This window comes from Tachyglossus aculeatus, chromosome X2 (assembly GCF_015852505.1).
Source record: "Tachyglossus aculeatus isolate mTacAcu1 chromosome X2, mTacAcu1.pri, whole genome shotgun sequence".
Classification (NCBI taxonomy): domain Eukaryota; kingdom Metazoa; phylum Chordata; class Mammalia; order Monotremata; family Tachyglossidae; genus Tachyglossus; species Tachyglossus aculeatus.
The window spans coordinates 4,420,811-4,560,959 of record NC_052100.1 but is presented as its reverse complement, the minus strand read 5'-3'; the positions used below and the strand labels follow the sequence as shown (position 1 = coordinate 4,560,959).

The window sequence follows — 140,149 nt, the reverse complement described above, 5'->3', positions numbered from 1 at the left end:
CTTGTTTACATGCCTTTGGCCCAGTGCTTCAATAGCTCCCGTGAAATCATTAAAGTAAATGCTACCATTCCCTGTTTCACTCTGGACGGTGTCAGCAAAACCAAAAAACAGAGATAAAGTTGAAAGCATCTGGGGATGAAAAATGGGGAAATAATCAAAAGTCCCACCTGTCACACAACAGGACTAGTGTGATCTGATTAAATATTAACTTTTTTCATTCATTTTCATCCAGTGAAAAGTTTAGCATATTTGCCTCTTTCCCAAATAACCAGAGTTGGAGGAAAGCATGAAAATGGCTCTAATTTAACTTTAATTTTCATCCAGGCCACCTGTGGCTATGAGTGTTAACAGGGCAGCAATCCGAAAAGGCTGAGACCGGGCCCAATCAATCAATCAATCACATTTATTGAGCACTTACTATGTGCAGAGCACTGTACTAAGCGCTTGAGCCCAGCTTCCCACTTCCAAATGACGGCAAAATTCTGGGTTTGTGTGCTCTGGGGCTAAGGACATCTCTACTGAAGATTTCTCTGTGTAAAAGTCTTTATCCCACCTGTCTGGAAAATTATTTCTTTGCCTGTGAACGTACATCGGGGTGACTGCCGTGGCCCATGTATCGATGTTATGGCAATTTTCCCCATTCGTCTCCATGGAGGAATTCCAAACTCTCCCAGGGTAGTCTCAAGACTCAATAGGAAAACCCAGTAGGAGAGATACAGCTACGGGAAGATAACTATTCTGGAAGGACCCCTCCTTTTGGGAATCCCGCAGAAAACCATAAGGAACAAAATTGCTTCTGCCCCCCGATCCCTCCCTCCTCACTGTCCAACAAATGGCAACTAAACAAAGAACGGAAAGGCGGTCAAAATGAAGCTTTATTAAATCCACATCTCTTCCAAGAGGCCTTCCTCAACTAAGCCCTCATTTCCCCTACTCCCCCTCCCTTCCGCGTACAAATTATTTGGATTTGTACCCCTTATTCACCCCAACTTCAATCACTCAATCGTATTTATTGAGAGCTCACTATGTGCAGAGCACTGTACCAAGAGCTTGGGAGAAGACAGTGTAACAATAATAGACATATTCCCTGCCTACAAAGAGCAGCCCCACAACACTTAAGTTCACATCCATACTTTATGCCTGTCTCTCTCTTTAGACTGTAAGCTCCTAAAGGGCAGAGAATGTGTCTACCAACTCTGTCCTTCTATACTCTACCAAATGCTTAGTACACTGCTCTGCACACCATAAGTGCTCAACAAACCTGATCGACTGAAAACAAGATTTGTCCAAATGGGATTTGCTGAACCAGAAGTCACAAGACTTTCATACTTTGGAATCTGAGACAATGCCTATGCAGTGAAGCTCATGGTAACCACCAACCATTCATAATATCTTTCAAGGGTGGTTTCCTACTCTCTAAGTCAGATCTTTCAAAATTTTTCCTTTCCTCTGAAGTTACTATCATTGATGGCCTGATGCATCAGGCATAGCGGTTTCTGGCAAGGGAGGTTTCTGCTCTGTCATCACCCCTGTGAGTTTCTAATCTCGCGCTCTGTCTGCAGAAGGCAAGACTCCGGCGAGGAGAGATCAGTAATGCAAACCACTCTGGTGAAGTGTAATCAGTAACACTGCACTTCTGACACCTTCCAACCAAAATAATTCATACTAGAAGCACTGCTTCCCCCTCATCGAATCAAAATGCTTCCACCAACTCTGTCCAACCCTCTACCTTACTTCCCTTAATACTACAAATCCTCAAAGGAAAACTGAAATCTCTGTGAAAGAAGAAGTTTTCAAATCCCTGAGGTCTCGGGGGTGTCTCAGGATATTAAGGATTCAAAGATAACAGACTCGGTAAATTTTTGGGAAAAACAATCCTCAAGGAAGTAGTTCCATCTCTAATCACCACTAAGATGAGAGTCAAACGTGTCATGAGCAGGTTAGTTGAGGTTCCCTAAGACTAATCTTTAGGTCTGGTGGTCATTGTCAATTACCAATTGTTCCCACCTACGAAGAGGCGGGTAAAGGGCTTATTTTTTCCTGAACATTACATCTTTATGCTTTCATTTTCTGCCAGTGTGCCAAATCACAAGGCTGAGCCATGTTTAATTTCAGAATTTTCTGCCCATAAAGATGTGGAAAGTCACTCCACCTCCACCTGGCCATAAAAACAGACTTTGCAGTTGGTGCAAGTAAGTTTTCAGCCACTGACCTACTTTTTTTTTTAACTCGTCCCCAAATTCAATAAGTGACCAATTTCAAAACCCCAGCTATAGGAAAATCTGCCTAATGAGACCACATGGGTCTTTAATACAAAACGAGAGGGATTTTCAGAGACGGATTTCCTGTTTGCATTTTTATTATCAGAATGGAAATGGATTTTTAATTTTTTGTTGGGGGGGGAAACAAAAGGGTTTACGTTGTGTCTTGCGAACCTGGATCACCTCTTCCTCCTCCCAGAAGGTCCCAATTCTGCCAGCGATAAACTGGTATACACCGCAAGGGACTGAATCTAAGCACTCGCTCCAAAATCATCAGCTCCTCCTGGGGCACCACGCTTTCCCTTCTCACTGATTTATTTTAGTTGACTTGCAATAAGTGTTTCTCCATGTATTACACTTCAGGGGACCCCGCGGTGAATTTTCCAGGAACCAGAGAGACGGAGCAGAGAGGTACAATGTAGAGAAAGCAGTGAGAGGGAGGGGGGGCCTCGTGGACATAGCAAGGGCCTAGGAGTTAGAGGACCTGGGTTCCAATCCTGGCTCTGCCACTTGATACTGTGTGAGACCTTGGGCAAGTCGCTTGATATCTCCCTGCCTCCATTTCCTCGCCTCTAAGCTGGGGGCAAGATACCTGTTCCCCCTTTCCCTCAGACAGTGAGACCCAGGAGGAGCAGGGTCTGTGTCAAATGATTGCACCTGTATCTACCTATTACCATCATCATCATCATCAATCGTATTTATTGAGCACTTACTATGTGCAGAGCACTGTACTAAGCGCTTGGGAAGTACAAATTGGCAACATATAGAGACAGTCCCTACCCAACAGCGGGCTCACAGTCTAAAAGTGGGAGACAGAGAACAAAACCAAACATACTAACAAAATTACCACATAGTGAGAGCTTCACCTCACAGTGAGCGCTTTACTTCACAGTGAACGCTTACCTCATAGTGAGCGCTTTACCTCAAAACTGAGCGCTCACAATGAACCCCCTCCTATTACTCTATTTAATTTGTACATGTTTATTCTATTTATTTTATTTTGTTAATATGTTTTGTTTTGTTCTGTCTCCCCCCTTCTAGACTGTGAGCCCACTGTTGGGTAGGGACCATCTCTATATTTTGCCAACTTGTACTTCCTAAGCACTTAGTACAGTGCTCTGCACACAGTAAGCGCTCAATAAATACGACTGAATGATTGAATGAACACTTTACCTCATAGTGAATGCTTTACCTCAAAGTGAGCGCTTACCTCACAGTGAGCACTTTACCTCATAGTGAACAATTACCTCACAGCTCTTACCTCATAGTGAGTGCTTATCTCATAGTGAACGCTTACCTAACAGTGAGTGCTTATCACATAGTGAGCGCTCTACCTCATAGTGAACGCTTACCTAACAGTGAATGCTTATCTCATAGTGAACGCTTATCTCAGAGTGAGCTCTTTACCTCATAGTGAATGCTTACCCATAGTGAGCGCTTTACTTCACAGTGAGCGCTTATCTCATAGTGAGCGCTTTACCTCATAATATTAATACTAATGATGATGGCATTTATTAAGTGCTTAAGCACTGTTCTAAGTGCTGGGGAGGTTACAAGGTGATCAGTTTGTCCCACAGGTGGCTCGCAGTCTTAATCCCCATTTTACAGATGAGGTCACTGAGGCCCAGAGAAGTGAAGTGACTTGCCCAAAGTCACACAGCTGACAGTTGGTGGGGTCGGGATTTGAACCCATGACCTCTGATTCCAAAGCTCGGGCTCTTTCCACTGAGCCACGCTGCTTCTCATAGTGAGCGCCTACCTCAAAGTGAGTGCTTACTTCACAGTGAGCGTTTACCTCACAGTGAGCGCTTACTTCATAGTGAGTGCTTATCTCATAGTGAGCGCTTTACCTCACAGTGAGAGCTTACTTCATAGTGAGTACTTATAGGGAGCGTTTACCTCATAGTGAGCGCTTACTTCAGAGTAAGTGCTTATCTCACAGTGAGCGTTTACCTCACAATGAACGCTTTACCTCACAGTGAGAGCTTACTTCATAGTGAGTACTTATCTCATAGGGAGCGTTTACCTCATAGTGAGTACTTATCTCATAGGGAGCGTTTACCTCATAGTGAGTACTTATCTCATAGGGAGCGTTTACCTCATAGTGAGTGCTTACTTCATAGTGAGTGCTTATCTCATAGGTAGCACTTTACCTCACAGTGAGAGCTTACTTCAGAGTGTGTACTTATCTCATTGGGAGCGCTTTACCTCACAGTAAGAGCTTACTTCATAGTGAGTACTTATCCCATAGGGAGCATTTAACCTCATAGTGAGCGCTTACTTCAGAGTGAGTGCTTATCTCACAGGGAGCGCTTTACCTCACAGTAAGAGCTTACTTCATAGTGAGTACTTATCTCATAGGGAGCATTTACCTCATAGTGAGCGCTTACTTCAGAGTGAGTGGTTATTTCATAGTGAGCATTTACATCACAGTGAGCGCTTTACCTCACAGTGAGAGCTTACTTCAGAGTAAGTACTTATCTCATAGGGAGCGTTTACCTCATAGTGAGCGCTTACTTCAGAGTGACTGCTTATTTCAGAGTGAGCGTTTACCTCACAGTGAGTGCTTTACCTCACAGTGAGAGCTAACTTCATAGTGAGTACTTACAGGGAGCGTTTACCTCATAGTGAGCACCTACTTCATAGTGAGTGCTTATCTCATAGTGAGCGTTTACCTCACAGTGAAAGCTTACCTCATAGTGGGTGTTTACCTCACAGTGAGTGCCTTACCTCACAGTGAGAGCTTACTTCATAGTGAGTACTTATAGGGAGCGTTTACCTCATAGTGAGCGCCTACTTCATAGTGAGTGCTTATCTCATAGTGAGCGTTTACCTCACAGTGAGAGCTTCACAGTGAGTACTTATCTCATAGGGAGCATTTACCTCATAGTGAGTGCTTACCTCATAGTGAGCGTTTACCTCACAGTGAGACCTTACTTCATAGTGAGTACTTATCTCATAGGGAGCGATTTACCTCACAGTAAGAGCTTACTTCATAGGGAGTACTTATCTCATAGGGAGCGTTTACCTCATAGTGAGCGCTTACTTCAGAGTGAGTGCTTATCTCAGGGTGAGCGCTTTACTTCACAGTGAGCACTTTACCTCATAGTGAGAGCTTACTTCATAGTGAGTACTTATCTCATAGGGAGCGTTTACCTCATAGTGAGCGCTTACATCACAGTGAGTGCTTATCTCATAGTGAGCATTTACCTCACAGTGAGAGCTTACTTTATAGTGAATACTTATCTCATAGGGAGCGCTTCACCTCACAGTAAGAGCTTACCTCACAGTGAGCACTTATCTCATAGGGAGCGTTTACCTCATAGCGATCGCTTACTTCATAGTGCTTATCTCATAGTGAGCCTTTACCTCACAGTGAGCGCTTTACCTCACAATGGGAGCTTACTTCATAGTGAGTACTTATCTCATTGGAAGCGTTTACTCATAGTGAGCGCTTACTTCATAGTGCTTATCTCATAGTGAGCATTTACCTCATACTGAGAGCTTACTTCATAGTGAGTACTTATAGGGAGCGTTTACCTCATAGTGGGCGTTTACCTCACAGTGAGCGCTTACTTCATAGTGGGTATTTATAGGGAGCGCTTTACCTCACAGTAAGCACTTACTTCATAGTGAGTACTTATCTCATAGGGAGCGTTTACCTCATAGTGAGCGCTTACGTCACAGTGAGCACTTATCTCATAGGGAGCGTTTACCTCATAGTGAGCGCTTACATCACAGTGAGTGCTTATCTCATAGTGAGCCTTTACCTCACAGTGAGCACTTTACCTCACAATGAGAGCTTACTTCATAGTGAGTACTTATCTCATTGGAAGCGTTTACCTCATAGGGAGCGCTTACTTCATAGTGCTTATCTCATAGTGAGCGTTTACCTCATACTGAGAGCTTACTTCATAGTGAGTACTTATAGGGAGCATTTACCTCATAGTGGGCGTTTACCTCATAGTGGGCATTTACCTCACAGTGAGTGCTTACTTCATAGTGGGTACTTATCTCATAGGGAGCGCTTTACCTCACAGTAAGCACTTACTTCATAGTGAGTACTTATCTCATAGGGAGCGTTTACCTCATAGTGAGCGCTTACTTCAGAGTGAGTGCTTATCTCATAGTGAGCATTTACCTCACAGTGAGCGCTTTACCTCATAGTGAGAGCTTACTTCATAGTGAGTACTTATTTCATAGGGAGCATTTACCTCATAGTGAGCGCTTACATCACAGTGAGTGCTTATCTCATAGTGAGCATTTACCTCACAGTGAGAGCTTACTTTATAGTGAATACTTATCTCATAGGGAGCGCTTTACCTCACAGTAAGAGCTTACTTCATAGTGAGTACTTATTTCATAGGGAGCGTTTACCTCATAGTGATCGCTTAACTTCATAGTGCTTATCTCATAGTGAGCCTTTACCTCACAGTGAGCGCTTTACCTCACAATGGGAGCTTACTTCATAGTGAGTACTTATCTCATTGGAAGAGTTTACCTCATAGTGAGTGCTTACTTCATAGTGCTTATCTCATAGTGAGCCTTTACCTCACAGTGAGCGCTTTAACTCACAATGGGAGCTTACTTCATAGTGAGTACTCATCTCATTGGAAGCGTTTACCTCACAGGGAGCACTTACTTCATAGTGCTTATCTCATAGTGAGCGTTTACCTCATACTGAGAGCTTACTTCATAGTGAGTACTTATCTCATAGGGAGCATTTACCTCATAGTGAGTGCTTACTTCAGAGTGAGTGCTTATCTCATAGTGAGCATTTACCTCACAGTGAGCGCTTTACCTCATAGTGAGAGCTTACTTCATAGTGAGTACTTATCTCTTAGGGAGCGTTTACCTCATAGTGAGCACTTACTTCACAGTGCTTACCTCACAGTGAGCGCTTTACCTCACAATGGGAGCTTACTTCATAGTGAGTACTTATCTCATTGGAAGCGTTTACCTCATAGGGAGCGCTTATCTCATAGTGAGCGTTTACCTCATACTGAGAGCTTACTTCATAGTGAGTACTTATAGGGAGCGTTTACCTCATAGTGGGCGTTTACCTCACAGTGAGCGCTTACTTCATAGTGAGCACTTCTCATAGGGGGCGTTTACCTCATAGTGAGCGCTTGAATATTATTGCTACGGGAGGAAGAATCACCCAAAGTGTTCGGAAGTTGAAGGGGGAGGCGGGGATGGGAAGGGAGGTAGGGGAAGGTGTAAGGGTAAAAGGCGGGGGCCAGGTGTGATGGCTTCGATTAGAGACGAGGGGGAAAGAGGAAGAATGTCAGCGGGGAGAGGAGGAGGAGGGAGAAGGAGGCTGGCGGGCGGGTGCCCCTCCGGGCCCACACTACCTGGAACTGCAGCAGCTTCTCCGTCTGCTCCTGGGTTAAGTCCCGCTCGTCAGGCGCCGCCATTTTTCGTCCGCCTCTCCGCCTCTGACCCGTCCGCACCGTCACCCTCCGGAACTGACCTCAGCCCAACACGTCGAAAGCGCGCGCCATTTCCCCCCACCCCTCCCCACCCAGCAGGCGCGAGGACGGCGTCCGGAAACTCCCGAAGGGCGGCCGAGCGGACACGTGACTGCCCTCCGCCTCGGAGGGTGCGAGGACGGCGGGGCCCGAGCGCCTCCGGAAACTCCCGAAGTTTGGCCGAGCGGCCACGTGATTCCCCCCTCCCAACCAGCAGGCGCGAGGCGGGAGGGCCCGAGCGCCTCCGGAAACTTCCGAAGGGCGGCCGATCGGACACGTGACTGACCCCCCCACCGCAAGTGCGAGGACGGCGGGGCCCGAGCGCCTCCGGAAACTCCCGAAGGGCGGCCGAGCGGCCACGTGACTTCCCCCCCCCCGCAAATGCGAGGACGGCGGGGCCCGAGCGCCTCCGGAAACTCCCGAAGTTTGGCCGAGCGGCCACGTGATTGCCCCCCCCCCCCCCCCAGCAGGCGCGAGGACGGGAGAGCCCGAGCGCCTCCGGAAACTCCCGAAGGGCGGCCGAGCGGACACGTGACTGCCCCCCCTGCAAGTGCGAGGACGGCGGGGCCCGAGCGCCTCCGGAAACTCCCGAAGTTTGGCCGAGCGGCCACGTGATTGCCCCCCCCCCCCCACCAGCAGGCGCGAGGACGGGAGGGCCCGAGCGTCTCCGGAAATTCCCGAAGGGCGGCCGAGCGGCCACGTGACTGCCCCCCCCCGCAAGTGCGAGGACGGCGGGGCCCGAACGCTTCCGAAAATTCCCGAAGAGCGGCCACGTGATTGCCCCCTCCCCCCCGCCACCGGCAGGAGCGAGGACGGCGGGGCCCGAGCGCCTCCGGAAACTCCCGAAGGGCGGCCTAGCGGCCACGTGATTGCCCCCTCCCACCAGCAGGCGCGAGGACGGGAGGGCCCGAGCGCCTCCGGAAACTCCCGAAGGGCGGCCACGTGAATGCCCTCCTCCACCACAAGGAGGCGCGAGGACGGCGGGGCCCGAGCGTTTCCGGAAACTCCCGAAGTTTGGCCGAGCGGCCACGTGATTGCTCCCCCCCAGCAGGTGCAAGGACGGCGGGGCCCGAGCGCTTCCGAAAACTCCCGAGCACTTCCGGAAACTCCCGAAGGGCGGCCGAAAAGCCACGTGACTGCCCCCCCACTTCCCGAGCGCGGTTCGTCGAAGTCGGATAGGGGCCTCGGGTGATCCCGGGACCAACCAGGAGGATGCTCGGGAATGGGAAATTCCCCCGGGATGAAGCCACCGCCCTCTGCTCTGGAAAAACAGCGTGTGTGGGGCAATATGGGGCCTCTCCCTCGGCACTTAGATCCATATAATAATAATAATAATTATTATTAATAATAATAATAATAATGGCATTTGTTAAGCGCTTACTACGTGGAAAGCACTGTTCTAAGCGCTGGGGGGGGATACAAGGTGATCAGTTTCATTCATTCAATCATATTTATTGAGCGCTTACCGTGTGCGGAGCACTGTACTAAGCGCCTGAACTAAAGTTGTCCCACGTGGGGCTCACAGTCGTAATCTCCATTTTACACATGAGGTAACTGAGGCCCAGAGACGTCAATCAATCAATCAGTCGTATTTATTGAGCGCTTACTGTGTGCAGAGCACTGTACTAAGCGCTTGGGAAGCACAAGTTGGCAACATATAGAGACAGTCCCCACCCAACAGTGGCTCACAGTCTAAAAGGGGGAGACAGAGAACAAAACCAAACATACTAACAAAATAAAATAAATAGAATAGATAGGTACAAGTAAAATAAATAATAAATAAATAAATAGGGTAATAAATATGTACAAACATATATACATATATACAGGTGCTGTGGGGAACGGAAGGAGGTAAGATGGGGGGGATGGAGAGGGGGATCAGGTGATCAGGTTGTCCCACGTGGGGCTCCCAGTCTTAGTCCCCCTTTTCCAGATAATAATAATAATAATAATAATTTTGGTATTTGTTAAGCGCTTACTATGTGCAAAGCACTGTTCTAAGCGCTGGGGAGGGTACAAGGTGATCAGGTTGTCCCATGCGGGACTCACAATCTTAAACCCCATTTTCCAGATGAGGGAACCAAGGCCCAGAGAAGTGAAGCGACTTGCCCACAGTCACCCAGCTGACCGGTGGCGGAGCCGGGATTTGAACCCATAATAATAATAATAACAATGGCATTTATTAAGCGCTTACTATGTGCACAGCACTGTTCTAAGCACTGGGGAGGTTACAAGGTGATCAGGTTGTCCCACAGGGGGCTCACAGTCTTAACCCCCATTTTACAGATGAGGTAACTGAGGCACAGAAGCTTGCCCAAAGTCACACAGATAAAAATTGGCCGAGCTGGGATTCGAACCCATGACCTCGGACTCCAAAGCCGGGGCTCTCTCCGCTGAGCCACGCTGCTTCGTAAGCGCCGTTATTACTATTGTGAACTCCCCAGCGCTTCGAACGGCGCTTTGCACATAGTAAGCGTTTAATAAGTGCTCCTCACCGTACCTCGTTCTCGCCTGTCCCGCCATCGACCCCCGGCCCACGTCCTCCCCCGGGCCTGGAATGCCCCCAATCCCTCTGCCCATCCGCCAAGCTAGCTCTCTTCCTCCCTTCAAGGCCCTACTGAGAGCTCACCTCCTCCAGGAGGCCTTCCCACACTGAGCCCCTTCCTTCCTCTCCCCCTCATCCCCCCTCCATCCCCCCATCTTACCTCCTTCCCTTCCCCACAGCACCTGTATATATGTATATATGTTTGTACGTATTTATTACTCTATTTATTTATTTATTTAGTATTTTACTTGTACATATCTATTCTATTTATTTTATTTTGTCAGTATGTTTGGTTTGGTTCTCCGTCTCCCCCTTTTAGACCGTGAGCCCACTGTAGGGTAGGGACTGTCTCTAGATGTTGCCAGCTTGTACTTCCCAAGCGCTTAGTACAGTGCTCTGCACACAGTAAGTGCTCCACAATAAATACGATTGATGATGATGATGTTGGGTAGGGACCGTCTCTAGATGTTGCCAACTTGTACTTCCCAAGCGCTTAGTACAGCGCTCTGCACATAGTAAGCGCTCAATAAATACGATTGATTGATTGATTGATCATCATTGTTAATATTATTGTTATTAAACGCAACAAAAAAGGCGGGCCCCGCCACCGCGCGGCGAGGCGCTCGCCCGCTGGCGCCCCCTGGAGGCGGCGGCGGCGGGAAGGGCGGGCTGGGGCGCCCCCTGGCGGCGGCGGCGGGGCGGCGCCCCTCCCCCGGGCGGTGACGTCACGGGCCCCTCCCGCCGCTGCTGCAGTCTTTCGTGCAGCAGCAGCAGCTGCAGCGGCCGTTCCCGCAGCTCCCTTGCAGCTCCTCCCGTGCAGCTCGTTCCCGCAGCCGCCGCGCCGAAGATGGCGGGCGAGCTGGGGTCGTCGGAGGCGCTGTCGCTGTCGTCCGTGCCGCCGCCGTCGGTGGCGGTGTCGGTGGCGGGGACGGGGCCGGGGGAGGAGGACCCGGCCGCGGCCTTCCTGGCGCAGCAGGACGCCGCCATCGCCGGCATCGAGAACGACGAGCCCTTCGGGGCCCCCGACCCGGGCCCGCAGGCCCCCGACAACACCAGCAACGGTCAGGACGCCCCACGCACCCTTCACCCCGAAAAATCTACCCCCCACCCTCAGTCCTGACCCCTATTCTCTCTCCTCACCTTGGCCCCCCTACTCTACCCTCAGTCCTGCCCCCCAAAAGCCACCCCTATTCTATCCCCCCAAAAAACTACCCCCCCATCCTCAGTCCTACCCTCTATTCTCTCTCCCCACCTTGGCCCCCCACTCTACTCTCAGTCTTGACCCCACAAAGCTACCGCTATTCTATCCCCCCCAGCCTTACCCCTCACCCTCAGTCCTGCCCCCTACTCTCTCTCCCCACCTTGGCCCCCCACTCTACCCTCAGTCCTGCCCCCCAAAAGCCACCCCTATTCTATCCCCCCCATCCTCAGTCCTGCCCCCTATTCTCTCTCCCCACCTTGGCCCCCCACTCTACCCTCAGTCCTGCCCCCCAAAAGCCACCCCTATTCTACCCCCCCACCCTCAGTCCTGCCCCCTATTCTCTCTCCCCACCTTGGCCCCCCACTCTACCCTCAGTCCTGCCCCCCAAAAGCCACCCCTATTCTACCCCCCCACCCTCAGTCCTGCCCCCTATTCTCTCTCGCCACCTTGGCCCCCCACTCTACCCTCAGTCCTGACCCCCAAAAGCCACCCCTATTCCATCCCCCCCAGACTTGCCCCCCCAAAACTACCCCCCATCCTCAGTCCTGCCCCCTATTCTCTCTCCCCACCTTGGCCCCCCCCACTCTCAGTCCTGACCCCACAAAGCTACCGCTATTCTATCCCCCCCAGCCTTACCCCCCACCCTCAGTCCTGCCCCCTGTTCTCTCTCCCCACCTTGGCCCCCCACTCTATCCTCAGTCCTGACCCCCAAAAGCCACCCCTATTCTATCTCCCCCAGACTTGCCCCCCCAAAACTACCCCCCCATCCTCAGTCCTGCCCCCTATTCTCTCTCCCCACCTTGACCCCCCACTCTACCCTCAGTCCTGCCCCCCAAAAGCCACCCCTATTCTATCCCCCCCATCCTCAGTCCTGCCCCCTATTCTCTCTCCCCACCTTGGCCCCCGACTCTACCCTCAGTCCTGCCCTGCAAAAGCCACCCCTATTCTATCTCCCCCAGCCTTGCCCCCCCAAAACCTACCCCACCACCCTCAGTCCTGCCCCCTATTCTCTCTCCCCACCAGACTTGCCCCCCTGCCCACCCCTACCTTGGCCTCCGACTCTACCCTCAGTCCTGCCCCCGAAAAGCTACCCCTATTCTATCCCCCATAGCCTTGCCCCCCCAAAACTACCCCCCCCAGCCTCAGTCCTGCCCCCTATTCTCTTACCCCCCCAGCCTCAGTCCTGCCCCCTATTCTCTCTCCCCCCAAGACTTGCTCCCCTGCCCACCCCCACCTTGGCCCCCCACTTTATCCTCAGTCCTGTCCCCCAAAAGCTACCCCTATTCTATCCCTCCCGCCTTGCCCCCCTTCCTTCCCCCACCTCGGCCCCCCATTCTACCTTCAGTCCTGCCCCCCATTCTATCCCCCCCGCCGTGCCCCCCTACCCACCCCCACCTCTGCCCCCCACTCTACCCTCAGTCCTACCCCACTGTGCCCTCCCCCAGTCTCACCCCGGCCTCCAACTCTGCCCACTGGTCCACAGGGCCCAAGCTACGAGTTGATGTCATTTGGGGGCAGAGGGTGGGCAGGCCCGGGACGGATCGTGTGTGGAGACATTTCACCATGAGAAAGCAGAAACCCTCCTGCCCGCTTCAGACCTGGCGGTCTAGGGCAGCTCCAGGAAGGGGCAGGAGGATAAAGATGAGAGAATGAGGCCCAAGCCAGCCTCATCAATCAGTCAGTCATATTTATTAAGCGCTTTCCGTGTGCAGAGCACTGTACTAAGCGCTTGGGAGAGTACAGTAGAACAATAAACAGACACATTTCCTGCCCACAACCAGGGCATAGGCCTGGGAATCAGGGGACCCGGCTTCAGATAATAACAACAATAACAATAATCGTGGTATTTGCTAAGCGCTTATCGAATGCCAGACACTGTACTACATGTTGCGGGGGGAGACGTGTTCATCAGTTTGGACATACATGGGGCTCAAAGCTTTAATCCCCATTTTATAGACTAGGAAACTGAGGCCCGGTGAAGTGACTCGCCCAAGGTCACACAGCAGAGCAGTGGCAGAGCTGGGATTAGAACCTAGGTCCTTCTTCCGGACTCAGTAGGCCGCACCGCTCTTTTGGTCCATCTTTTGGCCTGCCAGGTGATCTTGGGCAAGTCACCCGACTTCTCTTGCGCTTCAGTTTCCTTCTCTGTAAAGTAATAATAATTATTGTTAGGGGGAATTAGAGGATTGATGGGTGAGAAGATGGTCAGATAGGGGGGTGTTGGGCTCTCAAGTAGCTTAGAAGACTGGGTGTGAGGCCCCCCTGGGGTGGGGTGGAGGTGGGGTGTGTTTTGGGGGTTTTTTCCTGGTATTTGTTAAGCGCTTACTATGTGGCCGGCTCCTTACTAAGCGCCAGGGTAGATCCCGGCTCGTCCGGTCGGACGCAGTCCAGGTCTCGCGTGGGTGTGACCGCCTTCATCCCCATTTTCCAAGTGAGGTTGGTTCCCAGTTCCCGGCAAAGTGCCATCTGAGGGCTTCGGAAGTTGGAAAGGAGCAGTGTGGCTCAGTGGAAAGAGCACGGGGTTCGAATTCCGCCTCCGCCAATTGTCAGCTGGGTGACTTTGGGCAAGTCACTTCTCCGGGCCTCAGTTCCCTCATCTGTAAAATGGGGGTGAAGACTGGGAGCCCCTCATGGGACAACCTGATTACCTTGTATCTACCCCAGCGCTTAGAACAGTGCTTTGCACATAGTAAGCGCTTCACAAATACCAACGTTATTATTATTATTATTATGTGGAGAGGCGGACTGAGCCGAGCCGGAGGCGGGAAGATCTGGGAAGGCCGCTGGATGGTCTGAGCTTCTCCTTGGACTCTCCGGCTGGGAAGTTCCCCTCAGGTCGCCTCTGGCAGTCGCTCGGCTGAAAGGCCACCGGGTTTCCGCTGGAAGTTTGCAGCTGAGCCGCTAGTAATAATAATAACAATAATAATAATAACAACAATAATAATAATAATAAAATAATAATAATAAAATAATAATAATAATAATAATAATTAGGGGAAGCAGCATGGCTTGGTGGAAAGAGCCCAGCCCTGGAATTCGGTCAGTCGTATTTATTGAGCGCTTACTGTGTATGCAGAGCACTGTATAATAATAATAATAATAATAATAATAATAATAATAATAATAATAATTACGGGAAGCAACATGGCTTGGTGGAAAGAGCCCAGTCCTGGAATTCGGTCAGTCGTATTTATTGAGCACTCACTGTGTGTGCAGAGCACTGTACTAACCCCTTGGGAGAGTACAGTGTCAGAATAATAATAATAATGATGATATTTGTTAAGGGCTTACTATGTGCCAAACACCATTCTAGGCGCTGGGGTAGATACAAGGTCATCAGGTTGCCCCACATGGGGCTCACAGTCTTGATCCCCATTTTACAGATGGGGAAGCTGAGGCCCAGAGAAGTCCAAAGTCACACAGCTGATAAATGGCAGAGCCGGGATTAGAACCCACGACCTCTGACTCCCAAGCCCGGCTCTTTCCACCAAACCACGCTGCTTCTCAGAAGGACCTGGGTTCTAATGCCGGCTCTGCCACTCATCTGCCCGGTGACCTTGGCCCAGTCACTTCACTTCTCTGGCCCTCAGTTCCTTTGTTTGTAAAATGGGGAGAGTCCAACCGGATTATTTTAGGACAGTGCCTGACTCATAGTAAATGCTTAACAAATACCATCGCAATTATTATTATTGTTATATTTGCTCAGCTGAGAGGCTGCCGGGTTTCCGCTGGAAGTTGCAGCCAAACTGCTAGTAATAATCGTAAAATTGATATTTAATTGATCAATCAGCGGTATTTATTGAGCGTTTATTTTATTATGCAGAGCTCATCATCATCATCATCAATCGTATTTATTGAGCGCTTACTGTGTGCAGAGCACTGTACTAAGCGCTTGGGAAGTACAAATTGGCAACATATAGAGACAGTCCCTACCCAACAGTGGGCTCGCAGTCTAAAAGGGGGAGACAGAGAACAAAACTAAACATACTGACCAAATAAAATAAATAGAATAGATATGTACAAGTAAAATAAATAAATAAATAGAGTAATAAATATGTACAAACATATATACAGCTCAGGAGACAGCAACACAACAGAGTTAGCAGACGCTTTCAGCACTTACTCTGCGCCAAGCATTGGGGAAGATAGAGGATAATCAGGCCGGTCACGGCCCCTGGCCCACCCAGGACTCACAAGTCTGAGCGGGGAGGGAGCCCAGGTCTCAAATCCCCATTTTACAGATGAGGAAACTGAGGCACAGAGCAAAGAAGTGTCTTGCCTTAGGCCCACAGAAGTCAGGTGACTGAGCTGGGATTAGAACCCAGGTCCCCTGGCTCCCTGTGCCCTTCACACTAGGCCATGCCGCTTCCTGTCGCAGAGTGAGGGCAGCTCCTGCCCTCAAGGAGCTTCCATTCTATTAGAAATTAATTGAAGATTCATTGGGGAAGACTTGGAGGCAGATTTCATTGGGGCCTGTAAAGCCAATTTATTTATTTTCTTTTATTCTCTTACTGTTCTGTCAAAAGTGCAATTCCTCTCCGCCCCCTTCAAAGCCTTATTGAAGGCCCATCTCCTCCAGGAGGCTTTCCCTGACTGCGCCCTCCTTTCCTCTTCTCCCACTCCCTTCTGCGTCCCCCTGACTTGCTCCCTTTATTCATTTATTCATATATTTCATTTATCCATTTACTCATTTTAGACTGTGAGCCCACTGTTGGGTAGGGACTGTCTTTATATGTTGCCAACTTGTACTTCCCAAGCGCTTAGTACAGTGCTCTGCACACGGTGAGCGCTCAATAAATCAATCAATCAATCATATTTATTGAGCGCTTACTATGTGCAGAGCACTGTACTAAGCGCTTGGGAAGTACAAGTTGGCAACATAGAGAGACAGTCCCTATCCAACAGTGGGCTCACAGTCTAAAAGGGGGAGACAGAGAACAAAACCAAACATACTAACAAAATAAAGTAAATAGAATAGATATGTACAAGTAAAATAAATAAATAGAGTAATAAATATGTACAAGCATATATACATATATACAGGTATATATGGACAATACAATAAATACGATTGATTGATCCCCGCTCCCAGTCCCACGGCACTTGTGTCCATATCTCTCATTTATTTCTTTCTGTTAATGTCTGTGTCCCCCTCTAGACTGTACGCTCGCTGTGGGTAGGGAGTGTGTCTGTTTATTGTTGTATTGTACTCTCCCAAGCGCTTAGTACAGTGCTCTGCACACAGTAAGCGCTTAATAAATAGGATCGACTGACTGACTAGCCGCCGGGGGCTTGTCGGGGGGCCCGCTGATGCCAGGGTCTTCGTGGCCGAGAGCAATAATTCCGTTTTTGTCTCTCTTTCTAGCCGCCTTCGAGGACCTGGGAACCACTGTCAATGGAGACGTATTTCAGGTGAGCCAAGAGAAGCAGCGTGGCCCAGTGGCTAGAGCCCGGGCTTTGGAGTCAGAGGTCATGGGTTCAAATCCCGGCTCCACCGCTTGTCAGCTGTGTGACTTTGGGCAAGTCACTTCACTTCTCTGGGCCTTAGTTACCTCATCTGGAAAATGGGGATGAAGACTGTGAGCCCCCCGTGGGACAACCTGATCACCTTGGTGCTTGGGAGAGTACAGTATAACCATAAACAGATACATTCCCTACCCACAACGACCTTAGCAAGCCCTCTTGGGAGAGGAAGATACGCCATGAAGCCAGCATTTCTTTTTTTAATGGTATTTGCTAAGCGCTTACTATGTGCCAGGCACTGTACGAAGCACTGGGGTAGACACCCCAGCTAATCAGGTAGGACACAGTCCCTGTTTTGTTCTCTGTCTCCCCCTTCTAGACTGTGAGCCCACTGTTGGGTAGGGACTGTCTCTATATGTTGCCAACTTGTACTTCCCAAGCGCTTAGTACAGTGCTCTGCACACAGTAAGCGCTCAATAAACATGATTGATTGATTGTCCCACATGGGGCTCACAATCTTCATCCCCGTTTTCCATCCATTCATTCACTCAGTTGTATTTATTGAGCGCTTACTGTGTGCAGAGCGCTGTACTAAGCGCTTGGGAAGTACAAGTTGGCAACGTATAGAGACGGTCCCTACCCAACAGTGGGCTCACAGTCTAGAACGAGGGAACTGAGGCCCAGAGAAGTGATGACTGTGACAGTCTTTTAGACTGTGAGCCCACTGTTGGGTAGGGACTGTCTCTATACGTTGCCAACTTGTACTTCCCAAGCGCTTAGTCCAGTTCTCTGCACACAGTAAGCGCTCAATAAATACGATTGATTGATTGATGAGACTTGCCAGCAGACACATGGCGGGGCCGATCCCACCCCCGGGGCCGTGCTCTAACCACCAGCCCACCCTGTTTCTTCCTTCCCCATCCCACGCCCACATCCCAAGGGTGGGGACGGAAGCTGTCCGGTTTCTTCCACGGAAAGGGAGGCAGCGTCATGGGCCTTGGTTTGGGGGTGTGAGAGGATAGAGCCCCAAAGGGGCTTCTCGGGCCGGAAAATCCGAGGGCTGGAAAGCCGGGGAGGTAGAATTGGACGTCCTGAGCCGCCGTTGGGTCCGTGGGGATTGGGCGTAAGGGAGGGGATCCACGGAAGAGGGGCCAACCCGGTTTCCATGGAAAACCTCTCCGGCCTGCTGCTCTTCGAGGGGCTCTCAGCATCCTCTTGGGCAGGGGTGGGGAGTAAAGGTCGCCATGGGCCATCCAACGGTCATGTGACTTGTAATAATAATAATAATGATGGTATTTGTTAAGTGCTTACTATGTGCCAAGCACTGTTCTAAGCCCTGGGGAGGTTACAAGGTGATCAGGTTGTCCCACGGCGGGGGCTGACTGTTTTTAATCCCCATTTTTAGACTTTAGATCTTTTAGACCGTGAGCCCACTCTTTTAGACTGTGAGCCCACTGTCTTTTAGACTGTGAGCCCACTGTTGGGTAGCGACTGTCTCTATACGTTGCCAGTTTGTACTTCCCAAGCGCTTAGTACAGTGCTCTGCACATAGTAAGCGCTCAGTAAATACGACTGATGATGATGATTTTTCAGGTGAGGTAACTGAGGCCCAGAGAAGTGGAGTGACACAAGTCACACAGCTGACAGTTGGCGGAGCTGGGATTTGAACCCATGACCTCTGACTCCAAAGCCCTTCTCCCTTCCCAGGCCTCCGCCTCAGTGATCCGGCAGGGAGGATTTATTTTCTTTTTAAAAAAAAAGTATTTGGTAAGCGCTTCCTAGGTGCCCGACACTGTACAAAGCACTGGGGTGGTACAAGATGATCAAGTTGGGCACAGTCCCATATGGGGCTCAGAGTCTTACTTATTGAGTGCTTACTGTGTGCAGAGCACTGGACTACGTGCTTGGCAGGGTACAAAGTAACAATGGACACGTTCCCCGCCCACAACGAGCTTCTGGTGTTGGCGTGTCTGCTGTGTGACCTTGGACAGGTCATTTCACTTCCTCTGTGCCTGTTCCCTCCTCTGTAAAATGGGGATGAGGATTGTGAGCCCCCTGTGTGTCCAATGTGATGACCCCAGCGCTTCGAACAGTGCCTGGCACGTAGGAAGCGCTTAGCAAATACCATGAGAAGCAGCGTGGCTCAGTGGAAAGAACACGGGCTTTGGAGTCAGAGGTCAGGGGTTCGAATCCCGGCTCCGCCAAATGTCTGCTGTGTGACCTTGGGCGAGTCACTTAACTTCTCTGAGCCTCAGTTACCTCATCTGTAAAACGGGGATTGACTGTGAGCCCCACGTGGGACATCTTAATCACCTTGTATCCTCCCCAGCGCTTAGAACAGTGCTTTGCACATAGTAAGCGCTTAACAAATGCCATTATTATTATTATTATAAAAAAAAGAAGGCGCTGAGGAGGAAGGGGCTGAATGCGAGATGCGCTTGCCTTTCTCAGGAGGCCAACGGTCCCTCGGATGGCTACGCCGCCATCGCCCGAGCCGACCGGTTAACCCAGGAGCCCGAAAGCATCCGCAAGTGGAGAGAGGAGCAAAAGAAGCGACTGCAGGAGCTGGGTAAGCGGGGGGCACAACCCCGGCATTCATTCATTCAGTTGTATTTATTGAGCGCTTACTGTGTGCAGAGCACTGTGCTAAGCGCTTGGGAAGTCCAAGTTGGCAACATCTAGAGACGGTCCCGACCCAACAACGGGCTCTAGAAGGGGGAGACAGAGAACAAAACAAAACATGTAGCTCTCTTCCTCCCTTCAAGGCCCTACTGAGAGCTCACCTCCTCCAGGAGGCCTTCCCAGACCGAGCCCCTTCCTCTCCCCCTTGTCCCCCTCTCCATCCCCCCCATCTTCCCTTCCCCACAGCACCTGTATATATGTATATATGTTTGTGCATATTTATTACTCTATTTATTTGTACATATCTATTCTATTTATTTTATTTTGTTAGTATGTTAGGTTTTGTTCTCTGTCTCCCCCTTTTAGACTGTGAGCCCACTGTTGGGTAGGGACTGTCTCTATATGTTGCCAATTTGTACTTCCCAAGCGCTTAGTACAGTGCTGTGCACACAGTAAGCGCTCAATAAATACGATTGATGATGATGATGATGTGGACAGCCCGCGGTGGTCCAGCCTGGGCCCCGGGCGGGGATGGCGAGGGGATGGGGGAGGGCCCGGGGTCGGTTTGGGGATAAAATTTGCTCTAAGCTTAGAGGTGTGATGGACTAAAGTCCCCAAGGTTTATCCTAAAGTCCTTTAACCGGACGCGCGGCCTCCCCCGATGTGCCCCTTAGATGCCGCCTCCAAGGTGACTGAGCAGGAGTGGCGGGAAAAGGCCCAGAAGGACCTGGAGGAGTGGAATGTGCGGCAGAACGAGCAAATGGAAAAGAACAAGGTTAACAACAGGTGCGTGGGGTCTCCCAGCCCCTCCTGCAGACCTTAATAGTGTCTCCCCCCGCCCCACGCCGCTCCTTCTCCTCACCGGCCTCCCCTGCCGAGGAGGAGGCCGGGGAGCGGAGCGCACTGCTCATCGAAGACGGGGCGGCAAGAGGCACGCAGCGACCCCAGTCACAGGCCCAAGGCCTTTCTGCCTCTGCTGGGGAAACTGAGGCCCGGGGGAAGGGTCTTTTTGGGAAGCTGCCGGGGGTCTCGTCCCACCTGGCTGTTTCCAAGCCATCCGGGGTCCGTGTCGGGGTGGGATCCCGGGGGCGCCCACCTCACCCTGGCAGGGTCTTAGCGGGAAGGGCCGGCCCCGGCGGGATCTCTGGTCTAACTAACACCCGGCTCCTTTCGCCTGGGGACTCTGTCGGTGCTTTCCACGTCTCCGCTCCTGTGCCTTTTCACGTCTGTCCGCTCAGAGACCACTAACGCCGTCTTTCTTCTCTTTCTCTTTAACGCTCCGCCTTTCCGCCCCCTCGCCCCCCGCATCCCACCCCCCCGCCCCCAAAGGATCGCTGACAAGGCATTCTACCAGCAGCCCGATGCCGATGTCATAGGCTACGTGTACGTGTCCGCCGTGCCCCCCGCCCCGGCCGTCTCCCCCCTCCCCGCCCCGTGGGGTCGGGTTCCTAACTGGGGGGGCCTCAGGGTTGGGGTCCGGCGAGTTGGGGTGGTCTCCGGGGGTCCTGGTGGGAAGCGGGCATCTCAGGCCGTCTGAGCGGGCAAGGAAAGTTGGGAAGAGTCCGGGAGAAGAGGTCATAATAATAATAATAATGGCATTTGTTAAGCGCTTACTATATGCAAAGCACTGTCCTAAGCACCGGGGGGATACAGGGTGATCAGGTTGTCCCACGCGGGGCTCACAGTCTTAACCCCCATTTTACAGATGAGGGAACTGAGGCTCAGAGAAGTTAAATGACTCGCCCAAGGTCACACAGCAGACGTGGTGGAGCTGGGATTCGAACCCACGGCCTCTGACTCCAAAGCCCGGGCTCTTCCCACTGAGCCACGAAAGTGCTGATAATTAAAGTGCGGATTAGTAGTATTAACTGGGGCACGGAGAAGTGAGGTGACTTGCCCAAAGGCAGTTGTCCCGAGGGACATTCCTCGGGGCTGGGGTCGGCCCCGGGAACGCGACTGGGACGCTGCTGGGGACGGATTGGGAATTCCCTACCCCAGAACAGGAGTTTGGTTCGGCACGTAGTAAGCTCCGGGAAGCAGTGTGGTCTACAGGTTTGCGCCCTGCCCTGGGAATCGGATCCTAATCCTGCCTCCGCCACTTGTCTGCTGGGTGACCTTGGGCAAGTGACTCCACTCTCTGGGCCTCAGTTACCTCATCTGAAAAGTGGGGGGTTGGTTAAGACCATGAGCCCTAGGTGGGACATGGACTGTATCCAAATCAATTAGCTTGTATCCACCCCAGCGCTTAGAACAGTGCCCGGCACCTAGTAAGCATTTTAAAAATACCATAAAATAAGAAGAGAAGCAGCGTGGCTCAGTGGAAAGAGCCCGGGCTCTGGAGTCAGAGGTCATGGGTTCAAATCCCAGCTCCGCCAGTTGTCAGCTGTGTGACTCTGGGCAAGTCACTTCACTTCTCCGTGCCTCAGTTACCTCATCTGTAAAATGGGGATGAAGACTGTGAGCCCCCCCGTGGGACAACCTGATCACCTTGTGACCTCCCCTTAGAACAGTGCTTTGCACATAGTAAGCGCTTAATAAATGCCATTATTATTATTATAAAAAAGCACTTTGTTCTAAGCACTGGGGTAGATCAAGCGCTTAGTACAGTGCTCTGCACACAGTAAGCGCTCAATAAATACGATTGATTGATTGATTGATTTTAAGCACTGGGGTAGATATAATGGAAGCAGGGTGGGTACCGTCTCCATCCCGCCCAGGGTTCCCAGTCTAAGAGGGAGGGATTGTGGGTGTCTCATTTTAGGGGACGAAAGGAGGCTCAGAGAGAAGAAGTGACTTGCCCGGAGTCACACAGCAAGCCTGGGGAAGAACCAGGGCCCAAAGACCATCATTATTATCATCATGGCCGATACCTGGGCCAGAAGTCCGGGATCGTTCATTCAGTCGTATTTACTGAGCGCTCACTGTGTGCAGAGCACTGGACTAAGCGCTTGGGAAGTACAAGTTGGCAACATCATCACCATCAATCGTATTTACTGAGCGCTTACTGCGTGCAGAGCACTGGACTAAGCGCTTGGGAAGTCCAAGTTGGCAACATAGAGAGACGGTCCCTACCCAGCAGTGGGCTCACAGTCTGAAAGGGGGACAGAGACAGATGACACAGAGAACAAAACCAAACATACTAACAAAATAAAATAAATAGAATAGATATGTACAAGTAAAATAAATAAATAAATAAATAGAGTACAAGCATATATATACATATATATAAATAATAATAATAATGTTGGTATTTGTTAAGCGCTTACTATGTGCAAAGCACTGTTCTAAGCGCTGGGGTAGATACAAGGTAATCAGGTTGTCCCACGAGGGGCTCACAGTCTTCATCCCCATTTTACAGATGAGGGAACTGAGGCACGGAGAAGTGAAGTGACTTGCCCAAAGTCACACAGCTGACAAGTATATATATACATATATATATACACATACATACATATATATGTGTGTATATACATATATACAGGTGCTGTGGGGAAGGGAAGGAGGTAAGATGGGGGGATGGAGAGGAGGACGAGGGGGAGAGGAAGAGGGGTGCCAGCAGACGGGGCTAACCGGGGTTGGGGTGGGCGGAGGCAAGACACTTCTCTGGGCCTCGGTTACCGCATCTGTAAAATGGGGATTAAGCCTGGGAGCCCCACGTGGGCCAACCTTGTGTTTACCTTGTATTTACTTTTTCCCTCGCCTCCCCCCCCCCCCGCCGGTCAGGGCGTCGGAAGAGGCCTTCCTGAAGGAGTCCAAGGAAGAGGCGCCCGGCAGCGAGTGGGAGAAGGTGGCCCAGCTCTGCGACTTCAACCCCAAGAGCAGCAAGCAGAGCAAGGACGTCTCCCGCATGCGCTCAGTGCTCATCTCCCTGAAGCAGACCCCGCTGGCCCGCTAGGGAAACCAAAGAGCGGAGGGCGGGGAGGAGGAGGAGGAGGAGGAGGAAGAAGAGGAGGAGGAGGAGCAAAAAACAGCGAGCAAGCGGCGCTCTGAAGCCCCCCGTTGGCTTCTCCCCCCTAAAGCCACAGCACAAAACCGGTTGTTCCCCCCAGCCCCCTCTCCCCAAATTTGGAGGCCCGATCCGGTTTCCCCCCCCTTACATACACACACCCCTTCCCCCAAATTCCCCTCTGCTCCTGGAGTCTGTGATCACCCCCCCCCACACTTGGTTTCTTTATTTTTCTTGGCTTAAAGGGTGTGTTGTTATCACTTTTTACACTTATTTATTACCATCTTCGTTTCTTTGGAAGCCACTGTCTGTGTTGGGGCTGTTTGTGGTGGGATCCGTCCCCCCCCCGACTCCATCCAGCCCGGCGGAGGGAAGGGAGAGACGGCCCACGGGGCCGCCCCCTCTCCCTCGGTTTCCCTTCACGCCCGGCTCCCGGAGCGGGGGGGGGGGGGTCCGAGAGAGAGCGACCCACGGGGAGCGGAGGCCGCGGGTCCGGCGCTCAGTACGGCGCCTGGCACGTAGTAAGCGCTTAACAAATCCAAGCTCGTGCCCTTTCCACTGAGCCACGCTGCTGCTGGACGAAGCGCTCGGGGGAGCACAGGTGATGTAGTAGCGGGGGAAATAGGGTGGGGAGATGAGATTAGGCAGGGAAGGCTTCCTGGAGGAGGTTTGATATATATATATATTTTTTTTTAAAGGAGGGAGCAGTGACTTCTATGCTTCCTGCTCTGAGTTGCTTCTCCCCACCTTCCCCAGCCCCGGGGACTTGGGCCCTGGTACAGGCGAGATGGAGGTGAGAAATCAGTCAGTCCTATTTTACTGAGCCCTTACTGTGTGCAGGACACGTGTAGAGAAGCAGCGCGGCTCAGCGGAAAGAGCCCGGGCTTTGGAGTCAGAGGTGGTGGGTTCAAATCCTGGCTCCGCCACTTGTCAGCTGTGTGACTTTGGGCAAGTCACTTCGCTTCTCTGGGCCTCGGTTACCTCGTCTGTGAAATGGGGATGGAGACTGTGAGCCCCACGTGGGGCAACCTGATTACCTTGTATCTACCCCAGCGCTTAGAACAGTGCTTGGCACAAAGGAAGCGCTTAACAGATACCAACATTATTATTATTATTACTAGAGAAGAAGCGTGGCTTAGTGGAAAGAGCCCGGGGTTGGGAGTCACAGGTTGTGAGTTCCAGTTCCGGCTCCGCCACTTCTCGGCTGTGTGACTTCGGGCAAGACACGCCTCGGTTACCTCATCTGTAAAATGGGGGTTAAGCCTGGGAGCCCCACGTGGGACAACCTTGTATTTACCTCAGTGCTTGGCACATAGTAAGCACTTAACATATACCATCATTATTAAGTGCTTGGGAGAGAGCAATATAACAATTGAAGTGCTTGGGAGGGGATAACAATTAATAGACACATTCCCCGCCCATAACGAGCATACAGTCTAGAGGAAAGAATTTCGCCCAACATGGGGTTTGAACCCATGACTCTAAGAGCCCTGTCCTGTACTGACTGAAGGCCCCTTTTCATGATACATTTTTGTATATGTTGCCAATCTGTACTTCCCAAGCGCTTAGTACAGTGCTCTGCACACAGTGAGCGCTCAACAAATACGATTGAATGAATGAATGGAGAGAGCAAGATGGCGGAATAATAATAATGATGGTATTTGTTAAGCGCTTACTATGTGCAAAGCACTGTTCTAAGCGCTGGAAGTGGAGAACCCTTTCACGGCCCCACATTACCCGGGTACAGGGGCATTCGGAGTTGGGGGGAGAGATGGGTCATCATCATCATCATCAATCGTATTTATTGAGTGCTTACTGTGTGCAGAGCACTGGACTAAGCGCTTGGGAAGTACAAGTTGGCAACATATAGAGACAGTCCCTACCCAACAGTGGGCTCACAGTCTAAAAGACTGTCACAGTCATCATCATCATCATCATCAATCGTATTTATTGAGCGCTTACTGTGTGCAGAGCACTGTACTAAGTGCTTGGGAAGTCCAAGTTGGCAACATATAGAGACAGTCCCTACCCAACAGTGGGCTCACAGTCTAAAAGCCCTTGCCTGTATCGCCTGGGATGCGATGAGGTTACTATTGCGGGGACACAACCAACCTCGGCGTTGGAGGGGAAAGCCCCCCACTTTTTTTTTAGCCTCAGATCATCATCATCAATCGTATTTATTGAGCGCTTACTGTGTGCAGAGCACTGGACTAAGCGCTTGGGAAGTCCAAGTTGGCAACATATAGAGACAGTCCCTACCCAACAGTGGGCTCACAGTCCTTGCCTGTATCGCCTGGGATGCGATGAGGTTACTATTGCGGGGACACAACCAACCTCGGCGTTGGAGGGGAAAGCCCCCCCACTTTTTTTTTAGCCTCAGATGACCACGGGGGTGGGAGGGGGTTCAAAGAGAACGTGTCGGGGTCACAGACCCTCCAGATCAATGACCTTCATCCAATTCTACCGCACTCAACTTGTGTTAAACTTTAATGGCGACGCCAATGAGAGCGTTACGCAGCGCGCCCAAATCGTTCCCCCCGCATCCCCAAGCCGGACGCGGCGTGGGTGGGATGAGGGCAGGAAGCCGGGGCGGGGAAGGGGGTCCCCCCGGGGAGACTCAGTTGCGGGCTTTCATGGCCGAGGCCGCCAAGCCCACCAGGATGGCGGTGAGGGTGAAGCCTTGGGCGGCGATCCGCGTCCTCATCATCATCTGGGACTTCTGCTTGTTGCCGCTGTGGAAGCAGTACAGTCCGTACGACAGCGCGGCGGCCGTGGCCAGGCAACCTGCCAAGGGGCAAGGGGTAGGGGAAACACAGACCCGTCCCCCCACATCCCACCAGTCAATCATATTTAATGAGTGCTCACTGTGTGCAGAGCACTGAGCGAGTGCAGCAATAAATAGGCACGTCCCCTGCCCGCAACGAGCTTACGGTCTGGAGGGGGAGGCGGACGTTAGCAGAAATAAATTACATTTGTCTCTAATGGCGGCCTTGAGTGCCCCTGGTTCTTGGGGGGAAGGTGGGGTGGGTTCCAATCAATCAATCAATCGTATTGAGCGCTTACTGGGTGCAGAGCACTGCACTAAGCGCTTGGGAAGTCCAAGTTGGCAACATGTAGAGACGGTCCCTACCCAACAGCGGGCTCGCGGTCTAAAAGATCCGTCGTATTTATTGAGCGCTTACTGGGTGCAGAGCACTGTACTCAGCGCTTGGGAAGTCCAAGTTGGCAACATGTAGAGACGGTCCCTACCCAACAGTGGGCTCACGGGTCTAAAAGATCCATCGTATTTATTGGGCGCTTACTGGGTGCAGAGCACTGCACTGAGCGCTTGGGAAGTCCAAGTTGGCAACATGTAGAGACGGTCCCTACCCAACAGTGGGCTCACAGTCTAAAAGGGGGAGGCAGAGAACAAAACCAAACATACTGACAAAATAAAATAAATAGAATAGATATGTACAAGTAAAATATAGAGTAATAAATCTGTACAAACATATATACAGGTGCTGTGGGGAAGGGAAGGAGGTAAGATGGGGGGGGGATGGGGGTCCCTATATGTTGCCAACTTGGACCTCCCAAGCGCTTAGTACAGTGCTCTGCACACAGTAAGCGCTCAATGTGGCTCAGTGGAAAAGAGCCCAGGCTTTGGAGTCTGAGGTCGTGGGTTCAAATCCCAGCTCCGCCAATTAGCTGTGTGACTTTGGGCTTCTCTGGGCCTCAGTGACCTCATCTGTAAAATGGGGATGAAGACCGGGAGCCCCTCACGTGGGACAACCTGATCACCTTGTAACCTCCCCAGCGCTTAGAACAGTGCTTTGCACATAGTAAGCGCTTAATAAATGCCATCATTATTATTATTAGAACGGTGCTTTGCACATAGTAAGCGCTTAATAAATCACCAATCGTATTTATTGAGCGCTTACTCTGTGCAGAGCACTGTACTAAGCGCTTGGGAAGTACAAATTGGCAACATATAGAGACAGTCCCTACCCACCAGTGGGCTCACAGTCTAAAAGACTGATTAATAAATGCCATCATTATTATTAGTATTCTGATACCCGCTGTGGGGTAGACACCGTCTCTATATGTTGCCAACTTGGACCTCCCAAGTGCTTAGTACAGTGCTCTGCACACAGTAAGCGCTCAATGTGGCTCAGTGGAAAAGAGCCCGGGCTTTGGAGTCAGAGGTCGTGGGTTCAAATCCCAGCTCCCCCAATTAGCTGTGTGACTTTGGGCTTCTCTGGGCCTCAGTGACCTCATCTGTAAAATGGGGATGAAGACTGGGAGCCCCCCCGTGGGACAACCTGATCACTGTGTAACCTCCCCGGCGCTTAGAACAGTGCTTTGTGTATAGTAAGTGCTTAATAAATGCCATTATTATTATTAGAACGGTGCTTTGCACATAGTAAGCGCTTAATAAATGCCATCATTATTATTATTATTAGAACGGTGCTTTGCACATAGTAAGCGCTTAATAAACGCCATCATTATTATTAGTATTCTGATACCCGCTGTGGGGTAGACACCGTCTCTATATGTTGCCAACTTGGACCTCCCAAGCGCTTAGTACAGTGCTCTGCACACAGTAAGCGCTCAATGCGGCTCAGTGGAAAAGAGCCCGGGCTTTGGAGTCAGAGGTCGTGGGTTCAAATCCCAGCTCCCCCAATTAGCTGTGTGACTTTGGGCTTCTCTGGGCCTCAGTGACCTCATCTGTAAAATGGGGATGAAGACTGTGAGCCCCCGCCGTGGGACAACCTGATCACCTTGTAACCTCCCCGGCGCTTAGAACAGTGCTTGGCACTTAGTAAGCGCTTAATAAATGCCATCATTATTATTATTATTAGAACGGTGCTTTGCACATAGTAAGCGCTTAATAAATGCCATAATTATTATTAGTAATGTAATATGTTGCCAACTTGGACCTCCCAAGCGCTTAGTACAGTGCTCTGCACACGGTAAGCGCTCAATAAATTATTTATTATTATTTATTTATTTATTTATTTATTTTACTTGTACATTTCTATCCTATTTATTTTATTTTGTTGGTATGTTTGGTTCTGTTCTCTGTCTCCCCCTTTTAGACTGTGAGCCCACTGTTGGGTAGGGACCGTCTCTATGTGTTGCCAATTTGTACTTCCCAAGCGCTTAGTACAGTGCTCTGCACATAGTATGCGCTCAATAAATACGATTGATTGATTGATTGAATAAATATGAATGAATGAATGAATGATGACTAGGCCCCAGCCCTAACTACTAAGCCAGGCCGCTTCCGCTTGGTGCTCCCCCAATCTGGTTCCGCCCGGCTTCCGCCCACCGCGGTGTCCCCTCCTTTTCGTTCCGCCCGGCCCGCTGTCCCCGCCCCTTTGGTTCCGCCCCGGCATGCTCCGCTTCCTAACCCCCCCCCCTCACCGATGGGCACCACCGGGTTCTCGCGAGTCTTGCGCAGGAACTTCTCCTTGAAGCCCTCCGCTTTATAGTGGGCGCTGGGGCTGAAGCCCTCGACGACCGGGGGCCGGGTGGGGTCAAACGGCTCGCCCGCCATCCCCGCTGCCTGCGCCACGGTCCGGCCCCGCGGCGCCTTCTGGGAAACGTAGTCCTCCGCGGAGTGGACGGACGGCGCCTGCGCAGGCGCGGTGGGACGTCGCCAGGCGGGGGGGGACTACAGTTCCCAGAAGGCGCCGCGCGGCCGGAAGTGGCCAAGGTGGCCAAGGCCCGGGTGAGGCCTGTACTTCCGGTGCGGCCTAGGCTTGTTGGCATCTTTCGGTGCCAACCGATCCCGGGCCTCCGCCATGCCCAAGGCTAAGGGGAAGACACGGCGAAAGAAGTTCGGTTACAACGTCAACCGGAAGCGGCTGAACCGGAACACCCGGCGGAAAACGGCGCCCCGGATCGCCTGGTGAGGAAGCGCCCTGGGGGCAGGCCACGTGTCTCCTAACTCTGTTTTATCATCATCATCAAATCATCAATCATCATCATCAATCGTATTTATTGAGCGCTTACTGTGTGCAGAGCACTGGACTAAGCGCTTGGGAAGTACAAATTGGCAACATCTAGAGACAGCCCCTATCCACCAGTGGGCTCACAGTCTAGAAGGGGGAGACAGAGAACAAAACCAAACATACTAACAAAATAAAATAGAATAGAATAAATAGAATAGATAGGTACAAGTAAAATAAATAAATGAGTAATAAATATGTACAAACATATATACAGGTGCTGTGGGGAAGGGAAGGAGGTAAGATGTGGGGGATGGAGAGGGGGACGAGGGGGAGAGGAAGGAAGGGGCTCCTTATCAAATGTATTTATTATCAAATGTATTTATTATTTATTATCAAATGTATTTATTGAGCGCTTACTGTGTGCAGAGCACTGTACTAAGCGCCTGGGAAGTACAAGTTGGCAATATGACCCTCTCCCAGGCGCTTAGTACAGTGCTTTGCACTCAGCCCATACTACTAAGTGAAGCAGCGTGGCTCAGTGCAAAGAGCCCGGGCTTTGGAGTCAGAGGTCATGGGTTCGAATCCCGACGCCAACACATGTCTGCTGGGTGGCCTTGGGCAAGTCACTTCACTTCTCTGGGCCTCAGATCTCTCATCTGTAAAATGGGGGTGAAGACTGTAAAGCCCCATGTGGGGCAGTTTGATTACCTTGTATCTACCCCAGCGCTTAAAACAGTGCTTGGCACATAGTAAGCGCTTAACAAATACCAATGTTATTATTATTATTATTACTACTAATGTATTATAAGCCCCTTGTGAACAGGGGACGTGTCCACTAACTCTGCGGTATGGTCCTCTATCAAGCGTTTAGTACAGTGCTTTGCACCCAGCGCTCAGTAAATATTATTGATTAATTTATTATTAGCTCCTTGTTAGTGGGGAACGTGTCTGCCAACTCTTGTATTGGACTCTCCCGGGTGCTTAGTACAGTGCTTTGCACCCAGCGCTCAGTAAATGTTATTAATGTATTATAAGCTCCTTGTGAACAGGAGATGTGTCCACTAACTCTGCGGCATGGTCCTCTCCCAAGCGCTTAGTACAGTGCTTTGCACACAGCGCTCAGTAAATATTATTTATTAATTTATTATTAGTTCCTTGTTAGTGGGGAACGTTTCTACCAACTCTTGTACCCTCCCCCTCTTCCCCCCCTCCATCCCCCTCATCTTACCTCCTTCCCTTCCCCACAGCACCTCTATATATGTTTGTACATATTTATTACTCTATTTCTTTATTTTACTTGTACCTATTTATTCTATTTATTTTATTTTGTTAGTATGTTTGGTTTTGTTCTCCGTCTCCCCCTTTTAGACTGTGAGCCCACTGTTGGGTAGGGACTGTCTCTATATGTTGCCAACCTGTACTTCCCAAGCGCTTAGTACAGTGCTGTGCACACAGTAAGTGCTCAATAAATACAATTGATTGATTGATTGATTAGTTCAGTGCTCTGCACACAGTAAGTGCTCAATAAATACGATTGATTGATTGATTGATTGACTCTCCCGCGCTTAGTACAGTGCTGTGCACACAGTAAGCGCTCAATAAATACAATTGATTGATTGATTAGTACAGTGCTCTGCACACAGTAAGCGCTCAATAAATACGATTGATTGATTGACTGACTCTCCCAGGTGCTTAATACAGTGGTTTCCCCACAGCGCTCAGTAAATCAGTAAACATTGATTAACTTATTAGCTCCTTGTGAGCAGGGAGCATGACTACCAACTCTTGTATTGGACTCTCCCAGGCGCTTAGTACAGTGCTTTGCCCCCAGCTCTCAGTAAATACCACTAATGTATTATAAGCTGCTTGTGAACAGGAGACGTGTCCACTAACTCTGTGGTGTGGTCCTCTCCCAAGCGCTTAGTACAGTGCTGCGCACACAGTAAGCGCTCAACAAATACCGCTGATTGATTGTAAGCTTCTCGTGAACCTGTCTCCCAGCTCTGTTCTGTTCTCACAAGTGAATACTACTAATGTATTATAAGCTCCTTGTGAACAGGAGACGTGCCCACTAACTCTGTGGTATGGTCATCATCATCATCAATCGTATTTATTGAGCGCTTACTATGTGCAGAGCACTGTACTAAGCGCTTGGGAAGTACAAATTGGCAACATAGAGAGACAGTCCCTACCCAACAGTGGGCTCACAGTCTAAAAGGAGGAGACAGAGAACAAAACCAAACATACTAACAAAATAAAATAAATAGAATAGATATGTACAAATAAAATAAATAAATAAATAGAGTAATAAATATGTGCAAACATATACAGGTGCTGTGGGGAAGGGAATGATGTGAGATGGGGGGATGGAGAGGGGGACGAGGGGGAGAGGAAGGAAGGGGCTCAGTCTGGGAAGGCCTCCTGGAGGAGGTCCTCTCCCAAGCGCTTAGTACAGTGCTGCGCACACAGTAAGCGCTCAACAGATACCGCTGATTGATTGTAAGCTTCTCGTGAACCTGCCTCCCAGCTCTGTTCTAGTCTCACAAGTGCCTAATCGTGTGCTACGCACACCGTAAGCTCTCAGTAAATACTACTAATGTATTATAAGCTCCTTGTGAACAGGAGACGTGCCCACTAACACTGTGGTGTGGTCCTCTCCCAAGCGCTTAGTACAGTGCTGCGCACACAGTAAGCGCTCAACAAATACCGCTGATTGATTGTAAGCTTCTCGTGAACCTGTCTCCCAGCTCTGTTCTATTCTCACAAGTGCCTAATCGCGTGCCACGCACACCACAAGCTCTCAGTAAATACTGCTAATGTATTATAAGCTCCTTGTGAACAGGAGACGTGCCCACTAACTCTGTGATGTGGTCCTCTCCCAAGCGCTTAGTACAGTGCTGCGCTCAATAAATACCGCTGATTGATTGTAAGCTTCTCGTGAACCTGTCTCCCAGCTCCGTTCTGTTCTCACAAGTGCCTAATCGCGTGCCACGCACACCGTAAGCGCTGAGTAAATACTGCTAATGTATTATAAGCTCCTTGTGAACAGGAGACGTGCCCACTAACTCTGTGGTGTGGTCCTCTCCCAAGCGCTTAGTACAGTGCTGCGCTCAATAAATACCGCTGATTGATTGTAAGCTTCTCGTGAACCTGTCTCCCAGCTCTGTTCGGTTCTCACAAGTGCCTAATCGTGTGCCACGCACACCGCAAGCTCTCAGTAAATACTACTAATGTATTATAAGCTCCTTGTGAACAGGAGACGTGCCCAGTAACACTGTGGTGTGGTCCTCTCCCAAGCGCTTAGTACAGTTCTGCGCTCAACAAATACCGCTGATTGATTGTAAGCTTCTTGTGACCCTGCCTCCCAGCTCTGTTCTATTCTCACAAGTGCCTAATCGCGAGCTACGCACACCGTAAGCGCTCAGTAAATACTACTAATGTATTATAAGCTTGTGAACAGGAGACGTGCCCAATAACTCTGTGGTGTGGTCCTCCCAAGCGCTTAGTACAGTGCTGCGCTCAACAAATACCGCTGATTGATTTTAAGCTTCTCGTGAACCTGTCTCCCAGCTCTGTTCTATTCTCACAAGTGCCTAATCGCGTGCCACGCACACCGCAAGCTCTCAGTAAATACTACTAATGTATTATAAGCTGCTTGTGAACAGGAGACGTGCCCACTAACTCTGTGATGTGGTCCTCTCCCAAGCGCTTAGTACAGTGCTGCACTCAATAAATACCGCTGATTGATTTTAAGCTTCTCGTGAACCTGCCTCCCAGCTCCGTTCTATTCTCACAAGTGCCTAATCGCGTGCCACGCACACCGTAAGCGCCCAATAAATACACAGTCTTTTAGACTGTGAGCCCACTGTTGGATAGGGACTGTCTCTATATGTTGCCTCTTTGTACTTCCCAAGCGCTTAGTACAGTGCTCTGCACATAGTAAGCGCTCAATAAATACGCTTGATGATGCTAGGAATTGGTAGCATATTTATTACTCTATTTTACTTGTACATTTCTATCCTATTTTATTTTGTTGGTATGTTTGGTTCTGTTCTGTCTCCCCCTTTTAGACTGTGAGCCCACTGTTGGGTAGGGACTGTCTCTATGTGTTGCCAATATGTACTTCCCAAGCACTTAGTACAGTGCTCTGCACATAGTAAGCGCTCAATAAATACGATTGATTGATTGATTGATTGGTTGTTTGAAGGAGGGCCGGAGGTTGGGGGGCTTCTTCATCTGGTGGGGGCCTGGGGGACCCCGTGACCCCCTCCCTCTGCCTGGCCTTCCCGCAGCTCGCACATCCGCCACGCCTGGGACCATGGCAAGTCCGTGCGCCAGAACCTGGCCGAGATGGGGCTGGCGATGGACCCCAACAAGGCCGTGCCCATCCGCAAGAAGAAGGTACCGGGGGGTGGTGGGGGGGCTGCCACTGGGGTCGACCCCCTTTATTCACCCCTCCCTCAGCACATCAGTCCCTCCCCGTAATTGATTTATCCCCATTAACATCCATCTCCCAGAGGTCATGGGTTCGAATCCCGGCTCCGCCACGTGTCTGCTGTATGACCTTGGGCGAGCCACCCAACTTCTCTGGGCCTCAGTTCCCTCATCTGGAAAATGGGGATGAAGACTGTGAGTCCCACGTGGGACAACCTGATTACCTTGTATCTACCCCAGCACTTAGAACAGTGCCTTGCACATAGTAAGTGCTTAACAAATACCAACATTGTTATTATTATTATTATTATTATTCTCTGAGCCCCGGTTATCCCACCTGTAAAATGGGGATTAAGACCGGGAGCCCCGCGTGGCTCAACTTGAACAGTGCTCTGCGCAGAGTAAGAGCTTAACAAAAGCCACCATTATTATTATGGAATAAGCAGCGTGGCTCAGTGGAAAGAGCCCGGGCTTTGGAGTCAGAGGTCGTGGGTTCGAATCCCGGCTCTGCCAACTATCAGCTGGGTGACTTTGGGCAAGTCACTTCTCTGGGCCTCAGTTCGCTCATCTGGAAAATGGGGATTAAGACTGTGAGCCCTCCGTAGGACAACCTGATCACCTTGTAACCTCCCCAGCGCTTAGAACAGTGCTTTGCACATAGTAAGCGCTTAACAAATGCCATCATCATCATCATCATCATCATTATTATTATCTCCCCCTCTAGACTGGAAGCTCGCTGCGGGCAGGGAACGGAAGGAGCCTGGGCTTGGGAGCCAGAGGTCGTGGGTTCTAATGCCGGCTCCGCCACCTATCAGCTGGGTGACCTTGGGCCTCATCTGTAAAATGGGTATTGTCTGTAAACCCCCCGCGGGACAACCTGATTACCTTGTATCCACCCGAGCAGCGCTTAGAACAGTGCTTGGAACATAGTAAGCGCTCGGTGGAAAGAGCCCGGGCTTTGGAGTCAGAGGGCATTGGTTCAAATCTCGCTTCCACCAATTGTCAGCTGTGTGACTTGGGGCAAGTCACTTCACTTCTCTGGGCCTCAGTTACCTCATTGGTAAAATGGGGATTAAGACTGAGCCCCCCCCCCCCCGTGGGACAACCTGATCACCTTGTAACCTCCCCCGCTCTTAGAACAGTGCTTTGCACATAGTAAGCGCTTAATAAATGCCATCATTATTATTATTATCATATACATATCTTCCTACTCCTTAATCGCCAACCTATAATTTATTTTAAAGCCTGTCTCCCCTACTTGACTATAAACTCTTTGAGAGTGGGGATCGCGTGGTCTAGTGGATAGAGCCCGGGCCTGGGGGTCGGAAGGACCTGAGTTCTAATCCTGGTCCCCGCCGTGTGACCTTGGACAAGTCGCTTCACTTCTCTGGGCCTCAGCACCCTCTTCTGTGAAATAATAATAGTGATGATGATGGTATTTGTTAAGTGATTACTATGTGCGCCAAGCACTGTTCTAAGCACTGGGGTGGATACAAGGTAATCAGGTTGTCCCACATGGGGCTCCAAATCTTCACCCCCGTTTTCCAGATGAGGTCACTGAGGCCCAGAGAAGTGAAGTGACTTGCCCAAAGTCACACAGATGACAAGTTGTTGCCAACTTGGACTCCCAAGCGCTTAGTACACTGCTCTGCACACAGTAAGCGCTCAATAAATGCGATTAAATGAATGAATGACCGCCCACAGCACCTGTATATATGTTTGTACATATTTATTACTCTATTTATTTACTTGTACATATTGATTTTATTTTGTTAATATGTTTTGTTTTGTTGTCTGTCTCCCCCTTCTAGACCGTGAACCCACTGCTGGGTAGGGACCGTCTCTCTACGTTGCCAACCTGTACTTCCCATCATCATCATCAATCGCATTTATTGAGCGCTTACTATGTGCACAGCACTGTACTAAGCGCTTGGGAAGCACAAATTGGCAACCTATAGAGACAGTCCCTACCCAACAGTGGGCTCACAGTCTAAAAGGGGGAGACAGAGAACAAAACCAAACATACTGACAAAATAAAATAAATAGAATAGATATGTACAAGTAAAATAAATAGAGTGCCCTGCACACAGTAAGCGCTCAATAAATACGATCGAATGAATGAATGAAAAGTGGCAGAGCCACTGCTGCTTCTAAAATGGGGGTGAAGACTGGGAGACTCATGGGGGACAGGGGCTGTGTCCAACCCGATTAGCTTGTATCTACCTGAGCGCTCAGTTCAGCGCCAGGCACCTAGTTAACGCAGGGCAAACGGCACCGTTATTATTGTTATTACCTCCCCCGTACTCTGCCAAGCGTATACTTGGCACGGCGCTCCGAGATTCTGGATTGCCGGCTCTCCCGGCCGGATTCTCCCGACATCGGGGCTGCGGGTGTCCCCTTCCTCAGGCACAGCTGTCGGCGATGGAGGTGGACAGCCCCGCGGAGCGGCCCAAGACGCTCGTCAGGAAGCCCTATGTCCTGAACGGTGGGTGCCCGGGCGGGATGGCCACCTGGCTGGGGACCCGTTGGGGGCAACGGGCCACCCTCCCACCATGCGTGAGGGGGTCGGATTGGAAGGGGTGGATGAGGGGTGGACTGGCACTCTCTCCCTGGGGGGTGTTGGGGGGCCGGATCTGTCCCGTTGGGGCTCACGCTTGGCTTCTGGTTGAGCGAAGGGGGAAAATGGTGGGGCGGGGTTGGATCCCCCCCACACACACACCTTTTGGGACGATCCCCAAGAGGCGTTGGTGCCCGTGGCACCGGTTCTTTTTTAAGCCAAGGGCTTTCTGCCCCGATTGCCTCGGTGGTCTCGTCGCCAACCCCTTTCCCACGTCCTCTCCCTGGCCTGGAATTAGCACGGCGCTCTGCACACGGTCTGCACTTAATAAATACGATTGAACGAACCGTGGGAACTTCTCTCCCCACCTTCAAACCATCACCCAGGTCACACCTCCTCCAAGAGGCCTTCCCTGATTAAATCCTCCTTTCCCCGGCTCGCTGTCGGGTCCGTGACCTTCGGACATTTGCTATTCGCCCCACCCCCAGAACCGCAGCACTTTAGTGCTTATCTTTAATCGTGCGTTATAAATTATTCATATTTCCTCCCTTCAAGGCCCTACTGAGAGCTCACCTCCTCCAGGAGGCCTTCCCACACTGAGCCCCTTCCTTCCTCTCCCCCTCGTCCCCCTCTCCATCCCCCCCATCTTACCTCCTTCCCTTCCCCACAGCACCTGTATATATGTATATATGTTTGTACGTATTTATCACTCTATTTACTTGTACATATCTATTCTATTTTATTTTGTTAGTATGTTTGGTTTTGTTCTCTGTCTCCCCCTTTTAGACTGTGAGCCCACTGTTGGGTAGGGACTGTCTCTATAGGTTGCCAACTTGTACTTCCCAAGCGCTTAGTATAGTGCTCTGCACACAGTAAGCGCTCAATAAATACGATTGATGATGATGATGATATTAATGTCCCTATCCTCCTCTAGTCTGTAAGCTTTGTTACGGGCGGGGAAGGGGTCTTGCTAATTCTATAGTATCATACTCTCTGAAGCGCTTAGTATAGCGCACTGAACTGAATAAGCGCTTAAGAAACCCCATCGGTCCGTTGTCTCCCTCTCCAGACCTGGAGGCTGAGGCCAGCTTACCGGAGAAGAAGGGGAACACCCTCTCCCAGGACCTCATCGATTATGTCCGCTACATGGTGGAGAACCACGGGGAGAACTATAAGGTGAGGGACTGTGGGAGAGGGGCCGGCCACCCGTCGTCCTCCAAGCCGCGGGGGACAGGGACCCATCAGTGCACTGACCTCGTTGCAGGTGGAGAAACTGAGGCCCAGAGTCAGAGCAGCTTCTGTGTCCATACTTCCCCCGCTCCCCCTCTGCCCATCCTCTTCTGTAAGGCCAGTCTGGAAGTGACCCCAACTTCCCTTAGGGGTCCAGCTATGGCCGGTGGTGGGGGCGGGGTGCAGACCTCACCCCCCGATCTCAGGGTCCGAAGCGAGGCCTCGACTTCCCCGGGCAGCGGCAGGTCTCCCCGAGTCGAGCCGGGGCGGGGGCGGCATCGTGGCTGGCAGCGGGAGCCGTGGCGGAATGGAAGATGGGCCCCGCCAACCCCGCTCCTGTGCCCCTCGCTCCCTCAGGCGATGGCCCGGGACGAGAAGAACTATTACCAAGACACGCCGAAGCAGATCAAGAGCAAAATCAACGTGTACAAGCGGTTCTACCCCGAGGATTTCCAGGCCTTCGTCACCTCCCTGCAGCAGAGCAAGATGGAGTGCCAGTGAACGGTCCCTAGGTGGGATGCCCGGACGGGCAGAGGCTGGGTGACGGGCAGAGCCCGGCGGGCGGGGTTCCCTGTGGGCACCGGCTCCCAACCAGTGGGCTCTCCGGAGGGAAGAGACGAGAACTGAGGTCCACCTGGTTCTTGCGCACGCCTCCCGCCGGGCCCAGCCATGAGGGCGAGAGCGAACCAAGCGAGCCGCCCGCGCCGGGGATGGCAGGCCTGGCTGGTCCGGGGACCCATTAAAGCTTCTCCTCTTTGCCCGTAGTGGAATCGCCTGCCTCTGGGCCCAGGCTGGGGTTGAATGGGACAATCCCCGTGGTTGGGATGGGGTTATGACGGGGGGAATTGCCACCCCGGGGGTTAGGTTTTCCTGTTTCTCATCTCTGTTCCTGGGTGTCCGCAGCAGGGGGGAAAAACAGCTGGAGCCAATGATGCGGGAGGAGAAGGAGCAGCAGAATTGCTTTCACATCTCTCCCCTGCTTCTTCTCTTTCTCTCGCACTCTCTCCCCTTCTCCTATCTCTCTACCCCCAGCCATACACATCTTCTATTCCCTTGGAGTGCTCGTAGGTGTGACTAGAAGTTGTGTGGCCTAATGGACAGCGCGCAGGCCTGGGAGACGTGGGTTCTAATCCCAGCTCTGCCACTTGTCTGCTGGGTGGCCTCGGGCAAGCCACTTCACTTCCCTGTGCCTCAGCTGCCTCATCTGTAGAATGGGGGTGAAGAATGTGAGCCCTGGGTGTCCCAACTGGATTTGCTTGTATCCACTCCAGAGCTTAGCATCATCTTCAATCGTATTTATTGAGCGCTTACTATGTGCAGAGCACTGTACTAAGCACTTGGGAAGTACAAACTGGCAACATAATTAGCACATAGTAAGTGCTTAACAAATACCATTATAATTATTATTACTACTACTAATAATAATAATCCCAGCTTCTTCGCTAGCCTTCTGTGTGATCTCGGGCAAGTCAGTTAACTTCTCCGGGCCTCAGTTTCCTCATCTGCAGAACGAGGCTTAAATACCCGTTCTCCCTCCCCCTTGGACTGCAAGCCCAATTTAGGACAAGGACGGTGTCCAACCTGATTATCGTGTGTATACCCCCGCGCTTTATACGGCGCTGGGCATATAATAAGCGCTTAGCAGAGACCACAACGATGCTTCATTATTACCCCTTTCCCTCCAGTCTCCGGGCCTCCATTGGGTACAGGGAATCTGGGAACACACGCTGCAAGCAACATTCACGTTACAGGATGGGGGAAGGGGCTGTTTCTCGGGGAGAAGGAGGTGGGATGCCAGGACCATGACATGGAGCCCCCCACTCGTCACATCACACGTCGCGTTCCTCGTCACTGCGGGGATGGGAGTCTCATTCAAGTCACCCACCATTCCAGGCCTTGTTAGAGCTGCTTTCCTCAAGATCCCATGCGTCCAACACAGCAGCTCTGGCCGTCCCATCCAATATCACCCGTCGATCGAATGACGGATCGAATGAGGTGAGCCCCTGCTGTCGGCGGAGGGCAGCTGGGGAACATCTTGCTTCCCAGGGGGCAAGGAAGGGAGGGCTTGAGTCATTTTGGCCCTGGAGAACTTCCAGGTCTGGAGGAGAATAGGCAGGAAAGTCTAGACGGAACTGCCAGCAGTCCAGTCAGCCCCCTGGCTTGACCAGAGACGCTGGGCTACCCGTTCTGCCAGGTGCTGGCCAAGGTTGGCGGCCACTGAGGGAGGGAAAAGGTCGCCGGGAGGGGCACGTCCTTCCCAAGAAAGGGTGGCAGCGGAGGGAGGAAAGGCCGGTCCGGTCCCTGGGCCGCCATCTCTTCCCCCCTGCCGCCGGCCTAGTGCGGATCTGCCGATTCCCCTCGGCATTGCGGGCCCGGGCCGGTCGGCGAGAGAACCGGTCAAGCCCGGGACAGGAGCTCCAGAAGCAGAGTCCGGACATGGAGGACGCAGGGAGCGGCGGCCCCGGGGCCGGCCGGGGCCACGCTGGCCGGGAGGACGAAGATGTTCCGCTGGCCGTCGAAGCAGTGAAGATCCAGCTCCTGCCGTAGGTCGCCCAAGCTCAGGGCTCCTCTCTTGTCCTGGGGGGGGGACACACCACACACATTCCAGAAAACCCACTCCCCGGGCCTTGGGCGGCCCTGCCCGCTGGAAGGAATTCCGGTTCTGCCGACTACGAGGAGGATGTGGGCGGACCACGCTTTGCCAGAAGGGTGGGGAAGCCCCCAGGGGGAGAGAAGAGCGGCCTTGACTCATTTTCTCCTCTTTCATCATCATCATCAATCGTATTTATTGAGCTCTTACTGTGTGCAGAGCACTGTACTAAGCGCTTGGGAAGTACAAGTTGGCAACATAGAGACAGTCCCTACCCAACAGCGGGCTCACAGTCTAAAAGGGGGAGACAGAGAACAAAACCAAACATACTAACAAAATAAAATAGAATAGATATGTACAAGTAAAATAAATAGAGTAACAAATATGTACAAACATATATACAGGTGCTGTGGGGAAGGGAAGGAGGTAAGATGGGGGGATGGAGAGGGGCACGAGCGGGAGAGGAAGGAAGGGGCTCAGTCTGGGAAGGCCTCCTGGAGGAGGTGAGCTCTCAGTAGGGCCTTGAATGGAGGAAGGGGGCCTTTCCCCCTCTGCCTGTCGCTTGGCAAAAGGGGGCAACGATGTTTAATAATAATAATGGTATTTGTCAAGCGCTTACTCTGTACTAAGCGCTGGGGTGGACACAAACAGATCGGGTTGGACGCAGTCTGCACGCCGCTTTGCTGCATGGCCTTGGGCAAATTGCCGATTTGTACTTCCCTCGCTCGTAGTCCAGTGCTCTGCACACAGTAAGCGCTCAATAAATATGAATGAATTGAAAGTCACTTCTGTGTGCCTCAGTTACCTCATCTGCAAAAGGGGGATGAAGACTGTGAGCCCCACGCAGAAGAGGGACTGTGTCCAACCCGATTTGCTTGTATCCACCCCAGCGCTTAGAACAGTGCCTGGCACGTAGTAAGCACTTAACAAATACCATGGTTTTATTATTCTCCGGGCCTCAGTTACCTCATCTGTAAAATGGGGATTGAAACTGAGCCCCAACTGGAACAGGGACTGTGTCCGAACCCGATTGGTTTGTATCCACCCCAGCGCTTACTACAGCGCCAGGCATTAGAAGCAGCGTGGCTCAGTGTAAAGAGCCCGGGCTTTGGAGTCCAGTCATGAGTTCAAATCCCGGCCCCCGCCACTTGTCAGCTGGGTGACTTTGGGCAAGTCACTTCACTTCTCTGTGCCTCATCTGTAAAACGGGGATTACAGGAGGCCTTCCCAGACTGAGCCCCTTCCTTCCTCTCCCCCTCGTCCCCCTCTCCACCCACCTTTCTTACCTCCTTCCCTTCCCCACAGCACCTGTATATATGGATATATGTTTGTACATATTTGTTACTCTATTTATTTTACTTGTACATATCTATTCTATTTATTTTATTTTGTTAGTATGTTTGGTTTTGTTCTCCGTCTCCCCCTTTTAGACTGTGAGCCCACTGTTGGGTAGGGACTGTCTCTATATGTTGCCAACTTGTACTTCCCAAGCGCTTAGTACAGTGCTCTGCACACAGTAAGCACTCAATAAATACGATTGATGATGATTAAGACTGTGAACCCCCAGTGGGACAACCTGATCACCTTGTAACCCTCCCCAGCGCTTGGAACAGTGCTTTGCACATAGTAAGCGCTTCACAAATGCCGTCATTATTATTATTATAAGGTCAGCGCTTAACACCACAGCCGTGATCATCATCCCTCCCCCGTGAGTCCGCCAGGCCTCGCTTCCCAACGTCAGGGGCTTCCGAAAGCCCACCTCCTCCGGGAAGCCATCACCACCTCCTCCAGGAAGCCTTCCCAGATGAGATCCGGAGGAGGACGGCAGACTTAACACCACAGCCTTGATCATCATCCCTCCCCCTGTGAGTCCGCCAGGCCTCACTTCCCAACGTCAGGGGCTTCCGAAAGCCCACCTCCTCTGGGAAGCCATCAGCACCTCCTCCAGGAAGCCTTCCAAGATGAGTTCCGGAGGAGGACGGCAGACTTAACACCACAGCCGTGATCATCATCCCTCCCCCTGTGAGTCCGCCAGGCCTTGCTTCCCAACGTCAGGGGCTTCCGAAAGCCCACCTCCTCCGTGAAGCCATCACCACCTCCTCCGGGAAGCCTTCCAAGATGAGTTCCGGAGGAGGACGGCAGACTTAACACCACAGCCGTGATCATCATCCCTCCCCCTGTGAGTCCGCCAGGCCTCGCTTCCCAACTTCAGGGGCTTCCGAAAGCCCACTTCCTCCGGGAAGCCAGCATCACCTCCTCCGGGAAGCCTTCCAAGATGAGATCCGGAGGAGGACGGCGGACTTAACACCACGGCCGTGATCATCATCCCTCCCCCTGTGAGTCCGCCAGGCCTCGCTTCCCAACGTCAGGGGCTTCCGAAAGCCCACCTCCTCCGGGAAGCCATCCCCACCTCCTCCGGGAAGCCTTCCAAGATGAGATCCGGAGGAGGACGGCGGACTTAACACCACGGCCGTGATCATCATCCCTCCCCCTGTGAGTCCGCCAGGCCTCGCTTCCCAACGTCAGGGGCTTCCGAGAGCCCACCTCCTCCGGGAAGCCATCACCACCTCCTCCGGGAAGCCATCACCACCTCCTCCGGGCAGCCTTCCAAGATGAGTTCCGGAGGAGGACGGCGGACTTGACACCACAGCCGTGATCATCATCCCTCCCACTGTGAGTCCGCCAGGCCTCGCTTCCCAACGTCAGGGGCTTCCGAGAGCCCACCTCCTCCGGGAAGCCATCCCCACCTCCTCCGGGAAGCCTTCCAAGATGAGATCCGGAGGAGGACGGCGGACTTAACACCACGGCCGTGATCATCATCCCTCCCCCTGTGAGTCCGCCAGGCCTCGCTTCCCAACGTCAGGGGCTTCCGAGAGCCCACCTCCTCCGGGAAGCCATCACCACCTCCTCCGGGAAGCCATCACCACCTCCTCCGGGCAGCCTTCCAAGATGAGTTCCGGAGGAGGACGGCGGACTTGACACCACAGCCGTGATCATCATCCCTCCCACTGTGAGTCCGCCAGGCCTCGCTTCCCAACGTCAGGGGCTTCCGAGAGCCCACCTCCTCCGGGAAGCCATCCCCACCTCCTCCGGGAAGCCTTCCAAGATGAGATCCGGAGGAGGACGGCGGACTTAACACCACGGCCGTGATCATCATCCCTCCCCCTGTGAGTCCGCCAGGCCTCGCTTCCCAACGTCAGGGGCTTCCGAGAGCCCACCTCCTCCGGGAAGCCATCACCACCTCCTCCGGGAAGCCATCACCACCTCCTCCGGGCAGCCTTCCAAGATGAGTTCCGGAGGAGGACGGCGGACTTGACACCACAGCCGTGATCATCATCCCTCCCCCCGTGAGTCCGCCAGGCCTTGCTTCCCAACGTCAGGGGCTTCCGAAAGCCCACCTCCTCCGGGAAGCCATCACCACCTCCTCCAGGAAGCCTTCCCAGATGAGATCCGGAGGAGGACGGCAGACTTAACACCACAGCCTTGATCATCATCCCTCCCCCTGTGAGTCCGCCAGGCCTCGCTTCCCAACGTCAGGGGCTTCCGAGAGCCCACCTCCTCCGGGAAGCCATCATCACCTCCTCCAGGAAGGAATCACCACCTCCTCCGGGCAGCCTTCCAAGATGAGTTCCGGAGGAGGACGGCGGACTTAACACCACAGCCATGATCATCATCCCTCCCCCCGTGAGTCCACCAGGCCTCGCTTCCCAACGTCAGGGGCTTCCGAGAGCCCACCTCCTCCGGGAAGCCATCCCCACCTCCTCCGGGAAGCCTCCCAAGATGAGTTCCGGAGGAGGACGGCGGGAGCCGGGGTTCCCTGAGGCCGACTGCTCCAAGCCCCTCCATCCCGGCTGACCCACCCGATGCCCACCTGCTTGTTGGCGACCACCAGCACCGGCAGGTCAGGGTCCTCTCCCAGGAGCATGTGCAGCTCCTGCCGGGCGCTGGGGAGGCGAGGCCGGTCGGCGGAGTCCACCACGAACACCAGGACGTCCGCCTGGCTCAGGAACTCCTTCCAGTAGAAGCGCAGGTTCTGGCCGCCCCCCACTGAGGACAGGGGAGGGGACTACAGTCAGACCCTCCGCGCGGGGAGGGCACACTCGCTGCCCGGATGGCAGAGGACCTGGGTTCTAATCCCGCCTGCTACATCGCTTTTCTGGGCCTCGGAGATTATCGTATTGTTCTCCCAAACACTTCATCATCATCATCATCATCAATCGTATTTATTGAGCGCTTACTATCATCATCAATCGTATTTATTGAGCGCTTACTATGTGCAGAGCACTGTACTAAGCGCTTGGGAAGTACAAGTTGGCAACATCTAGAGACGGTCCCTACCCAACAGCGGGCTCACAGTCTAAAAGGGGGAGACGGAGAACAAAACCAAACATATTAACAAAATAAAATAAATAGAATAGATATGTACAAGTAAAATAAATAAATAAATACAGTGCTCTGCATACAGGAAGTGCTCAATCAATCAATCAATCAATCGTATTTATTGAGCGCTTACTGTGTGCAGAGCACTGTACTAAACGCTTGGGAAGTACAAATTGGCAACATCTAGAGACGGTCCCTACCCAACAGCGGGCTCACAGTCTAAAAGGGGGAGACGGAGAACAAAACCAAACATATTAACAAAATAAAATAAATAGAATAGATATGTACAAGTAAAATAAATAAATAAATACAGTGCTCTGCATACAGGAAGTGCTCAATCAATCAATCAATCAATCGTATTTATTGAGCGCTTACTGTGTGCAGAGCACTGTACTAAGCGCTTGGGAAGTACAAGTTGGCAACATCTAGAGACAGTCCCTACCCAACAGCGGGCTCACAGTCTAAAAGGGGGAGACGGAGAACAAAACCAAACATACTAACAAAATAAAATAAATAGAATAGATATGTACAAGTAAAATAAATAAATAAATAAATAAATACAGTGCTCTGCATACAGGAAGTGCTCAATCAATCAATCAATCGTATTTATTGAGCGCTTACTGTGTGCAGAGCACTGTACTAAGCGCCTGGGAAGTACAAGTTGGCAACATATAGAGACAGTCCCTACCCAACAGTGGGCTCACAGTCTAAATCACAGTCAGTAAATACGATTGATTGATGGACTGTAAACTCGTGGGCAGGGAATATATCTTTTGGCCTAGAGGAAAGGCAACAGCCTTGAAAGGTTGGGGGCCTGGGTTCTAATCCCCTCTCCGGTATGAGAGTTAAAGAAAATTGTAAATACACGGGAGGGTTTAGAGTAAATCACCTAGGAGTGCCGAGAGAAAAATTATATGAGAAGCGGCGTGGCTCAGTGGAAAGAGCCCGGACTTCGGAGTCAGAGGTCAGGGGTTCAAATCCCGGCTCCGCCACTTGTCAGCTGTGTGACTTTGGGCAAGTCACTTCACTGGGCCTCAGTTACCTCATCTGTAAAATGGGGATTCTTAATAATAATAATAATGACATTTATTAAGCGCTTACTATGTGCAAGGCACTATTCTGAGCGCTTGGGAGGTTACAAGGTGATCAAGTTGTCCCACGGGGGGCTCACAGTTTTAATCCCATTTTAAGACTAAGATTAAGGCTGTGAGCCCACTTTGGGACAACCTGATTACCTTGTAACCTCCCCAGCGCTTAGAACAGTGCTTTGCACATAGTAAGTGCTTTACAAATGCTGTCATTATTATTATTATTATTATTGTCCTCTCCCAAGCACAGTGCTGTGCACACAGTAAGCGCTCAGTAAATACGATTGACTGAATGACTACTACTACCTCCAGCCTCCTGCCCCACGGCCTTCCATTCCTTCAATCGTATAATAATAATAATAATATTAATGATGGCATTTATTAAGCGCTTACTATTTGCAAAGCACTGTTCTAAGCGCTGGGGAGGTTACAAGGTGATCCCTTCAAGGCCCTGCTGAGAGCTCACCTCCTCCAAGAGGCCTTCCCAGACTGAGCCCCTTCCTTCCTCTCCCCCTCGTCCCCCTCTCCATCCCCCCCATCTTACCTCCTTCCCTTCCCCACAGCACCTGTATATATGGATATATGTTTGTACAGATTTATTACTCTATTTTATTTGTACATATCTATTCTATTTATTTTATTTTGTTAGTATGTTTGGTTTTGTTCTCCATCTCCCCCTTTTAGACTGTGAGCCCACTGTTGGGTAGGGACTGTCTCTACATGTTGCCAATCTGTACTTCCCAAGCGCTTAGTACAGTGCTCTGCACATAGTAAGCGCTCAATAAATACGATTGATGATGATGATGATGATGATGATCAGGTTGTCCCGGGGGGGGACTCACAGTTTTAATCCCCATTTTCCAGATGAGGGAACTGAGGCCCAGAGAAGTGAAGTGACTTGCCCAAAGTCACACAGCTGACAACTGGCGGAGCCGGGATTTGAACCCACGACCTCGGACTCCAAAGCCCACGCTCTTTCCAGTGAGCCACGCTGCTTCTATTTCCTGAGCGCTTACTGTGTGCAGAGCACTGTACTAAGCGCTTGGGAAGTGCCCCACGGGCACCTGCCCCTCAGCGTCCTGCCCCTCGGCATCCCACCCCTCGGCGTCCCACCCGTCAGCCTCCCGCGCCTCAGTCGCCCTCCCCTCGGCCGGTCTCCCACCCCTGGTCCTCGTCGGCCGTGCTCACCCTCCAGGAGGTCCATCTGGAAGGCCCGGGTGGGCAGCCGCACGGAGTTGAAGCCCCAGGTGGGGGCCACGTGGCCCTCGGTGGCCTGCCCGGCCAGGCAGCGGAGGAGGCTGCTCTTCCCGGCCCCATCCAGGCCCAAAACCAGCACTTGACGCTCATCCCGATCCAGCTGCCAAGGGACCACAGCGGCGTTGGGAGGGACCCCCGGGCCTGGAATGCCCCCAATCCCTCTGCCCATCCGCCAAGCTAGCTCTCTTCCTCCCTCCAAGGCCCTACTGAGAGCTCACCTCCCCCAGAAGGCCTTCCCACACTCAGCCCCTTCCTTCCTTTCAATCAATCAATCCTTCGTATTTATTGAGCGCTTACTGTGTGCAGAGCACTGTACTAAGCGCTTGGGAAGTCCAAGTTGGCAACATCTAGAGACAGTCATCATCATCAAGCATATTTATTGAGCGCTTACTGTGTGCAGAGCACTGTACTAAGCGCTTGGGAACAGTCATCATCATCATCATCAAGCGTATTTATTGAGCGCTTACTGTGTGCAGAGCACTGTACTAAGCGCTTGGGAAGTCCAAGTTGGCAACATCTAGAGACAGTCATCATCATCAAGCATATTTATTGAGCGCTTACTGTGTGCAGAGCACTGTACTAAGCGCTTGGGAATTACAAGTTGGCAACATATAGAGACAGTCCCTACCCAACAGTGGGCTCACAGTCTAAAAGGGGGAGACAGAGAACAAACCAAACAGACTAACAAAATGAAATAAATGGAATAGATATGTACAAGTAAAATAAATAAATAAATAGTCCCCCTCTCCATCCCCCCATCTTACCTCCTTCCCTTCCCCACAGCACCTGTATATATGTATATATGTTTGTACGTATTTATTACTCTATTTATTTATTTATTTTACTTGTACATATCTATCCTATTTATTTTATTTTGTTGGTATGTTCGGTTTTGTTCTCTGTCTCCCCCTTTTAGACTGCGAGCCCACTGTTGGGTAGGGACTGTCTCTATGTGTTGCCAATTTGTACTTCCCAAGCGCTTAGTACAGTGCTCTGCACATAGTAAGCGCTCAATAAATACGATTGATTGATTGATTGATTAATCCCCATTTTCCAGATGAGGGAACTGAGGCCCAGGGAAGTGAAGTGACTTGCCCAAAGTCACACAGCTGACCAGTGGCGGAGCCGGGATTTGAACCCATGACCTCTGACTCCAAAGCCCGAGCTCTTTCCACTGAGCCACTTTTGTTAGTATGTTTGGTTTTGTTCTCTGTCTCCCCCTTTTAGACTGTGAGCCCACTGTTGGGTAGGGACTGTCTCTATATGTTGCCAATTTGTACTTCCCAAGCGCTTAGTACAGTGCTCTGCACCCAGTAAGTGCTCAATAAATATGATTGATGATGATGATGATGGTAAGTGCTTAATAAATGCCATCATTAGGCATTTACTGGCATCATAAGGCACACAGTAAGCGCTCAATAAATATGATTGAATGAATGAATGAATTAAAAATAGTGAATCTCACATGGAAAACCAATTTGTCTGATCCCATTATACTGGATTTACCGCCTAATAATATAAGCTGCTCTAGACTGTAAGCTCGTTGTGGGCAGGGAATGTGTCTGTTTATTGTTCTGTTATACTCTCCCAAGCGCTTAGTACAATGCTCTGTACACGGTAAGCCCTCGTCAAATACGACTGAAGGAACAAAGACCTTTAATTTATTTATTTATATTAATAATAATAGTAATAATAATGGCATTTATTAAGCGCTTACTATGTGCAAAGCACTGTTCTAAGCGCTGGGGAGGTGTCTGTCTTCCCCTCTGGACTGTAAGCTCATTGCAGGCAGGGAATGGATCTGCTTATTGTTGTACTCTCCCAAGCACTCACTGCAATGCTCTGCACGCAGTAAGCGCTCAATAAATACGACTGAATGAATGAATGAATGAATAAATAAATTCAACTGAATGAATGAATGGAAGAGGTTCAAAATCCTGCCGACACACTTGGATTCTTAGGTTTTCCAATCTATTCTTTTCTGAAGGCCACGGACATATTTTAGGGAAGCAGCGTGGCTCAGTGGAAAGAGCAGGGGCTTTGGAGTCAGAGGTCATGGGTTCAAATCCAGCCCCTGGCAATTGTCAGCTATGTGACTTTGGGCAAGTCACTTCACTTCTCTGGGCCTCAGTGACCTCATCTGTAAAATGGGGATTAAGACTGTGAGCTCCCTGTGGGACAACCTGATCACCTTGTAACCTCCCCAGCTCTTAGAACAGCTCCAGAAAGCTCTTAGAATTTACTATACTATTTGTTTTATTTTGTTAATATGTGTTGTTTTGTTGTCTGTCTCCCCCTTCTAGACTGTAAGCCCGCTGTTGGGTAGGGACCGTCTCTATATGTTGCCAACTTGTACTTCCCAAGCGCTTAGTACAGTGCTCTGCACATAGTAAGTGCTCAATAAATACGATAAAAAACAGTGCTTTGCACACAGTAAGTGCTTAATAAAGGCCATAATTATTATTATTATTATTTTTGAACCCTAAATAACGGGACTGTTTCTACAACTTCTCTGTGCCTCAGTTTCCTCATCTGTAAAACAGGGGTTAAATACTTCTCCTTAAAGACCGTGAGCTCTGGATGAGCCGTGACTGACTGGTTTGCTTATATTGTATTTTCCCCCGGGGGTTTAGTTCAGTAAGGGCGTAATAAATATTGCATTTCTGCTTCTGTCATTGTTATTTTGGTGGAGAGATCTTTAGTGCTTATAGGAAGTCCTCACTTCCCATTTAAAATCAACCCTTCAACCTGATTTTCGCAGTCCCAAAATGACTGGAGGCCTTCAAATGGGGAAAGAGCGCGGGCCTGGAAACTGAGGCACCTGGGTTCTAATCTGGGCTCTGCTCTTTGCCTGCTGTGTGAACTTGGGCAAGACACTTAACCTCTCTGGGCCTCAGCTGCTTCATCTGTGAAACGAGAAATCAAGACCCCTTCTCCCTCCTGCTTAGACTGAAAAATGATACAAATGATACCGAGACTGTTATCTTGTATCTACCCCTGCATTTAGGAGACTGCTTGGCCCAGATTAAGCCTTCATGAATATCATTATTATTGTTATTATTATTATTAATTATCACCCTTGCACTTGGATCTCTCGCACATAGTAAGCGCTTAATAAATGCCATTATTGAGAAGCAGCGTGGCTCAGTGGAATGAGCCCGGGCTTTGGAGTCAGTGGTCATGGGTTCAAATCCCTGCTCTGCCAATTGTCAGCTGTGTGAACTTGGGCGAGACACTTAACCTCTCTGGGCCTCAGCTTCTTCATCTGTAAAACGAGAAATCGAGACCCCTTCTCCCTCCTACTTAGACTGAAAAATGATACAAATGATACCGAGACTGTTATCTTGTATCTACCCCTGCACTTAGGAGAGTGCTTGGCCCAGATTAAGCCTTCACGAATACCATTATTATTGTTATTATTGTTAATTATCACCTTTGCACTTGGATCTCTCGCACATAGTAAGCGCTTAATAAATGCCATTATTGAGAAGCCGCGTGGCTCAGTGGAATGAGCCCGGGTTTTGGAGTCAGTGGTCATGGGTTCAAATCCCGGCTCTGCCAATTGTCACCTGTGTGGCTTTGGGCAAGTCACCTAACTTCTCTGTGCCTCAGTTCCCTCGTCTGTAAAATGGGGGTTAAGACTGTGAGCCCCCCGTGGGACAACCTGATCACCTTGTCACCTCCCCAGCGCTTAGAACAGTGCTTTGCACATAGTAAGCGCTTAATAAATGCCATTATTATTATTATTGTTACTATTATTTCACCCTTTATTCACCCCTCCTTCTGCCCCACAGCACTTAGGTCTATATCCATAATTTATTTATTTCTATTAATGTCTATTCGTCCTGCTCTAGGCTGCAAGCTCATTGAGGGTAGGGAATGTTTTTGCCAAATCTGTTATATTGGACTCATCCAAGAGTTCAGTACAGTGCTCCGCACACAGTAAGCGCTCGATAAATATAATTGAGGAGGATGGTGATGATGATAATGATGGCATTTATTAAGCGCTTACTATGTGCAAGGCGCTGTTCTAAGCGCTGATGATGAAGCTGGGGCTGGGGTGGAGGGGGAAGACCTCAGGCTGGAGAAGGAAGGGGTGGGGAAGACCTGGGGCTCAGTACAGTGCTTTGCACACAGGAAGTGCTCAATAAATATGATTATTATTATTATTATTATGGGGCAAGGAGGAGGGGGAGAGCTGGGGCAGGGGGAGAAGAGGGGGCTGGAGCTTAGTACAGTGCTTTGCATACAGGAAGCACTCAAATATGATGATGATGATTATTATCATTATTATTATTATTATGGGGCAAGGAGGAGGGGGAGAGCTGGGGCAGGGGGAGAAAAGGGGGCTGGGGCTTAGTATAGTGCTTTGCATACAGTAGGCGCTCAATAAATTCGATTATTATTATTATTATAGGAGGGGGAAAGCTGGGGCTGGGGGAGAAGAGGGCGCTGGAGGAGGAGGAGGAAGAATTAATCAATCAATCAATCAATCGTATTTATTGAGCGCTTACTGTGTGCAAGAAGAGGAGGAAGGAGTCGGGGCTGGAGGAGCAGGGGGAGGGGGGAACTGGGCCTGGGTTTTAGTACTCTGCACACAGTAAGTGCTCAATAAATACGATTATTATAATAATAATAATTATTATTATTGGATGAAGAGGAGGAGGAGGAGGAGGAGGAGGCGTTGGCCTGTTCAGTGGGGTCCAGAAGAGCCGGGCAAGGAGCCAGAGGGTGCGGCCTATTGTTGGGTGACAGGGCACAGGAAGGGCGGGTCCTTAGCCGGGGGCCGGGGGCTCCTGGGGCCGGGGCCCAGGGTTACAGGCTCCACATCACCCCTTCTCCGGAGGAGGAGGATGAGGATGATGGCATTTGTGAAGCGCTTACTACGTGCAAAGCACTGTTCTAAACGCTGGATGCCCACAGCCCACTTCCAGAGGATGGTCTCCGCCTGCTGCCCACCTCCAAAGGATGCCCACCGCCCACCTTCAAAGGATGCCCACCTCCCGCTGCCCACCTCCAAAGGATGCCCACCGCCCACCTCCAAAGGATGCCCACCGCCCACCTCCAAAGGATGCCCACTGCCCACCTCCAAAGGATGCCCACTGCCCACCTCCAAAGGATGCCCACCTCCCACTGTATACATCCAGAGGATGTCCACCGCCCATGCCCCTCTCCAGAGGATGCCCACCGCCCACTGCCCACCTCCAAAGGATGCCCACCGCCCACCTCCAAAGGATGCCCACCTCCAAAGGATGCCCACCGCCCACCTCCAAAGGATGCCCACCTCCAAAGGATACCCACCACTCACTGCCCACCTCCAGAGGATGTCCACCGCCCATGTCCCTCTCCAGAGGATGCCCACCGCCCATGCCCCTCTCCAGAGGATGCCCACCACCTCTCCTCAGTACCCCCCGATCTCTCCTCCCCAGCTCCTTTAGTCGTCTCCTCCCCGGTACCCCCCAGTTCTCTCCTTTTTTTAATGGTATTTGCTAAACGCCGAAGCAGCAGGGTAAATCCAAGCTAATCCGATTGGACACAATCCCCGGCTCCAGTGGGTCTCCCAATCTTGATCCCCGTGCCCGCCTTACCTCCCGGAGGTGGGGGGTCATCCGGGCACGGTCCTGTTGGGGGTCCCGGGGGGGGTCCCGGCGGGAGGATTTCCAGAGGACAAAGAGGGCGGAGGCCAGCCCGGCGGCGGCGGCCCCCCCAAGGCCCAGCAGCAGCAGCAGCAGCAGAGGGCCCAGGGCCCGGGGGGCCATAGGGCCTGGCCACAGCCTGGCACTGCCCAGCCTTGCCAACCTCTTCAAAGGGACACCACCCCTGGGCGGGACAACAACGGGGAGGAGGGCGGAGCCACACACACACACACACACACACACACACACACACACACACACAGACCCCACCCCCTTCATCATCACTCATTTCCCAGCCGATTTACTGAGCGCTTACTGTGTGCAGAGCGCTTGGAAATCAATCAATCAATCAATCAATCAATCGTAGTTATTGAGCGCTTACTGTGTGCAGAGCACTGGGCTAAGCGCTTGGGAAGTCCAAGTTGCAACATCTAAAGACAGTCCCTACCCAACAGTGGGCTCGCAGTCTAGAAGGGGGAGACAGAACCAAACCAAACATATTAACAAAATAAAATAAATACAATAGATATGTACAAGTAAAATAAATAAATACATAAATAGAGTAATAAATATGTACAAACAGAGCTCACCTCCTCCAAGAGGCCTTCCCAGACTGAGCCCCTTCCTTCCTCTCCCCCTCGTCCCCCCTCCATCCCCTCATCTTACCTCCTTCCCTTCCCCACAGCACCTGTATCTATGTATATATGTTTGTACATACTTATTACTCTATTTATTTATTTATTTATTTTACTTGTACATATCTATTCTATTTATTTTATTTTGTTAGTATGTTTGGTTATGTTCTCTGTCTCCCCCTTTTAGACTGTGAGCCCGCTGTTGGGTAGGGACTGTCTCTATACGTTGCCAACTTGTACTTCCCAAGCGCTTAGTACAGTGCTCTGCACATAGTAAGCGCTCAATAAATACGATTGATGATGATGATGATGATGACACACACACAGACCCCCGCCCCCTTCATCATCACTCATTTCCCAGCCGATTTACTGAGCGCTTACTGTGTGCAGAGCGCTTGGAAATCAATCAATCAATCAATCAATCAATCGTAGTTATTGAGCGCTTACTGTGTGCAGAGCGCTTGGCAATCAATCAATCAATCAATCGTAGTTATTGAGCGCTTACTGTGTGCAGAGCACTGGGCTAAGCGCTTGGGAAGTCCAAGTTGCAACATCTAAAGACAGTCCCTACCCAACAGTGGGCTCGCAGTCTAGAAGGGGGAGACAGAACCAAACCAAACATATTAACAAAATAAAATAAATACAATAGATATGTACAAGTAAAATAAATAAATACATAAATAGAGTAATAAATATGTACAAACAGAGCTCACCTCCTCCAAGAGGCCTTCCCAGACTGAGCCCCTTCCTTCCTCTCCCCCTCGTCCCCCTCTCCATCCCCTCATCTTACCTCCTTCCCTTCCCCACAGCACCTGTATATATGTATATATGTTTGTACATATTTATTACTCTATTTATTTATTTATTTTACTTGTACATATCTATTCTATTTATTTTATTTTGTTAGTATGTTTGGTTTTTGTCCTTTGTCTCCCCCTTTTAGACTGTGAGCCCACTGTTGGGTAGGGACTGTCTCTATGTGTTGCCAATTTGTACTTCCCAAGCGCTTAGTACAGTGCTCTGCACATAGTAAGCGCTCAATAAATACGATTGATGATGATGATGATGATGACACACACACAGACCCCCGCCCCCTTCATCATCACTCATTTCCCAGCCGATTTACTGAGAGCTTACTGTGTGCAGAGCGCTTGGAAATCAATCAATCAATCAATCAATCAATCGTAGTTATTGAGCGCTTACTGTGTGCAGAGCGCTTGGCAATCAATCAATCAATCAATCGTAGTTATTGAGCGCTTACTGTGTGCAGAGCACTGGGCTAAGCGCTTGGGAAGTCCAAGTTGCAACATCTAAAGACAGTCCCTACCCAACAGTGGGCTCGCAGTCTAGAAGGGGGAGACAGAACCAAACCAAACATATTAACAAAATAAAATAAATACAATAGATATGTACAAGTAAAATAAATAAATACATAAATAGAGTAATAAATATGTACAAACAGAGCTCACCTCCTCCAAGAGGCCTTCCCAGACTGAGCCCCTTCCTTCCTCTCCCCCTCGTCCCCCTCTCCATCCCCTCATCTTACCTCCTTCCCTTCCCCACAGCACCTGTATATATGTATATATGTTTGTACATATTTATTACTCTATTTATTTATTTATTTTACTTGTACATATCTATTCTATTTATTTTATTTTGTTAGTATGTTTGGTTTTTGTCCTTTGTCTCCCCCTTTTAGACTGTGAGCCCACTGTTGGGTAGGGACTGTCTCTATGTGTTGCCAATTTGTACTTCCCAAGCGCTTAGTACAGTGCTCTGCACATAGTAAGCGCTCAATAAATACGATTGATGATGATGATGATGATGACACACACACAGACCCCCGCCCCCTTCATCATCACTCATTTCCCAGCCGATTTACTGAGAGCTTACTGTGTGCAGAGCGCTTGGAAATCAATCAATCAATCAATCAATCAATCAATCGTAGTTATTGAGCGCTTACTGTGTGCAGAGCGCTTGGCAATCAATCAATCAATCAATCGTAGTTATTGAGCGCTTACTGTGTGCAGAGCACTGGGCTAAGCGCTTGGGAAGTCCAAGTTGCAACATCTAAAGACAGTCCCTACCCAACAGTGGGCTCACAGTCTAAAAGGGGGAGACAGAGAACCAAACATACGAACAAAATAAAATAGAATAGATAGGTACAAGTGAAATAAATAAATAAGTAAATCGAGTAATAAATATGTACAAACAGAGCTCAACTCCTCCAGGAGGCCTTCCCAGACTGAGCCCCTTCCTTCCTCTCCCCCTCGTCCCCCTCTCCATCCCCTCATCTTACCTCCTTCCCTTCCCCACAGCACCTGTATCTATGTATATATGTTTGTACATACTTATTACTCTATTTATTTATTTATTTATTTTACTTGTACATATCTATTCTATTTATTTTATTTTGTTAGTATGTTTGGTTATGTTCTCTGTCTCCCCCTTTTAGACTGTGAGCCCGCTGTTGGGTAGGGACTGTCTCTATACGTTGCCAACTTGTACTTCCCAAGCGCTTAGTACAGTGCTCTGCACATAGTAAGCGCTCAATAAATACGATTGATGATGATGATGATGATGATGACACACACACAGACCCCCGCCCCCTTCATCACCACTCATTTCCCAGCCGATTTACTGAGCGCTTACTGTGTGCAGAGCGCTTGGCAATCAATCAATCAATCAATCAATCGTAGTTATTGAGCGCTCACCGTGTGCAGAGCGCTTGGCAATCAATCAATCAATCAATCAATCGTAGTTATTGAGCGCTTACTGTGTGCAGAGCACTGGGCTAAGCGCTTGGGAAGTCCAAGTTGCAACATCTAAAGACAGTCCCTACCCAACAGTGGGCTCACAGTCTAAAAGGGGGAGACACAGAACCAAACATACGAACAAAATAAAATAAATAGAATAGATAGGTACAAGTGAAATAAATAAATAAGTAAATCGAGTAATAAATATGTACAAACAGAGCTCAACTCCTCCAGGAGGCCTTCCCAGACTGAGCCCCTTCCTTCCTCTCCCCCCCCGTCCCCCTCTCCATCCCCCCATCCTTCCCTTCCCCACAGCACCTGTATATATGTATTTATGTTTGTACATATTTATTACTCTATTTTACTTGTACATATCTATTCTATTTATTTTATTTTGTTAGTATGTTTGGTTTTGTTCTCTGTCTCCCCCTTTTAGACTGTAAGCCCACTATTGGATAGGGACTGTCTCTAGATGTTGCCAACTTGCACTTCCCAATAGCTTAGTACAATGCTCTGCACACAGTAAGCGCTCAATAAATACGATTGATTGATATATTGGGAAAGCCCAATTGGACAACAGATAAGAGACCAATCCCTACCCAACAACGGGCTCACAGTCTAGAAGCGGGGGGAGACAGACAACAAAACAAAACAATAACAAACTGAGCCCCCCTTTACCGCTCCTCCTCTCCATCCTAAGACTGTGAGCCCCATGTGGGACAATCTGATCATCCTGTAACTTTCCCAGCGCTTAGAACAGTGCTTTACACATAGTAAGCGCTTAATAAATGCCATTATTATTATTATCCCCCCGCCCTACCTCCTTCCCCTCCCTACAGCACCTGTATATATTCATTCATTCAATCGCATTTATTGAGTATTTATTTCTACTAAGCCAAGCGCTTAGCACAGTGCTCTGCACGCAGTAAGCGCTCAGTAAATATGACTGATTGATTTATTGAGCTCGTACTGTGTGCAGAGCACTGTACTAAGCGCTTGGGAAGTCCAAGTTGGCAACATCTAGAGACGGTCCCTACCCAACAGCGGGCTCACAGTCTAGAAGGGGGAGACAGGGAACAAAACAAAACATATTAACAAAATAAAATAAATAGAACAAATATGTACAAATAAAATAAATAAATAAATAGAGTAATAGGACCTCTGACTCCAAAGCCCGGGCTCTTTCTACTGAGCCACGCTGCTTCTGCTTCTGTATATATGTTTGTACATTTTTATTATTCTATTTATTTATTTATTTTACTTGTACATACCTATTCTATTTATTTTATTTTGTTAATATGTTTGGTTTTGTTCTCTGTCTCCCCCTTCCAGACTGTGAGCCCACTGTTGGGTAGGGGCCGTCTCTGTATGTTGCCAACTTGTACTTCCCAAGCACTTAATACAGTGCTCTGCACACAGGAAGTGCTCAATAAATTCGATTGATTGATTGATTGATAGTAAGCGCTTAATAAATGCTATCATTATTATTATTATTTATTGAGCGTTTACAGTTTGCAGAGTACTTGGGAGAGTCCAATACAACAGAATTGGTAGACATGGTCCCTGCCCACTAGGCCTTTATGGTCTAGGGGGAGAGAAGGGCCAATTATTACTATTTATTTAAATTATTCGTGTAAAATGGGGATGACCTGGCCTCTCCCCAGACGTTTAGAACAGTGTTGGCACTTGGTAAGATTTAACAAAAGCCATCATCATCTTTATTAACACGAAGTGAGCTGGCTAACATGAAGGAGCAGTTGACATTCACACTGGTTTTAGCGGCCAATTCTCACCAAGTAGAGGAGCGGTGGAGCTATTTATAAAGGGGACAAGACATCTTTTGAAACTGGTATATAGGTGGTAAATCCAGGCAGAGGGAAAAAAGCAGCAGTAAGCAGGTAAGCCATCTGACTTTATTATTTCCTTTTCTTTCTCTTTTTCCTTGCCCCTTCCACTGCCTGGCCTCAGAAAAAAAGGAGTTTCCAGGGTGTCAGGGGAAATAGATTCTTGGCTAGCTTAGAGTACAACCTGCAGTTGCAGATAACAATAATAACTGTGGTATTTATTAAGTGCTCAGTACGTACCCAGTACTGTCCAGCACCTGTATATATTCATTCATTCATTCAATCGTACTTATTGAGCGCTTCCTGTGTGCGGAGCACTGTACTAAGCGCTTGGGAAGTCCAAGTTGGAAACATAGAGAGACGGTTCCTACCCAACAACGAGCTCACGGTCTAGAGGGGGAGACAGACATTAATACAAATAGATAAAACAATCAATTACAGATATATACAGATAGATACATATGTGCTGTGGGGAGTCATATATGTTTGTACGTATTTGTTACTCTATTTATTTATTTTACTTGTACATATCTATTCTATTCATTTTATTTTGTTAATATGTTTGGTTTTGTTCTCTGTCTCCCTCTCCTAATCAATCAATCGTATTCTAGACTGTGAGCCCACTGTTGGGTAGGGACCGTCCCTATATGTCGCCAACTTGGACTTCCCAAGCGCTTAGTACAGTGCTCTGCACACAGTAAGCGCTCAATAAATACGATTGATTGATTGATTGATTGCTGGGATAGATGGAAGATTATTAGGTGGCACAGAGTCCCTGTCCCACAGTCTAAAAGGGAGGGAGAACTGACGTTTAATCCTCATTTGACAGATGATAATAATAATAATAACAATGATGGTATTTGTTACTAATAATAATTCATTCAATCGTATTTATTGAGCGCTTACTGTGTGCAGAGCACTGTACTAAGCGCTTGGGAAGTACAAGTTGGCAACATATAGAGAGGAGGAGAAAGGAGGATCTCTCATCCCCACTTTACAGATGAGGAAGCTGAGGCAGCTGAGGCTCAAGTCGAGTGACTTATCCTCGATTACCTTGATTACCTGATTACCTTGTGTCGACCCCAGCGCTTAGAACAGTGCTTGGCACATAGTAAGCGCTTAACAAATATCAACATTATTATTACTATTATTATTATTATTATCCAAGGCCATACAGCACGATGGGATTAGAACCCAAATTTCCACATAATAATAATAGTAATAATTGTGGTAATAATTAAGTGCTTGTTTGGGACCATGTACTGTACTAACTGCTACTGTAGATACAAGTTAATCAGGTTGGACACAGTCCCTGTCTCGCATGTTGCCTGTCTCAAGCGCTTAGTACAGTGCTCTGCACACAGTAAGCACTTAACAAATACCATCATTATTATATTATTATTCTTTGTGCCTCTGTTCCCTCAGCTGTCAAATGGGGATAATAATAATAATAAGCACTTAATAATAATGATGATGGCATTTGTTAAGTGCTTACTATGTGCAAAGCACTGTTCTAAGCGCTGGGGGGGATACAAGGTGATCAGGTTGTCCCACGGGGGGCTCACAGTCTTAACCCCCATTTTACAGATGAGATAACTGAGGCCCAGATAAATTAAGTGACTTGCCCAAAGTCACCCAGCTGACAAGTGGTGGAGGCAGGATTAGAACCCATGATCTCTGACTCCCAAGCCCGGGCTCTTTCCACTGAGCCACGCTGCTTCGCTAACTTAACCAATACCATTAATAATGATAATAATAATAGTTCCATGTCGGGTATAATTCAATACTACATATATAATAGAATCAATAATTCTATAGCTATAATTCTATTTATTGGGATGGTATTGACACCTGCCTACTTGTTTTGTTGTCAGTTTTCCCCTTCTAGACTGTGAGCCTGTTGTTGGTTAGGGACCGTCTCTACCTGTTGCTGACTTCACTTCCCAAGCGCTTAGCCCAGTGCTCTGCACACAGTAAGCTCTCAATAAATACGATTGAATGAATGAATGCTTTGCACATAGTAAGCGATTGAAAGAATGAATTAATTTATTTGTACATCTTTATTCTATTTGTTTTATTTTTTTAATATGTTTTGTTTTGTTCTCTGTCTCCCCCTTCTAGACTGTGGGCCCGCTGTTGGGTAGGGACCGTCTCTAGATGTTGCCAACTTGGACTTCCCAAGCGCTTACTACAGTGCTCTGCACACAGTAAGCGCTCAATAAATACGATTGAATGAATGAATGAATTCAGCAGTGAAGAGAGACAATCCCTCCTTCCCCTCCCCACAGCACCTGTATATATGTTTGTACATATTTATTACTCTATTTATTTTACTTGTACATATTTACTATTCTATTTATTTTGTTAATATGTTTGGTTTTGTTGTCTGTCTCCCCCTTCTAGACTGTGAGCTCGCTGTTGGGTAGGGACCGTTTCTATATGTTGCTAACTTGGACTTCCCAAGCGCTTAGTACAGTGCTCTGCACACAGTAAGCGCTCAATAAACACGCTCGAATGAATGAATGAATGAGTGAATGAACTCTGCACACAGTAAGCGCTCAATAAATACGATTGAATGAATGAATGAATGTGAGCCCCCGGTGGGACAACCTGATCAATCAATCAATCAATCGTATTTATTGAGCGCTTACTGTGTGCAGACCACTGTACTAAGCGCTTGGGGCCCGCTGGATACCGTGGACGCTCAACAAATATTTGTCCGGGGCGATTTTATCCGTCTGGTGGAATCCATTGAGTCATGATCACCTTGTTACCTCCCCAGCGCTTAGAACAGTGCTTTGCACCTAGTAAGCGCTCAATAAATACCATTATCATTATTATTACAAGTTGGCAACATATAGAGACCGTCCCTACCCACCAGTGGGCTCACAGTCTGGAAGGGGGAGACAGAGAACAAAACCAAACATATTAACAAAATAAAATAAATAGAATAGATATGTACAAGTAAAATAAATAGAGTAATAAATATGTACAAACATATATACATAGATACAGGTGCTGTGGGGATCACCTGATCACCTTGCAACCGCCCCAGCGCTTAGAACAGTGCTTTGCACCTAGTCAGCGCTTAATAAATGCCATTATTATTATTATTATTATTATTATTACAAGTTGGCAACATATAGAGACAGTCCCTACCCACCAGTGGGCTCACAGTCTAGAAGGGGGAGACAGAGAACAAAACCAAACATATTAACAAAAGAAAATAAATAGAATAGATATGTATAAGTAAAATAAATAGAGTAATAAATATGTACAAACATATATACATATATACAGGTGCTGTGGGGATCACCTGATCACGTTGTAACCTCCCCAGCGCTTAGAACAGTGCTTTGCACCTAGTCAGCGCTTAATAAATGCCATTATTATTATTATTATTATTACAAGTTGGCAACATATAGAGACAGTCCCTACCCACCAGTGGGCTCACAGTCTAGAAGGGGGAGACAGAGAACAAAACCAAACATATTAACAAAATAAAATAAATAAAATAGATATGTACAAGTAAAATAGAGTAATAAATATGTACAAACATATATACATAGATACAGGTGCTGTGGGGATCACCTGATCACCTTGCAACCACCCCAGCGCTTAGAACAGTGCTTTGCGCCTAGTAAGCACTTAATAAATGCCATTATTGTTATTATTATTATTATTATTATTATTATTATTACAAGTTGGCAACATATAGAGACAGTCCCTACCCAACAGTGGGCTCACAGTCTAGAAGGGGGAGACAGAGAACAAAACCAAACATATTAACAAAATAAAATAAATCATCATCATCATCAATCGTATTTATTGAGCGCTTACTGTGTGCAGAGCACTGTACTAAGCGCTTGGGAAGTACAAGTTGGCAACAGATAGAGACAGTCCCTACCCAAAAGTGGGTTCACAGTCTAAAAGTAATATAAATAATAATAATATAAAATAATAATAATAATAATGGCATTTATTAAGCGCTTACTAGGTGCAAAGCACTGTTCTAAGCGCTGGGGAGGCTACAAGGTGACCGGTGATCCCCACAGCACCTGTATCTATGTATATATGTTTGTACATATTTATTACCCTATTTATTTAATTTACTTGTACATATCTATTCTATTTATTTTATTTTGTTAATAATAATTATTGAGCACCCAGTAAGCGCTCAATAAATATGACTGAATGATGATTATTATTATGAATGACTAGGGCCGCGATTGGCATTCTGGGAAGCGGCGATCCTCCCCAGGCCCGCTAGGGGTCAGGTGGGGCCGCTCGTCGGCCTTCCGGCGGCGGGCGGGAACTACATGTCCCGGCAGGCCCCGCGGGGCGGCCGGCGCTCCCATTGGCCCCCCGGAGGTCTCGCGAGGTTTCCGGGGCGGGCGGGCCGGCGGCCGGCTGAGGAGAGAGAAGGCGCTGAGGAGGGCGGCGCTGAGGAGGGCGGCCGGGCGGGCTCCTCGGCCGCCATGGGGCTTCTCCGACCGCCGCCTCAGCGCAGACGGAGCCGCGGTGCCGCCCTGCCCCGTTAGGGCCGACCGACGGACCGACCGACGGACCGACGGACGGACCGACGGCCCGCCTCGGGGCTCAGCACCGGGTAGGACGCCCGCCACCCAACGGACTCCGCCCTGCGCCCCTCATTCACTCCATTCAGTCAGTCGGTCAGTCTTCAGCCGGCCAGTCATTCATTCATTCAGTCAGTCTTCAGTCAGTCGGTCAGTCTTCAGCCAGCCAATCATTCATTCATTCAGTCAGTCAGTCTTCAGTCAGCCGGTCAGTCTTCAGTCAGCCAGTCATTCATTCAGCCAGTTTGTCAGTCTTCAGTCATTCATTCAGTCTTCAGTCAGTCATTGTCAGTCTTCAGTCATTCAATCGCTGTCAGTCACTCAGTCTTCAGTCAGTCGGTCAGTCATTCAGTCAGTCTTCAGCCAGTCAGTCATTAATTCAGTCAGTCATTCAGTCAGTCGTCGTCATTCGTTAGTCAATCATTCAGTCATTCCTTCAGTCAGTCAGTCAGTCATTCGGTCAATCATTCAGTCGGTCAGTCTTCAGTCAGTCTTCAGCCAGTCATTCATTCATTCAGTCCGACTTCAGTCAGTCAGTCAATCATTCAGTCATTCCTTCAGTCAGTCATTCGGTCAGTCTTCATTCATTCATTCAGTCGGTCAGTCAGTCAGTCATTGTCAGTCTTCAGTCAGTCGGTCAGTCTTCAATCAGCCAGTCATTTATTCAGCCAGTCGGTCGGTCATTGTCGGCCTTCAGTCACTGTCAGTCACTCAGTCTTCAGTCAGTCGGTCAGTCATTGTCTTCAGTCAGTCGGTCAGTCATTCAGTCAGTCTTCAGTCAGTCATTCAGTCAGTCTTCAGTCATTCGGGCAGTCTTCAGCCAGTCAGTCATTAATTCAGTCAGTCATTTAGTCAGTCGTGGTCATTTGTTAGTCAGTCAGTCAGTCATTCCTTCAGTCAGTCAGTCAGTCGGTCAATCATTCAGTCAGTCTTCAGCCAGCCAGTCATTCATTCATTCATTCAGTACGTCTTCAGTCAGTCAGTCATTCGGTCAGTCATTCATTCATTCAGTCGGTCAGTCTTCATTCATTCAGTCAGTCAGTCAGTCTTCAGCCAGTCATTTAGTCAGTCAGTCGGTCAGTCTTCAGTCAGTCATTCATTCAGTCAGTCAGTCTTCAGCCAGCCATTTAGTCAGTCGTCTGTCAGTCATTCTTTCAATCATTCAGTCATTCCTTCAGTCAGTCATTCGGTCAGTCATTCAGTCAGTCGCACTGACTGAGCGCTTACAGTGTGCAGAGCACTGGACTAAGCACTCAAAGGCTTCTCGGAGGAGATTGACCCTCCCTTGGACTTTCCCCACCATCCTCCGCCCGCCCGTATTCATTCAGTCGCATTCACTGAGCGCTTATAGTGTGCAGAGCACTGGACTAAGCGCTCGAAGGCTTCTCAGAGGAGATTGAGCCTCCCTTGGGCTTTCCCCACCATCCTCCGCCCGTATTCAGTCAGTCAGTCACTCATTGAGCGTTTACTGTGTGCAGAGCACTGGACTAAGCGCTCGAAGGCTTCTCGGAGGAGATTGAGCCCCGCTTGGGCTTTCCCCACTATCCTCTTCCCACTCTGGGCCCGGAGTCATTCAGTCAGTCAGTCATTCAGTCGCATTGACTGAGCGCTTATTGTTTGTAGAGCACTGGACTAAGCACTTGGAAAGTACAGTACAGCAATAGAGACAATCCCTGCCCACAACGGGCTCACAGTCTCGGAGGGGAGGGGGCGGCCCGGCCCTCTGGGGCTGTTGGAGGGGCTTCCGTGGATGGGGAAAATTGGGGAGGGGTGGGTGAATGTGATGGGGAAGGCCTGGGGTCTGTATTGGTGAGGGGGAGGGCTGTCGACTGGAGGCAAATTGGGGAGGGGGAGCGTCCCGGTGAGTGTATTGGACGGGCCGCAGTTTGGGTGCAAATTGGGGAGGGGCCATTGCTTAGGGGTGTATGTATAGGGGGAAGGCCTGGGGTCTGTACTGGGGAGGGGGAAGGCTGTCGTGTGGGTGCAGATTGGTGAGGAGGGGGACTGGCCCCATGGGTGTATTGTGTGGGGGTACGTCGGGGAAGGGGGATTGTTGGCTGTCCTGTGGGTATGAATTGGGGAGGGGGGTGGGTATGTATTTATGGGGGTGGGTGATCTGGTGGGTGTGCCTATTGGAGGGCTGTCATGGGTGTGAATTGGAGGAGGGGTATGTGTTGGGGCGTGGGGGACATCTTGTCGTGTGTGTGTATGTGTGAAGTAGTGGGAAGGGGTTTGGTTTGGAGGGGTGTCTTTATTCATTCAGTCAATCGTATTTATTGAGCACTTACTGTGTGCAGAGCACTGTACTAAGCATATACTAAGCGTATATAGGGAGAGGGGGATGACCGGTGTGTGTACACGGGGATGGGGCTCAACCTTAAGCAGGGTCGGGGTGTGTGTTTGAGGAGAGGGATGGCGTGTGTGTGTGTGTGTGTGTGTGTGTGTGTGTGTGTGTGTTTGTATTGGAGGGGCTGTCATGTGTGTGAATTGGTAGACAAGGGCTTGGAAAGAGAGGAAGGAGACAGCTGGTATGTATGTCTATAGCTTTAATTCTATGTGTTCTGACGATTTTGACACCTGTCTACATGTTTTGTCGTCCATCTCCCCCTTCTAGACTGTGAGCCCGTCGTTGGGTAGGGACCTCTCTATATGTTGCCAACTTGGACTTCCCAAGCACTTGGTATAGTGCTCTGCACACAGTAAGCGCTCAGTAAATACGACTGAATGAATGAATGAGTGAATACGGTGAGGGACGCTGGGGTCTGTGAATTGGTGGGAAGGGGATGCTAGAGGTGGGTGGGGGTGGCATCTGGACCTGGGTATGTCGGGGTCAGGGGGAGGAGCTGGGCAGAGACCTGGACAGGTTGTGGAGGGGGACCTCTGCTTCACCTGCCCTTCCTTAGGGTGCCTGGATTGTAGAGAATCCAGCCGTCGTCCCCCCAGACCGACTTCTTCCCAACAGCCCCCCACCCCCCGGAACCACCCTAGCCCGGAGGAGGGGGTGCATGGCTGCGCTGGCTCCAACTTTGCGACCCCAGCCCACCATCGACCCCCGGCTCACGTCATCCCCCGGGCCTGGAATGCCCCCAGTCCCTCTGCCCATCCGCCAAGCTAGCTCTCTTCCTCCCTTCAAGGCCCTGCTGAGAGCTCACCTCCTCCAGGAGGCCTTCCCAGACTGAGCCCCTTCCTTCCTCTCCCCCTCATCCCCCTCTCCATCCCCCTCATCTTACCTCCTTCCCTTCTCCACAGCACGTGTATATATGTTTGCACATGTTTATTACTCTATTTATTTTACTTGTACATATCTATTCTATTTATTTTATTTTGTTAGTATGTTTGGTTTTTTTTTTCTCTGTCTCCCCCTTTTAGACTGTGAGCCCAATGTTGGGTAGGGATTGTCTCTATATGTTGCCAATTTGTACTTCCCAAGTGCTTAGTACGGTGCTCTGCACACAGTAAGCGCTCAGTAAATATGATTGATTGATTGATTGATTGTTCTGCCTTCTTTCAGAGCCCCCGCATGGAGTCCGGTCGGGAAACTTGGCCAATTCAGCGTCGCCTGCAGAATGAGCTTTTTTGATCACCTCTTTGGATCAGCCTAACTTTCACAGGTCTGGGCCCGGCAATGTGACGTTTTCTGTGTTGTTTTGTCGCGTGTTCCCCGCCCCCAGGGATGTCCCTTTTTTTAGCGAATAACGTGGTTGGGGATGCTCCTTCTGGGAGCGTAATGAAAAGTCGGAGGCTTTTGGAAAATCAGCCAAAGAGAGCCGGCTTATCCCGTGTCACGTTCATCCATGATCCTTGCATGTCTGTGCTCCATTCAACGCACCTACAAAAATCCCCCTCACTTATAGAAGTGTCAGTCCCCCAGATGAAAATGCCCTGTGTCATTTCTTATCAGGTGGCAGGGCATCAAAGCTCCGGATTTCTCACCTCCACCACTACCACAACAATCTGCTCTCATGGCATCGAGAGAGCCCGATGTTCCCGGTAACCTGAATTCTTTCCACTTATCGTGCCTATTGCAGTCCAGCTTACCAAGGGGGAGGGATCGGGTTTGCGTTCTATACTTTCCCAGGCGCTTAGTACAGTGGTCGGCGCACAGTAAGCTCTCAATAAATACGATTGAATGTGAGCTTGAGTAAAAACAGTTGATTCTTGAACTGGCAGTGTAAGGCGACATTGTTCTAATGCCCCACTTTTTTTGTTGTTGTTGCTTTTTTAATTGGTAACTAAACGCTTACTAGGTGTCAAGTACTCTTCCAAGTGCTGGGACAGACGCAAGTTAATTATTCCAGACACAGTCCCTGCCCCAAAGTCAAGTAGTGGGGAGAATGGACATTGAATCTCTATTTTTGCAATAGAGAAAACTGAGGCACAGAGGATAATGATGATAATAATTATGGTATAAAGTGCTTACTGTGTGCCAGGCACTGTACTAAACAAGTATAAGCAAATTAGGATGGGTACAAGCAAATTAGGCTGGGCACAGTTCCTGTCCTGCATAGGCCTCACAGATGGGGGGACTGAGGCACAGAGAAGTGAAGCAACTTGCCCAAGGTCACACAGCGAGCAAGCGGCGGAGCCAGGATTAAAACCCAGATCCTCTGGCTCCCAGGCCTGGACTTCATCCACCAGGCCACGCTGCTTCTCACTCTGGAGTGAGCAAGCGGTGAATTTCCCAGTTGATATTCCAGGGCGAATTCCACCGCTCCCAAAATGAGCTCCAGCCAGTAGATCTCGTCAGCGTTCCCCAAAAACAAACCCCCATCACCCTAATAATCAGGGGGAAGGAGGCTTCGCTTCTGTCCCCATGAAGAGTAGAAGTCGCTCTCTCACTCGCTGGAGCCTTTTTTAGCTGGTTTCGCTTTGAAATTCGCCACTGTGGCAAATCCTGGGTTTCTACCAGGCTAATAATTGACTTGTAGGGTTGCTTGTTTGGCCTTGCCAAAAGCCGAGAATTAGACCCGAGGGCCGGAGCGACTTGGAAATACGTGCTAGAGACTTTCCCTGGCCCCAGCAAGAAACGGAACAGAAAGGCAGTAAACTCACTTTTAAGGCAGCGGATTAGTGGTAATAATACTAATTATGACATTTGTTAGGCATTTGCTATGTTCCAGGCACTGTACTAAGCTCTGGGGTCGATACAAGGTAATCAGGTTGTCCCATGTGGAGCTCTCAGTCTTAATCCTCATTGTAAAGACGAGGGAGCTGAGGCACAGAGAAGTGAAGCGACTGGCCCAAAGTCACACAGCTGACAAGTGGCGGAGCCGGGATTAGAACCCACGACCTCCGACTCCCAAGCCCGGGCTCTTTCCACTAAGCCACGCTGCTTCTCTAGTAGCATTTGTTGAGCGCCCACTTGGTGCGGTGGGCTATACTAGGTGCCTGAGAAATACAATATGGGCCAACCAGGTGCCTCGTGTCCTGCCCTCAAGAAGCTCCTGCGTTGCCAGTATCAACGTTATTTATTGAGCACCTGTGACCAGTAGTGTTTCTGGGAAGAAAATGAAAGACGCAGTCCTTGCCCTTAGAGTTGATCGTCTAGTGGTGGTGGTGGGCAAAATAAATTGTAGTTAGCAACAAATGAGAAAACCAGGGTGATTTTTTTTTTTTGTCGAGAACAGACCCAGCCGCAGCAGCATGTAGAGGATGCATTCATATCTGCCCATTCATTCATTTAATCACTTATTGAGCGCTTGCTGTGTGCCACCCCCCCACCTCATTCTCACTGCATCCTCACCACCATTGCCACCATTGTCGGGAGATCATCAATTCACAGATCCCGACCTCCAGAAAAGCCCCATAGATGTCTTCGGTGAATCCACGGGGGGCCTCCTGTACGCTAAGCACTGTCCTAAGTGCTTGGGAGAGGAAAGTATGACAGCATTGGCAAAGTCCTCACTTCTCGGCCAGGGCCCACCCCAAAACAAAGCCGCCGTTGTGTGTCAATATTTCATCGTTCCTGGTGTGTCTGGCTCTCCTACAGACTCTGAGATTGTGAAGCTTCCAAGGGATGGGGTGTCTCTGCTATTCCCAGCTGGGTTTTCTCTCCCCGTACTGAGTACGGTGCTCTGAACATGGTACGCACCTAGGAAAGACTATTTTACTATAATAATTGTGGTATTAAGGGCTTGCTCTCCGCCACTCGCTGCACCAAGCAAGTCAATCGGGTCGGACCCAGACCCAGTCCCACCCAGGGCCGGCAGTCCCCAGTTGTTTGAAGAGGAGGTTGAGGGCCAGAGAAGTTAACAACTTTCCCAAGGTTGCACAGCAGGCAGGTGGAAGAGGAGGCGTTAGAATCCAGGGCATCTGGCTCCCAAGCCCGGGCTCTGGTTACAGGGAACAGCTAAAACTGGATTCGACATGGTGAGGCATTTTAGTACCTTTCTCCTTTGGAGACTTGCTCTAGCCACCTCAAGGGCTTGTGGGACTCCAGCTGCCCAGCTTGATGCTCCAACGAGGCTCCGATAATATTATAATAATAATAATGGTGGCATTTGTCAAGCTCTTATTAAGTGCCATGCCCTGTGCTAAGTGCTGGGGGTAGGTACAAGGTGATTGGGTTGGACCCAGTCCTTGACCCAGTCTTCATCCCCGTTTTACTGATGAGTTAACTGAGGCTCGGAGAAGTGAAGTGACCTACCCAAGGTCACACAGCAGACAAGTGGCGGAACCAGGATTAGAACACAGGTCCTTCTACCTCCCAGGCCCGAGCTCTAGCCACTAGGCCATGCTGCTTCCCTAGCCTTGCCTTCTGATAGCCCCGAAAACGTGCCTCTGGCAGGATCAGGGCCCCTCCCGGGCAGCGCTAATCTGGCAAGCTTCAGGTTGTGTATTGTGTTACCGAAGCGCTTTTCACCGTGTAAGAGGGACCCATCCCTGGGGAGACAAAACCATCTTCCGGTTTCCCTAATGCCCGCTTTCCGGCCAGGGTGGTCACTGGGTTCGAGTTCCCCGAGAGAGAGTGAGAGATGGTGACGGGTGTGTCCATCCTCAGCTCTGGAGCCCAGCCAGGGCGGGCCAGCCGGGAAGATGTCCCTCCCGGTGGGAATGCATCGGCGGGCGTTCAGCTACGACGACGCCTTGGAGGACCTCACGCCGATGACCCCTCCACCAGCGGACATGGGCAGCAACGTCCTGTGGAAAGAACCCGTCATCCCGGAGCGCAAGTACCAGCAGCTGTCCAAGGTATGACACCCCCCCCCCCCCGACCAATGGACGGATGCCCGGCTCCCCCCCGGGGGGCTGCCATTGTAGCCAGGGCGACGGGGCCTGGCGTGAGGGCGACTCTCTGAGACAGCGGAGATGCCGGGAGCTCAAGAGGGATGAGCAGGGGAGGGGAGAGGGCAGACCTTGAGGTGGGGGCCGGCCCCCCAACAAACACCCAGGCAGAGAACCGCGCCCCTTTCTCCCTCCCAGCCTGTCTCGAGTCGAGTAGGAAATGCCCGCTCCGATCCTTCTCCTCACACCCGGGGTGGCGAAGAGAGACGAGCTTCCGTGTCTGATCCCGGGAACGGAAGCACGTCCGTGAATCGGGCTGCCAGCTGAGCGGGAGCTTCCGTGGATTTACCGATCCTGGGCAGAGGCCTTAAAACAACAAGAACAATGTTGGCATTTGTTAAGCGCTTACTATGTGCAAAGCACTATTCTAAGCGCTGGGGGGGGATACAAAGTGATCAGGTTGTCCCATGTGGGGTTCACAGTCTTTCTTCTTGTGGCCGAAGCCATCCCCTCCCCAAGCCTTCCATTGGGCAGCTTCAGGGCAGTCCAGACGTGGAAACGGGGCTCTGTTTACTCGCTGAGAAATGGCACGGTGCTTTACCCATTCCAGAACGCCTGGGATATTTTGTCTCGAGGCCACTGGCCATTGGCCTCTGATAGCTTTAAACAGGGAGCATACTGGCTCTTTTAGAAGTTTGAAAAGAGCCCTAGAATCCTTGAAGTTTTGCAGGAAAAAGTTTTTTGATGCTTTAGTTTAATTCCCGGACCTGGGTTCAAGTAGCGTCAGATTTCGTGGTAGATTTTTTTCCTGCTATCGATCCCCGCCCGCCTCGAGAGAAGAGCAGTTCCTTTTGGCATGGCTCTCCATCCACACACGGGCACATCCACAGCTCAAGCCTAAGACAATCAGCAGGATCCGTTTATAGTCTGCCGCGTCAAGATGGGCGGCGAAAGCAAGAAACGCCGTTCTTGAGCCGGCCCGTCCCCGGGCTCTGTCTTGGACAGCAGTTGCCCTCCCTGACTCCCCTGGCAGCTAACACCTCTCCCGGAGATCTCTTCTGGGTGGGAGGAGGCGTCAGCGTTGTACCCCAGTCACACCCCTGTCCCTCTCCCTTCTCAACCCCCTCTCCCCACCTCTCTGTCACAGGTTGAAGAAGGGGAGACCGCTGTGCTCTCGCCCACCCTCACCCACTCCTCATCCAGCGACAACATGAGCAAGGTTCCAGTGGTGAAGGCCAAGGCTACCCACGTCATCATGAATTCCCTAATTACAAGTAAGAACCCGTTGACGTCTCTTGGGGCCCAGTGGGTCGGGGGCAGAAGTTGCCGCAGTTCGGATACAACCCTCTCCCCACCCCGTTCTGTGACTCACGGGTCCCATCTCTCAGCTTTGGAGTGCCTCAGTCGAAATTAGCCGTAGTTTTCCCCCCAAATAAGGGTGCTGATTTATTTTTCATTTTTTATGGTATCTGTTGAGCGCTTACTATGCGGCAGACACTGTTCTGAGCACTGGGGTAGATACCAGTTAATAAGGTCAGATAGTGTCCACATTAACCCCCATTTTACAGATGAGTAACTGAGGACCAGCGAAGTGAAGTGACTCACCCAAAATCATACAGACAGCAAGTGGAGGAACTGGGATTAGAATTTAGGTCCTTCTGAATCCCCGGCCTGGGCTCTACCCACTAGGCCACGCTGCTTACCTGAAGGGGTCCCGGCAGTGGTTTTGCCCAGTCCCGGCCCTCTCGATATGCCCAGGGTGGTTTTTTTTTTTCCTTTTCCTCAATCTGGAGACGAAAGTCAGAGAACTCTTGTCGTCTGTTGCCTGTGAGGGGCAAGAGCCCGACCCTCAGGAAATCAGCGAGCGTCCCCCAAAAGTCATTTCACCTTTTCCTTGCACCCTCTGCCTGGGGGTCCCGCACCCAAACCAGACCCCTTCTTCTCCTGCCCCCATGTCTCACCAAGAGCCTGACCAGTGAATGGCTCGGATTAGGCAAGCGGCAGTAAAAATGTGAGACAGAGACATGACCATAAGCTCATCCTGGGCAGGGAGTTGTCTGCAAACTCTGCTGTGCTGGATTCTCCCAAGCGCTTAGGACAGGGCTCTGCACACAATAAGCATTCAGTAAACAACCCTGATTGATCGATGGATTGGTTTGAGGGCGGAAATAGGGTGCTAGGCCCGGGCCGCCAACTGACGCGTCTCCATTCGGTGTCAGGATCCCTGACACGTCGGCCCTGTGATTCATTCAGTCGTATTTATCGAGCTCTTACTGTGCGCAAAGCACTGTCCTAAGCTCTTGGGAGAGTACAATATAACAGACACATTCCCTGCCCACAACGAATTTACCTGATGGTGAGCTAAGCCATCATCGAAGCCTTATGGAATTGGTTTTTTTGTTTTAAAAAGGGCTTCAGGGCGGCCTGATAAACACATCTTGTGGGTTTTGTAGCGAGGGGCTGATCATTGCTAGGGAGAGTAGCCTTAGAGGCCGCCCCTGCCATCCTCTCAGGACTGCCCTTCTCGCCCCGGGCACCTCTGGGGTCAGCATCTCTCTCTCTTTCTTCTCCTCCTTCCATCTTTCTTCTGCTTCTTTCTTCTTCTTCTTCCTTCTTTTCTTCTTCTTTCTTCTTTTTCTTTTCTTCTCCCCCTTCCCGGTTGCAGAGCAGACGCAGGAGAGCATTCAGCGTTTTGAGCAGCAGGCAGGGCTGAGGGATGCCGGTTACACCCCGCACAAGGGCCTCACCACTGAAGAGACCAAGTACCACAGGATGGCGGAAGCCGTGCACGTACGTCTCGCCCCTTGATCCGGGGCCGCCGGCCCGTCCCTCAAAGACAAAAGCGGGAGTGAAACGCCGGAAACCTCAAACTCAAAATTCAACGTGGATTTGAAGTGGAGGGGGAAAAAAAATGGATAAAACCGGGAAAGAGGCCTCTCCCCTGCCTCCCATATGGGTAGACGGTCTTTCTGGCCAGAAGCGCCTGGGTCTTGTCAATCTGGGCTTGAGATTTCTGGCTCCGGGGCTCCTATCATTGTTGGGAGCTCAGCATGAGTGAAAGAGGAGGTGACCAGCAATCAATCAGTTGTACTGAGTGCTTATGATGTGCAGAGCACTGTACTAAGGGCTTGGGAGAGTCCAAATGAACCAAATTAGCAGACACGTTCTCTGTCCATAATGAGCTTCAGTCTAGAGGATGAGTTTACAATCTCCCTCTGGGGCAGAGCTCTCTCCCTCCGGTCACCGTTCCCAACCCTAAATGGTCCTTTCCCCTCCCATCCAAGGGTCACCTCTGCTTCCCTCTTCAGAGAAGGTTGTCCAGAGACTGATCTTGCCCCCTTCCCGCTGATTGTGTCAATGCCACCCGGCCAGAGAGACCCACCCACACTTAAAGCCCTCAGCCCTGGCACACCCGGGATGCCCGGCTCACGAACGCACCCTCGCCCTCAGGACGGGCTCGATATCAGCCCCCACTCAGGGAATTCGGGGCAGGTGCTCGGGTGCCAGCTTCTCCTGGCAACCGGTCCTGGCCGCTTCCGACCCTCATTGAGGTTGGCAGAGACCACCAAGACAAAGTTAGCCACGTGTCCTGCACAGACCGACCGACCCCAACTCTCCCTGCCCACAAAGCCCTCCTCACTAGCTTTTTTTGGGGGGGGTGGGTGACCCCATGGTGATTCCTATAACATCTACTCAGGGGCAAGAGGCTGGATCTTGTGCTTTCCCAGACGCTCAGTACAGTGCCCTGTACCCAGTAGATGCTCCAGAAGTACCTTGAATATACTACAGGCAGGCAGACCTAAAAGTATTTTAAGGCCAGCAAAAGAGCATCCAATCTTGCCATCTGTGGGCTTGAAAGGTTCTTTACTTCTGGGTATAAGGAATGTCGAATTTACTGTAATTTTTTTTTTTTAAGCTTTAAAGGTTTAAAGGTCTATGTATATATGGTTGTACATATTTATTACTCTATTTTACTTGTACATTTCTATCCTATTTATTTTATTTTGTTGGTATGTTTGGTTCTGTTCTCTGTCTCCCCCTTTTAGACTGTGAGCCCACTGTTGGGTAGGGACTGTCTCTATGTGTTGCCAATTTGTACTTCCCAAGCGCTTAGTACAGTACTCTGCACATAGTAAGCGCTCAATAAATATGATTGATTGATTGATTGATTGATTTAAAACCAACCGCCCCCCTTTCTTTTTTCTTTCTTCCGACCCCCCTTTTCTTTTTCTTTCAGAAGCTAAAACTGCAAAGCGGAGAGATGACCAAAGAAGAGCAGCAGGCCTCCTCAGCCCAGTCCACCCCCAGCGGCACCCCGCACTCGTCGCCCAGACAGAAGAACAGGTGGGCAGCCCCCTCCCCATCTCGCCCCGGTCCAAGCTTTGGGCTGAACCCCTTGCCCGGGCAGGAGGGGCACTGGGTGGAAAGTCTGGCTTCAGAGTTGGCCTTTGGGACAGTGAGTCACTAGTCTGCCCAGAGCCCGGTCGGGCCTGGTTCTGCCAACTTCCTGGGGCCGAGGCCCCGCCGGGGAGTGCCCCGGGGGGATCCTGGGGGTTGAGGGGACCCCGGTTTCCCTCCTGCCGATGCTCCTGTTCCTCCGTGGCCCGTGTGGCTGCTCAGGGCCGGCAGTGAATTCACCCCCACTTCCTTCCTTCCAGAGGCTGGTTCAGCCACGGACCGTCCACCTCCCTGCCCGGCCCGGACTTTGGCCCCACGGATCCCGGGACCGGCGACCGGGATCGGGCCGCCTCTGAAAAGTGGAGCCTCTTCGGCCCCAGGACCCTCCAGAAGTCAGATTCAGGTATCGTTTGGGGAACGCCCCCCGACCCCACCTCCCACCACCCCGCCATGAGAGGGGAAGCCGCGGATCAGATCACGGCATCGTTTCTCTCTGAAGCCCGGGCCTCGCGGCCCTAGATGGCTCGTCCCAGGTCGCCAAGGCAACTGGTCCAAACACAGGCAGGAAATGTCTGCTGCGTGACCTTGGGCAAGTCACTTCTATGCCCCAGTTCCCTCGTCTGTAAAATGGGGATTGAAACTGTGAGCCCCATGTGGAACAGGGACAATTTTTATTGTGGGACCACAGTTCTTCTTCAGAGAAGAAGGGGGAGGGAAAGCAGGGCACGAACCTCACTTTTACAAAATAAGAAAGCAGAGGTTCTGAAAAGTCAAGGGACTTGTCCATGGCAGGCAAGTGGCAGAGCCAGGATTAGAGCCAAGGTCTTCTGCGGCCCGGGCTGTTTCTGCTAGGCCCCGGCACACAGTGAGTGTCTGCTGGGCGCTCAGCGTGCCTAAGGCGAACTGCCCCCTTTCCTGGCCTCCAGGAGCTTACAGTCCATGGGCTTGTTTCCCCCCTGCCCGGGACAGCGGTGGCTTCTGTATATTGGGGTCGATATCATCATCATCATCAATCGTATTTATTGAGCGCTTACTATGTGCAGAGCACTGTACTAAGCGCTTGGGAAGTACAAACTGGCAACATATAGAGACAGTCCCTACCCAACAGTGGGCTCACAGTCTAAAAGACTGTCGATATCCCCCCTTCAGCCCACCCTCACGCCCTCTTCTCCCCCCCCCGCCCCCGCCGCCCCTTCAGGTGGCTTTTCCGTCCAGTCGTACAGAGGTGCCCAGAAGCCGAGCCCAATGGAGCTCCTGCGGGCCCAGGCCGCCCGCCTGGCAGACGAACCCGCCGCCCTGAAGCCCCCCAAGATGGACATCCCCCCGCTGGAGGGGAAGAAACCGGCTCCCAGGGCCCACAACCTGAAGCCGCGGGACTTGAATGTGCTCACCCCCACTGGGTTTTAGGCACCACCTCTCCCCTCCCACCCGGGTTGTGGGGTGGGGGGCTGTACCCAGACCCCCTTTTGTCGTTGCCAGTGGAACTCCCTGCCGGCCTCGACCCCCCTCCCACATGTCCTGGAGTCCCTGGAAAGGTCAATCCAAGAAACGCGGTCTCCCACCCCCTCCCCACTCCCCCCAACCCATTTGACTGTGGCCCGGTGCGGATCCGTAGAACGAGGCCGCCGTCATCGCTGCCGCCGTTGCTGCGGCGGGAAAGCATTAAACCCAACTAGACGCTGGTGGCTTTGCATGTCTACAGTCTCTTGCTTGATGGTAGCATGCCACGGGTTTCCGGCCGCCCCTCGAACCCCGCTCCCCGGCCCCTCCCGCCGGAAGCCACTGCCAGGGGGGCACCAGGAGCTGCCCATAGAGCCAAGCATCCTGCCGCCCACCCTTCAGCGCTCGCTGTCCCAAATGGCACCAAAAAATGGGGGGCTGGGGACACCCGGGTGGGGGACTGGCCCCTGTTGCGGGCCAGTGGTCACCCTGGGGGGTGGATTCATTCATTCAGCCGTATTTATTGAGCGCTTACTGTGTGCGGAGCACTGTACTAAGCACTTGGGAAGTACAAATCGGCAACATCTAGAGACGGTCCCGACCCAGCAGCGGGCTCACAGTCTAGAAGGGGGAGACAGACAACAAGACATGTAGACGGGCGGCAAAATCGAAAGAACAAGTAGAATTAAAGCTAGGAAGCAGGGAGAGGCGAGGAGGAGGAACAGGAGGGACAGTGAGGAGGAGGAGCAAGGAAGACAGGAGGACCAGGGAGAGTCTGGGGAGAATAATAATGGCACTTGTTAAGTGCTTACTATGGCTTAGCATGGCGGGGGGGCATGAGTCTCCTCCTGCTCCTTTTAGTTTCTGTGGGGGCAGCGGCCACGGGTAGCCTCCTGCCACCATGTTTGAACCCAGACTGTCACACCGTCGGTAGTATTTATTGAGCGCTTACTGTGTGCAGAGCACTGTACTGAGCGTGTGGGAGAGTATACTATGACAGTAAAACAGATGCATTCCCTGCCCACCACGAGCTCAAAGTCTAGAGGGGACTAAAGCAACTTTGCTTCGGTTTGAGACCGCCCCCAGGGAAGGTGAATTCAGTGTTGGTTTTTGGAGGTGGGATTTGAGGGGGTCGCGGCTCGGGAGGGGCTGGGGATTTTATCAGGTGGGTACGAGTGCGGGGGGACGGGGTGGGGATTAGGCGGCGTCCTCATTCTGGCCCCTGACCCTACCCCAGAGGGAGATGTGTGTTACGAGAAAGGATTTATTAGCAGAAGCCTGGAGTTTGCGCTGGTCCGTCGTGTTTGTAAACCAGGGAGGGGGAGAGAGAAAACTGGCCCTTTGGCATTGTCCGCCCCGCTCTTCCTCAGCGGCGCTTGGCGGTTGAATTCATTTCCTTGTGGTTTGCCATGTGCTGCTGATGTTCTTTTTCACGTTTCCCGATTCCGGCATGGTGAGAATCCAGTCCTCAGGAGCGTGCCGCCCGCCCCGGAGAGCTGACCCTTGGGAGCCAGGGAGCCAACTTGTACTTCCCAAGCGCTTAGTACAGTGCTCTGCACACAGTAAGCGCTCAATAAATACGATTGATGATGGTGAGTGTGGCCTACAGTGGGCAGGGCATTGCTCTAACCCACCCTTTCCCCTTTAGGCTGCCCCAAGCACTTATCCTAGCCCATCTCTCGTACTGTATTAGCCTCCTCGCGGACCTCCCCGTCTCCTGTCTCACTCCAGTCCATACTTCACTGTAATCAGAGAAGCAGCGTGGCTCAGTGGAAAGAGCCCTGGCTTGGGAGTCAGAGGTCATGGGTTCGAATCCCATGTCTGCTCTGTGACCTTGGGCAAGTCACTTAGCTTCTGTGTGCCTCAGTTCCCTCATCTGCAAAATGAGGATTAAGACTGTGAGCCCCCCATGGGACAACCTGATCACCTTGTAACCTCCCCAGCGCTTAGAACAGTGCTTTGCACATAGTAAGCCCTTAACAAATGCCATCATCATTATTATTATGAAGCCCTGGGAGTTGGAAGGACCTGGGTTCTAATCCCAGCTTGTCTGCTGCGTAACCTTGGGCAAGTCACTTTACGTCTCTGTGCCACAGTTCCCTCATCTGTAAAATGGGGATTAAGACTGTGAGCCCCCCATGGGACAACCTGATCACCTTGTAACCTCCCCAGCGCTTAGAACAGTGCTTTGCACTTAGTAAACCCTTAACAAAAGCCATCATTATTATTATTATAAAGCCCTGGGAGTTGGAAGGACCTGGGTTCTAATCCCAGCCTGTCTGCTGCGTAACCTTGGGCAAGTCACTTTATGTCTCTGTGCCACAGTTCCCTCATCCGTAAAATGAGGATTAAGACCGTTAGTCCCTTGTGGACTTTGTCCATCCCGACTGGCTTGTATTGACTCCAGGGCTTAATTCAGGGCCTGGGCCAAATAAGCACTTAACAAATACCGTAAAAAAGACCATTTTTGTCCCACAGGGGCTTCACAGTCTGAGAGCCAGGAGGGAGGAATCAACCGCAACAGGCCAGAGTTGTCCATTTCCCCCCCAGAGTGGGGATGGGCAAAGTGTTGATGATGTTGGGCCTCCCCAGTGCTTGACACAGAGTAAGCGCTTGATGAATTCTGATTATCACTGGATTTCCCGTTCCTCAGGTGACTTTTTAGTTGGGGTGGGGGCTGTCTCCCACCCCGCCTTATTGTGTCTTTTTGGTGGGGTTGCGGGGGAGGGCTGGGCATGTTTGGGGTGGGGAAGGGGCCGGGGAAAATGGAGGTTCCTAAGGCAAGGATACCCCCGGCCCACTCCGCTCTGGTCCAGGGCCTGTCCGGCAGCCCCCGACACCCTAGGGTGGGCTTGTGAGCAGCATGGCTTAGTGGAAAGAGCCCGGGCTTGGGAGTCAGAGGTCATGGGTTCTAATCCTGCCCCCGCCACTTGTCAGCTGGATGACTTCGGGCAAGTCACTTAGCTTCTCTGGGCCTCAGTTCCCTCATCTGTCAAATGGGGACTAAGACTGTAACCCCCCAGTGGGACGACCTGCTTACCTTGTATCCACCCCAGCGCTTAAAACAGTGCTTGGCCTATAGTAAGCACTTAACAAATACCATGATTATTATATTATAATTATATAATACATTATATTAATATACCGCATATTAATAAAATGTATCATTATAATCTAATAATGGCATTTGTCATGATTATATCATTTAATATAATATGGCATCTCACCATATATCAATATGTAAATATGATGTAATCCTATCAATGTGATATGTTAAAATATATCATTACAATATAATAACGGTATTGTCACGATTATATCATTTAATATATGGCATATTACCATATATCAATGTATAAATATGATATAGCCATATTAATATGCTGTACGCTAAAATATATAATTATAATATAATAATGGTATTTGCCGCGATTATATTATTTAATATAGTATGGTATATTGCCATATATCAACATAAAAATATGATATAGCCATATTAATATGCTGCATGTTAAAATATATAATCATAATATAATAACGGTAGTTGTCACTATTATATTATGATAATGTAATATAGTATATTGCCATATGTTAAAATATGATATATAATTATAATATAATAATCATGGTATTTGTTAGGTGCTTACCATGGGCCAAGCACTGTGCTAAGGGAATGAGGAAACTACACCCTCTCCTCACAATATAAATTATTTATTACAAAATATACAAATTCGAAGACTGGGGAGAGAGAAAGGGAGAGCACGTGGGGGTGGTGGCCATTTGCTCTCATTGGGGAGGCCAATGAGAGAATTAGGGGGTCTGTGCCGCAGCCAATGAGAAGGTGGGGTCTGCGCCGCAGCCAATGAGAGAAGGCGGGGTCTGCGCCGCAGCCAATGAGAGAATGAGGGGTCTGCGCCGCGGCCAATTAGAGAAGGCAGGGTCTGCGCCTCGGCCAATGAGAACTAGGGGTCTGCGCCGCGGCCAATCATTGTGGCTCAGTGGAAAGAGCCCGGGCTTGGGAGTCAGAGGTCATGGGTTCGAATCCCGGCTCTGCCACATGTCTGCTGTGTGACCTTGGGCAAGTCACTTAACTTCTCTGAGCCCCAGTTCCCTCATCTGTAACATGAGGGATTAAGACTGTGAGCCCCCCATGGGACCACCTGATCACCTTGTATCCCCCCCAGCGCTTAGAACAGTGCTTTGCACATAGTAAGCGCTTAACAAATCCCATCAATATCAACTAGGGGTCTGCGCCGCGGCCAATGAGAGAACTAGGGGTCTGCGCCGCGGCCAATGAGAGAACGAGGGGTCTGCGCCGCGGCCAATGAGAGAACGAGGGGTCTGCGCCGCGGCCAATGAGAGAACTAGGGGTCTGCGCCGCGGCCAATGAGAAGGCGGGGCGTATGAGCTGCAGGGGCGTGGCTAGAGGAGGGGCGGGGCCAGGGCGCAGCCAATGAGAGGAGGCTGGGGGCTGGGGGGGGAGGAGGGCGAGGAAGAGGTGCCTGAGGAGGAGGAGGGTGCGCTGGAGGGGCGGGGCCAGCGGGGCGCCCAGCACGTGCAGCAGGCGCTGGCGGAGGATGTGCAGGCCCAGCTCCACGTCCTCCGGCGTCACGTCGTCGCCCGCCTGCGACTGCGCCTGCGCCCTCTTGATGAGCAGGTCCTTGCGCTCCGTCACCGAGCTGCGTAAGTGCCCTGCAACGACACGGGACGGGCGGGGAGGGCGTCAGCACGTACTGCGTGCGCGCGCGCGCGTGTGTGACGTAACGTGCGGGCGCAGCAGCGCCCCCCGCCGACGCCTCACGGCACCGGACCGAGCCATTCCGATAACAACAATGATGATAATGGCATTTGTTAGGCGCTTCCTATGTGCCAAGCACTGTCCTAAGCGCTGGGAGGGGGGGATACAAGGTGATCAGGTTGCCCCACGGGGGGCTCACAGTCTTCTACTACTAATCATCATCATCATCATCAATCGTATTTATTGAGCGCTTACTATGTGCAGAGCACTGTACTAAGCGCTTGGGAAGTACAAATTGGCAACATATAGAGACAGTCCCTACCCAACAGTGGGCTCACAGTCTAGTATTATTATTACTAATAATAATGTTGGCATTTGTTGAGCGCTTATCATGTTCCCAAGTGCTTAGTACAGACAGTAGGTGCCCAATAAATACGATTGAATGAATGAATGAATGAACAGGATGCTTCAAGGCCCTACTGAGCGCTCACCTCCTCCAGGAGGCCTTCCCAGACTGAGCCCCTTCCTTCCTCTCCCCCTCGTCCCCCTCTCCATCCCCTCATCTTACCTCCTTCCCTTCCCCACAGCACCTGTACATATGTATATGTGTTTGTACAGATTTATTACTCTATTTTACTTGTAAATATCTATTTGATTTTGTTAGTATGTTTGGCTTTCTTCTCTGTCTTCCCCTTCTAGACTGTGAGCCCACTGTTGCGTAGGGACTGCCTCTGTATGTTGCCAGCTGGTACTTCCCAAGCGCTTAGTACAGTGCTCTGCACACAGTAAGCCCTCAATAAATACGATTGATTGATTGATTGATTAATGTGGCAAGCACTGTCCTAACTGCTGGGGGTGGGGGGTGGGAGGGATACAGGGTTATCAGGCTGTCCCATGTGGGGCTCACAGTCTTATAATAATAATAATAATAATAATAATAATAATAATAATGTTGGCATTTGTTAGGCTCTTATCATGTGCCAAGCACTGTTCTAAGCACTGGGGAGGATGCAAGGTCATTAGGTTGTCCCACGTGGGGCTCACAGTCTTCTAATAATAATAATAATAATGATGTTGGCATTTGTTAGGCGCTTATCATGTGCCAAGCACTGTTATAAGCACTGGGGAGGATGCAAGGTCATTAGGTTGTCCCACGTGGGGCTCACAGTCTTCTAATAATAATAATATTGATGGCCTTTATTAAGCGCTTACTATGTGCAAAGCACTGTTCTAAGCACTGGGGTAGATACAAGGTAATCAAGTTGTCCCACATGGGGCTCAGACTTTATCCCCATTTTCCAGATGAGGTCACTGAGGCCCAGAGAAGTGAAGTGACTTGCCCAAAGTCACCCAGCTGACAAGTGACAGAGCTGGGATTTGAACCCATGACCTCTGACTCCAAAGCCCGGGCTCTTTCCACTGAGCCACGCATAATAACGCTTGTATTTGTTAAGCGCTTATCGTGTGCCAAGCACTGTCCTAAGCGCTGGGGGGATACAAGGCGATCAGGTTGTCCCATGTGGGGCTCAGTCTTATAATAATAATAATGTTTGTATTTGTTAAGCACTTATCATGTGCCAAACACTGTTCTAAGCGCTGGGGAGGATACAAGGTGATCAGGTTGTCCCATGTGGGGCTCACAGTCTTCTAATAATAATAATAATAATAATGTTGGAATTTGTTAGGTGCTTATCATGTGCCAAGCACTGTTCTAAGCACTGGGGAGGATTCAAGGTCATTAGGTTGTCCCATGTGGGGCTCACACTCTTCTAATAATAATAATAACGTTTGTATTTGTTAAGCGCTTATTGTGTGCCAAGCACTGTCCTAAGCGCTGGGGGGATACAAGGTGATCAGGTTGTCCCATGTGGGGCTCACAGTCTTATAATAATAATAATGTTTGTATTTGTTAAGCGCTTATCGTATGCCAAGCACTGTTCTAAGCACTGGAGAGGATACAAGGTGATCAGGTTGTCCCACATGGGGCTCACAGTTTTATAATAATAATAATGTTTGTATTTGTTAAGTGCTTATCATGTGCCAAGCACTGTTCTAAGCACTGGGGAGGATACAAGGTGATCAGGTTGTCCCATTTGGGGCTCACAGTCTTATAATAATAATAATGTTTGTATTTGTTAAGCGCTTATCATGTGCCAATCACTGTTCTAAGCACTGGGGAGGATACAAGGTGATCAGTTTGTCCCATTTGGGACTCACAGTCTTCTAATAATAATAATAATAATAATAATAATGTTGGTATTTTTTAAGCACTTACTATGTGCCAATCATTCATCTAAGCACGGGGTGGGGGGGGGGAGGGTAATAAGGTCATCAGGTTGTCCCACGTGGGGCTCACAGTCTTCTAATAATAATAATAATAATGTTGGCATTTGTTAAGTGCTTACTATGTGCCAAGCACTCTTCTGAGCGCTGGCGGGGATACAAGGTGATCAGGTTGTCCCATGTGGGGCTCACAGTCTTATAATAATAATAATGTTTGTATTTGTTAAGCGCTTATCATGTGCCAATCACTGTTCTAAGCACTGGGGAGGATACAAGGTGATCAGTTTGTCCCATTTGGGACTCACAGTCTTCTAATAATAATAATAATAATAATAATAATGTTGGTATTTTTTAAGCACTTACTATGTGCCAATCATTCATCTAAGCACGGGGTGGGGGGGGGGAGGGTAATAAGGTCATCAGGTTGTCCCACGTGGGGCTCACAGTCTTCTAATAATAATAATAATAATGTTGGCATTTGTTAAGTGCTTACTATGTGCCAAGCACTCTTCTGAGCGCTGGCGGGGATACAAGGTGATCAGGTTGTCCCATGTGGGGCTCACAGTCTTATAATAATAATAATGTTTGTATTTGTTAAGCGCTTATCATGTGCCAATCACTGTTCTAAGCACTGGGGAGGATACAAGGTGATCAGTTTGTCCCATTTGGGACTCACAGTCTTCTAATAATAATAATAATAATAATAATAATGTTGGTATTTTTTAAGCACTTACTATGTGCCAATCATTCATCTAAGCACGGGGTGGGGGGGGGAGGGTAATAAGGTCATCAGGTTGTCCCACGTGGGGCTCACAGTCTTCTAATAATAATAATAATAATGTTGGCATTTGTTAAGTGCTTACTATGTGCCAAGCACTCTTCTGAGCGCTGGCGGGGATACAAGGTGATCAGGTTGTCCCATGTGGGGCTCACAGTCTTATAATAATAATAATGTTTGTATTTGTTAAGCGCTTATCATGTGCCAATCACTGTTCTAAGCACTGGGGAGGATACAAGGTGATCAGTTTGTCCCATTTGGGACTCACAGTCTTCTAATAATAATAATAATAATAATAATAATGTTGGTATTTTTTAAGCATTTACTATGTGCCAATCATTCATCTAAGCACGGGGTGTGGGGGGGAGGGTAATAAGGTCATCAGGTTGTCCCACGTGGGGCTCACAGTCTTCTAATAATAATAATAATAATGTTGGCATTTGTTAAGTGCTTACTATGTGCCAAGCACTCTTCTGAGCGCTGGCGGGGGATACAAGGTGATCAGGTTGTCCCACGTGGGGTTCTCAGTCTTCTAACAATAATAATAATAATAATGTTGGCATTTGTTAAGCACTTATCATGTGCCATGCACTGTTCTAAGCGCTGGGGGATATACAAGGTAATCAGATTGTCCCACGTGGGGCTCACAGTCTTCATCCCCATTTTCCAGATGAGGGAACTGAGGCCCAGAGGAGTGAAGTGACTTGCCCAAAGTCACACAGCAGACAAGTGGCGGAGCAGGGATTAGAACCCACGACCTGACGCCCAAGCCCAGGATCTTTCCAGTAAGCCATTCTGCTTCTCTTTAATAATAATAATAATTTATAAGGATGGTATTTGTTAAGCGTTTACTATGTGCCATGCACTGTTCCAAGTGCTGGGGGTGGGGGATACAGGGTGATCAGGTTGTCCCACGGGGGGCTCCCAGTCTTCATCCCCATTTTAGAGATGAGGTCACTGAGGCCCAGGGAAGTGAAGTGCCTTGCCCAAAGTCACACAGCTGACAGTTAACCTGCCCAACATTTAGAACAGCATGTTGCACACAGTAAGTGCTTAATAAATGCCATAATTATTATTATTATTCCAGTTAAGTCATGTTCAGGGACTGAGGAGAGGCTGTGGTCCAAACAGTTCTCATCCCCGGTCACTACTACTTTATTTCCACTGGTTCCTTTCTCGTGTACGGGAGCGAAGGAGGCAGACTGTGGAGGTGATACGGGGCTGTGGGTTAGTGGGACGGGATCGGCGAAGGGATGGGGGAGCGAGTGACTTGAGTTCAGTACAGAGGGTGTCCAACTGTGTACCAAGGAAAGGTAGTTTGGGTGAGGAGACGAAACGGGGCATGACGACTTGAGAAAATCGGTCAGCCTCGAGGGACTTTCCCCCCAGTCCCCGCCAGTTTCTTAGCTGGGGGCCTTGAGAACCAGCCCTAAGCAGACCAAGCTGGGGAGGAGATTCACCCTCTCATTCACCCCTCACATCCAAGCCGTCACCAAAACCTGCCGGTCTCAGCTCCGCAACATTGCCAAGATCCGCCCTTTCCTCTCCATCCAAACTGCTACCCCGCTCATTCAAGCTCTCATCCTATCCCGTCTCGACTACTGCACCAGCCTTCTCTCTGATCTCCCATCCTCGTGTCTCTCTCCACTTCAATCCATACTTCATGCTGCTGCCCGGATTATCTTTGTCCAGAAACGCTCTGGGCATATTACTCCCCTCCTCAAAAATCTCCAGTGGCTACCAATCAATCTGCGCATCAGGCAGAAACTCCTCACCCTGGGCTTCAAGGCTGTCCATCACCTCGCCCCCTCCTACCTCACCTCCCTTCACTCCTTCTCCTGCCCAGCCCGCACCCTCCGCTCCTCCACCGCTAATCTCCTCACCGTACCTCGTTCTCGCCTGTCCCGCCGTCGACCCCCGGCCCACGTCCTCCCCCGGGCCTGGAATGCCCCCAATCCCTCTGCCCATCCGCCAAGCTAGCTCTCTTCCTCCTTTCAAGGCCCTGCTGAGAGCTCACCTCCTCCAGGAGGCCTTCCCACACTGAGCCCCTTCCTTCCTCTCCCCCTCGTCCCCCTCTCCATCCCCCCATCTTACCTCCTTCCCTTCCCCACAGCACCTGTATATATGTATATATGTTTGTACATATTTATTACTCTATTTATTTATTTATTTATTTTACTTGTACATTTCTATCCTATTTATCTTATTTTGTTGGTATGTTTGGTTCTGTTCTCTGTCTCCCCCTTTTAGACTGTGAGCCCACTGTTGGGTAGGGACTGTCTCTATGTGTTGCCAATTTGTACTTCCCAAGCGCTTAGTACAGTGCTCTGCACATAGTAAGCGCTCAATAAATACGATTGATTGATTGATTGATTCACAGGGGGGACAGTGACTAGTGTGGGGAGGTCCCGGCCCCGGAAAGTCGGCCAAAAGCCACAGCCGGATTCCCCTCGCATCTCCTTGGCCTCGACTCCCGGCCAGTGACCAGTGTGGGGGAGATCCCGGCCCCGGAAAGTCGGCCAAAAGCCACAGCCGGATTCCTCTCGCGGCTCCTTGGCCTCGACTCCCTGCCCGTTCCAGCTGGCCGGGGAGGACGGCTCAGCGAGCAGGAGGTCCGGAGTTTGTTTTCTGAGCCAGGTGACCGGTGGTGGGTGGCAGGGGGTTTAATATTAATCCCGCGCACGGAGCCGGGCCGTTACATTCCTGCTGACTCCGAGCTACGCCTTCGCAGGCTAGCCCCGCCGCCGCCCGAGTCCCGGCCCACGGCTGGCTCCTTTTTATTTTTATAGTTTTTGTGAAGCGCTTATGATGTGCCAGGCACCCTCCTACGCGCCAAGCTGATCAGGTTGGACTCGGTCCCTGTCCCGCACGGGGCTCACAGTCTTGACTCCCCATTTTGCGGGTGAGGGACCTGAGGGCCAGAGAGGTAAAGCGAGTTGCCCCAAGTGGAGCCGGAATTAGAACCCAGGCCCGGGCTAAGACGAGCCCCGAGTCCTCCAGCCTCCACGGGATTCTGGGGACCGAGGGATGTCTTCCGCGGTGAGCGGGAAGGCTGAGGGTGATGCGGCTGAGTTTCACGGGTCCGGGGTCCTCAACTGTGCCCGCCGCCCACCCCTCCCCGGCGGCCTGAGTGGCTGCTTACCTGTTAAAACGTGCTGGTAACTGATGAGGAGTAACTGTAAATGTTCCATCAGCTCGTCCCAACTCTGCCACTTCCCTTCCTCGCCCTGCGGCAGAGACCAAAATCAGTCGCCTCGGGGCCGGGGGTGGGCTTTGGGATCCCCCCCGGCCGGGGACGGGGCCAAAGGGGCCCTCCCTTGAGAGCGATGGTCTGCCCTCTCCCCCCCGGAGGAGTATATATGTCTATATGTTTGTACATATTTATTACTCTATTTATTTTACTTGTACATATTTATTCTATTTTATTTTGTTAGTATGTTTGGTTCTGTTCTCTGTCTCCCCCTTCTAGAGTGTGAGACCACTGGTGGGTAGGGACTGTCTCTAGATGTTGCCAATTTGTACTTCCCAAGCGCTTAGTACAGTGCTCTGCACATAGTAAGCGCTCAATAAATACAATTGATGATGATGATGACTGTCTCTAGATGTTGCCAATTTGGACTTCCCAAGCGCTTGGTCCACTGCTCTGCACACAGTAAGCGCTCAATAAATATGATTGATTGATTGATTGAGTACAGAGGGTCTCCCCTGGGTGCCCACCGAGGGCAACGATAATAATAATAGTAATTGACGTATCTGCTGAGCTCTTCCTATGTGCCAAGCGCGGTCACGGTCTCTGTCTCACAAGGGTCTCACAGGCTAAGCGGGAGGGGCTGGTGTTTAGTCCCTAGTTTAACTCCAGGACACCGAGGCACAGATCAGTTAGGGCCTTGTCCACACAGCAGATAAATGGGGGAGCTGGGATTAGAAGAATAATAATAATAATGATAATAATAGTAAGTTTGGTATTTGTTAATCTATTTATTTTATTTTGTTAGTATGTTTGGTTTTGTTCTCTGTCTCCCCCTTTTAGACTGTAAGCCCACTGGTGGGTAGGGACTGTCTCTAGATGTTGCCAATTTGTACTTCCCAAGCGCTCAGTACAGTGCTCTGCACATAGTAAGCGCTCAATAAATACGATTGATGATGATGATGACTGTCTCTAGATGTTGCCAATTTGGACTTCCCAAGCGCTTGGTCCACTGCTCTGCACACAGTAAGCGCTCAATAAATATGATTGATTGATTGATTGAGTAGAGAGGGTCTCCCCTGGGTGCCCACCGAGGGCAACGATAATAATAATAGTAATTGACGTATCTGCTGAGCTCTTCCTATGTGCCAAGCGCGGTCACGGTCTCTGTCTCACAAGGGTCTCACAGGCTAAGCGGGAGGGGCTGGTGTTTAGTCCCTAGTTTAACTCCAGGACACCGAGGCACAGATCAGTTAGGGCCTTGTCCACACAGCAGATAAATGGGGGAGCTGGGATTAGAATAATAATAATAATGATAATAATAGTAAGTTTGGTATTTGTTAATCTATTTATTTTATTTTGTTAGTATGTTTGGTTTTGTTCTCTGTCTCCCCCTTTTAGACTGTAAGCCCACTGGTGGGTAGGGACTGTCTCTAGATGTTGCCAATCTGTACTTCCCAAGCGCTCAGTACAGTGCTCTGCACATAGTAAGCGCTCAATAAATACGATTGATGATGATGATGACTGTCTCTAGATGTTGCCAATTTGGACTTCCCAAGCGCTTGGTCCACTGCTCTGCACACAGTAAGCGCTCAATAAATATGATTGATTGATTGATTGAGTACAGAGGGTCTCCCCTGGGTGCCCACCGAGGGCAACGATAATAATAATAGTAATTGATGTATCTGCTGAGCTCTTCCTATGTGCCAAGCGCGGTCACGGTCTCTGTCTCACAAGGGTCTCACAGGCTAAGCGGGAGGGGCTGGTGTTTAGTCCCTAGTTTAACTCCAGGACACCGAGGCACAGATCAGTTAGGGCCTTGTCCACACAGCAGATAAATGGGGGAGCTGGGATTAGAAGAATAATAATAATAGTAACTTTGGTATTTGTTAATCTATTTATTTTATTTTGTTAGCATGTTTGGTTTTGTTCTCTGTCTCCCCCTTTTAGACTGTGAGCCCAATGTTGGGTAGGGACCGTCTCTATATGTTGCCAATTTGTACCTCCCACGTCCTCCCCCGGGCCTGGAATGCCCCCAATCCCTCTGCCCATCCGCCAAGCTCGCTCTCTTCCTCCCTTCAAGGCCCTGCTGAGAGCTCACCTCCTCCAGGAGGCCTTCCCAGACTGAGCCCCTTCCTTCCTCTCCCCCTCGTCCCCCTCTCCATCCCCCCCATCTTACCTCCTTCCTTTCCCCACAGCACCTGTATATATGTATATATGTTTGTACATATTTATTACTCTATTTATTTATTTATTTTATTTGTACGTATCTATTCTATTTATTTTATTTTGTTAGTATGTTTGGTTTTGTTCTCTGTCTCCCCCTTTTAGACTGTGAGCCCAATGTTGGGTAGGGACCGTCTCTCTATGTTGCCAGTTTGTACCTCCCAAGCGCTTAGTACAGTGCTCTGCACATAGTAAGCGCTCAATAAATACGATTGATGATGATGATTGCTACGTGCCAAGCGCTGTTTAAGTGCTGGGGTAGATACAAGGTAATCAGGTGGTCCCCCGCGGGGCTCACGGTCTTCATCGCCATTTTACAGATGAGGGAACTGAGGCTGAGAGAAGCGACGTGACTTGGCTAAGATCACGCAGCGGACGGGTGGCGGATCCAGGATTAGAACCCGGGTCCGAGTCCTGGCCACTAGGCCGGGCTGCTTCTCATCAGGCTGTTCGCTGTAGGCTCGTTATGGGCAGGGAACTTGTCTGCTGGTTCTGTTGTACTGGACTCTCCCAAGAGCTTAGGACAGTGCTGTGCATCATCATCAATCGTATTTATTGAGCGCTTACTGTGTGCAGAGCACTGCGCGTAGTAAGCGCTCAACGAATAGGCCTGGTGGATCGATAGGGCGGACGGTGAGCCCCAGGTGGGGCCGGGACTGCGTCCCTGGTGCCGAGCCCCGAATTAATAATAATAATGATGGTATTTCCCCACAGCACCTGTATATATGTATATATGGTTGTACATATTTATTATTCTATTTATTTATTTATTTATTTATTTTACTTGTACATTTCTATCCTATTTATTTTATTTTGTTGGTATGTTTGGTTCTGTTCTCTGTCTCCCCCTTTTAGACTGTGAGCCCACTGTTGGGTAGGGACTGTCTCTATGTGTTGCCAATTTGTACTTCCCAAGCGCTTAGTCCAGTGCTCTGCACATAGTAAGCGCTCAATAAATACGATTGATTGATTGATTGATTCTGTTCTCTGTCTCCCCCTTTTAGACTGTGAGCCCACTGTTGGGTAGGGACTGTCTCTATGTGTTGCCAATTTGTACTTCCCAAGCGCTTAGTCCAGTGCTCTGCACATAGTAAGCGCTCAATAAATACGATTGATTGATTGATTGATTCTGTTCTCTGTCTCCCCCTTTTAGACTGTGAGCCCACTGTTGGGTAGGGACTGTCTCTATGTGTTGCCAATTTGTACTTCCCAAGCGCTTAGTCCAGTGCTCTGCACATAGTAAGCGCTCAATAAATACGATTGATTGATTGATTGATAAGTGCTTACTATGTGCAAAGCACTGTTCTAAGCACTGGGGGGGGGGGCGGGGAATAAAAGGTGATCAGGTTGTCCCATGTGGGGCTCACAGTCTTAATCCCCATTTTACAGATGAGGTAACTGAGGCTGAGAGAAGTGAGGTGACTTGCCCAGGGTCACACAGCAGACATGTGGCGGAGCCGGGGATTCGAACCCGTGACCTCTGACTCCAAAGCCCGGGCTCTTCCCACTGAGCCAGGCTGCTTCTTAGGGAGGGGATGCTCAGGGAGGGGCCGGGTACCTGGCAGGGCAGCAGAGAGGTGGCATTGGCCAGGAAGTGCAGGGCCTGAGCCAGGGACAGCGGCAGGTTGGTGGGCTCCTTGCAGCTGTGAAGGAACATCATCTCCAGCAGTTTGCAGCGGAGAAGATGGCTCTCCATGGTGGTGAAGAAGGTCCTCCTGAGGGAGGATATTTATTACTCTATTTATTTATTTTACTTGTACATTTCTATCCTATTTTATTTTTTTGGTATGTTTGCCTTTGTTCTCTGCCTCCCCCTTTTAGACTGTGAGCCCACTGTTGGGTAGGGGCCGTCTCTATGCGTTGCCAATTTGTACTTCCCAAGCGCTTAGCGCAGTGCTCTGCACATAGTAAGCGCTCAATAAATACGATTGATTGATTGATTGATTGAGGAAGGGGAGGGCCGGCCCGCTCACCTGCTCACTGGGCCTCCATCTCGCCCACGTCCCGCCTCCGGCCCGGAATGCCCTCCCTCCTCAAATCCGACAGACGATGACTCTCCCCGCGTTCATGGCCTTCCCACTCCAAGCTCCCCCTTTCCGCATCTCCCATTCCCTTCTGCATCGCCCTGACTTCCTCCCTTTGCTCTTCCCGCTTCCAGCCCGTTACGTATCTAACTGCAGTGTATTTCTTTGTTTTGATGTCTGTCTCCCCCTCCTCCCCATCCCCTCCACCTTACCTCCTTCCCCTCCCCACAGCACCTGTATATATGTATTTATTACTCTATTTTATTTGTACATATTTATTTTATGTTGTTAATATGTTTTGTTCTGTCTCCCCCTTCTAGACTGTGAGCCCACTGTTGGGGTAGGGACCGTCTCCATATGTTGCCAACTTGTACTTCCCAAGCGCTCGATAAATATAACTGAATGAACGTGGGCAGGGAACGTGTCTGCTTATCGTTGACCTGTACTCTCCCGAGGGCTTAGTACACGATAGGCGCTCAGTAAATACGACTGAACGGTAGGTGCTCGGGAAATGCCGGTGACCGACTGGGTGGGAGGAGCCAGGATGCCCATTTTGCGGGGGGATAGGGATGGGAGGTGCGGGGGGACGCGAGAGTGGGATTATCCTCTTGCTGCCAAGCCGCCTCTCAGGCAGGCCCGGCCCCTCAGGGGGAGGGCAACCCTTGACTGGGCACACGGTTGAAAAGCAGGTGGTGTTTGCGCCCCGGGCCTAAGGTCGGCTCCGTCTGCCGGCCCCCCGGGTGGCCGGGTTTCCAAGGCAACGGCCCCTTCAGCCGAGCAGAGGCCCGGGGAGTTGGAGTCCGGCTCCTGATGCTTGCTGGCTAATGGTCAAGCGGGCAGGGAATGGGCCACAGGGCGGGGAGCGAGGTTGGCAGAGACCTTGTTTACGGCCGAGCTCTGGTGTGCCACCAGCTCACCCTGCAGCCGGCTGGGCAAGGGCAGAGGCGGGTGTGCCAGAGTGCTCTGCCCACGCATCATGTTGGCACGGGGAAAAGGAGGCACCGGCTGCAGGGGGAACGGGACTTTCCCAGCCCCCGCGGCGGAGCTGAACTACTAGAACGGAGCCACCCCGTGCCCACCCGGCTGCAGGGGAAGAGGGGATGGGAGGCAAAGGGAGCTGCAGACTGTACTGGACTCCGTCCTCTCACGCCCCTACTCCAGTGCTTAGCCCCACAGGTGGGCACCCACCCTAATAGCCAGAGATCGGGGTCCGGGGGGCCGAACTCGGATGGGTGAACGCATCCGAGCATTCGTCGAGCCGGCCCGGGCGGCGTCAGGGCCCGACTTCTTACCTCTGGCTGCGCTCGGGGATGGCCAGCACCAGGTCGAACATCTTGTTGGCGATCTTGGCGGAGCTGCAGGTGGGCGAGCGGTCCACCTCCACCGCTATGGACAGCATCCGCTGCAGGCAACACACCGCCCTGCGCCCGCCGCCCCGCCGGTCGGGAGAGGGGCCGGGCTCCGCGCCCCTTCCCGGCCCCCGGACGGACTCCCCAGCCTCGCCTCGGGGCGGCCCGGGAGGAGGAGGAGGAGGAGGACGCGGGGGTGACCGCCACCCCGGAAGGGAAGACGTCCCCTCTCCGCTTAATCCGGTCCTGTTCCCCTCCAGGTGGGTCTGGGGGCCCGAGGGGTGACCGACGGATGCTCGGCCCTCTGCCCCGTCCCCGGGCCGGCCCGGCCCGACACTCACTGCTGACTGCAGCCCGTCCCGTGGCGCCCGGGGTTCGGCCCGCTGCCCTGGTCCCGGGTGGGCTCCATGCTGGCCACTTCGCGGACCAGCCAGGAGATCACGTCCCTGCAACGGATGGGGAGCGGGCGCTGAGGCGCGGGGGCATCGCGGGGGCTCCTCAGATTGTGGCCGGGTGGCAGAAGTGGGGCTTGGGACCCCCTTCCCCATGCCCCCTCCACCGGGAGGGTCGGTCCTGTTAGACTGGAGAAGCGCTACGGCCTAGTGGAAAGTGCCCGGGCGACAGAGGACCCGAGTTCTCATATGTTTGTACATATTTTCTACTCTATTTATTTATTTTATTTGTACATATCTATTCTATTTATTTTATTTTGTTAGTATGTTTGGTTTTGTTCTCTGTCTCCCCCTTTTAGACTGTGAGCCCACTGTTGGGTAGGGCCTGTCTCTACAGGTTGCCAATTTGTACTTCCCAAGCGCTTAGTACAGTGCTCTGCACATAGTAAGCGCTCAATAAATACGATTGATGATGATGATCCCGGCTCTGCCACCCGTCTGCTGTGTGACCTATTTATTCTACTTATTTTATTTTGTTAACGTTTTGTTTTGTCGTCCGTCTCCCCCTTCTAGACTGTGAGCCCGCTGTTGGGTAGGGACCGGCTCTAGATGTTGCCAACTTGGACTTCCCAAGCGCTTAGCACGGTGCTCTGCACACAGTAAGCGCTCGATAAATACGATTGAATGAATGAATGAGTGACCTTGGACGAGTCGCTTCACTTCTCTGGGCCTCCGTCCCCAATTCTGTAAAACGGGGGTGGAGACCGTGAGCCCCACGTGGGATACGGACTGCGTCCAACCTGATTAGCTTGTATCTACCTCAGTAGATACAAGTACTGTGGAGGTGCTACGAGTAGGTAGTAGTAATAATCATCGTCATCAATCGTATTTATTGAGCGCTTACTATGTGAGAGCACTGGACTAAGCGCTTGGGAAGTACAAATTGGCAACATAGAGAGACAGTCCCTACCCACCAGTGGGCTCACAGTCTAAAAGGGGGAGACGGAGAACAAAACCAAACATACTAACAAAATAAAATAAATAGAATAGCTATGTACAAGTAAAATAAATAAATAGAGTAATAAATATGTACAAACATATCCATATATACAGGTGCTGTGGGGAAGGGAAGGAGGTAAGATGGGGGGGATGGAGAGGGGGACGATAATAATGATGATGGTATTTAAGTGCTTACTATGGGCCGAGCACTGTTCTAAGCGCTGGGGGTAGATACAATCAATCAATCAATCGTATTTATTGAGTGCTTACTGTGTGCAGAGCACTGTACTGAGCACTTGGGAAGTACAAGATGGCAACGTATCATCATCATCGATCGTATTTATTGAGCGCTTACTGTGTGCAGAGCACTGTACTGAGCGCTTGGGAAGTACAAGATGGCAACATATAGAGACAGTCCCTACCCAACAGCGGGCTTACAGTCAGGTTGTCCCACGGGGGGCTCACAGTCTTCATCCCCATTTTACAGATGAGGGAACTGAGGCCCAGAGAAGTGAAGTGACTTGCCCAAAGTCACACAGCTGACAAGCAGTGGAGCCCGGGATTAGAACCCATGACTTCTGACTCCTAGATTCAGGCTTTTTCCACTGAGCCACAATGCTTACTCCCCCACTTCCCGCGGCTCTGTCCCGCCTTGGTGTGGCTGGGAAGGAGAGCCGCGTAGGGCACGGGGCCGGTCCAGAGATCTGGGGACTCATGGCACCGCCCCACTGCCCGCTGCCTCGCCTGGACGCCCCAAACTGGCCTAGTAGACAGACTCGGGGCTTGGGAGGCGGAAGGACCTGGGTTCTAATCCCGCCTCTGCCACAAGCCTGTGTGACTTAGGGCCGGTCGCTTCACCTCTCTGGGCCTGTTCCCTCATCTGCAAAATGAGGATTAAGACTGTGAGCGCCATGGGGGATGGGGACCGTGTCCGACCCCATTTACTTGTATCCATCCCAGCGTTTAATACATTGCCTGGCACATAGTAAGTGCTTAACGAATACCACAATTATTAGTATTGTCTTCATTCATTCATTCATTCAGTTGTATTTATTGAGCGCTTACTGTGTGTAGAGCACTGTACTACAGAAGCAGCATGGCTCAGTGGAAATAATAATAATAATAATGATGGCATTTGTTAAGCGCTTACTATGTGCAAAGCACTGTTCTAAGCGCTGGGGGGGGATACAAGGTGATTAAGTTGTCCCACGTGGGGCTCACAGTCTTAATCCCCATTTAACAGATGAGGTAACTGAGGCTCAGAGAAGTTAAGTGACTTGCCCAAGGTCACACAACACCCAGACTGAGCCCCCGTCTTTCCTCTCCCCCTCTCCATCCCCCCGGCCTTACCTCCTTCCCCTCCCCACAGCACCTGTATATATGGATATATGTTTGTACAGACTTATTACTCTATTTTACTTGTACATATCTATTCTATTTATTTTATTTTGTTAATATGTTGTGTTTTGTTGTCTGTCTCCCCCTTCTAGACTGTGAGCCCACTGTTGGGTAAGGACCGTCCCTATATGTTGCCAACTTGGACTTCCCAAGCGCTTAGTACAGTGCTCTGCACACAGTAAATACGATTGATTGATTGATGTGGCAGAGCCGGGAAAGAGCATGGGTTTTGGAGTCAGAGGGCATGGGTTCAAATCCCAGCTCTGCCAATTGTCCACTGTGTGACTTTGGGCAAGTCACTTCTCTGGGCCTCAGTTCCCTCATCAGTAAAATGGGGATGAAGGCTGTGAGCCCCCCGTGGGACAACCTGATCACCTTGTCACCTCCCCAAGTAAGCCCTCCTTTCCTCTTCTCCCGCTCCCTTCCGCGTCATCCTGACTGGCTCCTTTTATTCATCCCCTCCGTCCCCGCCCCACACCACCTATGTCCACCTCCGTCATTTCTTGATTTCTGTTAGTCTTTTACACTGTCTTTTAGACAGTCTTTTAGACTGTGAGCCCACTGTTGGGTAGGGACTGTCTCTACATGTTGCCAACTTGGACTTCCCAAGCGCTTAGTACAGTGCTCTGCACACAGTAAGCGCTCAATAAATAAATACGATTGATGATGATGTTAGTGTCTGGCTCCCCCTCTAGACCGTAAGCTCACTGTGGACAGGGAATGAGTCCATTTATTGTTCCGCTGTCCTCTCCCAAGCGCTCAGTACGGTGCACAGTAAGCACTCGTTAAATACGATTTTCCTGACTGACGGTCCTCCTTGCCCTTCCCCAATCTCCATCTTCCATCCTTCCCTGCGCCCGTGCCCACGCAGGCACACACGCGTGCACATGCTCCTCCTGTCCGGAGCCCGTCCCGCTCCCCCTTCTAGACTGTGAGCCCGCTGTCGGGTAGGGACCGTCTCTATCTGTTGCCAACTTGGACTTCCCAAGCGCTTAGCACAGTGCTCTGCACACAGTAAGCGCTCAATAAATACCACTGAATGAATGAATGAATGAACAGTGCTTTGCACGTCGTAACCGCTTAATAAATGCCGTCATTGGTAATTATTATTAGTAATGATTATTACTAAGCCCCTGAGGCCCAGCCCTGGTTGCCGGGGCGGGGGCCACCGGTGTCCAATTTGTACTTCCCAAGCGCTTAGTACATATGTATATATGCTTGTACATATTTATTACTCTATTTATTTCTTTTATTTGTACATATCTGTTCTATTTATTTTATTTTGTTAGTATGTTTGGTTTTGTTCTCTGTCTCCCCCTTTTAGACTGTGAGCCCACTGTTGGGTAGGGACTGTCTCTAGATGTTGCCAATTTGTACTTCCCAAGCGCTTAGTACAGTGCTCTGCATACAGTAAGCGCTCAATAAATACGATTGATGATGATGATGATGATATCTATTCTATTTATTTTATTTTGTTAGTATGTTTGGTTTTGTTCTCCGTCTCCCCCTTTTAGACTGTGAGCCCACTGTTGGGTAGGGACTGTCTCTATGTGTTGCCAATTTGGACTTCCCAAGCGCTTAGTACAGTGCTCTGCATGTAGTAAGCGCTCAATAAATACGATTGATGATGATGATGATATCTATTCTATTTATTTTATTTTGTTAGTCTGTTTGGTTTTGTTCTCTGTCTCCCCATTTTAGACTGCGAGCCCGCTGTTGGGTAGGGACTGTCTCTATGTGTTGCCAATTTGTACTTCCCAAGCGCTTACTCCAGTGCTCTGCACGTAGTAAGCGCTCAATAAATACGATTGATGATGATGATGATGATGATATCTATTCTATTTCTTTTATTTTGTTAGTATGTTTGGTTTTGTTCTCTGTCTCCCCCTTTTAGACTGTGAGCTCACTGTTGGGTAGCGACTGTCTCTATATGTTGCCAATTTGTACTTCCCAAGCACTTAGTACAGTGCTCTGCACACAGTAAGCACTCAATAAATACGATTGATGATGATGATGATGATATCTATCCTATTTCTTTTATTTTGTTAGTATGTTTGGTTTTGTTCTCTGTCTCCCCCTTTTAGACTGCGAGCCCGCTGTTGGGTAGGGACCGTCTCTATGTGTTGCCAATTTGTACTTCCCAAGCGCTTAGTGCAGTGCTCTGCACGTAGTAAGCGCTCAATAAATACGATTGATGATGATGATGATTGATGATGCTCTGCACACAGTAAGCGCTCAATAAATACGACTGATCCTTTCAGTCACCTGATGTTGTGCGGCTGCTTGTCGCAGGAGAGCACGGCGCTGACGAAGGACTGCTGCAGCTGCTGCCAGCGACGGCGCAGGGCCATCTGGAAGTCGTCCTGCAGCGTCTGCACCACGTAGCGCAGGAAGTAGAGGCGGCCGGGCAGCGGTTTCTGCGGGGGGGAAAAGGCGGAGCAAGGGGTCACCCCGAGGGGTACCGGGGGGCTCACCCCCCTGGAGCGCCGGGCTGGCCGGGTCTCCGGCGGCGAAGCCTCCCCCCGGTAAACGCCACGACCGTGGGCACTAAGCAGCAGCAGCAGCAGCGGGGCTTAGTGGCTGGACCACAGCCCAGGGAGTCGGAAGGTCATGGGTTCTAATCCTGCCTGTGCCCACCTCACTTCCCTGAGCCTCAGTTCCCTCACGTGTCCAATGGGGATTGAGACTGGGAGCCCCACGAGGACCGTGCCCAACCCCATCTGCTTCTACTACGTGGGATCTGGCATCCTTTCTTCACCCCTCCCTCGGCCCCAGAGCGCTTACATACCTGTCCGTAACTTATTTATTTATATTAAATATATAAATATATTTATATAAATATATAATCAATCAATCAATCGTATTTATTGAGCGGTTATTGTGTGCAGAGCACTGTACTAATAGCTTGGGAAGTACAAGTTGGAGACATATAGAGACGGTCCCTACCCAACAGTGGGCTCACAGCCTAAAAGGGGGAGACAGAGAACAAAACCAAACATACTAACAAAATAAATAGAATAGATAGGTACGAGTAAAATAAATAGAGTAATATAAATATATTTATATAAATTTATATAAATATTTATATAAATATAGATATTTATATTTGGTTCTATAAATCTGGTTCATTGTGGGCGGGGGTCATGTCTACCAACTCTATTATCATCATCAATCGTATTTATTGAGCGCTTACTGTGTGCAGAGCACTGGACTAAGCGCTTGGGAAGTACAAGTTGGCAACATCTAGAGACGGTCCCTACCCAACAGTGGGCTCACAGTCTAAAAGGGGGAGACAGAGAACAAAACCAAACATACTAACAAAATAAAATAAATAGAATAGATATGTACAAGTAAAATAAATAAAGAGCAATAAATATAAATACATTCATATAAATATTTATATTATATAATATATAATTATATTATAACATTATATAATATTATAAATTATTATATATAATGCATGATATAATATAATATAAATATTTATATTTGGTATGTACCAATATATAATATATTATAATATTATATATAAAATTATATAGTATTATATATACAATATAATAATATATAATATAAATATTTATATTTGGTTCTATAAATCTGGTTCATTGTGGGCAGGGGTCATGTCTACCAACTCTTATTATATTATACTCTCCCAAGCACTTAGTACTGTGCTCTGCACACAGTATGCACTCAATAAGTATGATTGATTGATTTGGGGTAACTGCCATGCATATTAGACTCAGTTCTCCCTTCCCTGCTGTTTCTACCTACTAAACACAATCCAGGTGGTTACAGCTGCTTTGGTGGACTCCTTTCTCTCATTCCCCAGTTGGCTGTTAAACTACCTCGTTCTCATAATAATAACAATAATGGTGGTATTTGTTAAGCACTTACTATGTCCTACTAAACACAATCCAGGTGGTTCCTGCTGCTTTGCTGGACTCCCTTCTCTCATTCCCCAGTGGGCTGTTAAACTACCTTGGTCTCCTAATAATAATGATAACAATAATGGTGGTATTTGTTAAGCACTTACTATGTCCTACTAAACACAATCCAGGTGGTTCCTGCTGCTTTGCTGGACTCCTTTCTCTCATTCCCCAGATGGCTGTTAAACTATCTTGGTCTCATAATAATAATAATAATAAAAATAATGGTGGTATTTGTTAAGCACTTACTATGTCCTACTAAACACAATCCACTATCCTGGTCTCATAATAATAACAATAATGGTGGTATTTGTTAAGCACTTACTATGTCCTACTAAACACAATCCACTATCCTGGTCTCATAATAATAACAATAATGGTGGTATTTGTTAAGCACTTACGATGTCCTACTAAACACAATCCAGGTGGTTACTGCTGCTTTGCTGGACTCCCTTCTCTCATTCCCCAGTTGGCTGTTAAACTACCTTGGTCTCATAATAATAATAACAATAATGGTAGTATTTAAGCACTTACTATGTCCTACTAAACACAATCCAGGTGGTTACTGCTGCCTTGCTGGACTCCTTTCTCTCATTCCCTAGTTAGCTGTTAAACTATCTTGGTCTCATAATAATAATAATGACAATAATGGTGGTATATGTTAAGCACTTACTATGTCCTACTAAACCCAATCCAGGTGGTTACTACTGCTTTGCTGGACTCCTTTCTCTTATTCCCCAGTTGGCTGTTAAACTACCTTGGTCTCCTAATAATAATGATAACAATAATGGTGGTATTTGTTAAGCACTTACTATGTCCTACTAAACACAATCCAGGTGGTTCCTGCTGCTTTGCTGGACTCCTTTCTCTCATTCCCCAGTTGGCTGTTAAACTATCTTGGTCTCATAATAATAATAATAAAAATAATGGTGGTATTTGTTAAGCACTTACTATGTCCTACTAAACACAATCCACTATCCTGGTCTCATAATAATAATAATAACAATAATGGTGGTATTTGTTAAGCACTTACTAGATCCTACTAAACACAATCCAGGTGGTTACTGCTGCTTTGCTGGATTCCTTTCTCTGATCCCCCAGTTGGCTGTTAAACTACCTCGGTCTCATAATAATAATAATAACAATAATGTTAGTATTTAAGCACTTACTATGTCCTACTAAACACAATCCAGGTGGTTACTGCTGCTTTGCTGGACTCCTTTCTCTCATTCCCTAGTTAGCTGTTAAACTATCTTGGTCTCATAATAATAATAATGATGACAATAATGGTGGTATATGTTAAGCACTTACTATGTCCTACTAAACACAATCCAGGTGGTTACTACTGCTTTGCTGGACTCCTTTCTCTTATTCCCCAGTTGGCTGTTAAACTACCTTGGTCTCATAATAATAATGATAACAATAATGGTGGTATTTGTTAAGCACTTACTATGTCCTACTAAACCCAATCCAGGTGGTTACTGCTGCTTTGCTGGACTCCTTTCTCTCATTCTCCAGTTGGCTGTTAAACTATCTTGGTCTCATAATAATAATAATAATAACAATAATGGTGGTATTTGTGAAACACTTACTATGTCCTACTGAACACAATCCAGGTGGTTACTGCTGCTCTGCTGGACTCCTTTCTCTCATTCCCTAGTTAGCTGTTAAACTATCTTGGTGTCATAATAATAATAATGACAATAATGGTATATGTTAAGCACTTTGCTGGACTCCTTTCTCTTATTCCCCAGTTGGCTGTTAAACTACCTTGGTCTCCGAATAATAATGATAACAATAATGGTGGTATTTGTTAAGCACTTACTATGTCCTACTAAACACAATCCAGGTGGTTACTGCTGCTTTGCTGGACTCCTTTCTCTCCTTCCCCAGCTGGCTGTTAAACTACCTTGGTCTCCTAATAACAATAATGGTGGCATTTGTTAAGCACTTACTATGTGCCAAGCACTATCCTACGTGCTGGGGTAGATACTAGGTTATCAGATTGTCCCACATCTCGCTTAGTACAGTGCCTGGCACATTTACAACAATTCTTCTTCAGAGAGAGCCACATCAACCCAGCATATGCGCCTGGTCTCAGGGGCCGCCCCGGGCCCGGTGCCCCTGACCGGGGGACTGTTTCCGTGGGCACCACGGTCTGGGCTCCCGACCCGTGCTTGCTCCGTTAGGCCCCTGAGGTGCCCACCTCCCCCGTCAGGGGCCACAGTGGCCCGGCGGGGGGGGTGCCACCGAGCCCCTCGGGAGACCCGCGGGCTTTCTGGGGGAAGGGGAACGTGGGCCGCGGGGGTCCCTCCGCCCAGGCGGGCAGGGCCGTACCTTCTCCTCCATGACGTACGTAAGCAGCTGCCAGTCCCACTCCACGGAGTTGATGTTGGCGGGGTGCAGCCTGAAAGCCAAAGCGGTGGCCATCAGCCACGGGGCCACCGCTGGGCCGGGGCAGGCCCGGGGTGGGGGTCCCGCTGGAATCCCAACCCCCTCCCTGCTCCGGAGACAGGCCCGACCCCGGTTTCACCCTGACACCCGCCCTCTCCCTCACTCCGGCGATGGGCTCCGGTTGGTCAGCCCGTCCATCATATTTACCGAGCACTAACTGCGTGCGGGGCACTGTAATAATAATAATAATAACGATGGCACTGATTGAGCGCTTACTATGTGCAAAGCACTGTTCTGAGAGCTGGGGAGGCTACAAGGTGATCAGGTTGTCCCACCAGGGGCTCTCAGTCTTAATCATCATCAATCGTATTTATTGAGCGCTTACTATGTGCAGAGCACTGTACTAAGCGCTTGGGAAGTACAAATTGGCAACACTTAATCCCCATTAGATGAGGTAACTGAGGCACAGAGAAGTCACACAGCTAAGTGGCGGAGCCGGGATTTGAACCCATGGCTTCGGACTCCAAAGCCCGGGCTCTTTCCACTGAGCCACGCTGCTTCTCTGTATTAAGTGCTCGGGAGAGTACAACGGAAAAGAACAATAAAGTGGCCACTCCAGGGAGTTGGCCGCCACAGCTGCTGGATCTCCTAGACTGGAAGCTCCTCGAGGGCAGGAATCGAGCCGGCAAACTCTATTTATCGGACCCTCTCTTAGTCCAGTGCTCCGCACAAAGTGCGCACACTCTATTCGACTCCCCCGGCGCTCAGACTGTGAAGTCCTCAGGGTCCTGGGAGGAACTTGGGGAAGCAGCCTGTCTATCAATTAATCAATCAATCGTATTTATTGAGCGCTTACTGTGTGCAGAGCACTGTACTAAGCGCTTGGGAAGTACAAGTTGGCAACATATAGAGACGGTCTAGTGGATAGAAACCGGACTTGGGTTCTAATCCCACTCCGCCCGGCGTGTGACCAAGCGCTTAGTACAGTGCTCTGCACATAGTAAGCGCTCAATAAATACGATTGATTGATTGATTGATTCACTTCTCCGGGCCTTCTCCGTAAAATGGGGATTAAGACTGTGAGACCAGGGTGGAACAAGATTTGCTTGTATCTCCCCACCCCGACAGGGCTTAGACCGATATCTCAGAGAAGCAGCGTGGCTCAGTGGAAAGAGTATGGGCTCTGGAGTCAGAGGTCATGGGTTCAAATCCTGCCCCCGCCACTTAGCTGTGTGACTTTGGGCAAGTCACTTCACTTCTCTGGGCCTCAGTGACCTCATCTGTCAAATGGGGATGAAGACTGTGAGCCCCCCGTGGGACAACCTGATCGCCTTGTAACCTCCCCAGTGCTTAGAACAGTGCTTTGCACATAGTAAGCGCTTAACAAATGCCATCATTATTATTATTATTATCTCACTAAGCGCCGGGGTAGATCTAGGCTCATCATTCAGTCATTTAGTCGTCTTTATCGAGCGCTTCCCGCGTGCCGAGCACTGTACTGAGCGCCTGGAAAGTACAGTTCGGCCACAGATACAGTCCCTACCCAGCAACGGGCTCACGGTCTAGAAGGGAAGTGACTCGCCCAAGGTCCCGCACCTCGGGCGAGTGGCGGAGCCGGGATAAGGACCCAGGTCCGGAGGAGGAAACTGAGGCCCGGGGAAGTGAAGCGACTCGCCCAAGGTCGCACAAATCAGACAAGTTGCAGAGCTGGGATAAGAACCGGGTCCTTCTGACTCCCCATTTTGTGATCTAATAATAATAATAATAATATTGGCATTTGTTAAGCGCTTACTATGTGCAAAGCACTGTTCTAAGCGCTGGGGGGGGGATACAAAGTGATCAGGTTGTCCCATGTGGGGTTCACAGTCTTAATACCCATTTTGCAAATGAGATAACTGAGGCTCAGAGAAGTTAAGTGACTTGCCCAAGGTCACACAGCAGACATGTGGCTGAGTCGGGATTCGAACCCATGACCTCCGACTCCAAAGCCCGGGCTCTTTCCATTGAGCCACGCTGCTTCTCAACCTCTAGGCCACCCTCCTGCTCCTCCCCGCAACTCGGTCTGCGCGCCCCGGGTGGGACCCCGACGGCGCCTGGTTGTCTTGGACTACCCCAGCGCTCCGCCTAGTTCTTGGTACGTAGTGAGCGCCCTCCACCCACCCCGATTTCTACGTTCGCAACGGCAGGCGAGCGACTGCCGGTCGCTGCCCGCCGCCGTCCCCGTCCCCCCTCGCCCGGCGCGGGAGCCCCCGTACTGCTGGATCTTCATGAGCAGCACGTAGGCGTCTTTGAGGAGCTCTGAGCCGTCGGCCACCAGCAGGATCCGGCGGATGACGTGGGCCACCATGTCCCCCGGCGGGTAGTGACGGGGCGACACGAAGTCCGTGAGGAGCTGCAGCGTGGCCAGGGGGAAGTCCTCCTCCACGGTGCCCGCGATCATCCTCAGCCTCCTCTGCGGGATGGGCTCCGCCAGGCGGATCCCCTGCCTCTGCGGAGGAAATAATAATAATAATAATAATAATCATGGCATTTGTTAAGCGCTTACTACGTGCAAAGCACTGTTCTAAGCGCTGGGGGGGGAATACAATGTGATCAAGTTGTCCCACGCAGGGCTCGCAGTCTTAATCCCCATTTTTACAGATGGGGTAACTGAGGCTCAGAGAAGTTAAGTGACTTGCCCAAGGTTACGCAGAAGACTTGCGGTGGAGTCGGGATTCGCCCCCACGACCTCTGACTCCAAAGCCCGGGCTCTTCCCACTGAGCCACGCTGCTTCTCCCGCGGCTCCGCTCGCTCGGCTGGACTCCCCCCGGGGGAGGCCGGGAGCTCGTCGTTGCTAACGTTGCCGTTACGATATTTCTTAAGCGCTTACTACGTGCCGAGCGCTGCTACTCTACGCGCCGGGGTGGACACGAGGTCGTCACGTTGTCCCCCGTGGGGCTCGCGGTCTCAATCCCCATTTGACAGACGAGGTCACTGAGGCCCAGCGAAGTGACTAGCCCGAGGTCACACAGCGGACAAGCGGCGGAGCCGGGATTATGTATATATGTATGTATATGTGTAGATGTGTATATGTGTATATACACACACACACACACACACACACACACACACACACACACACATATACATATATATATACACACACACACACACATATATACATATATATATATACATACATATATATATATATATACACACACACATACATATATACATAATCCCGGCTCCACCGCTTGTCCGCTGTGTGACCTCGGGCTAGTCACTTCTCTGGGCCTCAGTGACCTCATCTGTACACATATATATATATATATATATATATATATATATATATATATATATACACACACGTATTTATATACACCTGTATACATACATGTGTGTGTGTATATACATATATATATATATATACACACACACACACACACGTATTTACATACACCTGTATACATACATATATATATATATATATATATATATATATATATATATATATATATATGTACACGTATTTATATACACCTGTATACATCATCATCATCATCATCAATCGTATTTATTGAGCGCTTACTGCACTGTACTAAGCGCTTGGGAAGTCCAAGTTGGCAACATCTAGAGACAGTCCCTACCCAACAGTGGGCTCACGGTCTAAAAGGGGGAGACAAAACCAAACATACTAACAAAATAAAATAAATAGAATAGGTATGTACAAGCAAAATAAATAAACAAATAAATAAATAAATAAATAAATAAATAAATAAATAAATAGAGTAATAAATATGTACAAACATATATACATATATGTATATATATACACATATGTGTATATGTGTATATATATACATACATATACATATACTGTATACATATATACATACACGCACCTGTATATGTTTGTACATATTTATTACTCTATTTTACTTGTACATATTTATTCCATTTATTTTATTTGGTTTATATATTTTGTTTTGCTGTCTGTCTCCCCCTTCTAGACTGTGCGCCCGCTGTTGGGTAGGGACCGCCTCTCTATGTTGCCAACTTGGACTTCCCAAGCGCTTAGTCCAGCGCTCTGCCCACAGTAAGCGCTCGATAAATACGACTGAACGGGTGAATCAGAACCCACATCCTCCGACTCCCAAGCCCGGGCTCTTGTGTCCTTAAGCCACGCTGCTTCTCAACTCTATTTGACTCTCCCAGTGCTTAGCCCGGGGCTCTGTACACCATAATTAATAACGGTACTTGTCAAGAGCTTATTGTGTGTCAAGGGAAGCAGTGTGGCTCAGTGGACAGAGCCCGGGCTTTGGAGTCAGAAGTCATGGGTTTGAATCCCGGCTCCGCCACTTGTCAGCTGTGTGACGTTGGGCAAGTCACTTCACTTCTCTGGGCCTCAGTTCCCTCATCTGTAAAATGGGGATTAAGACTGTGAGCCCCCCGTGGGACAACCTCATCACCTTGTAAACTCCCCAGCGCTTAGAACAGTGCTTTGCACATAGTAAGCGCTCAATAAATGCTATAAAAAAAAAAAAAGCGCTGTGGGGTGGACTCAAGCTATGGTCGGGTTGGACACGGCCCCCGTTCATTCATTCCAACGTATTTATTGAGCGCTGTGTGCGGAGCACTATACTAAGCGCTTGGAAAGTACAAATCGGCAACAGATAGAGACAATCCCTACCCGACAACGGGCTCGTGGTATGTATATATGTTTGTACATATTTATTACTCTATTTATTTATTTATTTTACTTGTACATATCTATTCTGTTTATTTTGTTAGTATGTTTGGTTTTGTTCTCTGTCTCCCCCTTTTAGACCGTGAGCCCGCTGTTGGGTAGGGACTGTCTCTATATGTTGCCAATTTGTACTTCCCAAGCGCTTAGTACAGTGCTCTGCACATAGTAAGCGCTCAATAAATAATAATAATAAGAAGAATGGCATTTATTAAGCGCTTACTATGTGCAAAGCACTGTTCTAAGCGCTGGGGGAGGTTACAAGGTGATCAGGTTGTCCCACGGGGGGCTCACAGTCTTCATCCCCATTTTCCAGATGAGGTCACTGAGGCCCAGAGAAGTGACTTGCCCAAAGTCACCCAGCTGACAATTGGCGGAGCTGGGATTCGAACCCCTGACCTCTGCCTCCAAAGCCCGGGCTCTTTCCATTGAGCCACGCTGCTTCTCTAAATAAATACGATTGATTGATTGATTGATTGGGAGGGGGAGACAGGCGGCAAACTAAAATAAGAAGGGCTCTTCCTGCCATCTCTCGGGTCCTCTGGTCACCCCCGGCCGCCGTCCCGATCTATCCGGGTCCCTCCCCAGGCCTCCCCCGAACTCGGCGAGCTCACCTCTACTGCATCCTTGTCCTGTATGAGGCTCTGGAAGAAGAGATGGTGCACTGGGGGTCTCTGGAAATACCTCAGTCTGTGCAAACAGGGCTGGCCACGGGCCCAGCTGGCGGCCCGGGGCCCCTCTGCCCAGGACGGGCTGGCGAACGGGGCAGGTGGCAGGTCTTCGGACTCGTCCTGGGCCGCCGGCGACGGGGCGGGGGTGTCGGGGACGAGCCGCCGGGACCCCAGGTCACCCCTCCGCGAAGTGGGGCTGCAGCCCGGCTCCACGCCGGACCCCGGAGGGGGGCAACGCGGAGGATCGTGGCTGCCGTCTGTCCACCCCTCTTCAGCTTTGATGCGCCGGGTGGCCCCCGAGGGACCCAGGGTCACGCGCGGGTCCCGGTCAGCGTGGTCGTCGTCGTCGTCGTCCGGCCCCGTCAGGTCGATCACCTCCACAGTCATCGGCGTCGCCTCCTGGGTTAAGTCGATGAAGTCCTGCGGGCCAAAGGCAGTCTTCCAGACTGTGAGCCCACCGGTGGGTAGGGACCCTCTCCAGATGTTGCCAACTTGGACTTCCCAAGCGCTTAGTCCAGTGCTCTGCACAGCGCTCAATAAATACGATTGATTGATGGAGAACCCAGGCGGAAACTCAAGGGACCGGTCTCGATCTCAGCCCGACTCTCAATCGATCGACCGCAAGTGCTATTCTATTTTGTTAGTATGTTTGGTTTTGCCTCCCCCTTTTAGACTGTGAGCCCACTGTTGGGTAGGGACTGTATATGTTGCCAATTTGTTCTTCCCAAGCACTTAGTACAGTGCTCTGCACACAGTAAGCGCTCAATAAATACGACTGATGATGATGATGATATTCGGAATTTCCCTCCTTCCCTCTCCCACCCGCCACAGTCGCCCTCCGCCCCCCGGCCTCGCCCCTCTACCCCAGGCCCACTGCCAGTCAGGAGGCCAGTCCCGCTGGAGGTGCCCGGGCAGGGGGGTTGGGAGGGTGGACTGGGGGCATTTCTTCTCCCGCAGGGAATGGACGGGAAAGGGATTCTCGGAGGGTCCACGCTGGGTCACGCGCTCCGGGCTGTCCGGCAGGCTCCGGGCTGGAACCACGGCCCGTTTAAAGGGTGCGTCAGTTTTTGTGGGGTGCGGGATGGTTCCAGCCAGGAGGGAAGAGCCCCTTCCCACCCCTTCCCAGCACAGTTTTTCACCCTAACCCGCTCAGCAGCGGGCAGAGGGGAATGGAGAGGAAAGGGTCTTGTGGGCACTGTGCCCGAGCCCCAGGAAGGGACCACGGATTAGGCCGCGGCTGAGTTTCGGCCGCTAATCCAGTCGGCTGGGGCCGCGGGTCCCGCCTGAGCTCCTTTCCCCATTCGGTCACACCTGGGACACTAGTGTTCCCTGAAGGCCCCTTTTCCGTGAACCTGCCGATATTCCCAGTGGCTGACTCCCCCCCACCCGAAGAATAATAATAATAATGGCATTTATTAAGCGCTTACTACGTGCCAAGCACTGTTCTAAGCGCTGGGGGAGGTTACAAGGTGATCAGGCTGCCCCACGGGGGGCTCACAGTCTTCATCCCCATTTTACAGATGAAGTAACCGAGAGAAGTGAAGTGACTTGCCCGGAGTCACACAGCTGACAATTGGTGGAGCCGGGATTTGAACCCGTGACCTCTGACTCCAAAGTCCGGGCTCTTTCCGTTGAGCCACGCTGCTTCTCTAATAATAGTAATTACTATTACTAATGACACTAATAATAATGATAATAATGATGGCATTTGTTAAGCGCTTACTATGTGCAGAGCACTGCCCCGCCACCCAAAGAAGAAGGCACAGACAGAACTTACCCTCAAGGGGGTTCGGAGTCTAAAATGTAACAATCAATCAATCAATCAATCAAATCAATCGTATTTATTGAGCGCTTACTGCGTGCAGAGCACTGTACTAAGTGCTTGGGAAGTAACAACTCAGGGGCTAAGCCCCTGGGGGAGAACAATCAAGTTAGCAGACACGATGAGAAGCAGCATGGCACAGACCATGCTGGGAACCAGCATTCCCAGAGGTCATGGGTTCTAATCCCACTCTGCCACTTGTCTGCTGAGTGACCTTAATTTCTCTGGGCCTCAGTTACCTCATCTGTAAAATGGGGATGAAAACTGTGAGCCCCCGCCGTGGGACAAGACTGTGAGCCCGCTGTTGGGTAGGGACTGTCTCTATATGTTGCCAACTTGTACTTCCCAAGCGCTTAGTACAGTGCTCTGCACACAGTAAGCGCTCAATAAATACAACTGAATGAATGAATGACAACCTGGTCACCATGTATCTACCCCAGCGCTTAGGACAGTGATGGGGAAAGGAGAGGTTTAATTAGGGAAAGGGAGGAGTGGGGTTTGGGAGGTGAAGGAGAAAGGAGGAGGAAAGGCGGGGAGGAGGAGGTGGTGGTGAGGGAAGAGAGAGAAGCTGAGGAGGAGGAGGAGGAGGAGGAGGAGGAGGAGGAGGAGGAGGAGGAGGAGGAGGGAGGGTGGAAGATGGAGAGGCTGGGGAACAGGGAAAAACAGATCTTCCCTCTCAGGAGGGAGAGACTGAGGTGGAGGAGGGAGAGGCTGTAGAGAAGGAACAGGGGGAGGCTGAGGAGGAGCAGGGAAGGCTGAGGAAGACCAGGAAGAAGCTGAGGAACAGAGGGAGACTGAGGAATAGGGAGAGTCTGAGGAGAAGCAGGGAGAGGCTGAGGTGGAAGACGAAGAGGCTGTGGAGTAGGAGCATGGAGAGACTGAGGAGGAGCAGGGAAGGCTGAGGAGGACCAGGAAGAAGCTGAGGAACAGAGGGAGACTGAGGAATAGGGAGAGTCTGAGGAGAAGCAGGGAGAGACTGAGGTGGAGGAGGAAGAGGCTGTGGAGTAGGAGCAGGGAGAGACTGAGGAGGAGCAGGGAAGGCTGAGGAGGACCAGGAAGAGAATGAGGAATAGGGAAGGACTCAGGAGAAACAGGGAGAGGCTGAGGAGGAGGAACAGGGAGAGGCTGAGGAGGAGGAACAGGGAGAGACGGAGGAGGAACAGGGAGAAAGTGGGGAGGGAGAACAGGAGGGAGTGAGGAGGAGCAGGGAGAGGCTGAGGAGGTACAGGGAAAGAGTGAGGAGGAGAAACAGGGAGAGGCTGAGGAGGAGGAGCAGGGAAGACTCAGGAGGAACACGGAGGTCTGAGGAGAAGCAGGGAGAGGCCGAGGATGAGGAACAGGAGGGAGAGTGAGGAGGAGGAGCAGGGAAGACTGAGGAACAGGGAGAGACTGAGGAGGAGGAGTGGGAAAGAGTGAGGAGGAACAGGGACAGAGTAAGGAGGAGAAACAGGGAGAGACTGAGGAGAAGGAGCAGGGAAGACTGAGGAACAGGGAGAGACTGAGGAGGAGGAATGGGAAAGAGTGAGGAGGAACAGGGAGAGAGTAAGGAGGAGAAACAGGGAGAGACTGAGGAGGAGGAATGGAAAACAGTAAGGAGGACCAGGAAGAGGCTGAGGACCACGGTGAGGCTGAGGAGAAGCAGGGAGAGGCTGAGGAGGGGGAACGGGAGGGAGAGTGGGAAGGAGAAGCAGGGAAGTCTGAGGAGGACCAGGAAGGGGCTGAGGACCATTCATTCATTCAATCGTTTTTATTGAGCGCTTACTGTAGTGCAGAGCACTGTACTAAGCGCCTGGGAAGTACAAGTCGGTAACAGGGACCCTACCCAATAACGGGCGCACAGTCTAGAAGGGGGAGACAGACAATAAAACATGGAGACAGGTGTCAAAATCGTCAGAACAAACAGAATTAAAGCTACATGCACAGCTTTAGAACCCAAGCCGGGGCTCCTGTACTTCCCAGAGAAGCAGCGTGGCTCAGTGGAAAAAGCCCGGGCTTTGGAGTCAATGGTCATGGGTTCAAATCCCGGCTCCGCCCATTGTCCGCTGTGTGTGACTTTGGGCAAGTCACTTCACTTCTCTGGGCCTCAGTGACCTCATCTGTAAAATGGGGATGAAGCCTGCGAGCCCCCCGTGGGACAACCCGATGACCTTGTAACCTCCCTAGCGCTTAGAATCAATCGTATTTATTGAGTGCTTACTGTGTGCAAGTACAAGGACAAATTGGCAACATATAGAGACAGTCCCTACCCAACAGTGGGCTCACAGTCTAGAAGGGGGAGACAGAGAACAAAACCAAACATATTAACAAAATAAAATAGATAGCATAGATATGTACAAGTAAAATAAATAGAGTAATAAATCTGTACAAATATATATACATATATACAGGTGCTGTGGGGAAGGGAAGGAGGTAAGACGGGGGGATGGAGAGGGGGACGAGGGGGAGAGGAATCAATCAATCGTATTTATTGAGTGCTTACTTTGTGCAGAGCACTGTACTAAGCGCTTGGGAAGTCCAAGTTGGCAACATCTAGAGACAGTCCCTACCCAACAGTGGGCTCACAGTCTAAAAAGGGGGAGACAGAGAACAAAACCAAACTGGGAAGGAAGGGAGGAAGAGAGCTAGCTTGGCGGATGGGCAGAGGGAGGGCCCTTTGGAGAAGCAGCGTGGCTCAGTGGAAAGAGTCAGAGGTCATGGGTTCAAATCCCGGCTCCGCCACTTATCAGCTGTGTGACTTTGGGCAAGTCACTTCCCTTCTCTGGGCCTCAGTTCCCTCATCTGTAAAATGGGGATGAAGGCTGTGAACCCCCCGTGGGACAACCTGATCACCTTGTTAACCTCCCCAGCGCTTAGAACAGTGCTTGGCACATAGTAAGCGCTTAATAAATGCTATCATTATTATTATTATTCCGGGCATCATAACCATAAGAATAATTCCCAAACGCTCAGTCCAGTGCTCTGCCCACAGTAAGCGCTCGATAAATAGGGTGGCATGAATGCCCTGAGCCACGCTGAAACAGGAAGGGGGTGAGGGAGGAGGAGGGCGCGCTTAGTGCAGTGCTGTGCACACGAAAGGCGCTCAATAAATACGACTGACTGGCTGATTGCCTGACTGACTGACTAAAGGTCGGTGGGCAGACGGTGCCTTACCACCACCCGTGGGTCCGGGGGCCGGACCCCCCAAGGCGCGGCCTCCATCCCTGGCAGGCCCCCGCCCGCCATGGCAACCACGGCTCCTCCCCGGGGGAAGGACCCGCGCTTCGCGCCCTTTGACCCCGGGGGCGCGCGCCCCCTGGAGGAGGACCGCGGGAGGGCCCCCCGATTCCCCGGTCACGTGACTCTTGGGGGGGGGGCGGGCGGGCGCCCCCCGCAGGAGATCCGCGGGAGGGCCCCCCCCGAGACCCACGGTCACGTGACCCGCGGGGCGGGCGGGCGCCCCCTGCAGGAATAAGAAGAACGTTGGCGTTTGTTAATCAATCAATCAATCAATCAATCGTATTTATTGAGCGCTTACTGTGTGCAGAGCACTGTACTAAGCGCTTGGGAAGTACAAGTTGGCAACACATAGAGACAGTCCCTACCCAACAGTGGGCTCACAGTCTAAAAGGGGGAGACAGAGAATCAATCAATCAATCGTATTTATTGAGCGCTTACTGTGTGCAGAGCACTGGACTAAGCGCTTGGGAAGTCCAAATTGGCAACACATAGAGACAGTCCCTACCCCACAGTGGGCTCACAGTCTAAAAGGGGGAGACAGAGAATCAATCAATCAATCGTATTTATTGAGCGCTTACTGTGTGCAGAGCACTGTACTAAGCGCTTGGGAAGTCCAAGTTGGCAACACATAGAGACAGTCCCTACCCAACAGTGGGCTCACAGTCTAAAAGGGGGAGACAGAGAATCAATCAATCAATCGTATTTATTGAGCGCTTACTGTGTGCAGAGCACTGTACTAAGCGCTTGGGAAGTCCAAGTTGGCAACACATAGAGACAGTCCCTACCCAACAGTGGGCTCACAGTCTGAAAGGGGGAGACAGAGGACGGAACCAAACATACTAACAAAATAAAATAAATAGGATAGAAATGTACAAGTAAAATAAATAAATAAATAGAGTAATAAATCTGTACAACCATATATACATAGATACAGGTGCTGTGGGGAAGGGAAGGAGGTAAGATGGGAAGGGAAGGAGGTAAGATGTTAAGCGCTTACTATGTGCAAAGCACTGTTCTAAGCGCTGGAGGGGGGGGGGGGATACAAAGGGATCGGGTTGTCCCACGGGGGGCTCACAGTCTTAATCCCCATTTTCCAGATGAGGTCACTGAGGCTCGGGGAAGTTAAGTGACTCGCCCAAGGTCACACAGCTGACAATTTCCGGAGCCGGGATTTGAACCCATGAACTCTGACTCCAAAGCCCGGGCTCTTTCCACTGAGCCACGCTGCTTATATGTATATATACCTGTGTATATACACCTGTATAAATGTTTGTACGTATTTATTACTCTATTTATTTATTTATTTTACTTGTGCATCTCTATTCTATTCATTTTATTTTGTTAATACGTTTTGCTTTGCCCTCTGTCTCCCCCTTCTAGACCGTGAGCCTGCTGTCGGGTAGGCACCGTCTCTAGATGTTGCCAACGTGGACTTCCCAAGCGCTTAGTACAGTGCTCTGCACACAGTAAGCGCTCAATAAATACGATTGATTGATTGAGGTCCGCGGGAGGACCCCGAGGCCCACATCATGATCATCATCAATCGTATTTATTGAGCGCTTACTGTGTGCGGGGCACTGTACTAAGCACTTGGGAAGTACAAATTGGCAACATATAGAGACAGTCCCTGCCCAACAGTGGGCTCACAGTCTAAAAGGGGGAGACAGAGAACAAAACCAAACATACTAACAAAATAAAATAAATAGAATAGATATGTACAAGTAAAATAAATAAATAAATAGAGTAACAAATATGTACAAACATATACAGGTGCTGTGGGGAAGGGAAGGAGGTAAGATGGGCATGGATCACATCTAGTAACTCTATTGCACTCTCCCCAACGTCTAGTACAGTGTTCTGCACACAGCAGATGTCCGTTCCTTGACGGCATGGATCACATCTCGTAACTCTATTGCACTCTCCCAAACGCCTAGTACAGTGTTCTGCGCACAATAATAATATTAATGATGGTATTTGTTAAGCACTTACAGTCCTTCTAGACTGTGAGCCCACTGTTGGGTAGGGACCGTCTCTATATGTTGCCAACTTGGACTTCCCAAGCGCTTAGTACAGTGCTCTGCACACAGTAAGCGCTCAATAAATACGACTGATCGATTCACTCCTCTGTGCCCCAGTTATCTCATCTGTAAAATGGGGATTGAGGCCCTGAGCCCCGTGAGGGACACAGGGACGATGTCAAACCTGATCTGCTTGTATCCACCCCAGCGTTTAGTACAGTGCTTGGCACAAAGTAAGCACTTAACAAATACCGTAATTATCATTATCGACTCACACACTCCCGCAGGTCATCAGGGAATTCAAAGTCTAACGAGCCAGGGGCGAAGGGAAAAACATGGCAAGCTAAATTCAGGGAAAAAACATTGGTAAAAGAAAAATTAATTCCTCGGGAGTCTTTACTGAAGGGTCCTGTTTGGAGGCACTATGTTCTGAATAAACAATTTCCACAGCAAAGCTAAGTGGAAGTTTGAAGTTATTATAATATTTTTTTATTGGCCTGAATTATCCAAAACTGGCTAATTGCCGCAATTTTCAGCTTTTTCCTTGGAGACAACCTCCGGGGTGAGAGGGGAGCCAGCTCTTCCAAAAGAAAGTCGCATTGTAGCCACTGTGTGAACTCAGTAGGGATTTAATTATTAGAGAATACTGCATTTAAATCATGCAGTTCTGATCAATCTATTCACCTCGTTGCTATTTTCTGAATGACAGGAGGGTCAGGGAGAGGCTGAGTTTTGGGGTTGCGTTTTCTTCATGTCATTTGTTAAGCACTTAGGTGTCAAGCATCATCATCATCATCAATCGTATTTATTGAGCGCTTACTATGTGCAGAGCACTGTACTAAGCGCTTGGGAAGTACAAATTGGCAACATATAGAGACAGTCCCTACCCAACAGTGGGCTCACAGTCTAAAAGCACTCATGAGAAGCAGCGGAAAGAGCCCTGGCTTTGGAGTCACAGGTCGTGGGTTCAAATCCCGGCTCCACCGACGGTCAGCTGTGTGACTTTGGGTAAGTCACTTATCCCCCCCAGCGCTTAGAACAGTGCTTTGCACATCGTAAGCGCTTAACAAATGCCATTATTATTATTATTACTTAAATTCTCTGGGCCTCAGTGACCTCATCTGTAAAATGGGGATGAAGACTGTGAGCCGCCCGTGGGACAACCGGATCACTCTGTAACCTCCCCAGCGCTTAGAACAGTGCTTTGCACCTAGTAAGCGCCTAATAAATGCCATCGTCATCATCAAGCCCTGTCCTGAGCCCTGGAGCAGATCCAAGTTAATCAGGCCTGACGCGGTCCCTGTCCCACGGGGGGCTCACAGTCTTCATCCCCATTTTACAGATGAGGGAACTGAGGCCCAGAGAAGTGATGTGACTTGCCCAAGGTCACACACAGTCCAAATGTTCCTCACAGTCCGCCTCTGCCGCTGCCTTACCTCAAACTCTCCTGGGCCATATTTCTTTAGCATTCACACCCCCCTTGGTCTTTCAACAGAATCTATAGATTGATGCCGCTATGTTTTGTTTGTATTGTGAATTCCTAGCGGGAATTCACGTCCTCTGAAACATGACTCATTTTTCATCTGTAACAGGACAATGAAGGTGTGAAATATTTTGAAGTACTTCCAAATATAGCCATCATTTATTTATTTACGTTAACATCTGTCTCCCCCCCCAGACTGTAAATTCAATGTGGGCAGGGAATGTCTTTTGTATTATCGTGTTCTCTCACGAGTGCTTAGTAGAGGTGCTCAATAAATACGATTGATTGATTGAAGAACTTTTTTTTTAATATGCCGTATGTAGCAAGTTTCACTACAATAAATTTTCAGTCACAAGCGCTCACCAAGGGAAGCAGCATGGCTTGGTGGAAAGAACATTTATTTATTTATTTATTTTATTTGTACATATCTATTCTATTTATTTTATTTTGTTAGTATGTTTGGTTGTGTTCTCTGTCTCCCCCTTTTAGACTGTGAGCCCACTGTTGGGTAGGGACTGTCTCTATATGTTGCCAATTTGTACTTCCCAAGTGCTTAGTACAGTGCTCTGCACATAGTAAGCGCTCAATAAATACGATTGATGATGATGATGATGATGATGAACATGGGCTTTGGAGTCAGAGGACCTGGGTTCTAATCTGCCGGGGTTCTGTCTGCTAATTCTGTTGTATTGTACTCTTCCAATCAATCAATCAATCAATCGTATTTATTGAGCGCTTACTGTGTGCAGAGCACTGTATTAAATGCTTGGGAAGTACAAATTGGCAACATCTAGAGACGGTCCCTACCCAACAGTGGGCTCACAGTCAAGCGCTTGGTACACACAGTAAGTGCTTAACATCATTAATTGAGTCACACGGACATAAGTACTGGGGGGCCGGGAAGGGGGATTAATGAAGGGAACAAGTGCGGAGCATTGTAATAATAATAATTATGGTATTTGTTAAGCGCTTACTATAGCACCTTTCTAAGCGCTGGGGTAGATGCAAGCTAATCAGATTGAATACAGTCCCTGCCCCACATAGGGCTCATAGTCTTAATCTCCATTTTACAGATGAGGTAACTGAGGCCAGAGAAGTTAAGCAACTTGCCCGAGGTCACACGGCAGACAAGTGGCGGAGCCTGGATTAGAACCCAGGTCCTTCTGTACATAACTTCTGTACATATTTATTAATTTATTTATTTTACTTGTACTTATCTATTCTATTTATTTTACTTCGTTAATATGTTTGGTTTTGTTCTCTGTCTCCCCCTTTCTAGACTGTGAGCCCACTGTTGGGCAGGGGCTGTCTCTATATGTTGCCAACTTGTACTTCCCAAGCGCTTAGTACAGTGCTCTGCACACAATAAGCACTCAATTAATGCAATTGATGATGATGATGATGATATCTATTCTATTTATTTTATTTTGTTAATATGTTTGGTTTTGTTCTCTGTCTCCCCCTTCTAGACTGTGAGCCCACTGTTGGGCAGGGGCCGTCTCTATATGTTGCCAACTTGTACTTCCCAAGCGCTTAGTACAGTGCTCTGCACACAGTAAGCGCTCAATAAATACGATTGATTGATTGATTGATTGATAACTGCAATGTATTTATTTGTAGTGATGTCTGACTCCCCCTCTCTAGATCGCCCACTGTTGGGCAGGGGCTGTCTCTATATGTTGCCAATTTGTACTTCCCAAGCGCTTAGTACAGTGCTCTGCACACAGTAAGCGCTCAATAAATACGATTGATGATGATGATGATGATTGTAAACTCGTTGTGGGCAGGGAATGCGTCTGTTTATTGTTGAATTGTACTCTCCCAAGCGCTGAGTACAGCACTGTGCACACAGTAAGCGCTCAATAAATATGCTAGCTCTCTTCCTCCCTTCAAGCCCCTGCTGAGACCTCACCTCCTCCAGGAGGCCTTCCCAGACTGAGCCCCTTCCTTCCTCTCCCCCTCGTCCCCCTCTCCATCCCCTCCATCTCACCTCCTTCCCTTCCCCACAGCACCTGTATATACGTATATATGTTTGTACATATTTTTTACTCTATTTATTTATTTATTTTACTTGTACATATCTATTCTATTAATTTTATCTTGTTAGTCTGTTTGGTTTTGTTCTCTGTCTCCCCCTTTTAGACTGTGAGCCCACTGTTGGGTAGGGACTGTCTCTAGATGTTGCCAACTTGTACTTCCCAAGCGCTTGGTACAGTGCTCTGCACATAGTAAGCGCTCAATAAATACGATTGATGATGATGATGATGATTGATTGAATAAATAGATGAAAGTAAGCACTCGGTAAATTCGGTTGAATGAATGAATGAGTTAAGGACATACCTCAGCCTCCTCCTGGCCAAAGCGGGGCCTTCCTTCGCCCTCTTCCACACTAGCTTTCCTCTTGCATCCCAACGCCATGGGACACCAATCCCAGGCTCCAGTGAGGCCGGAAGAAAAGGCTTCTTCCTCCCGCTTTGGACCAAGCCTCCCCTCCGTCTTCGCCGCCGTGCTCCAAGCGGGCAGGGAACGGGTCTGTTGATTTTTTTCTGCTGTCCTCTCCCGAGCGCTCAGTGCACACAGTAAGCGCTCAATAAACGCGACTGAGCCAATGAGTCCCAAATCCCAGGCGTGTATAGGATACGCTGGGTGTTCCCTGCTCAGGACAGGGCGGAACGGCTTCTCCCTCTCCTCCGGGGAGAACTCCTTCAAGACGCTGACCCCATCTGCACCTTCGGACCTGGAGGAATCCAGAGGCCTTGGTGGCCACGTTTCCTGGCTTACGGAATCGTCTTTTGTCGTGGAGGATGGGGCTCTTGATGCTAAGGTTTGTCTGCGGGAACGACGCTCCTTAGGGGGGATGTGGAACTATGAGGGTCCTCTGGGAGAGGAAGCCTTCCCCAATTAATTCACAGCATCTTAATTGCTTCAGCAGTCTTGGCAGTTACATATTAAATTCCGATCGTCAGCCTTATGTATGAACACATAAATGTCTCTCTCTCTATATATACATATAGTGTCTATGAGCATCTACATATATATATATATATATATGTGTATTTATGGGTCTGGTCTGTTCCTGATTCATCCATTTCACCCCAAGCGTCGTCGTCATTACTGGTATTTACTGACTGCCTACTGAGTGCGAAGCCCTGTGAAAGCACTCGGAAGAGGACGGCAGGACGAGACACGCAACCGCTACCCTTGAAGAGTTTGCAGTCCTGTCAGTATGGCCTAGTGGAAATAATACTATAGTACTAGTAATAATAATAATAACGGTATTTGTTAAGCGCTTACAATGTGCCGGGCACCGTACTAAGCGCTGGGGTGGACACAAGCAAATTGAGGTGGCCGCAGTCCCCGTCCCACGTGGAGCTCGCGGTTTTAATCCGTTTTACAGATGAAGTAGCTGAGGCACGGAGAGTGACTTGCCCAAGGTGCAAAAAGCTGGGAGTCGGGAGAACTGGGGTCTCCTCAAGGGTAGGGATTGTGTTTCCCAACTCTTCCAAGACTTAGTACAGTGCTCAGCCCATAGTAGATGCTCATAGACACTAAGTTTCTCCAACATTTGTCCTCGACTCCTTTTCTCTTTGTGTTTCTGATTCTTTGACCATTCATTTCTGCAAAATCCTCTCCCCCTCCACCCTGCAAAGCTGCTTTTCCCTTAATTGCTGGTGGGCCTAGAGGGAGGGGACAGTTCCCCGGGGGTCTCTGGTGTCACAGAGACCCCCTTGGGATAGCACCACAGCCAGAATTTTGTTGCTTTCTCCAGCCCCAGCTGAGACATCTGATCTCTCATCATCTCCCAGCAGTGGTAGGGGATGTCTGAGCATGTTTTCTAAATCGAAGTTGCTCAGTGAGTTTGGATCAACAGTGCACATGCTCTGAGATTCACTGCCAGGGCACTGGAAATTTTGTGTGTGTGAGTGTGTACCTGCAATTTTCAGTAAAATTGTATCTAATCCAGCGTTTAGCACTTGGGATCTATCCTCTTGGATCTGTGACCACTGGACGTTTGCTAATCACCCTACCCCACAGCACTTAATTGTGGCATTTGTTTATTCATTCAATTGTATTTATTGAGCGCTTACTGGGAGCAGAGCACTGTACTAAGCTCTTGGAAAGTATAATTCAGCAACAGTGAGAGACAATCCCTGCCCACAACCGGCTCATAGTCTAGAAGGGGGATAAGTTAATCAGATAAAGCGGTTATAAAGCGGCACTGCTCTAAGCGCTGGGGTGGATAAAAGGAAATCGGGTCGGTACCTATCTTATCAATCAATCAATCGTATTTATTGAGCGCTTACTGTGTGCAGAGCACTGTACTAAGCGCTTGGGAAGTACACGTCGGCAACACATAGAGACAGTCCCTACCCAACAGCAGGCTCGCAGTCTAGAAGGGGGAGACAGAGAACAAAACCAAACATACTAACAACATAAAATAAATAGAATAGATATGGACAAGATAAATAGAGTAATAAATATGCACAAACATATATACAGGTGCTGTGGGGAAGGGAAGGAGGTAAGATGGGGGGATGGAGAGGGGGATGAGGGGGAGAGGAAGGAAGGGGTATTGTTAATGACATTTATTGATATTAATGTCTCTCTCCCCTTCTAGACTATAAACTCGTTATGGATAGGGAACACGCACGTTCATTCATGCAGCGCTTAGAACAGTGCTTGGCACATACCATCATTATTCTTATTATTCATTGTGCTCTCCTAATGGCTTAGTACAGTGCTCTGCACATAGTAAGCACTCAATAAACACCACTGATGGATTGATTAGCACAATGCTTGGCACGAAGTAAGCCATTTAATAAACAGCACAATTAGCATTTTTATTATTAACGGTAATACTAGCTACTCCCCCACCCCCGGGCCAAGTGCGCACGCGCACCATCGCACCACGGTCCTGCCCCACCCCTTTTCGGCTGGGCCTAGTGCGCCTGCGCGGCTCCGCACCACCCTCCCGCCCCTTTTTCGGCTGGATCTAGTGCGCCTGCGCAGCTCCGCACTCCCGCCCTCCCTCCCCTTTTTGCCCGGGCCGAGTGCGCCTGCGCAGCTCCGCAGCATCCCCGCCCCTTTTTCGGCTTCATCTAGTGCGCCTGCGCAGCTCTGCACCTTCCCCCCCCCCCCCCCCACCCTTTTTGGCCGGTCCGAGTGGGCCCGCGCATCTCCGCACCATCCTCGCCCCTTTTTCGGCTTCATCTAGTGCGCCTGCGCAGCAGCAGCACCGCCACCACCCCCCCTCCCGCCCCTTTTCGGCCGGTCCGAGTGCGCCTGCGCAGCTCCGCACCGTTCCCGCCCCTTTTTGGCTTCATCTAGTGCGCCCGCGCAGCTACGCACCCCCACCCTCCCTCCCCTTTTTGCCCCGGCCGAGTGCGCCTGCGCAGCTCCGCACCCCCTCCCTCCCCTTTTTGGCGGGGCCGAGTGCGCCTGCGCACCTCCGCCCCATCCCCTGCCCTTTTCCGGCTTCATCCAGTGCGCCTGCGCAGCTCCGCACCCCCACCCTCCCCTTTCTGGCCGGTCCGAGTGCGCTTGCGCAGCTCCGCACCATCCCCTCCCCTTTTTCGGCTTCATCCAGCGCGCCCGCGCAGCTCCGCACCCCCACCCTCCCCTTTCTGGCCGGTCCGAGTGCGCCTGCGCAGCTCCGCACCCTCCCCTCCCCTTTTCCGGCTTCATCCAGTGCGCCTGCGCAGCTCCGCACCCCCACCCTCCCCTTTCTGGCCGGTCCGAGTGCGCTTGCTTAGCTCCGCACCATCCCCTCCCCTTTTCCGGCTTCATCCAGCGCGCCTGCGCAGCTCCGCACCCCCACCCTCCCTCCCCCGTTTGCCCGGTCCGAGTGCGCCTGCGCACCTCCGCACCCTCCCCATCCCTTTTCCGGCTTCATCCAGCGCGCCTGCGCAGTTCCGCACCCCCACCCTCCCCTTTCTGGCCTGTCCGAGTGCGCCTGCGCACCTCCGCCCCCTCCCCTCCCCTTTTCCGGCTTCACCCAGCGCGCCTGCGCAGCTCCGCACTCCCACCCTCCCTCCCCCGTCTGCCCCGTCCGAGTGCGCCTGCGCATCTCCGCACCCCCCCCGCCCCCTTCACCGGCTGGACCTAGCGCGCCTGCGCACCCCCACCTCTCCCGTTCAGTCCGGGCCCCCCCCCCCCCACCCCGCGCAGGCGCATCGCGAGCCCGGCTCGGCATGGCGGCCCTGGTCGCCATGGCGGCGGCAGCATCCCTGTCGTCGTCGTCAGGCGGGGCGGCGGCGGCGCTGGGGGGTCCCGCGGCGGCGGCGGCGGGGGCGTTGGGGGCGTTGGGGGGCGTCCCGGGGGCCCCGGGGGCCGGCGGCCCGTGGGGCGTCCCGTCGGGGGGCCCCTCCCGCTACGTGTCCGGCATGCAGGACCTGTTCCGGGCCCACAGCAAGACGCGGGAGTTCCCGGCGCACAGCGCCAAGGTGCACTCGGTGGCCTGGAGCTGCGACGGGCGGCGCCTGGCCTCGGGCTCCTTCGACAAGACGGCCAGCGTCTTCCTGCTCGACAAGGACCGGCTGGTGAGCCCACTGTTGGGTAGGGACTGTCTCTATGTGATGCCAATTTGTACTTCCCAAGCGCTTAGTACAGTGCTCTGCACGTAGGAAGCGCTCAATAAATACGATTGATTGATTGGTCCGGACGGACACGAGCCCGGCGTCCCCCTGGCAACGCTCCTCGGCCCGCCGGGCCCCGCCGCAAAGGCCTCTGGGGGCCCCGGGGGCCGACGGGAAATGGCCCCCCTGAGGCCGTTCAATCCCCCTGACGGTACCGCTCATTCAGCGCCCACTGTGTGCGAAGCGCTGGGCGGGTCACCGGGTGATTTCCCCCCCCTTCGATCAATCAGTCGTATTGATTGAGCGCTTACTGTGTGCGGAGCACTGTATTGATCAACCGCCAGGCCCGGCCGCAAAGGCCTCTGGGGGCCCCGGGGGCCGACGGGAAATAGCGCCCCCTGAGGCCGTTCAATCCCCCTGACGGTGCCGCTCATTCAGCGCCCACTGTGTGCGAAGCGCTGGGCGGGTCACCGGGTGATTTCCCCCCCCCTTCGATCAATCAGTCGTATTGATTGAGCGCTTACTGTGTGCGGAGCACTGTATTGATCAACCGCCAGGCCCGGCCGCAAAGGCCTCTGGGGGCCCCGGGGGCCGACGGGAAATAGCGCCCCCTGAGGCCGTTCAATCCCCCTGACGGTGCCGCTCATTCAGCGCCCACTGTGTGCGAAGCGCTGGGCGGGTCACCGGGTGATTTCCCCCCTTCGATCAATCAGTCGTATTGATTGAGCGCTTACAGTATTAATCAATCAGTCGTATTGATTGAGCGCTTATTGTGTGCAGAGCACTGTATCAATCAATCAATCAGTCATTTATTGAGCGCTTACTGTGTGCAGAGCACTGTATCAATCAATCAATCAATCGTATTTATTGCGCGCTTACTGTGTGCAGAGCACCGTATGAATCAGTCATATTTATTGAGCGCTTACTGTGTGCAGAGCACTGTGTTAATCGTATTTATTGAGCGCTTACTGTGTGCAGGGCACTGTATCAATCAGTCAGTCGTATTTATTGAGCGCTTACTGTGTGCAGAGCACTGTATTAATCAATCAGTCGTATTTATTGAGCGCTTACTGTGTGCAGAGCACTGTATTAATCAATCGTATTTATTGAGCGCTTACTGTGTGCAGAGCACTGTATTAATCGTATTTATTGAGCGCTTACTGTGTGCAGAGCACTGTATCAATCAATCGTATTTATTGAGCGCTTACTGTGTGCAGAGCACCGTATGAATCAATCAGTCATATTTGTTGAGCACTTACTGTGTGCAGAGCACTGTATTAATCGTATTTATTGAGCGCTTACTGTGTGCAGGGCACTGTATTAATCAGTCATATTTATTGAGGGCTTACGTGTGCAGAGCACTGTATTAATCAATCAGTCATACGTATTGAGCGCTTACTGTGTGCAGAGCACCGTATTAATCAATCAATCGGTCATATTTATTGAGCGCTTACTGTGTGCAGAGCACTGTATTAATCAGTCAATCGTAGTTATTGAGCGCTTACTGTGGGCAGAGCACTGAATTAATCAATCGTATTTATTGAGCGCTGACTGTGTGCAGAGCACTGTATGAATCAATCAATCAGTCATATTTATTGAGCGCTTACTGTGGGCAGAGCACTGTATTAATCAATCGTATTTATTGAGCGCTTACTGTGTGCAGAGCACTGTATTAATCGGTCAATCGTATTTATTGAGCGCTTACTGTGTGCAGAGCACTGTATTAATCAATCAGTCATATTTATTGAGCGCTTACTGTGTGCAGAGCACTGTATTAATCGTATTTATTGAGCGCTTACTGTGTGCAGAGCACTGTATTAATCGTATTTATTGAGCGCTTACTGTGTGCAGAGCACTGTATCAATCAATCGTATTTATTGAGCACTTACTGTGTGCAGAGCACTGTATGAATCAATCAGTCATATTTATTGAGCACTTACTGTGTGCAGAGCACTGTATTAATCGTATTTATTGAGCGCTTACTGTGTGCAGGGCACTGTATTAAGCAATCAGTCGTATTTATTGAGCGCTTACTGTGTGCAGAGCACTGTATCAATCAATCGTAATTATTGAGTGCTTACTGTGTGCAGAGCACCGTATTAATCAATCAGTCATATTTATTGAGCGCTTACTGTGTGCAGAGCACCGTATTAATCAATCAGTCATATTTATTGAGCGCTTACTGTGTGCAGAGCACTGTATTAAGCAATCAGTCGTATTTATTGAGCACTTACTGTGTGAGAGCACCATATCAATCAATCAATCGTAATTATTGAGCGCTTACTGTGTGCAGAGCACTGTATTAATCGTATTTATTGAGCGCTTACTGTGTGCAGAGCACTGTATCAATCAATCGTATTTATTGAGCACTTACTGTGTGCAGAGCACCGTATGAATCAATCAGTCATATTTATTGAGCACTTACTGTGTGCAGAGCACTGTATTAATCGTATTTATTGAGCGCTTACTGTGTGCAGGGCACTGTATTAAGCAATCAGTCGTATTTATTGAGCGCTTACTGTGTGCAGAGCACTGTATCAATCAATCGTAATTATTGAGTGCTTACTGTGTGCAGAGCACCGTATTAATCAATCAGTCATATTTATTGAGCGCTTACTGTGTGCAGAGCACCGTATTAATCAATCAGTCATATTTATTGAGCGCTTACTGTGTGCAGAGCACTGTATTAAGCAATCAGTCGTATTTATTGAGCACTTACTGTGTGAGAGCACCATATCAATCAATCAATCGTAATTATTGAGCGCTTACTGTGTGCAGAGCACTGTATTAATCAATATCAGTCATATTTATTGATCGCTTACTGTGTGCAGAGCACCGTATTAATCAATCAATCGTATTTATTGAGCGCTTACTGTGTGCAGAGCACTGGACTAAGCACTTGGGAAGTCCAAGTTGGCAACATATAGAGACAGTCCCTACCCAACAGCGGGCTCACAGTCTAAAGGGGGGAGACAGAGAACAAAACCAAACATACTAATAAAATGAATAGAATAGGTACGTACAAGTAAAATAAATAGAGTAATAAATATGTACGAACATATACCAAGCGCTCAGTCCAGTGCTCTGCACACAGTCATCGCTCAGTCAGTATGATTGAATGAATAAATGAATGAACGCCTTCCCCCAGGCCAAGGAGAACAACTACCGGGGTCACGGCGACAGCGTGGACCAGCTGTGCTGGCACCCCAACAGCCCCGACCTGTTCGTCACGGCGTCCGGGGACAAGACCATCCGCATCTGGGACGTCCGGACCACCAAGTGCATCGCCACCGTGAACACCAAAGGTGAGCGAGTCCGCGCGGTCGATCGGCGCGGTCTGTCGTTGGCGGGGAAACGGGTCCCCTCCCTCGCGCTTAGTACGGTGCGCACAGTAAGCACTCAATCAGTACCACTGATTGACTGGCATTTTTTGAGCGTTTACTGGGGGCAGGGTGCCGTACTAAGCGCCCAGTAGAGTCCAATATAACAGAGTCACGGCCCCTGCCCTCAACGAGCTTGCAGCGTAGAGGGGGACCGTCCCCCACCCACCCCGTCAAGACCCCCTCCTTCCCTCCGTCCCGCCGGCGCCAGGGGAAAACATCAACATCTGCTGGAGCCCGGACGGGCAGACCATCGCGGTGGGCAACAAGGACGACGTGGTGACCTTCATCGACGCCAAGACGCACCGCTCCAAAGCGGAGGAGCAGTTCAAGTTCGAGGTGAACGAGATCTCCTGGAACAACGACAACAACATGTTCTTCCTGACAAACGGCAACGGCTGCATCAACATCCTCAGGTGACGAGGGCCGCGGGGAGCTTCCGGCGCTTGGGGGACGCTTGAGTGAGCAGGCACGCCCTCGACGAGCTTCTAGTTTCCTATGTGCTGAACTCTGCGCTAAGGGCTCCAGAGGGCCCTCCCCGTACCTCGTTCTCGCCTGTCCCGCCATCGACCCCCGGCCCACGTCCTCCCCCGGGCCTGGAATACCCTCCCTCTGCCCATCCGCCAAGCTCGCTCTCTTCCTCCCTTCAAGGTCCTGCTGAGAGCTCACCTCCTCCAGGAGGCCTTCCCGGACTGAGCCCCTTCCTTCCTCTCCCCCTCGTCCCCCTCTCCATCCCCCCATCTTACCTCCTTCCCTTCCCCACAGCACCTGTATATGTGTATATATATATAATATATATACATGTATGTATGTGTATATATATACACATATATACACACATGTATGTGTATATGTATATATATATGTGTGTATATATATATGTGTGTGTGTGTGTGTATATATATATATATATTTATATGTATATAAGGAGAAGCAGTGTGGCTCAGTGGAAAGAGCCCGGCCTTTGGAGTCAGAGGTCATGGGTTCGAATCCCGGCTCCACCACAAGTCTGCCGTGTGACCTTGGGCAAGTCACTTAACTTCTCTGAGCCTGTTACCTCATCTGTAAAAATGGGGATTAAGACTGTGAGCCCCACGTGGGACAACTTGATCACATTGTGTCCGCCCCCAGCGCTTAGAACAGTGCTTTGCACATAGTAAGTGCTTAACAAATACCATTATTATTATATGTATATATGTTTGTACATATTTATTACTCTATTTTACTTGTACATATCTATTCTATTTATTTTATTTTGTTAGTACGTTTGGTTTTGTTCTCCGTCTCCCCCTTTCAGACTGTGAGCCCACTGGTGGGTAGGGCCTGTCTCTAGATGTTGCCAATTTGGACTTCCCAAGCGCTTAGTCCAGTGCTCTGCACACAGTAAGCGCTCAATAAACGCGATCGATGATGATGATGATGAAGAGGGGACGGTAGAGTGAGTAAGGCCCCTGCTGCCAACCGTGCCACCGCCCCGGGGGGGTAGGGACGGCCCCGTGGCGGGCGATCGGACCGGCCGGACGCTGGGGAGGAGCAGAGCCGGGGTGGGCCGGTGAGGGAGCGTTGCTGGGGGGCGGGAGGGTGACCCACCCGCGCACGCCCCCCCAGCTACCCAGAGCTGAAGCCCGTGCAGTCCATCAACGCCCACCCCTCCAACTGCATCTGCATCAAGTTCGATCCCACGGGCAAGTACTTCGCCACCGGCAGCGCGGACGCCCTCGTCAGCCTGTGGGACGTGGACGAGCTCGTCTGCGTGCGCTGCTTCTCCAGGTTGGTCCCCGCGGTCGCCCTTCCCTGCCCACCCGTGCCCCGTCCTTTACCCACCCGAATCCCACCCCCCTCGCCCCTCCACACGCGTGCGGCAGGTTAGATTGGCCCGTCCGGACCCTGAGCTTCAGCCACGACGGGAAGATGCTCGCGTCGGCGTCAGAGGACCACTTCATCGACATCGCTGAGGTGGAGACAGGTAACCGTCGGGACTCCCCCGGGGGCCCCCCACCTCCACCCGGATTCACCCCCTCCTCACCCTCCCATCCCCGGGTGCCCTCTCCTGAACCCCAGAGACCTCTGGAAGCGTGGTGTGGGAGCAGTGGTGAGGTAGTACAGTGCTCTGCACACAGTGAGCGCTCAATAAATACGATTGACTGAATGAATGAATGAATTGAGCTTAAGGCACTGTACTGAATGCCTGGTGAACTTCAGAAGCCCCCAACCCACTCCCTGCCCACAAGGGGCTTCTGCTGTTCCGGGGGACACGGACAGTTAATCCAGTAATAGTATTTATTGAGCGCCTACTGTGTGCAGGGCACTATAGCAAGCAACTGCACGAATACAGAGAAGCAGCGTGGCTCAGTGGAAAGAGCCCGGGCTTTGGAGTCAGAGGTCATGGGTTCGAATCCTGGCCCTGCCACGTGTCTGCTGTGTGACCTTGGGCAAGTCACTTCACTTCTCTGAGCCTCAGTTACCGCGTCTGTAAAAGGGGGATTAAGACTGTGAGCCCCACATGGGACAACCTGATCACTTTGTATCCCCCCCCAGCGCTTAGGACAGTGTTTTAAGCGCTTAGTACAGTGCTCTGCACACAGTAAGCGCTCAATAAATGCGACTGATGAATACAGTGTAGCAAGGAGTCACGATCCCTGCCTTCAAGGAGCTTCCAGGCTCGACAGGAAAATGTTCCGAAAAGCTTAATGGAGAATCAGCACCAAGAATTGACCGCCTGTTTAGTCGGTCGGTTGTATTTATTGAGCACTCATTGTGGGCAGAGCACTGCATTAAGCGCTTGTGAGAATGCAGTATTCATTCACTCATACAATCGTATTTATTGAGCGCTTACTGTGTGCAGAGCACTGTATTAAGCGCTTGGGAAGGACAACATATAGAGATGGTCCCTACCCAACAGTGGGCTCACGGTCTAGAATATAACAGGCACGTTCCCTGCCCACGGTAGGCGTACAGTCTAGAGGGAGAGACAGGCATTAATATACAGAAATAAAGAAATAAATTACAGCTATCGACATAAGTGCCATAGGTCTGTGAAGGGGAATCAATCAGTCAGTCGTATTTACTGAGCGCATACTGTGTGCAGAGCACTGTACTAAGCGCTTGGGAATGTGTAAAGGGAGCAAGTCAGGGCAACCTACAGAAGAGGGTGGAAGAAAAGGAAGGCTTCTTGGAGGAGATGTGCCTTCACTAAAGCTTGAAAGGCGGGCAGAGTGACTGTCAGAAAAGAGGAGGGAGGGCAGAGGTGGGATGGGGGTGAGGGGTTGGTGCCCAGATAGATGAGATGAGGCACAGTGAGAAGGTTGGCATTAGAGGAACGAAGTTTGTGGGCTGGGTTCATTCATTCGTTCATTCAATCGTATTTATTGAGCGCTTACCGTGTGCAGAGCACTGGACTAAGCGCTTGGGAAGTCCAAGTTGGCAACATCTAGAGACGGTCCCTACCCAGCAGCGGGCTCACAGTCTAGAAGACTCTAGGTTCGTGCGGGAGAGTAGCAGGGTGATTGTTTTGAAGCGAATGGTGAGGAGTTTGGATGTGGAGGCGATAGCGGGGGCCCCCCCCCATGTTCAGGGTGAGTTTTGGGGGAGCCAGTCCCTAGCTGGGGTCAAGCCAGAATGAAAGCAGAGCTGTCCCCGACCAGGGCCGCAGGCTGGCACGCTCAGCGGGCGGGCCGAAGGGCATCGTCGTCGGCCATCTCCCCCCCCCGACTCCACCAGGCGGGTCCGGTCGGGGGCTCGAACGCCGGGGTCCCCGGGCCTCCGCTGGGCTCGGGGGGTGGCGGGGTCTGATGCTCCCCGGGGCGGGGTGTGCGGGCCGCCATAGGGGACAAGCTCTGGGAGGTGCAGTGCGAGTCTCCGACGTTCACGGTGGCCTGGCACCCCAAGAGACCGCTGCTGGCCTTCGCCTGCGACGACAAGGACGGCAAGTACGACAGCAGCCGCGAGGCCGGGACCGTCAAGCTCTTCGGCCTCCCCAACGACTCCTGAGCCGCGGTGGGCCCCCGGGGGCCACGAGACCCCCCCCCCGCCAACACCACCACCACGCAGCTGGTCTGGTTCTGGCCCTGTGTTAAGCCACGATGACACGAAGCCGCTCTCCCCTGGCATTGAGTGGACTGGGCGTTGGCATCCTGCCCGCTGGGGCCGCCGATCCCAACACACTTCCCGCCACTCCGACCAGCACAGACCACCGGAATTCCTGCCAGTCTCCCGTCTCCCCTTTCCCTCAGGCGGGGGTGGTCCCCCCCCGGGGGACTCAGGGAGTTCACATCCAGAGTGGGCACGAGTCCCCAGGCGAGAGCGGGCAACCGGCCACTTCGGGGGTCACTGGGCACAGGACTAGGGGTGTGGGCAGTGCTCAAAGCCCTGGGGTCTTACACCCACCACCTCCTCCTGCCCAGAATTTCAGGAACTTGGGGCAAGAAGGAGAGAAGAGACTCCTTTTTTTCTGGCATTTTTAATATTTCGATCATTCTGGTTTTAGTAAAAAAAATGGTGACCTGGTTACCAGCCTCTCTCTGCCTGTGTTTTTTTTATTTTTATTGATATTAAGCGCTTACAATGCGCCGGGCGCTGTACTAGATACAAGGTCATTAAATTGGACACAGTCCCCGTCCCACGTGGGGCTCGCAGTGAGGCACAGAGAAGTGAAGCGACTCGTCTGAGGTCGCGCAGCGGAAGGCTGTGAGCCCGCTGTTGGGCAGGGACCGTCTCTATATGTTGCCAACTTGTACTTCCCGGGCGCTTAGTACAGTGCTCTGCACACAGTAAGCGCTCAATAAATACGATTGATTGCCAACTTGTACTTCCCAGGCGCGTAGTACAGTGCTCTGCACACAGTAAGCGCTCAATAAATACGATTGATTGATTGCCAACTTGTACTTCCCAGGTGCGTAGTACAGTGCTCTGCACACAGTAAGCGCTCAATAAATACGATTGATTGCCAGCTTGTACTTCCCAGGTGCTTAGTACAGTGCTCTGCACACAGTAAGCACTCAATAAATATGACTGATTGATTGCCAACTTGTACTTCCCAGGCGCTTAGTACAGTGCTCTGCACACAGTAAGCGCTCAATAAATACGATTGATTGCCAACTTGTACTTCCCAGGCGCGTAGTACAGTGCTCTGCACACAGTAAGCGCTCAATAAATACGATTGATTGATTGCGAACTTGTCCTTCCCAGGCGCGTAGTCCAGTGCTCTGCACACAGTAAGCGCTCAATAAATACGATTGATTGCCAACTTGTACTTCCCAGGCACGTAGTACAGTGCTCTGCACACAATAAGTGCTCAATAAATACAATTGCCAACTTGTACTTCCCAGGTGCTTAGTACAGTGCTCTGCACACGGTAAGCGCTCAATAAATACGGTTGAATGAGTGAAGCGGCAGGGACAGGATTAGAACCCAGGGCTCAGAGGGGCAAGGGGCAAGACACGGCCTCTCCCCCTGTGGGTTTTGGGGTGGTGAGTCCCTGGGGCCGTGAAACAATAAGGCCCTGTGGAGAGCGCTCAGACTTGGGAGTCAGAGGACCTGGGTTCTAATCTCAGCCCCACCACTGGCCTGCGGTGTGACCTTGGGCAAGTCATTTCACTCCTCCGGGCCTCAGTTCCCTCATCTGTAATAATGGGAATTCAGTACCCGTTCTCCCTTGGACTCGGACTTTGAGCCTCCTGTGGGACCTGACTGCCTTGTTTCTACGCCCAGTGTTGGTTCATTCAGTGGTATTTACTGAGCGCTTAATGTGGGCAAAGCACTGTACTAAGCACTTGGGAGAGCACACTTCAATGCTAAACAGACACGCTCCCCGCCCACAATGAGTTTACAGTCTAGAAGGGGAGGCAGGCAACATACATAGGTAATTAAATAAATTACAGATATGCACAAAAGTACCGTGGGCCTGGGAGGGGGAATGAATAAGGGGAGCAAGTCGGGAGCAAACAAACGTCTGGAAAATTCATTCAATTGTATTCATTGAGCGCTTACTGTGTGCAGAGCACTGTACTAAGCGCTTGGGAAGTACAAGTTGGCAACATATAGAGACGGTCCCTACCCAACAGCGGGCTCACAGTCTAGAAAGAAAATGGGGATGAAGATGGTGAGCCCCCCGCCGTGGGACAAACTGATCACCTTGTATCCCCCCCAGCGCTTAGAACAGTGCTTCGCACATAGTAAGTGCTTAACAAATACCGTCATTACATATTCTATTTGTACATATTCTATTTTGTTAATATGTTTTGTTGTCTGTCTTCCCCTTCATACATTCATTCAATCGTATTTATTGAGCACTTACTGCGTGCAGAGCACTGTACTAAGCGCTTGGGAAGTCCAAGTTGGCAACATATAGAGGCAGTTCCTACCCAACAGCGGGCTCACAGTCTAGAAGATGAGGGAACTGAGGCTCAGAGAAGTGTGAGCCCACTGTTGGGTAGGGACCGTCTCTCTATGTTGCCAATTTGGACTTCCCAAGCGCTTAGTCCAGTGCTCTGCACACAGTAAGCGCTCAATAAATACGATTCAATGAATGAATGACAATTCGGATTAAGCTGTGTGACTTTGGGCAAGTCACAACTTCTCTGGGCCTCAGTTCCCTCATCTGTAAAATGGGGATGAAGATTGTGAGCCCCCCCGTGGGACAACCTGATCACCTTGTAACCTCCCCAGCGCTTAGAACAGTGATTTGCACATAGTAAGCGCTTAATAAATGCCATTATTATTATTATTATTATTATTTTTAAGGAGTGCTTAGTACAGTGCTTGGCACATGGAAAGTGCTTACCAACACCCCCCTCCGCTTCCAGAACCTGCCACTAGAGGGCAGTGAAAGCAAGCCTACCGGAGACGTGGGGACATTCATTCATTCATTCATTCATTCATTCATTCAGTCGTATTTATTGAGCGCTTACTGTGTGCCGAGCACTGGACTAAGCGCTTGGGAAGTCCAAGTTGGCAACTTAGGTTTAATAATAATAATAAGGTTGGCATTTGTTAAGCGCTTAGAGAAGCAGCGTGGCTCAGTGGAAAGAGCCCGGGCTTTGGAGTCAGAGGTCATCAATCAATCAATCAATCAATCGTATTTATTGAGCGCTTACCGTGTGCAGAGCACTGGACTAAGCGCTTGGGAAGTCCAAGTCGGCAACATCTAGAGACGGTCCCTACCCAACAGTGGGCTCGCAGTCTAAAAGGGGGAGACAGAGAACAAAACCAAACATACTAACAAAATAAAATAAATAGAATAGATATGTACAAGTAAAATAAATAGAGTAATAAATACGTACAGACATATATACATATATACAGGTGCTGTGGGGAAGGGAAGGAGGTAAGATGGGGGGGATATGGGTTCAAACCCCGGCTCCGCCACTTGTCAGCTGTGTGGCTTTGGGCAAGTCACTTCTCTGGCCTCAGTGACCTCATCTGCAAAATGGGGATGAAGACTGTGAGCCCCCCACCCGTGGGACAACCTGATCACCTTGTAACCTCCCCAGCGCTTAGAACAGTGCTTGGCACATAGTAAGCGCTTAGTAAATGCCATTATTATTACTATGTGCCGAACACTGTTCTAGATACAAGGTCATCAGGTTGTCCCACGGGGGGCTCACAGTCTTCATCCCCATTTTACAGATGAGGGAACTGAGGCCCAGAGAAGTGAAGTGGCTGGCCCAAGGTCACCCAGCTGACAAGTGGCGGAGTCAGAATTAGAACCCACGACCTCTGACTCCCAAGCCCGGGCTCTTTCTACTGAGCCACGCTCCTTCTCTTGTTTACTTGTCTGCTTGTTTTGTTTTGTTGTCTGTGAGTCCGTTGTTGGGTAGGGACCGTCTCTCTATGTTGCCGACTTGTACTTCCCAAGCGCTTAGTACAGTGCTCAGCACACAGTAAACGCTCAATAAATACGATGGAAGGAATGAATGAATCTCTGAAATAATAATCGAATGATCGGAAGGAACTCAAGCCCATTGTGCTAGGGATTGTTTCTCTTTATTGCTAAATTGTACTTTCCAAGCGCTTAGTACAGTGCTCTGCACACGGTAAGCGCCCAATAAATGTGATTGAATGACTGAATTTCCACAGTAACAGCCTCCAGCCCCTTCCCCAGCTTCTTCCCCCTCACCAATTAATTGAATGTGTTCATCAGGGGCTCCAGCTGGGAATAAGTGGGATGGATTCATTAGTCAAGAATGAAGCTAATCTGGAGAGGGTGGGAAAACAGCACTACAGGCCTGAGGAATTTCAGGGGAGGCTTGGCTGCCCAGGACAAGATAATAATAATGTTGGTATTTGTTAAGCGCTTACTATGTGCCAAGCACTGTTCTAAGCGCTGGGGGGGGGGGGGGGGGATACAAGGTAATCAAGGTTCTCCCACGTGGGGCTCCCAGTCTTCATCCCCATTTTACAGGTGAGGAAACTGAGGCCCAGAGAATAATAATAATTATAATAGCATTTATTAAGTGTTTACTATGTGCAAAGCGCTGTTCTAAGCTCTGGGGAGATACATAATAATGGCATTTATTAAGCGCTTACTATGTGCAAAGCATTGTTCTAAATGCTGGGGAGGTTACAAGGCGATCAGGTTGTCCCACAGAGGGCTCACAGTCAATCCCCATTTTACGGATGAGGGAACTGAGGCCCAGAGAAGTGAAGTGACTTGCCCAAAGTCACACAGCTGACAAGTGGCGGAGCCGGGATTTGAACCCATGACCTCTGACTCTAAAGCCCGGGCCCTTTCCACTGAGCCATGCTGCTCCATTCATATAGTACATCACATGCCTATTAATAATGCATAGTGCAGCACTTCAGTAGTGTTATTTCATGACACTATAAATACATAGTAAATATAATATAATATAAATAATATATAATTAATATATAAATATATAAATATAATATATAAATATATTATATAATATAATATATGATATATAAATATAAATATATAAATATATAATTGTACTTTCCCAAACCCTTAGTACAGTGCTCTGCACACGATAAGCGCTCGATAAGTACGTTTGACTGACCTCAGCGCTCAGCACGTAGGACATGCTTCACAAATACCACATTTATTCTTAGGTGCCAGAAATTTAAAGAAAACCACCAGTCAAGGCGGTGGAGAACCAGTTGAGAACTGGGATAAACTGGGCGAATGACTGAATAGACCCCCCTGACCACCTGGACTGTTGGCTTCCACGGGCGCCAAGTACCTTCCCACCCACCCCCTGCTCCGCTCGGCAGCGGAGAACAAACTTCTCTAATTGAACATATGTCGAGTTATTTTTAATTCATTAGACCCGCACCACGGAGGGTGTCGACGGTAAACAAAAGACATTTGTCAAAATTAGTTGTTCCAGCAAAAAAACCCCCGTCCCCCCCCATCCCACTCCTCCTCCCATCCCACTCGGATAACAACTGCGGCGTTTGTGAAGCGCTTACTATGGGCCGGGACTCAGCATTCATTCATCCAATCGTATTTATTCATTCATTCACCCAATCAATCGTATTTATTGAGCGCTGACTGGGTGCAGAGCGCTCGGGAGGTACAATGTGCAAAGCGCTTAACAAATACCAACGTTATTAGTGTCTATGCTTTGCACATAGTAAGCGCTTAACGAATGCCATCATTATTCATCAATCGTATTGAGCGCTCTGTGCAGAGCACTGTACTAAGCGCTTATTATTATTAACAATCATTATTGTTCTCTCTAACCAGATGATCATCAGCTGCTTTCTCCAAAAGTCCCGGTGCTGCTGTCAGAGACCGAGCCTTGGGCTGGGGGGACGAGTGGGGAGTGGTAACACTCTCCCCCCCAGGAAAGTGGAATTCTCTTCAAATCCTAAAAACGGCCAAGTTTTAAGTCTCCACGTCTCCCCACTCGTCCCTCCTTCCCAGCGTCACCTCCCGGATCTGGGCAGTTCGAGGAGGGAAGAAGGCCGCTCACCTCAAACGACCCCGTCCCTCCTCTTCCCCCCCACCCCAGACCCCACCGGACGGACGCACAGACAGACCGAGAGCCGTGTAAGTTCGTTTTCTTTGTTGCGTTTGATTCTTTTTTACATCCGTTCTTAGCTTTGTGCGTCATACAAAGGTGGACAGCGGGGGCCATGGCTTCAGATTAGTCTGGGAGAGCGGAGGGGGGGATGAGGGAGGTGGCGGGGGCAGGCGGGACTGGGCCCCCTCGCCCCACACCGACACCCTAGACACAGTCTAATGACACGGTGCCAACGCGGGACACGTTACAAACGTCTTTATTGGGTGTCCTCCGAGATTAATGACAGCAGGATGGTCACCGGGCCCTGGCCCCGGGAGACCCCAAACTTCCCATCCCCTTAGAGGAGGCTTCCTCTAGCCTGGGCTAGCCAAGAGGGGCAGGAGGAGAGGCTCAGCTTTCTCCTTGGACTCCCGGCCTAGGCCTCAAACCTGGTTGAGGGGCCGTGTCCCCTCGGGACCAGAGAAACGGGTTCTCTTTTGGGGGGAGGAGAGTCCCAGGGGGCTGAAGGTCCCTGGGGTCTGCGTGAGAGATAGGTTGGGTCAGTCTGGGGTCTCCTCCCGGGTCCTGGGCTGGGACCCCGAACAGAGATGGGGGAAATGGGTCCCTCTCCAGAGGCGCCCACCGCCGTGGCCCCAGGAAATGGGGAGGTGGCCTGGGTTCCTCCTGCGCACAGAAACACCTACAGCAGAGGGTCTAGGGAATCAGAAATACTGATGGCACCGGTGCCCGTGCTCACACCACACACAGACACACACCACGAACATCACACACCCCCTCTGGCCTACTCTCCCCGAAGCCACCTGTCCCCCACCCCCAGTCCAAACAAAAGCCTACTCCCCTCGGGAGAAGACAGTAAAACATCAGTGGCTTCCATATCCACCAGAAGGCCCTTTCGTACATGAACGCTCAGCCCCTCCTGGCCCCCGTGTACACCGCCCTGGCACACACGCCCTCACTCACGCCAACCGTCCTCCCCGAGCGCGCACCGGGAAGCAGATTTCGGGCATCCCGCACGTAGGCGGGTGACATGGGGTTTCAAGCTCGCTCGTGGTCCCTGTTTCTCACTCTCACGCCTTCGTTCCTGGGGATCACAGCGCGGGGAGGGGGGGGGGGGTCTCACACAAGCCCTCAGATCACGCTGGCCTTCAGCGTCTGGTTGGCCCCTGATCCTGGGGGGCCAAGGAGTAGTGATTTCCCCTGGTCTCTGGCTTTGGCCCATGTGGTTTTAGCTGAATTTTTTTTTGCAGAATTTGTCAAGCGCTTACCTCGGTGCCACGCACTGTACTAAGCCCTAAATTTTTCAACCCTTCTGCACACCAGAAACTCAACTTCCAGGTAAACCCCCGTACTCTGCTGGGGGTCACGGGGAGTGGAGGACGGGGAAGGAGGTCCTGCTCACTCCCTCTCCTCCTTACGTAGGTTCTGGTCTTTGGGATAAGGTGTTTTGCCCCTGATTTCTTCTCTTTAAGCCTCTGAGCAGATAGAACCTCTCCCCCGTGGTCCCGACCTGTCTTACCCATGTCAAACCCCCGCTTCCCGCCACCTGCCTGTTGTCCTACACACGTATGCACTCCACACGCGTGGGCTGACATCAAAGACCCACTTAGGCACGTTGGGAGCGACGTGTGTGGCTTTCTGGGGACGAGACCCCGGGGGTGGCTGACCCTTGACGGGGGAATGGGTGGGAAGATGTTCTTCAGCGCCGAAAGGGTCAGGAGGCCACGTGGCCTCGTGGAAAGAAGGCGGGACTGGCACCTGGAGACCGCCACGGGGCTGCTGGCATGGCTTTGGGCGAGTTACTTAGCCTCCCCGGGCCTCAGTTTCCTCCTCTGGGAAATGGGGATAAGGTAAGAAGGCCATCTCGTTGGAAAAGCCTAAATCCAAAGGAGTGGATGCTGAGGGATGCTCGGTCATGGCTTTGGGGAGGGAGGGGGACACACCTAACTTTGGGGGTACCCCTCCATAGTGCCAGGGAAGCTCCTTTTGAGTCTCAAGAAATGTGGGACCACTCAGCCTTGGCGAGACTCCCATCAGCCTCGGCTTCCCGTGCCCTAATACCACAGTGCTCGGCTACTTTCCCCCCAAAGAAACCCTGGGGGGGAACCGACATGGGCCCCCCAAATCCTCTCCCCTCCCTCCGGGGGCTTGGGGAGGCAAACGGTGACCATCCTGCGGAGCGACAAGAGACAACCGGTGGACAGAGACGGGGGAGAGGGGAGAGGAAGAAGGGAATTACCCTGTTTCAGACACAGCCAAGATGGACGGGGACATGACACACAGATACAGGCAACACAAACACACAGAAAAACACGGCCCATTGGGGTGGGTCAGGGGTCAGGGGTCGGGGGGACGCGGGGGGCACGAGGGGGGACTGGCCCCTGACAAAGGAGGAGGATGAGGAGGGGATGGTAGCCCCCGGCAGTTGGGAGAAAAGAGGGGGCACACAACACACGACTCCCTTTTGGCTATCCTAACAGAGTCTTTTCTCCGGCGCTTCTTGGAAATATTGCAGTCTAACGGATATGGCTTTAACTATTGAAGACGGACAGAGAAGACACCGCGAGAAACTGCTTGCTCGTTCGGAAGAAAAGCGAAAAAAAAAATCCTCTAAAATGGAAAAAACCCTGGAATGCAAAAGAGGTCGGAGGGTAGGAAGGGAAGGGGAATTTCACGGGGGGCGGGAGGTGGGGCGGAAAAGGGAATCACAAGAAGGGGGGGGGTCGATAAGTCAATCCATGGTGTTTACTGAGCGATTACCGTGCGCTGTACCGGGAGCTTGGGGGAGTCCAATCCGAGAGAGTTGATAGGCAGGATCCCTGCCCACAACGAGGTGCCAGTCTTTCTCAGCCTGGGTGACCCAGGTTCCGGCTTTCTGGGGAGGAGAATTTGAGTAATGGCCAGAGGCCTTGGTCCTGGGTTGCCCCCGAGTACACCCTAGCACAGAGAACCCCTAAGGGTGAAGGCAAATCCCACCATGCCCCAGCCCCCCAACCCAAGCCCCCTCCCCAACTACAGTTTTGTCCCAGTCTCTCTCTCTCACACACTTGGGTTCTGCCACCATCCCCTCCAAGCCCCCCATCTGACTGCCCACAAGGCCCACCCACGATCTCTCACTCGTTGGTATTTATTGAGCACCGACTGTGTGCACAACACTGGACTAAGTGCCTCAGTGGCAGCCCTCTGGGTGGGGAGGCGATGCCAACCCGCTTGAGGGGAGGGGGCCTACAGGTGGTGGGCTATTCTCCGGCGTGGGGGGCATCCCAGGCCTTGGCTCTTTCCACTAAGTCTAGGCTGCCAACTTTGCCTTAGGCTAAACAAATGGAGGAAATGGGTTGCCCTTTTTTATCCAGAGTGCTTTGCAAATCACACTAGTGCTTTGCACATAGTAAGCGCTTAATAAATGCCATTATTATTATACTACTGGCCACCTGCCAATGGAACAGCGGAGTGGCAAGCTAAAATACAGAGGACTAAAGACGGGGTGGGGTGGGGGTATCGGAGGAATGGTTGGGGTCCGGGGAGGGCGAGGGAAGTCCTCCCCTTTGGTGGGGAGGCCCCGAGCCCTGCCGGATAGAGAGGGGGCGGCCAAGCCCAATCGGTCATTCCAACGCTTAGAACAGTGCTTGACCCACGGCAAGCGCTTAATAATAATAATAATAATCAATCGTGGTATGTGTTAAGCGCCTACTACGTGCCAGGGGCTGAACTAAACACTGGGGTAGACGCAAGCAAATCGGGGTGGACACAGTCCCTGTCCCAGAAGGAGCTTGCGGTCTTAATCCCCATTTTACAGATGAGGGAACTGAGGCTCGCGCTTGCCCAAGGTCATACAGCTGACGCTTAAGAAATAACCCTGGTTGTTATTATACTCTCCCATGCACACATTCTTGCGTACACGCTCACGTTCATCACACACACACACTCACTATTCCCCTCAATCCCCGCTCTGCCCCCCAAAACCCTCCCAGACCATCTCCTTATAGGGGAGGAAGGCCGGGGCCACGGTCTCCCCCAGTTGTTTAGCCAAGACACAGTCCCCCGGCACTTAGTACAGTGCCTCGCACATAGTAAGGGCTTAACAAATACCGTTATTATTATTATTATCATCCCTCTCCTTGAGGGGCTGCATCCGAGTCCCCCTCCAAACCACCACCCAGATCCTCTGGATGGTAAACTCCTTCAGCACAAGCGATTGTACCCCCCAACTCTATCGGACTGTTCTCTCCCAAACGCTTAGTACAGTGTCCTATACATAGTAGACTCTCTGCTCCTTGAGGGCAGGGATCATATCTACTGATCCTAGCATATTCTCCCAAGCGCTCAGCCCAGTGCTCTGGACTGAAAGCTCCTTGTGGGCAGGGAATGTATCCGTTCACTGTCTTCTCCTAAACTCTAAGTACAGTGCTCTGCACGCCAGAAGCGCTTAATAAATACCCCTGACGGACAGGCTACTGCTGTCTCTCTCCCGCAAGGGGCTCGGACCCTTGGTATTCTGTTCAATCAATCAATCAATCAATCAATCAATCGTATATTGAGCTCTTACTGTGTGCAGAGCACTGTACTGGCGCTTGGTTTGTGCCAAGCACTGTGCTGAGCGCTGCTTCTCCACAGTGGCTCTGCCCCAGCCCGAAAGGGCTGGGGCCTGTGGGATTTCCAGGCCTCTTGGGCGCACACCGAGCCCCCTCCCCTAAAATCCCGCCCCGCCAGGGAGGCTCTTCTAATAATAATAATGATGATGGCATTTATTAAGCGCTTACTACGTGCAGAGCACTGTTCTAAGCGCTGAGCACTGTTCTAAGCTCTTCTGCCCCTCCATCCCTTGGAAGCACGTGGAAAGGTTGAGGCAGACCCGGGAAAGGGGGTGGGTTTTTTTTTTGGGGGGGGGGGGTCTCTCTGGGGAGCAGGAGGAAGGGGAGGGGAGGGGGAACAACCCCGCTTGGTGAATCGCGATACGGGCTGCAGTGGTCCCCGATGGCTCAAGCAATTGTGGGGGGGGGGGGGGGGGGGGTGGAAATCTAGGGGAGAGAAGCCCCCCAGACCCCAGGGGAGACCTCTCGCTGTCCGGCGGGGGGAGGGG

At 50.5% G+C, this 140,149-nt stretch overlaps 8 protein-coding genes across 13 annotated transcripts in view; 4 read left to right on the top strand and 4 right to left on the bottom strand.

Moving 5' to 3' along the window:
• The window catches only part of FAF2 (Fas associated factor family member 2), a 22,061-nt gene extending 14,351 nt beyond the window's left edge, over nt 1–7,710 (bottom strand). The window contains exon 1 of the mRNA XM_038771381.1: nt 7,616–7,710. Within this exon, the coding sequence (XP_038627309.1) occupies nt 7,616–7,678 (63 nt within the window). The 5' untranslated portion in view covers nt 7,679–7,710. The remainder of the gene's footprint in view (nt 1–7,615) is intronic.
• A 3,364-nt stretch (nt 7,711–11,074) lies between these two features.
• On the top strand, nt 11,075–23,485 carry CLTB (clathrin light chain B). 2 transcript variants are annotated; one of them, XM_038770991.1, is made up of 6 exons: nt 11,075–11,338; nt 16,844–16,890; nt 19,393–19,510; nt 20,238–20,349; nt 20,893–20,946; nt 23,287–23,485. In XM_038770991.1, the coding sequence occupies exons 1-6, from the start codon at nt 11,125–11,127 to the stop codon at nt 23,456–23,458; spliced, it is 717 nt and encodes a 238-aa protein (XP_038626919.1). In that variant the 5' UTR covers nt 11,075–11,124; the 3' UTR covers nt 23,459–23,485. The 2 variants fall into 2 exon arrangements, with proteins under 2 accessions (XP_038626919.1, XP_038626920.1); XM_038770992.1 differs by lacking the exon at nt 20,893–20,946 and having other exon boundaries at nt 11,077–11,338.
• A 2,485-nt stretch (nt 23,486–25,970) lies between these two features.
• Nucleotides 25,971–29,144, bottom strand: HIGD2A (HIG1 hypoxia inducible domain family member 2A). The gene is made up of 2 exons (XM_038770955.1): nt 28,916–29,144; nt 25,971–26,293 (listed from the first exon to the last, which is right to left on the bottom strand). The coding sequence occupies exons 1-2, from the start codon at nt 29,046–29,048 to the stop codon at nt 26,127–26,129; spliced, it is 300 nt and encodes a 99-aa protein (XP_038626883.1). The 5' UTR covers nt 29,049–29,144; the 3' UTR covers nt 25,971–26,126.
• A 73-nt stretch (nt 29,145–29,217) lies between these two features.
• NOP16 (NOP16 nucleolar protein) lies at nt 29,218–38,424 on the top strand. Of its 2 annotated transcripts, none has more exons than XM_038770954.1 (5): nt 29,218–29,402; nt 33,738–33,841; nt 36,284–36,364; nt 37,506–37,612; nt 38,024–38,424. In XM_038770954.1, exons 1-5 carry the CDS (start codon nt 29,296–29,298, stop codon nt 38,165–38,167), a joined length of 543 nt encoding a protein of 180 aa, XP_038626882.1. In that variant the 5' UTR covers nt 29,218–29,295; the 3' UTR covers nt 38,168–38,424. The 2 variants fall into 2 exon arrangements, with proteins under 2 accessions (XP_038626882.1, XP_038626881.1); XM_038770953.1 differs by having other exon boundaries at nt 29,219–29,402; nt 33,738–33,846; nt 36,286–36,364.
• Nucleotides 38,425–39,308: 884 nt separating this feature from the next.
• Nucleotides 39,309–52,752, bottom strand: ARL10 (ADP ribosylation factor like GTPase 10). The gene is made up of 4 exons (XM_038771139.1): nt 52,570–52,752; nt 46,913–47,081; nt 44,128–44,303; nt 39,309–40,243 (listed from the first exon to the last, which is right to left on the bottom strand). Exons 1-4 carry the CDS (start codon nt 52,738–52,740, stop codon nt 40,064–40,066), a joined length of 696 nt encoding a protein of 231 aa, XP_038627067.1. The 5' UTR covers nt 52,741–52,752; the 3' UTR covers nt 39,309–40,063.
• A 9,532-nt stretch (nt 52,753–62,284) lies between these two features.
• On the top strand, nt 62,285–75,486 carry KIAA1191 (KIAA1191 ortholog). Of its 3 annotated transcripts, none has more exons than XM_038770982.1 (9): nt 62,285–62,461; nt 65,941–66,040; nt 66,331–66,419; nt 69,430–69,620; nt 70,801–70,927; nt 72,319–72,443; nt 73,891–73,997; nt 74,312–74,454; nt 75,250–75,486. In XM_038770982.1, exons 3-9 carry the CDS (start codon nt 66,392–66,394, stop codon nt 75,456–75,458), a joined length of 930 nt encoding a protein of 309 aa, XP_038626910.1. In that variant the 5' UTR covers nt 62,285–62,461; nt 65,941–66,040; nt 66,331–66,391; the 3' UTR covers nt 75,459–75,486. The 3 variants fall into 3 exon arrangements, with proteins under 3 accessions (XP_038626910.1, XP_038626911.1, XP_038626912.1); XM_038770983.1 differs by having other exon boundaries at nt 62,285–62,525; XM_038770984.1 differs by lacking the exon at nt 66,331–66,419.
• A 4,176-nt stretch (nt 75,487–79,662) lies between these two features.
• Nucleotides 79,663–118,004, bottom strand: SIMC1 (SUMO interacting motifs containing 1). 2 transcript variants are annotated; one of them, XM_038771427.1, is made up of 10 exons: nt 117,469–118,004; nt 106,533–107,009; nt 103,447–103,679; nt 101,135–101,204; nt 97,131–97,282; nt 92,418–92,522; nt 92,020–92,148; nt 90,262–90,418; nt 86,433–86,517; nt 79,663–80,183 (listed from the first exon to the last, which is right to left on the bottom strand). In XM_038771427.1, exons 1-10 carry the CDS (start codon nt 117,544–117,546, stop codon nt 79,732–79,734), a joined length of 1,938 nt encoding a protein of 645 aa, XP_038627355.1. In that variant the 5' UTR covers nt 117,547–118,004; the 3' UTR covers nt 79,663–79,731. The 2 variants fall into 2 exon arrangements, with proteins under 2 accessions (XP_038627355.1, XP_038627356.1); XM_038771428.1 differs by lacking the exon at nt 117,469–118,004 and adding an exon at nt 111,562–111,635.
• A 3,457-nt stretch (nt 118,005–121,461) lies between these two features.
• Nucleotides 121,462–129,498, top strand: THOC3 (THO complex 3). The gene is made up of 6 exons (XM_038770999.1): nt 121,462–121,667; nt 124,852–125,008; nt 125,295–125,499; nt 126,692–126,853; nt 126,949–127,049; nt 128,910–129,498. The coding sequence occupies exons 1-6, from the start codon at nt 121,512–121,514 to the stop codon at nt 129,071–129,073; spliced, it is 945 nt and encodes a 314-aa protein (XP_038626927.1). The 5' UTR covers nt 121,462–121,511; the 3' UTR covers nt 129,074–129,498.
• The last annotated feature ends 10,651 nt before the right edge of the window (nt 129,499–140,149 follow it).

Excerpts from the sequence above, each read along its gene's own strand:
- ARL10 (XM_038771139.1), bottom strand. The coding sequence starts at position 52,740 with ATGGCCCCCCGGGCCCTGGGCCCTCTGCTGCTGCTGCTGCTGCTGGGC. Across the intron at positions 47,082-52,569 it reads TGACCCCCCACCTCCGGGAG|CTGGATCGGGATGAGCGTCA; the intron begins GTAAGGCGGGCA and ends GTCCCTTGGCAG. Across the intron at positions 40,244-44,127 it reads TGGTGGTCGCCAACAAGCAG|GACAAGAGAGGAGCCCTGAG; the intron begins GTGGGCATCGGG and ends TCCCCCCCCCAG.
- CLTB (XM_038770991.1), top strand. The coding sequence starts at position 11,125 with ATGGCGGGCGAGCTGGGGTCGTCGGAGGCGCTGTCGCTGTCGTCCGTG. Across the intron at positions 11,339-16,843 it reads CCCCGACAACACCAGCAACG|CCGCCTTCGAGGACCTGGGA; the intron begins GTCAGGACGCCC and ends CTCTCTTTCTAG. Across the intron at positions 20,350-20,892 it reads AAGAACAAGGTTAACAACAG|GATCGCTGACAAGGCATTCT; the intron begins GTGCGTGGGGTC and ends CCGCCCCCAAAG.
- NOP16 (XM_038770953.1), top strand. The coding sequence starts at position 29,296 with ATGCCCAAGGCTAAGGGGAAGACACGGCGAAAGAAGTTCGGTTACAAC. Across the intron at positions 36,365-37,505 it reads GAAGCCCTATGTCCTGAACG|ACCTGGAGGCTGAGGCCAGC; the intron begins GTGGGTGCCCGG and ends CTCCCTCTCCAG. Across the intron at positions 37,613-38,023 it reads ACCACGGGGAGAACTATAAG|GCGATGGCCCGGGACGAGAA; the intron begins GTGAGGGACTGT and ends TCGCTCCCTCAG.
- THOC3 (XM_038770999.1), top strand. The coding sequence starts at position 121,512 with ATGCAGGACCTGTTCCGGGCCCACAGCAAGACGCGGGAGTTCCCGGCG. Across the intron at positions 121,668-124,851 it reads TGCTCGACAAGGACCGGCTG|GCCAAGGAGAACAACTACCG; the intron begins GTGAGCCCACTG and ends GCCTTCCCCCAG. Across the intron at positions 125,500-126,691 it reads GGCTGCATCAACATCCTCAG|CTACCCAGAGCTGAAGCCCG; the intron begins GTGACGAGGGCC and ends ACGCCCCCCCAG.
- HIGD2A (XM_038770955.1), bottom strand. The coding sequence starts at position 29,048 with ATGGCGGGCGAGCCGTTTGACCCCACCCGGCCCCCGGTCGTCGAGGGC. Across the intron at positions 26,294-28,915 it reads GAACCCGGTGGTGCCCATCG|GTTGCCTGGCCACGGCCGCC; the intron begins GTGAGGGGGGGG and ends GCCCCTTGGCAG.
- KIAA1191 (XM_038770982.1), top strand. The coding sequence starts at position 66,392 with ATGGCATCGAGAGAGCCCGATGTTCCCG. Across the intron at positions 70,928-72,318 it reads CATGAATTCCCTAATTACAA|AGCAGACGCAGGAGAGCATT; the intron begins GTAAGAACCCGT and ends TCCCGGTTGCAG. Across the intron at positions 73,998-74,311 it reads TCGCCCAGACAGAAGAACAG|AGGCTGGTTCAGCCACGGAC; the intron begins GTGGGCAGCCCC and ends CCTTCCTTCCAG.
- SIMC1 (XM_038771427.1), bottom strand. The coding sequence starts at position 117,546 with ATGGCGTTGGGATGCAAGAGGAAAGCTAGTGTGGAAGAGGGCGAAGGA. Across the intron at positions 107,010-117,468 it reads TTGGCCAGGAGGAGGCTGAG|GACTTCATCGACTTAACCCA; the intron begins GTATGTCCTTAA and ends TTTGGCCCGCAG. Across the intron at positions 90,419-92,019 it reads ATCCCCGAGCGCAGCCAGAG|GAGGACCTTCTTCACCACCA; the intron begins GTAAGAAGTCGG and ends ATCCTCCCTCAG.